Source organism: Pezoporus flaviventris, unplaced genomic scaffold (genome assembly GCF_033815535.1).
Source record: "Pezoporus flaviventris isolate CSIRO_AGI_PZ_B2104156 unplaced genomic scaffold, CSIRO_AGI_Pfla_v1 ptg000054l, whole genome shotgun sequence".
NCBI lineage: Eukaryota > Metazoa > Chordata > Aves > Psittaciformes > Psittacidae > Pezoporus > Pezoporus flaviventris.
This window is the reverse complement of record NW_026892602.1, coordinates 5,695,583-5,839,761: the sequence shown is the minus strand read 5'-3', so window position 1 is coordinate 5,839,761 and position 144,179 is coordinate 5,695,583. Positions and strand designations below refer to the sequence as shown.

General features: G+C 39.5%; 1 protein-coding gene across 1 annotated transcript; it reads left to right on the top strand.

Moving 5' to 3' along the window:
• The first annotated feature begins 27,642 nt into the window (after positions 1–27,642).
• NKD1 (NKD inhibitor of WNT signaling pathway 1) lies at positions 27,643–138,250 on the top strand. Its single transcript, XM_061469068.1, has 10 exons — positions 27,643–28,009; positions 28,150–28,182; positions 28,382–28,542; positions 96,646–96,703; positions 116,673–116,779; positions 119,338–119,433; positions 128,191–128,329; positions 129,362–129,446; positions 133,875–134,005; positions 134,752–138,250. The coding sequence occupies exons 1-10, from the start codon at positions 27,985–27,987 to the stop codon at positions 135,324–135,326; spliced, it is 1,410 nt and encodes a 469-aa protein (XP_061325052.1). The 5' UTR covers positions 27,643–27,984; the 3' UTR covers positions 135,327–138,250.
• The last annotated feature ends 5,929 nt before the right edge of the window (positions 138,251–144,179 follow it).

The window sequence follows — 144,179 nt, the reverse complement described above, 5'->3', positions numbered from 1 at the left end:
GCGGCTCAGATAGACATTCAGTTAATTACCAGTCATTGGTTTAATCTGCAACATCACGCATGTTAAAAAAGTACCACTGATGATGGAAAAGGCAAGGTGACTGAGCTAGAAATCCCATTCCTGAACAGCTTACTCCATTTGTTAGGCTTATCTTTTCTAATTGAAATATGTTGAAAACATTGCCTTTATAAGGGAAGCTGGTACAGTGTAAACACAATCTGCTGGACAGCTTCAGTTATGTTTGCCAGCCTTTAGAAAAGGCTGTATAGTAAGCCCTTCATCTCTTTGGCTTTTATCTGTGGTTGTGAAGATGTGAACTTCAGGCTGCCCCTCAAAGCCAGACAGAGAAGAGACTGTCTTTTGAAGAAATTCAGGACTGTTTTTCTTATTTTAACAGTGTTTGTTAACTATTGTTGTAATACTACAGTCATGTACTATATAGTCATCAGTAGCTTGTGAAAAAAAATGCCTTGTGATGCTTCCTCTAGGTGTTCATTTCATATTGACCTGCCTACTTTTTATACATTTTCCTTGCCTTTTACAGCAAGCATGCCACTAGACATTCTGAGATATGTAAAGAAAATTTGCACTATAGTTGAACTCTGACTTTGGTGTTTAGAGACTAACTTAAGCTTTGTTCTTCTCACTTCTTACAGAGCTTAAACTACAGTATGTGATGTTTTAAATATGGTCCCTGAGCCAAGTTGTTTCCTCCCTAGAACATGCGTTAGGCATCAGCTCTCGCCCGTCATTTGCTGGGATTGATAATGTGCCAAGTCTTGAAGTCTTGACTCAGTTCTTACTCCGACAAGACTCCCATGGAAATCAATGGAAGTTTTGCCTGATTAAATACTTATGGATAGCTCTCTAAACCACTTGGATAATTTATATCAGGCATATTTGGAAAAATCCAACATTTTAGCCCCTGTAAAATAGAATTATCAAAATCTTAACTGATGGAGGCCATTCTGAAGGCAAAATACCCAGCGACCTTCTTGCTGGCAGTGGAACACTGCCTATGTTTGAAAACCAAACAAAAACAAACCCCAAGTCTACAGGACAATGCATCATCTATAATACAGTTAAACTTACCTGGCAATATCCACATATGGACAACATGAGATGACAGTGTCTTCTTCCACTTTAAGGTGATTGATCACTGACTTGTGTTACTCAGGGTTGTTTTGAAGCTAAATAATTGGCTTGAGATATATATAAAAAATATTACTTCTTTTTGTGAAAGTTAGAATAACTGTGCAATAGATTCATGCAGAAAGACGTATTGTAGATAAGTAAACATTTCATTGCAATTTCAATTAATACCACACAAATATTTCAGGATTAATGTAATCACCAAAAATAAACAGAAATTGACATAATGATCACGTTTTAATGTATGAGTATCATCCAACTCTAATTTTATAAACATGCTTAGGTTTTCATGGAACTTGGCATGCCTTTTGTCATACAATACATGTTGCTTTTAAAATAATACGTGCTTTTCATCTGGAAAAAGAAGCAATTTGGGGGGTATAAGAAAAAGTAATGTGTACACATTCTCTATCATTCTGCTATGGAGTAAATCTAGTTATTTTGAGACAAATGCAACTTTCATTTCTCGGTGAAAGCAAAGGAAGTGAAACAGAGTTTTCAGACAGAGTAAGAAGTGACACCACATGAACCAAAATTAGATGTAATTTTTTTGTTATTCTGCTAAATCTGTGAGTCACTGTGGAGCCTGAGAATTCCATTCTGTATCACATATATCTGTATGTGGTATAAGCAGTCAGGCCCTGCAGTACCATGGGATGATAAGCATCTTTGTTGTGTCTTCATTTGGAGCTGGAGTACATCCTTGGAGGTATTTATGCTGTTCCCACTGTAGGGCACACTTTCCTGCAATGTAGATGCACCTCATTTGAAATAGCTCTGTCAGTGTGAACCAAGATCAGGTCGTGATTCTTTTCATTGCCTAGAGAGATGTTTCAAAGGAGTAGAGCTTGGCATACCATATTTCTTCCAAAGTTTTCATCCAGCTGCCCAGGAACTGCATGTGAGATTGTGGGATTATGTCTACACTGTCTTCACTGACATGAAGAGTGTTAAAGTCTACTGAACCCTATGACACATGCTTTCTTTCCCAATATCTATTATACCAGCTGTACTTTTGAGTTAGAGCATTCACATATTCAGGAAGAGTTGCTTGTGTTATCTCTTGGCAGACTATTTTGTAGCAGGTATAGTTTGCTTGTGTCCCTGTAGTCCATTCAGATTTACGGACAATAGCTTGGGCCTATGCTGAAATACTAGGCATGCTTCACAACTATAGGCACTGTTTTGTCCTCTGGTATCTGCCTTTTGTTTTCCTTTCTTTTACTGTCAAACAAAGCTTGTGATCTTAGAACTGATTTACTATTGCTGTATAACCCGCACAGACAATACTTTTTCTTGTACCTTCGAAAAGTGCAGAGTTTGGGCTGAGATAGGCTGTTACCATGGGCACGAGGTTTTCAGTATGAAAGTGGGGGCAGGTGAAACCTTGAAAATGCATCTAAAAAAGTCTGCAGAGCTGACTTCGTACCCATGCTCTGTGACAGTGCATACAAAGTGTAACAGCAAAAAAGCCTTTGGGAGAGGAATTCTTTAGGAGGGGAGCTGCAGAGCACAAGATGCAACAGCGCTAGGCAAGAGCCAAACTTTCTGCCTGCAAAACTTTGTTTCCTGTCTTTACAAAAGCAAGTTGAGAGAGAAATTGCCTCCAGTCACTTCACAGCTATGTTTGGAACCAGATTGCACTACAGCTTTTGAATGCTTCTTGCTTTAGTTCCTGTATGGTCCATTAGCAAGGGGAAGGACATATGCAATAGCAATGACAAAAACATCTAGGGAGTTGTCATCTGGTCAACTGTTCTCCAGACTCATGCACAAAGAGTAGTCCTGCGGTCTCTAAAAACACAAGCATGATTGCACGAACAAAGCTACCTTCTTTGAAGCAGGGTGATGTATTTTCAAGTTTTAATTCTAATTTTTTATCACTAATTTATTCATCTTTGTTCTTTGCAATCTAATACCTCTGGAAATCCCCCTGCTTCCACAGGGCCTATGGATGCTCGTCACAGGCTATCATCACTCCCTGCTAAACCAGAAAAAGTTAAAAAGCTTTATGCTACTTCCATTCTCTGAAGTTCTTGGAGTGAGTCTGTTTTATCTTCTCTGCCTTTCAGTTCATATGCTCTTTTGGCAGGAACTGTTGGCCTGATTCTGATCTCATCTGGTGTGTAAATCAGAACAAAGCCCCGTGATTTGAGTGAGATATTGAAGCAAACACCCTGGCACGGTGTATGGCATTATATACTGTCAAGAATTCCATTTGGATTCACAGCAAAACAGAATTCTTAACCAACTTCAGTTTATACAAAGTGCAGTGTACTACTACAAAGGGAGTCAAATAAACAGAATGACTCAATACTGAAACAAAAGTGGAGGTAGGGATCACAGTGTGAGTTTTAAAGGCATTTATTGGAAAGTCTATGGGAGGAGAGGAAAGTAAAAAGGAGGATAAAAGTCAGTTTAGCACAGGCATGAGCAGTCAATATAGACTCATTTTTCTGGATGGATGGATGGATGGATGGATGGATGGATGGATGGATGGAGGCATCAGACTGAATGGGGGGCATCCATGGGAGTTAAAGTCAGCATAAGTAAAAGCATAATTTTAAAAAGAGTGATTTTCAATTTTAAGGTTCAGTATTCTGGCCAGCAATGATTTTGGCAGGAATATATATAGCATTTTGAAGTGACAGTATTTAACTTTTAGTTTTGGACTGACATAGTGATGAGTCTCTTTGGAATTTGCCTTTGATCTTAAAAGTGGGCAAGGAATTGTCTTTTAGGGGAAAAAAATATATCTCCAAATTCCTTTCTTTGCATTTTTGCAGTCAGTGCTTATGTACATATTTAGATTTACCAGCCAACCTATAATACATTATGATAGCTATATTGCTGTTAATCCTGGGTGAACTGACCTATTTTGGAGTGTCTTCACATGAGAAATTGCACCACTGGAAGTCTAGTGGTGAAATTTCAGTGGGATAATTCTGATGGTAAACTATTATGCAGAGAAATTCTCAAAGAATGCTAACGTTTGCTATCTCAACAATTTCCCTGAACTGGAAAGTTTGAAACATCCTTGAGATTGTTGCCACTGAAGTTGCATAAATGAGCTAGCAAAACCGTGCTTCTTAGTCTCACTTGCTTCCAGTACAGTATTGCTAAAGCTGGGAGAGCTTGGTTTGTTTCCCTTCAAGTGAAGGAAGCACTTTTTCATCATTTATAATTCAACTACAGCACTTACCACCACAGAATGCTGTGGAAAAAAGTAGGTTCAAGAAAGTATTAAGCCTATGTCTAATTAAGCACCACTGTGGGGCTGCAGATTCTAACTCAAGGAATTCCTAAATTTCCACTCTTTTGAATCAGGAAGGATAATGGAGATAGGGCTGTGCATGCCTCATTCTTCCCTTAATAGCTTTAGTGCTTAGAAACATGGTACTGATTCTCAGTTTGACAAAGAGCTGCAGATCCTACACTTCTAATTCTCATGAGGCTCTTCCTGGAGATGCAGAGTGGAAATTTGGGAAGCAGTGGTCATAGGCTTCACCAAGGGAAATTCTGAGAAGACATATGGGTAAAAAAGTGTACAGGGTTTGGACTAGGTGGCCTCCAGTGTTCCTTCTAATCTAGATTATTAAATAATTCTGTGTTTATCAAATTCGAAGGAACTTGGCAATATGCCCAAATCACTGCTATTGCAGGAAACATCCCGTTTCTGTCTCTTCAGTTGCTTTCACAAGTTGGTCAAATTCCTTCTTCAAAATAATTGGTAGGGTCAGTGAAAAAAATATATCTTTCCATCTTCAGCTTCTGTGCACTGCTCTTTTCCTCTTCAGGGTTAGGTCCAGTCAAATCCAGTGACTTAAATGGCAGTTACATCTCATTGTTTTCACTTACAGCTGAGCACCAGAGATCATGAATCTAGAGCTAGGAGCTAGCATCCTTTGACCCACACAGCTGGGGATTCCCTGACTGAGGTGACCTCTCTCTTCCCTCTAGTAACTTAAGAGTCATAACAAACAGTTTATGGCAGTGTGTCAACAGAAATTTCTATTTGCCAAAATTGAACTTCAATAAGCCTACTAGAAGGAGATTAGGACATTTTCGTTAGCTCCTTGCTTTGTCTCTTCATAAATATTGAAACTAAATTCCTTTTCCATTCATTGTACCTTCTGTTCCCAGACTACTCCTGCCTGCAAATCCCCCGTCACAGCACTCACTCTTACCTCATTAGACAACTGGATGAACTCTGTTCTACTTTGCTGATAGAGAAGCCTTAAGCTACTCAAGAGCCTGCAAAAGTGCAAACATCCAAACATGTGCATGTCCATGGGGAAAAAGCATCAAGAAAACAGTTATTTTTTTCCATTATTAGTCTTAAACCTGCACTATGATTTGCAGAACCCAAAATGTTGTATGTGTCATATACATTTCATGTGTTTTCAGTATATCCCGTACTTTTAAAGAATAATTTATACTCATTAGTTCCCTTAGTATTATTCACCCCTGAAATATTTTGCTTTAGGAAAAATAAAAAACATTAAATGGTCAGTATTTCAGCATGAAATGTAGATGTATTACAGAGGTGTCCACTTGAATGAATGTTTAATTTAAATATAATTAAATGTTAGAAATGTTTTTCTTTTACCTGGCTCACCACCTTATTACAAATCACAGAATAGAGAAATCTAGTTCTGGTACTTTAGTTCATAAAGTTGTTATTTTGAAAGTCTTAGTTCTTGCAATCTGTACTGCAAGTCACAAGAACAATCCGATCAGTCATAAGTTTTTACATGTGCCTGATCCTCTTGCTGATTTCTGGTTGATTTAATACTCTTTCAGATGAGCAGCTGATCCCTTTGTCTAGTATCTCATTTCCCGAGAGAAAAGAAGTGACCCCCACAACGTCCACTCTCTGCAGCCCAGCTGTGACAGAGCTCCTTGCCTGTGGCATGCTGCACTTCTCTCTCACAGCAATTTGCCTTTACAGGAATTTCTTTCATAACCAAGAATAGCCACAAGAGAACAGAGTGTGGCTCTCCCCTGTGGGTATGGAGCCACTATTTTTGTTTTGATTTGTTGTTTGGGTGGGTTTTTTTTTTTTTCTTGTGTCAGTGTCCTACATATTTGGCCTTGTCAACTATGTTTACTCTAGAGGAGGAAAAAAGAAGCTGGTCAGGAAATGAAATGACACAGGGTTGAGCAGTTGCTCCTTGTATCATCCTTTAAATGGCGTATCAGTTCACATTCAGAAAGCTAAAACCTGATATACCTGTATTAGAGGCAGAAGGAGAGCTTTAGATTTGAAGCGTATGCTCTTCATATCTAATTATTTCTTAATGATATTCATCTTGAGATTTGAAGAGGAAGGTTTATAGATAGCTTTAGGCTTTGTGCTTGCTCTGCTCATTCACCATGTGATGCACCTTTCCTGTATCAGTGAAGTTCTGAGCTCTTCCAGAGCCCAGCGCGTGAACTCCAGTTTTCCCTGTTCTGACCTCATTTCAGAGTGTGCTGGCATTTCTGCCACCTTTGCCTCTTTGAAGTGTAAAAGTTGGTAAGACAGAGTAGGCTCTGGAGAGTGAGGGACATCAGAATGAAAAAATACTGCTCCAACAAGATCATCTTAATGTTGTGTCCTAGTGTTAATTCATGTAAGTAGCTGTCAGTGTATGCAGAGCAGGAGCTAAAGCTGTTTATGTGCTGCGTAACATCGCAGGGGAGCCTTTTGATTTACTGAGCAGCTTTGTCTAGATTTGTAGCTGCTTCTTTGCATGCTTAATATTATCTTTACAGTTCTAAGAACAGATAAGCTGTTCTGACCCTCAACAGGATCATCATCTTAACAGCTATTATACTGATTATTTTTTAATAGAAAATGCACTCACATTTCTGCATTAACATTGGGATTATTTTCAAGATACAAACACCCTCAGAAGAGCCTTCAGAGTGAGTAGAGCTATTTTCCTATTTTGTTATCTTTATATCACCAAATATAATCTAGCAATAAGTATATTTGCTCTGATCATCCTCTAAACATCAGTTATTATCCCCCCGTAATCATGGGCTCTCATTGGCTGGGTGCCCTACAGGCTTGTCTAGAGTATTAGTGTTTTGTGGGTATCAATGATTTGCATACTTGCAGGATTGCTTTGAAGCTCAGTGAGTGTCCAGCAATTATAACTGGACAATTTGTGGTTTTATGGAAACATCTATCTGGTAGATACTTCAGTTAAGCATGACTAACTAATTTCCAAGCACACATTTAGTCACCTACTTGAGAAATCAATCCTCTTATAAACTACAGATCTATTCTGTTATGAGAAGCAACTGCTATCTGATCACAAGCTAACAGTTTCTATTTCTTCAATATCCCTACTTTTACATGTGACTCTGCTGATAAATACCTGGATTTCAATCAGCATTACTGCCTTGATGCTGCTAATGTTCTTCATCCTGTGCAAGTTATATGTGAGCCTAGTAGAGTATCTTCCTTCACCTTTATGCATTTTAGGCTGTTAACTGGCTTAGGCAACTTCAACAATCTCTTCCACATAAATTCAGCATTTGTTTAGATTTTCTTCCTGAGTAAGACTGCAACACAGTCAATTGAGATTATCTTATAACACAGTCCTTCAGTGGAGGCTACTGCTCCTTACTGTATACCTGGCTTTCCTTTCCATCATGCTCTGTCACGAGTATGATGTCCATGTATTGTTAGCTGGCGCTATTTTGAGGAATATAGGACATGTAAGCAGGGAAAGATGGCATTGTGGCAGGAATGGATTTTGTGTGGATACTGTGAGCTGTGTTAAAAAAGTATGTCAGGGCCTAATTATGCTTATGCATGGTTTTTTTTTTCCCGTGATGAAAACAGGACCTACAGACTTGGATCTCTGAATCACTGTTGTCATTTCATATGGCTAAAACTTTTTGGAAGGCTTTGAAAATAAGAAGGAAGTGGAGGTGACTTGACTGAAAAGCAGGTACTGGAGGTGTTAGTCCATAGATCCCTTGATAAAGGCCCTATATTGTAGCAACTTTAATGTCTGAACAGTGTGAATGCATGTCTTAAAGACAAAAAAGTGTTCATGTGTCCTAGAAGTGTTTGTTCTAGATATGGGACAAGCAAATCAGGGGCACTTCCACTCTGCTCTGTTTTGGAAGTTCAGGATTGAAATCTGTTTTTCCTTCTCGTTTGTGAAAGGAGGCCATACCTTACTTTTGTTGCAGTTTAGTAATCGCATAATCTTTGTTTAGTAATCACATAATATGATGAGCAAACAGCTTCAAAAAAGAGTGAAATATGCATTGTTGGTTGTTTAAAAAAACTCTTGATGGGGTCTTTAGTATGACTAAAGGCTTCATCGTTAAAACTAACACACAATATAAACATTTGTCAGCTTGCCAGCTTCAGCAGACCTGTAACAGCAACAGCTTGAACCTGGGTATTTCAGTCTCTTAAAAGGCCCAGGAGTAACTCATCCCTCCATATCCTGCACCTTTATTTCAATTTGAAATTCTGGGATTTCCATCTGTGATGGAAAAAGCATTAACCATGATTATCTGAAGATGAACTGCATATTAAAGTGCTCCATTTACCAGATGATTTCACTGAGGTATACTGTTCTGATACAGCATCCCTCTTAGGTAAGTATTTTAGCACTCTATGGGGTGTTTGCTCTTGAAAGAACAAAGCTATTGTTCCAGTCAATGAAGTGGAAACATTTTCAGTTGTGTTTTTTGATGAGCCAATTCTTTCAGGTGTATTTATCCTAGATATTAACAGGAGTCAGCAGAGGCACAAGGGGCCGTCTGGTTTTTGTCCTATGTAGTTTTGTTTGGATGACTTTACCTGGTAATTGCTCTGTTTCGGATAGCATTTGCTGTTAATTTTTCAACCTAGTGATAATGGACAAAGCATTATTGCCATCCTTATATGTGGGCCTGTTTGTATTTTAAATCTATTAAGCTATGGCAGCAACGCGTGGCTTGTCCAGATCACAAATTTGCTGTCCTGAAAATTCAAGTAGAAATGCCCGACTGATCTAACATGTGTTGCCAGGTGGTACAGTACTATGAAACATAAACGTTACCTCTACTAAAGCACCACTCTGAGTTCTTTTCTGTGCTTACCCTCCATCACTAGACTCTGGGTTCAATCTGTAAAAACTTTGACTTGTAGGTAGGCTAGAAAAAGGCAGTCTTTGTGTGTGCATTTGTACGTATGTGTGGATGGAAAGGATGAATGAAAAATGAAAACTGCCAAATCACAATTTGCTGACTGCTGAAAGGGTTTTTCTTTCTTTTACAGCCTATGCTGAAGTTTTCACATACTGGCAAACTCACAAATAAGGCTTCAAAGCTCTGTGCTGTCTATGATCATTCTGGGGGACTTGGATCAGATGATTTTTTCATACTACCAGGTTTAATGATATCATTTAATGTTTCAGTTGTTCCCATTTACTCTTTTTTCTACCAACTGAACTGATTACTTTTGCTAATTGCAGGAAAATATCTCAAAATACCTCAGATTTCCTCTTTCCCTAAACACAGATCAGGCTCTGAGTTGTGCTGCATCAGCTCACAGCAATCAGTTGGTACCTTTTTCAGCTCCCGTTGCCTTCCTGTTCAGTGGGCTGCCAAAAGGGAAAGGTTCAAGTTATATGGGAAAATCTACAACTTCGTGGAATGACTGTTGCTTCTTTTTCCTCTTGATCTTGATCTGCAAGTCCAGATGCATCTGAGTGTGTATAAACTGGTTCATTGCCTGCTTATCCTGGAGGACCTTACAAGTACTTGAATATGCCAAAAATAGAAGTTTCCTTAAGTCCTTTGCCAGTTCAGGTGGGGTCTTTTCCTGACTCCTGACTCCTACCTTAGTTGTGCTGTGGCCAGCTGTGTCCTGTGCTGGCTGGTTCAAATGTGTCCGGGGCTGGTCCTGGGTTGGGATGATTCTGGTTTTTGGAGGGGAAGAGTTTTTGCAACATTATTGGTGCTACATCAGACTAGCTCGCTGCTAAAAACCTCTTGCCCTTTTTGACCATCTCGTGAGCCATTTGTTTGAGTTTGACATTGAAATGAAAAAATGCCAGAACTTTCGCTTTGGCTTAGCAGGAATTGCAACCTGAAATTTCTGTGCTTATACTTGAGATCTTATTAATCCCTTTTTGACCTAAGGGGCTTGCCAGTTTTAGCTTGTTTCTGTTAGTAGAAGAAGTTGACTATGGAGTGAAATATTTCTCTAGGACAAATCTGTTTAGTTACAAAGAATATGCACTGGGCCCTGTTTGCCTGAGCAGAGCTGCGATTAACAACAGGACTCAGAGATCCAGGCCTTTGTCCAGCCAGCCCTCTACTCTAAAACTCTTTTTTTTAAACTCTTCTCATATCATGTCACCTCTGTTTGCTTTGGATTTCTTTTTGCTGCCTTCATTTGTTCTTTCCCTGCTTCTTTCTCATACTCAAAGATGCAGCACATAAATACAATACAGACCCTTCTGTCATTGCATTTTTTCATCGAACCCCAATTCAGTTTCTGCCTGCAAGGATCAGTTCATTCCCAAGTTTTTCCAGGGCTTCTTCTCTTTCAGCTGTCACTTAACCAAAGGAAAACTAATGGAAATTATCTCACACTCAGTAGAATGACTCGTTTGGTGCCAACCAGAGTATTTTGAAACAAAAGTTCTCCATTGATGTTCACTAGAGCAAACAGCCAACAGATGAAGTCACATTTCTGTGAGCATATGCTGGAAGTTGGTGCCTGTCTACAGAAACATACCCATTTATGAATTAATTGTGATTTTGGTCTTATTGTGACTAAAGTTATAGATGTATGGAGGGGAAAGCAGAATGACTGCCTCACTTCACTTTAGTAGAATGGTGCATTGCTTTTGTTTATCTACCCAAGAAAGGTCTTACCTCAGAAAACTACACCTAAGAAATTGAGTTGGGAGTGACTTACTCTTGACTGTATGTTTCTTGGATGGCTTTTCATGTTTGGGGAAGAAGGTGAGGATGTTCTCAACAGAGGATGTTGTGTCAAAGATTATGCCATACCTTTTTCCATCATCTGAATTGCAAGTACAAAGTGAGGATGGGCACTGGGTTGTGAGCTGCAGTGGTAAAAAAGAAAGTTCTGTGACTGTTTAGCCTGCAAGTTCTGGTCATCTCCAGCAAAATTATAATCTAATCAAGACACTTGATCTGTACCCTTTCTGGTTTTTAAGCATAATTTAAAACAAATTTTGATGGTTTTATCCTAGAGAAAATAGCAGATTACACAGAAATAGTGCATCAAGCATAAGGCTGTACATGAAGAGGCATTTTAAAGGCTCTTCTGGGAAAGAAAGAATCTGTAGAGATACAATCAGGAAGGTTTTTTTTAGCACAAGAGAGCTCTACTATTTTAGTGGTTATGATAATATTTCATTTTACTTCTCAGTATGAGCGGTGCTTGCCTTTCCCTCAGTGTAGGGCACTCGCTTATTTCCATGGTCTAGATCTGGAGCTGGTAGCTACTAGGTAACCTCCTTGTAACTGACCAAACATAGACTGCCTCGTGTTCAAATACTAGATTTTTATTTCATCAGTTATAACTGGGTCTATTATAAATGCTCTTCCTGGAGAGCTGATAGGAAGGCTAGAGCCCTACTCATGGCAATTTGGAAGTGCTGAGGTTCTTAGTAATCACAAATTTAAAAAAAAGTATACTCCAAAGAGGAACATGTTTAGTAAGCAAAAGCGACAATGAAGGGCTTATCTGTGAAGACCATCAAGAAATATATTTTTGGTCCTCAAGTAAAATCAGTGGAAGCTGACAAAAAAAAGAATTCTAGGGCATAATTCCATCTTTTCCAGTTTTATGCTGGCATTATTTTCTATGGTCTTGATCTTTCTATAGTATTAAAAAAAAAAATAAAAATCCATTAAAATGTTTTGGTGTTTTACCCCCAAAAGAGGAATCTTTTCACAAAAACTGTTGAACAATAAAATTCCAGCCAGCATAATTTATTATTTTACATATATGTAGCTGTGACTTAGGATGATCATGCGTTCAGAATACATGATGTTTCTGATGCAGCCCTAGAGTTTTCAAGGATCTTAAATTATTCATAAAAAAAGGAAAAGTAAATCTTTTTTCTCCTAGGTATTTTGTTGCTGCTGAAAAATCAATTTGGGAAACAGCAAACGTATGACCTGGGAAAGAGGGAATCTTTCAAAAAATTTTAGGTTTTCAAGGTTCATCATGATGTACCAAAGAGGTGCTATCTGAAGTGTGCTATGGGCAAAGGAACAGGTTTTGATGGTCCCTATGATTATTTATTTTTTCCCTGAACTCTTAGTGCAATTTGTCACTCAACACTACTTCCCCTACACTCTTATGCTCTTGGTAAACATAATTTGGATAGCAGTATGCCTCTGGCAATCACTGTGTACTAAAAAAATCTGTCAAATTGGTTGGAGAAAGCCCTTATTTAAATTTAAATTTTGTGAGGCACCACTAAAACCTCAGTCTGCCCAGTAACACCAAGGCACACAACTTTAGCCCAGTGCTGCTTTGGAAGGCCTTTGAATGAGAATGTTCAAATTCCAAATCATAATGGGTCTCATTGTCTTTTACCTTGTCAGTAAAGTGATTGAAATCTACATGGGTCAATAAAAAACCACAAGGCAAATATGTTCAAGAACACAATCCCTTCATCTAGCATTCACGTGATATCCAGACATCAGAAGTACCTGTCTCTCTGCTCCTTGAGAGACAATTCAGACTTTATCACTACTTCAGACCTTTGTGAAAACAGCCATAAATACATGCATTTGGGTGACAACCATAAATATATGAAATGCATTGCATACTTTGAAGTCGGTGGAGTTCAGTCCCAGGGAAAGAAAAATAACATATAAAGATTTTATAGAAGTGTAAAAGCAAGGGAAGGAATTTGTTCTGAAAGTGAAATCCCCAACTCCACAAATGTCTGACCGTTTAAAACTAGGGGAATCGCTATAAGTGCTTCATACTTCCTAACATATCCATTCTCAGATGATCTCTGTAGCCCTTTGTACTCACTGTGGTGAATTGCCAGAAACAGGAATACTTTAGCTACTCCTTATTAAGAAAAGCATCTGAGGAAAACTTCTGAGAACTAGACTTTCAACTGTGTTTCTTCCACATTCTTATGTTGTTAGAAAAGAATGTTTATTGCCACCAAAGGATCTTCAGCACAAATATCTCCAGGCTTGAAAGCAAGAATGGAAAGTATTGTTTACTGATAATTTGTAAAGTTTTGTGTGAATTTTAGAGGACATTTTATGTATAGAAAATTTGCACATCTGCCAGCAGAATAAGGGCTCGTGTCTGAACTGCCAACAGCAATAGACTGCGCATGTATCAGGAAGGGTTTGTCAACTGCTCTCTTCTTTTAATTTGCACGGTTAGTGCTGTGAGGTTTATGCAAGGCAGCTCTCAGGGGAGGGGACTGAAAGTTCTTTGAAGTCCTTTGTGGTGGCTGTCTAATCTGGAGAAGAGGATTACTTTCTTTCTGCCAGAAGCACATGACAGTTTGGTAATTAATGAGCATCATAAAGTTCTCTTTTTCTATTAGATACCCATTAGTAAACCTGGGATGGTTGTCATTTTGGACAAAACCATGCATATCCTCATTTTATCCCAACATCAAAGGGGATCTCCTACTGTCTGATGCTGAATGCTCTGATTGTGTTTGCGTTCAGTAGAGTTGGTGCAGAATGCATCTGAAACAAGTCTTGGCATAAACTGTAGGTCCTGTGATTGGACCCACAGCCTGAGCCTTCCCAGAGCTAACAGCTTAAAGGAGTGGTGGGTTTCTATTATTTTAAACATACTGCTCTCTTCCTCTCCTGTCTGTCTGTTTATGCAATTTGTTTTCCTTTGAGAATACAGGAATTAACATACTTTCCACATCCATATCATGCTGAAAAAAAGGAAAGCACTGTGTTGGGCTATTTCCCTTTCCCCTTTTGATATAGTATTACAAAAAGTCTTTCTTTAGGATTTAAGAGCATTTCAGGTATTAAAGCTCTCTTGGGTTGTCTTTTTCACATTATTCTGAAAGTACAGAATGGTTTCCTGCTCTTTATATTTGGCTCTTTTATACTGAAACAGTTGAAAAGTCCTAGTCTGTGGACTTTTTCTTTTTGAGAAAATGTCACCCTTTCTTCCAAAGGGTCCAGTTTCTGAATGCAGTGTAGTTTCTTCAACTGCATTTAATCTCCTTTAGAAATAAGAAGAATGGCTAAGCAGCCTGTTTTATATATTCTGAATTTAAGATTTTTTTTGAAGGTCAGATGCTCATCCTATACTCTAAATCTATGCCTAATACAGACAGGAAAGAAGTCATGGATATGCCTTTTCTGTGAGTGAGGTCGGACCAGAAATCTCCACTGTAATGAAATGTGATGCCTTCAAAGAGACAGTACAGTTATAAAGCCAAAAGAGGAATACATGTATTTGAGATTCTTTTTGGTTTGTTTCCTCTTTTATTATTTTATCTTTTTAATATGGTTATGTCTGTATTATTTGTAGTATCTGATGGGGACAGAGTTCTTGTTCAGAGTTAGTCTGGATGCTGTACTTTGTGACTGATAACTCACTATTAGCAAACAAAGTATTATTAACTTTTGCACCTCATGAGGAAAGATTCCTGGCATTCTAACAAAGCAACTGTAAACATTTCCATAAAATAAAGGCAAACTGGCTCTAGCTCGCCAAAACATTTAGCACAGTCGGAGCCACCCTGAAGTCTGTGTGGAAAGGAAGCTGGCAAAACCAAGATGTTCTTCCTTTATAGTAAAACTGGAATAGAGACTGAAATGCTTCTGAAATGAAAATGTACCTTCCTTCCTCACTAAAATCACAGAATCATAGAATAGTTAGGGTTGGAAAGGACCTTAAGATCATCTAGTTCCAACCCCCCTGGCATGGGCAGGGACACCTCCCACTAAACCATGCCACCCAAGGCTCTGTCCAACCTGGCCTTGAACACCATCAGGGCATCACTGGGAAGATAAACTTGGGTAAATGAAGAGGCAGATGAAACAGAATTGGATTTTTTGTTTTCTTCAGATTATATCTTAAATCTTTAAAATATGATAAAATAAATATAATTATTATATTTGTTATATCTAGGGCCTGGACTTTCAATCATGATTTTCTGAGTCATCTTTGCCCTTTAGGAGATGAAAGGGATGAGTAATACCATTGAAGATATAAAACCACTTGTAAATATAATGCCTGTATTCTCTCATGTTCCAAATTGGAGCTGGTCAGAAAATTTATTGTGGAACAACTTTTCATTGCAAAATGGCAACCTATAGAAATGTTTCACTTTTGACCATTTTATGTGTATTAAAAATATTAGAGCAGGCTATTTGAATAGACTTGAAACAGAAGTTCTTTATATTTTTGGAATAAAACATTTTGACCTTGTAAAGTAGTTTTTTAGTTCATTGTTTCAAATTAGGAAGACAAACTGCTTTGTAATAGTAAAAGCCTAAAAATCACAATGATCAGTTTGAACACCAATAGAACATTAAAAAATTATGAAAATTTCAAGAGTTTTTTCCCTCTTTCAGAGTAAAATAAATATTTGTGGAATTTCTTACAAAGCAGAAAAACTGCTTTCTTCTTCACAGCTCTGATCCCAGCTATATAAGCTTGACAAAGGCTTGGACGACTGTAGCAGTTTTTAAACTTTTTTTTAAGTATTTGCTTAAAATAAATGCAGGGAATCACATCTGAATTCTTTTAATTGCTAAAGTGAAAATTAGGATGGCAGGGATATTTCATGGGCCTTACAAAATCAGTCTCCTGACTATGCACAAAAAAACATTCTATGTTTACTTTTGAGATTGGTACCTTAAAGTTATAACTGCCTCTAAGCACAAATTCCAGGTGTGTTCCACAGTGTAGCCTCTAGCAACCCACATCAACATCAGGATGGTGCTGGGAAAACCAAAGCCTACCGGGAGCTGAACCTGGCAAGGGATGTGAAGGGCAACAGGAAGGGCTTCTACAAGTGCATCAGCAAGGAAAATGGGGGTCCTCTGAATGAAGAGGTAGACCTGGTGACAAGAGGATACAGAGAAGGCTAAGGTACTCAGTGTCCTCTTTGGCTTGGTCTCTACTGGTAAGACTTCAGCAATTCCTGGTTCCTGAGTCCAGTGAGAAAGTCTGAAGTAATGATGACACCCTCAGTGGAAGAATGCCAGGGTTAAGCAACATTTAAATAAAATGGATATACACAAGTCCATGGGAGCTGATGGGATGCACTCACAAAGAAGCTGGCTGATATCACTGTGAGGCCACTGAATATTGAGCCACATTTATCTTTGAAAGGTCATGGCTACCAGGGGAAGTTCCTGAGGACTAAAATAGAGCAAATGTCACTCTCATCTGCAAGGAGGGCAAAAAGCAGGATCTGAGAAATTACAGGCCAGTCATCTTCACCTTGATCCCAGAGAAGATAATGGAACAGATAATCCTGGAAAACGTCTTCAACCATGCTACAGACAAAAGGTGACCAGGAGTGGTCAGCACTGATTTATGAACGGGGAAAATAATTCCTGACAAACCTGGTAGCCTTCTGTAATGACAGGTGGATGTTGCAGCAGGTATTGTTTATCTTGACCTCAGTAAAACTTTTGACACTAACATAATATCCTTACTGACAAACTGATGAAGAACAGTCTAGATGAGTAGACAGGGATGTGGACTGAAAACTGGCTGAACTGCTCACAGTCTTGTGATCAGCAGCACAAAATCTAGCTGGAGGCCGGTCATCACTGGGGTATGCAAGGAACCTATACAGGAGCCAAATACTGTTTATCATCTGCATTAATGACCAGGATGAGGCCATGTTATCTTTTAGGTTGTAAATCCTGTTTGAAATGATTTAAGACTGATATATTTAAATTTCTTAACTATTTGCCCAGATGCCATAATTCTGAGTATACATTTTAATTGTGTGAAAGATTACTATTAAAATATAAGGCTTTATTATAAAGAGAATATGGAATTTATAAACAAAAGTTACATTATCCATCTCATTGCTTTGTGCTACAGAAAAGAATTTGTGGAAACCCATAGGGTATTCAAGAATAATCAGCAGGGTAGAGCTGAAACACATTATTTTTCCATAGAGATTTATGCTGATTTTTGGAATTTTAAATCCAGTTTTATTAATGCCTTCCCACTCTCAGTAGGAAATACTCAGAACATATAAGGAAACTGTCTTATGAAACAAGATTTTATTTTAATAATGTGGATATTATTGTACAGCTACTCAGACATAAAGAAGATGAATTCTGCCTCATGGGTGTCTTGAAATCAGTAAGAAGACTCCGGGCCAGCTCAGTGGTTTAGTTGAACTCGGTGCAGGAATGGGGGCAATACTAATTGAACTTCTTCAGTTGGTCTCAAATGCTCATGTTATGGTAGATAGTTTAAGAATTGCTGTGCAGGATACTCATCTCTGAAAGTGACCAAAAGCAGATGCCTGGGGAAGAATATAATAATAGAGTTAACATGTCATGATACTTCCACTCAGTCATATCACAGTCTCTAGCAAGTTGTAATTCAGGGGATTCTTGAATTTTAGATGCCTTCTATGTATTTAGAAACTCAGTTGATCTCCTTTGTGTTGCTTTGCCCAATCTTTCCTTGAGCCTATCTATGTAAACTAGGGTACTCCTACTGTTCAGTTGGGTGGGAATATCAGAGGGCTAGAGATGACATAGCTGTTCTTTCATGTATTTTGTCTGCTGGAGGTTGATAGGAATGGTTAGTCAGGTTGCTGGACAGTGCTGTTTCTGTCTGCACAAGAGGGCTGTTTAGAGAAGACCCTAAGATCAGAGCAATTAGAAAGGATTTTATTGGTGCAGTAGTGTTTATGCTACTGAAATTTTCTATGGTGACATTCTTAAACCTTGTAGTAACACAAAAAAACACCTAAACCATTCCATAACAGCCACAAGTACATATACAGGAATTGGCTTAACACGTGTAACTTACACATTGTGTGTCTTTTGTGTTATGGCAAAGGTGCGATCTCTTAGGTTTTTACCTATGCTCACTTAAGCCTTGTTCAGCTTAGCAGCAGTTTATTCCCTCTGATCTCCTAGAGGTTTTGCAGTGTGCAGCATGAAGGATATTATTTTTTTGTGTTAAAAAAGAACAACCCACTTCTTTCTTGAAAACCAGAGAAAAAGAAACCTTAAGTCTTACACCATGTATAGGGAGTGGAATGCATCTCACCTAACTTTAACTGCCTACAGGATTTTCAGTTGATTTGGTTACCCAGTCTCCCCTTGTAGCCAAAGGAGGAGAATAGCTATTTCATCTGACCTACTATATTAAGATGAAACAAATCATGTCCTAATAGGTACTTTTAGAAAAAGTTTCATCTCAACTTTATATAGATTTATAAAATAGCTCATAAGGGCCTCCTATTTCTCTCCATTGACTGTAGAGAGAGATGAAGTCTACCTTGCACGTTTTCAGGAATTTGTATTTTTTAAAATCTAAATGTGGTTGAATACATAAGAGACTGGGTTATTATTGCATGAAGACAGTATTAGATTCAGTGATCTAGCCCACAATACTATAACTGCCTCAAAATACTGAAGGAGTCCTATAGGGAAAGAGACCCTTAAGACATGACAGGGAAGTCCCACCGGTGAGAGCAGTAAGTAATGCTGAGAGGAAGCACAGGGTGTGTGATTAATGTGCCAGAGATGTTTTGCTTGTCTGACCTTCTGCTGACAGAACAGAGGCAAAAGGAAAAGCCTGCTATGATGTACCCTGTCTTTACAGGATGCTGGCTGAAGTGCTGCCTTGGTTAGACATGGTTTGGCACTTGTTCAAAACCACCACAACAAAATTACTGAATGCCAGGAGAAGAATTGGGGGATTGTTAGGTTTATGCAAATCCCAGATTTCCTGTAGCTTCTGTCATGTATTTGAAAATACGCGACGCAAAAGGACACAGAGTGTGGAACAGAGCAGCAAAGTGGATCTCCATGGGTTATCTTCACTTCATTCAAACTAGTGCCGCCTATCTGAATGCAATAATTATGTCATTAACGCCATAAAACAATGTTGCAGAGATATGGTGAAAAGGCCACATATACAGCACACAAGATCAATGTGCAATGTGCTGGGTAGATGCAAGCTCTTGTAACACTGACAGTTAATGGTAAAAAAAAACCAACAAAACAGAGAAGTATAAATTAAGTGTCCAAAGAGTTTATTTGGTCATCTTTTATCTGTAGATCTGTCAGGACTCCAGGAGTTTCCTTGTAGGAGCAAACACAACTTTGATTCGAAGCTCATTTAAGATAGTGCCTCTCTGTGAGTCAGTCTTCTGGTTTCATTGGATGCATCTTGTAAGAAAAACCTAAGTGAGTTTTGAAAATAAAGCTGCTTTTCACAGCAATATTTAGAGAATACAGGTAAAGAACAAAGGCCATTTAAATCAAGCCATTTGTGCTGTGCGGGTTGCACCAATGTAGTTGAACTGTTCTAATGATTTCTGTTCTTGAAAGGAATTTGTTGCCCACAGGGCTCAGTCTATGTCCATCACATGGGGGGTGTCTGTGGTGCTAGGCAATGCTAAGGATTTTTCTCCTTCTGCTGCATGCCTCCACCTCCTTAGGTCCGTGCCTGAAACAAGTCTATTGCTAGTTCAACTTTTGTAGGCTGCACAAACTGAGCACTGTGCCAGGCCCATGCTTTGTGTGCCCCTTGGATGAAGTTACAGAGAACCTATAGTTAACGGTTTGGCTTTTTTCTGTTTAAGTTTTGTGTTATTCATCACCAAGACTGTCTCTTGGCTACAGGCAGCCAGGGTCTACTCTGTGTCCACTGGAGCAGAAACACACAGCCTAAAATGGAGAATGGATCCTCACCTCTATCAGTTGCTGCATCACAAGCTTTACATCAACACCGTTCCTTAGTGTGCACAGAGTATCTGTAGGGAAAATCAGCAGAAGTAAAGGATTCCACGTGAAAGCAACTTAAAAATAAACCTAAAGGTTTATTTTGCCATATCTTACTGTTCAGAAGGCGGCATTTTTTACAGCCAAGTTTATTTTAGAATGACAAATACTTGTGGCAAGTTACTGGTGCCAGACTTGTACAGTGACGTGGTGGGCCAGGTGTATTTTTTTAGAGTGAAATTTTCTTTCACAGTATGATATTGGTACAAGTGAGTTTTCCAAAACATTTTGAAATTGTTATAATTCACATAGAGCTTAAAAGATAGCTTTACTAACGTTTTTCACCCTTTTTGGATATCTCTTAAGTTAAACACTTCTTACACTTACTTGTAAGCACAGCACCAGAGCTTCAACAAACTTTATGCTTATTTAAAAAAAACCATGCAAAACTAACATACAAATGCTGTACTGAACCAACACACATTGAATTCAAGCCTTTCATGCTTCATGAGAGTTTTGCAAAGGCTATCATAGCGAACATCAGGCCTGGATGTCCATCAGACTCTAGTTTCAAATATGCTGGTTCCAAAGATGGAAACTAAATACAAAACAGGTGCAGATCCTGATTCTTACATTATCTTTCCAAGCTTTGTCAACATGTGACAATATAACTAAGTGTATAAGACTTCACCAGGCCATAGCTGTAAATAACAGGACAACTATTTCAAGCTGTCTTTCTATCTCCTTCCTCCACTCCTCACTGTGGGTTGCTACTTTGTCAGAAGTGACTTTACACCAGCAGCTTGCTCCAAGGGCAAGGTCTGACTGGTCTCATTCTGTTCACATGCCGATCATTTTTCCCAGACCCTTTTCTTAGAAATAAAAGCAAGTTACAAAATAAAAAATGAAAACAAAAATCCAGCTTCTTGTACCTTAAAAAACCTCCACAACGCTGAGCAAGCAGCAGCAGAGAGGAGCTCAGCTGCCTTACCTGGCAGCAGCTATTTGCTCTAATGCAAGACACATTTCTCTTGTCCACGAGCAATGAGTAGCCTCTAGAATGGATATGAAAAGTAATAAGGAATTGTGTGATTGAATGGTGACCCTCAGTGCCATGCTTTGGGCAGACCTGTGTTGCTCACGTTGTCAGCTGTCAGGAGTGGGACTCTCTTCAGTCATCAAAACATTTATCTGAGTTTACAGTCAGCTGTTTACATTACTGGCCAGTACTTTACTCTTCTGAATACAGTTTACTATTCTGCCACCCTTGTGATGAGTATTCTTTTCAGCAGCAGCAGTCCTCACAGCCTTGGAACATTGTTTTTGGACATAAACGTACACTAGTTATTAGAACACAAGATCAAAGGAGGTGTCCCACTGTCTTCCTTTCAATACTCCCATTGTGTTTGTATGCTGAAGCCTGCTAGAGACTTAGAACCAGAGAAGGGGGGGAAGGGGGAAGGAAACCTTTGTACAAAGGTACTTGTCACTGAGAGAAGCCCATAAAAGATGATGTGAAAAAAGACACCAGGTGGAGTATCAACCACCCTTATTGTTAAGAAATGCAAATAAAAATCCTCTCATATATTAAAACTTTCTTACTTGTCATTTCTTAGATGCTAAAGGAAAGGTTCTGATTATTGAAGTAATGCACTACTTTTTAGTTTGCTTCTTTCCTTTTTATGTCTAGCATACTGTACACAATATTGGCAAAAGTTATTTTTCCTCTTTCTCTGCATATTGTTCTAGTTGTTAGCAAATTTCTTCTCAGCAAAATATTCACTGGAAAAAACCCACAGAAAAATCCCACTTTAAAATGTCTCAAAGATTGCTTGCCTTTTTTTACGAAGGACATCCCCAGTGTTTCAGATTTGTAAATAAACTGCAGGGTCATTTTATTTGGATAGGAACTGTGTTTTCCTTGGGGAAACTTTGATAGGAAAAATCATAGAATCATAGAACAGTTAGGGTTGGAAAGGACCTTAAGATCATCTAGTTCCAACCCCCCTGGCATGGGCAGGGACACCTCACACTAAACCATATCACCCAAGGCTCTGTCCAACCTGGTCTTGAACACCGCCAGGGATGGAACATTCACAACCTCCCTGGGCAACCCATTCCAGTGCCTCACCACCCTTACAGTAAAGAATTTCCTTATATCCAATCTAAACCTCCGCTGTTTAGGTTTTAACCGGTTACCCCTTGTCCTATCACTACAGTTCCTAATGAAGAGTCCATCCCCAGCATCCCTATAGCCCCCCTTCAGATACTGGAAGGCTGCTATGAGGTCCTGGTAATTCTGTCTGATATTTTAATTCTTTCTGGTGGATCTGCAGTCAGATTCCAAGCAGAACTCAGGCCTTCACTGACGGCAGTTGCTGATGTGGACTTTCAGGGTAATAGATAGTGAGAACAAAGATTAACCTGTCCTGAGCCTACATTCTCATTAGTGTGGATTCTTCCATTATAAGACTTTTTAGATTAATTTCCCTGTGAAATGTGATACAACCTAAACAGGAGTATTTTAATGGAGGTGGCATGGAGGACATCTAGCTGTCTCCTGGCGGTCATGGTGGAAAGCAGGGAATCTGCTGAATCAGCACTTGTCACCCTAAACAACCAACTCTTAAACCCAACAGCTGTCTCTTTGTGATGAGATTTCTTGGTTTTGAAGAGAGGTGAAAGAGAAAATACTTTAATGATGGAAACTACGTCCACTAGAGTATGGAAATATAGAGTTTTAACAGTCCAGGACTACGAAGTTTGCCAAGGTTTCTCCAGCAGATCATCACAGGCTTAAGAAGCATAGGGGTAATCTTGAAGAAGGCCTGGAAAAAATTTCTCATGGTACCTGAGCATGTGCAATAGCTGGCATGCTTACACAGCAGGGCAAGTGATGTAGTGAATGTGCTCATTTGTGATAGACATCTTTCTGCTGCATAGGCACTGTTTGAACTTGCTGATCAGTCTTTCTTCCCCTCTAGGGTCAGGGCAGTTGCTGACATCCCCCCCCCAAAAAAAAAACAAAACAATAAAAGCAACAAAGAAAACCTGCAAAGTGAGTAGGTTTGGAGTTGAAAGGATGCCACAGTGCAAACTCATGCCAAAGCCTTGAGGCAATAGGCCAAGGCTGCAAAGTTGCTAAAGCTAGTGGGTGCTGACATGCCAGACTGCAAATATGCCTGAGGCAAAAGTGGTGAAAAATCTGCCAAGACCATAGGTACCAAAGACAAAGACCCAAGAGCTGAAAGTGTCTTATGACAGGCATCCCACCTGTGTGTGTTGGGAGTGAAAGACCAAAGCACTCATATGGTCACCAAACCAAAATTTAAATGTTATTAAAAGGATCGGTTATACCTGTAAGAGCAGGACTGTGACCCCGAATGCAGGGTAGTAATTGAAGCAATTGTTAAAGAGGTATCATTGCTGTGGGCAATTCCTTATTGAAGGAGTAAAATGGGATTGATTAGAAAGCAGCTGAAATGGAGGCTGAATGTGGTTTGTGACCCTCTGAGATTTTGAGAGGGATGTGGTTCTACATCGTCTTTCAGCAGGATCCTGGAAAACTTAAGAGCTTAGATATATTTCAGATTGTCTCTGACAATGGTGCTGAGAGCACTAGAGCATCTTTGAAAACATGCAATTATATGTGTTTCCTTTCACAATTGAGCAGCCTTTTCTTAAAATACTTTTGTAAAATGTAGACATAGATTGTTTGCTGCAGAGGAGAAGCAGCACAGTTTGCATTTCACTGCCCCTGTGTGCACTGTTTTTTGAGAATTACATGGGGTTTTTGTTTTTTTTTTCACTTTAAAAAAACACAGTTCAACCCCCACTTCTGCTGGCGGTGGTCTAGCATGACCTGTATGCCACTTCCAGGTGGACAAGAACAACACCCATATGAGACCTTGTGAGGCCAATCCCAGACTTTTCTAACCTTCAGCTGGATGGGAACATGGCAGAAGAGGGGAAGAAAACAAAAGAGATAAAGCTGAAAAATGAGAAAGCGGTTTCCTGCCACTTACCCGTTACCCACACAGGGAAATCAGTGTGATTCTTTCGTCCATCATGCCTATTCCTCCCTTTGCTCCTACACACAGGACACAGCAGCCTGGTAGAAGGGGTGTACCACTGATGCCTTGTCCTGGGCACCAAGCAAAGTCCCTCCCTGCCTTAGGGCACTAGTAGTTCTGCCACATGCCCGGTGTGCTGTGCAGGGCTGGGTTTCTCCATCTGTACAGACTTTTGAGTGTGCGTAATGGGGAGATGAATCCCATCAGCTATTTATGAGCTTGCCATAACAGGCTACATTTGTAGGTCTGTGTCTTATGTGATCTCTGACTACATCTACAGTCTAAAGGCAGGTCTACCATTAGTGTGTAGTGTAGTGTGGTGTTTCTACACTGGCATCTAAAGAACTGGTTTTAGCATGCGTGCTTTCACACATCTTTTTACTGTGTTTGGTTGTCTTTAGGTACATGTTGAATTGCACCTTTTCAATGCTCTCTTACTTCATCATACACTAGGCTAGTATGTATTTTTGCCTGCTGTTCTACAGCTAATATGCAAACACAGAATCAAACATGACTTGGTTTGGCTTATATGACTGCATAGGAGTACTCAACTCTGTCTGGACATCAGAACAACCTTCAGTACACACAGGGTTCTTCTCAATCTAATTGATAATCTAATGATATAACTCTTGCTATTGCCAGGTATTGTCATTAATTTTACTATGCTATTGAATATTGAAAATTAATTCCCAGAGTGGTCTTATTCACTTGTTCCTTGGCTAGGATACATTTATTTCCTATCATCAACTAGTTTATAGTATATCAAGGTTCAAAAGGCTTTTTCATCCTCTGAAAATGTACAGTGTAGTCAGCACTAATGAAAGGGCAATGAATAATACTGTACGTCATGGCTTTCACTGGGGTCACTGGGTTGAATTAGAGACCCTTTAACCATTAGTACAGTTTTATGAATGGTGTATTTTACCCTGATATTTTACTAGATGTCACTACTTAACACACTTCTGGCTCCGTGGAAGGAGAAAAAAAAGGCTGTGTGTCCCCCGAGGTCCCTGTAGTTTTGGGGATCATATCATTCTGCTGAGTCGCATCCTGAGGTCCCTGAGCAGTTGCCATCCTGAAATCCTCCTGAAATCCTCCTGAAATCAACTGAAAACCATGCTAAGAATCTCAAGATTTGGCCCTTTATTAGTAGCTAAAACTCTCTCCCAGAGAAAGAAATAGCTGCCATTGTGATTCCTACTCACCATAATGTAGCCAGCCTGTATTTGGGTAACTCCTAAGCCCAAGCATTGCAACTCTGAATCCCATCGTATGCAGTCAGTCACTGACATTTGGGCTTCTTTAGTCAGTTCACCTCTCCTGTGCAAATCTTGGTTTGCAGGGTACGTCACTGGCTGTAATTAAAAAGGGCTTGATTTAAACTCTAACAAATGTTGCATAAGGGCAAGCAGAGCTGCACAACAGGGACTGTGTTACAAATGCAAGTCCCTTCATCTCTGTAATGGGGACACAAGTGGACCTCTGTAATCTGTTGTGAAAGTGAGGGCTTCTTCTCCCAGTCACTGGTTGAGAGCTGCTGAACTCATGGCATTCCTAAGACCTCATTCTGTTCCCAAGAGCTGAATGGTGGGGGCACCACTTCACAAAATCAGTTAATAAATCCATACCATTTGGGGGCACTTCATCTATGGTGCTCTGTCTCATAAACAGTGAGGATAAGTGATATCCCAAATAAAGCATTTGCCAAAGAAGTTAAAAAATGGTAAGCTGAGGAGAAAATAAAATAGGTATTACAATTTCAAATTTGTTCATATGCATAAGAGAGTTTTTACAAGTTTTCACAGCCTAGGTGAGGCTCATGCCCCAAGGAGTCTGCTTCATCTCTTTTTTCCCTTCTTTCTCCCTAAAACAAGAGGCAGTCTTCAAAGGAACAAATATGCCACTTTAAATACGCAACATAAAAATGGGCCAAATACATTATTAAAATACACTTAAAAAGAGATTCACAAAAGACTCATGTGATTAGCTCTTTGACAAACAATTGATGCTGTTGAAATGGCTGCATTTCACAACGCAAGTGTTTTCTTTGCTAGACAGATAAATAGTTGAAATAATGTGAGAAACGACTTTGCAGTCATCCAAAGACCAATTTGGCTCTAAATGGTTCATTTAACGTCTTTCGACTGGCTGTGCTGCGCAGCCGCTCCGTACCCGCCCTTCACCACAGCCATGTGCTTTGGAATTCCTTCTAAAACTAAGCTCCAAGCCTCACCCTCCTCTCCCCGTCCCAATTCCCTGCAGAAGTGTTACTACATATGCTTTGAATCTTTCTTTCAGATGCGCTCCCAAGTCTAACTCCTTCCTCCCGCGCTTGAAACATATGGATTTGAAAGCACAGATGTGGCCTTGAAGTTTTTGGACCAGGCTCATCTGGGTCAATCCCTGTATAGTTTGACTAGTACTTTCTTCAGCAAAATTCTCAGAAGCCTTCGTTTTTTCTTGTTCTGACTCTACTATGCACTGCCTTTTATCTCTCCTAGTTGAACTACAAGGATCTCAGGGGAGATGTGATTTTCATAAACAGAAACATAATGGCCAGCCAGAGGAAGAAAGAAAATGTTTAATGACTGTGAGAATTGTCTTTATGAAACACCAAGTTTCCATTTAGTTTATTCTATATGGAAAAAATATATCACCCATAGACTGGAGGAGAAAGGGAGGTTATTTCAAGATATTATTATTATTATCATCATTGTTATTATTATTATTATCATTGATGATGACTGATCATCATCATCATCATTGTCGTCGTCGTTTAAATCCAAGCAAGAAAATTAACTTTATCCCATCCGAAACCAGGCCACTTATTATGACAGTGCTGATAGAGATTTTGTCCCGCTGCTGCCAGCACTGTGCGTCACAGAGAAAGGGTTCTGGATCTGGCCCCGAGAACTCCCTTTTGCCATTAACAGGGACTCGGTAGGATCCCTTCTGCGCACAGGGATGCCCGTAAAACACAGTTTGCGGACTAAGTCAACCGTACAACTGCTTTACCGGACATGCTGTTTTCCTTCGCGATCCAGATGACTCGAGCGGGTCAGGAGCACCCCGGCACCGTGTCCCAGTGCCGGGGGTGATGGGGACCAGCTCGCGAGCAGCGCGGGAGCCCGGCTCCCTCCCGCACCCCGCCGGGCGAGCGGCGCCTGCGAGCTAGAGCCTGCGCCGGGCGGGGGAACCGCTTTGCACCGCGCAGTGCCAGCTGCCCGCGGGGGTTCCAGGGAGTCCGCGGAGGGCGGCGCTGCCCCGGACAGGGTCAGGACGGCTAGCGGAGCGGGGCTGCGGGGACTCATTGTGTGCACCCCGCGGAGCTGCTGGGGGAGCAGAGCGGGCGGCCCCGCTGCCCGTGCCTGGCTGGAAGTGAAACGCGCTCCGGCTGCTCCTTTTTCTTTTCTCTTTCTCTCATTTTTTTTTTTTTTTTTTTTTTTTTAGCCTCCAAAAGGCTCCCTCGCCCCTTTCATCTGCCGCCGCGGCCCAATGGGAAGGCGGAGGCTGCCTGCAAGTGGTCTAATCTCAATGAGGTGTCAATCATGTTCCCCGGTGGGTGAAGTAAGGTCTTTTGTAACCGCCTCTGTCTTTGGGAAAGAGAGGAGAGAGAAGGAAGACTGGAGCGGAGCGGGGGACGCCGGACCTTGCTGCAGGAGAGGAGCCCAGCTCTGATCTCCTGCATGCCTGAGCAGGGAAAGCGGAGCACATGGATTTCTAAACACGCTGGGATTTTATAGATCTACAAAAATAACAAGAAGCCAACCTGACCCTACTGAAGACAGTCAAATGAATCGTAATTGCAGATCAATGCAGAGAGATGGGGAAACTTCACTCGAAACATGGTTAGTTCCTTTCACTTGCTACTTCCTTAGCCCCTTCCCCTCATTCGGATTTTACTCGGTTTGTTGCTGTGATTTTATACTGGTGTCTAATGATCTTCCTTTATTATTTCCCCCACACACTTTCCTCCGGATCTGCCTAGCTGCCGTTTGTAAACCCCGAGAAAGTCCAGAAGGTAGGGATGGCTGCTTGCTGCTAGTAACTTTGAACGCGTTCCCCTGCTCTGGGTGCCTGCCCCCGGCCCCCTGCCCTCTCCCCTCAACTTTCCGCCGCGATTTGGGCGATCCTGCCCGTCTCCGGGGGATGCCGGTGGCCGCGGGGGCCGGGCGGACTCTGCGGGCGGCTCAGCGGCGGCATTGTCTCCTCTTTCCTAGGTGATAGTTTTGCTGTGAACGCTTCTCTGGCTCGCAGAGGGCTGGAGGACTGGATGGTGAAGCAGAAATACTCCGGGGGCAGCAGCAGCAGCGGAGGCAGCAGCTCGGGACTCCAGCAAGGCTGCCAGCACCGGGCTGTGTGCAGGCTCGCCAGCTCCAGGGTATGTCAGCTTCCTTGCTGCTCCCACCCCCCGTCCCTCCTTTTTGAAACGGGGAAAACCAAAACCTCTTTCTACATCCCTCTCTACCTCCCAAGGGTCGGTTGTGCAAAGGCAGGGTTTGCTCTGCCCCAGTGCTGCTCCAGAGGGCTGCACCGTGGGTGGCTTCCTTCAGTCCTTTGATGAAGTTAGGAGGTGCGGAGCAAACTTGAAACTGGCACAAAAGCCAGAGGAGTAAGAGAACCTATCCGCACTTCGATTAAAACAAACCCCTTCACAAACAGGAACAGAGAATCTCTGGGCAAAGCCCAGCACCCTGCCAGTGTGTGCAACCTTGTGCACCCTGATTGGTGTACAAGTTCGGCTGTGACATTTTGGCAGAGGAATTCTGGAAAGGAGAAGTGCCCGAAGACTGTATTGTTATTTATTTGCTCTTTGCTAATAATGGGGGGCAGGCTTTCTCCGTAAGAGTCATTGCACATGTTGCTTATCCTGGCAGTTAGCACACTGGCCACCCTTCCTCTTGCTTCTGGTCTTTTCGTGTAAAGTTGAGCTGAAGGAAATGTTTAAGTTGCCTTTTTTTTTTTTTTCCTTCCCTTCTTCTTAATGTTGTCTCTTTAAACAAGAAGGCATGATGGGAGGTAAACAGACTTAACAGTTCATAGATATGGTCCTCATAGTGTTTCAGAGTATGATCCAGAGCTTATTGATGTTTACTGAAAGACTTCCATTGACTTCTGAGAGCTTTGCATCAAGCCCTGAAAGCTTCATCAGTGGAAAAGTAACCTGAGAGATGGGGAGATTGGAATCTGTGCTTCCCAGCAAGGAATGTGGCTCTGAAAGCACAAGCAGAGCCTGGCCACCAAACCTCCTGCAGGCTCTTTGCTTTGTTAGCCGCCAGTTTTATTGTCAGAAACCTGGACTTTCCATGTCTCAGGAAAAACTATCTCGCAATTGGAGAATACTTAATTGTATTGGGTGTTAAAGTGTGTAGAGGATGCGTATGGGAAAAGATAATGATGACTTATTAGATTCCACCAGTATAGGGGACGATAAGTTGTTTGGAAGAAGTAAGGGGGGGGGGGGGGGACGGACGGGACAGGACGGGACGACGACGACAAGGTATTGATGCAAGTGTTTGTTTGATGAGTGTAATCACTTCATGTGCAACTTGCAGGTGTGTTTGGTTGAAGTGGTTTTTATTGTGCTTTACTTGGAGACAATGTGTGCAAAGAATGAAGGTCTCATCAACAGTGGTACATAGATGTGTAATACAGACACAAAGAGTGAACCCATGTGCTTTTAATTCTTTTCATTATCCCCATTTTAGTAAGTCAAGCTTTTTAGATATGTTCTACCTTTCAAATACACATTTTCTACAAAGAAGCTCAACTCACCAAACTAAATATGGGTTTAAAATGCAAGAGTTAAAGGCAAAAAACTCTGACTTTAGCTTTGTGAAACGTGTTTTCTTCCACAAATACAGTTTGTTTTCTGACAAGAAGGAAAAAAAACCCAACTTTGTCAGAGATACTTTTGTATTCGCAAAACTTCAGTTTTCGTTTCTATGTGGTATGCTCAGCTGGAGAGACAGTATTTCTCTTCTTAAGGCGTCCTTTTACTCATGATAGCTCAGCAATTAGCAAGCCATTAGCTAAAAATTAGTCTGCAGTTTTAGTACATTATAATAATGTAAATAGGTTTAAGTATGTTTAAAAGCTGTGTTCCCATGAGGCTTTTTACTGTCATCCTGATAGAGCTGTTGCTGAATGTTTGAAAATACAAATTTATTGCCTAATATATTGGGTAGTATCTGCATGCATATATCGCTTGCTAATTGACTTAGCTTAATTGTCATCCTGTCACAGGCACACTGTGACAGCTACATTAAAGTTCCTCTAAAATATGCTCTTTTTGTAATATGGAAGGGTGCATTCCTAATCCTACATTGGAACCAGATGTGCCATATGTACAGTCTTTTTGACAAGGATTATGGAGTCTCAGCTCTTTGCTGCGAGATTGCATGACTGTTTCTTTTCTGAGATCTCTTTGATCTCTTGTATAATTATACCAAGATACAAAGGGAATTGTAGCCTAACCTCTTGGCTCTTTGTTCATCTCAAGATGTAGCAATAGCAGTCACTTCTGGTAATGGTTAGTCACTTGAGATTGTGTGGGACAGTTGTGTATTCCCCAGTAATGTAGTACTGGTGCACTTGAATTGACCAAGGGCTCTTACTACTTTAAAATTCTTCCAAAAATGTTCAGTAAGCTTCCAGGGCTCTGTAGAATGGTGCAGTTTTATTGTATCACAGCTGAAACTTTGGCTTCTCATTAAAACATACTTTTTAGCCCTGAAATAGGTCCTTATTGCTGAGCTTGTGACTTACGGCAGAATGAGTGAGATCAAACACTGATGAAAATATCTGCATTCAGAGAAACATCCAGTGAGTTTTAAAAAATAATGGTCTGAGAAATAATTTCCTCCTAGGAATCCTTAACCAGAGTTTTGTTGATGGTGGTTTTATTGAATCTTATCTGCTAAAATCCAGTGTACAGGTCCAAATACCTGTTTTTCGTAGAAGAGAGCATTCAGTTGCTTTCAAATCTGAAACTTAAAAGATTTGAATAATTTTGACTAGAATTTGAATGTGATAGTGAAATTTGACTTATGCTGCTCTGTATAAGCCAGAAATTCTGTTTTGGTTCTAGAGGGAGGCTGTTTTCCTCAAGAACAGAGACACTGAATCATTTTGCTGAAGTTCATCTCCAGAGGAGATGACAATGAAGTTCAGGGAGATTCATGTAGCATTTTACAAGAGCAGGGAGTGACTAATACAGGAAAGCAAAAATTTTTCATTTGTGCTCCTCTCTTGGAGGGGAGGTCTTTACATCAGGGTGTTTGACGCAAGGAGGATTCAAGAATACACTACCTTTTATCCTCCTGAACTGAAGTTTTAAGAGTTTCTTGGTCAAAACTCTTCCCTCAGTTGATGTTATTTTTCATGTCATGTCCCATCCATCCATGTCTCCTGCTTCCAATTCACTGGAAGAACAGTTAAGTGTCCAGCTGTTGCCAAACGCATCAGTCATCTGAGAATGTTCTCATAGTATGTTGGGTGAATGCATGAACCAGGGGAAAGGGAGTGTATCTGGAATCCATGCTTCTGGTGCGTACACAACTTTCTCTTCTAGGCTGAGCTCAGCTCATTAAACCATTGCCACCCGCCCAGCAGGGGCTGCTGTGCTCCAAGGGTTTTAATTACTGTGGAGGATGAGGGTTGGGCTGCAGCCTTCCACATCAGGCAGAACTAAAGAAAAAGGGATTTCTGCTTCATCCATGTAAAGTATGAGGTCCAGAGTCATCTTCTAGTTTCAAAGCTAATTGAAACCACTGGGGCTGTAAATCTGTTAGAGCAATTGAATACACTTCTTTTGCTGCTTTATGAATGAGTTAACTTGTGCCCAGAAAGGTTTTCTGATGCTGTGGATTATCCTATAATTCTTAAGTTTAATTTTATTCTGTGTGTTTACTTTTGCAAACTATTTTTGGAGTTGAACATTGTTTGCAAGTATTCATGTATTTATTTGTTTAACTGTGATGTAACTCTGTGCTGAAAATATTAAATATGACATTTGCTTAGTTCAATTTACTTTTATCTTCAAAGCCATAAAAATTTCACTGGTTTCTTGTGTGTCTCTTTGAGATCTGTGCTTGGAATTGGAAAAAATGTTATATTTTTAATTAGATTTCAAACCAACTCACGGTAAGCCAAGTTAAAAGTAATCATTTTAGGTAAAATAGAAGAGACTTTAGCTTACCACTTCTGCTGGGCTCCTCAGTGCTAGTGATTCTCATATTCAACCCTAATTGATATTAGTTAGAGTTGAATATCTGATCTGGGAATAATACAGCATGAAATACTGAGGCACACCACTGCTTCAGAAGTGGGGCTTGTTCTCCATTTGTTCTGTGCCTGTAACTGCCAGTGCCATTAATGGACATTCCTTGCATGGCTGAGAGGAGACTACACCAGTGTCAACTTCTCTGCTTCTGTAGCACGATCATTCTTAAATTTAAAAAGAAACAGAAAAAAGCACTTCCTATTCACCCACTGTTAAATACCGTATGTGTGTGTGCATATAAAAATACATAGTCTTATGGAAAACACAGCTGGGTAGGTCATTCATCCAAAATGAAAATAATAAACAGGAAATAGACTTTTTAGTGAGATGTATATACTGTGGCTTAAAGGTTGTTGTAGTGGAAGACTTCATTCTAGCACTACTTTGGGGTCATCTCTTGAGTAGATGACATTTGAAAGACTGCCTTCTTACTGATATTGTGACAAGAGCAATTAAAATTTCCTTGGGTGCTGTCTTGTTTGACTGCTTGAAGTAATCTCTTAAACTGAAATATTTTCAAGTACATTAATGTCAGTATTGTATGGATAATTATTTGCATTGACTTTCAGGATTAAAATAAACAAGAGACTCAGCAGAGCTAGATCTTGGTATGACTGAAATAGTATGCTGATACACAAAATATCGTGTATGTCATTTAGAGTGAAATGGCCCAACTTAATATTGAGAGAGAAACAGAATCTTATTTACTGTTGAAATTTGGTGCCAACAAATCAAGGTAATTTAATTAGTGGGGGAAATAGTGTATCTTGACAGCTCTGGTTTGGGAAAATTATAATATGACTATTAACAATCAAAAAGTATCTGAAAGTATTAGTGCCATGGTGATGAGATTAGTGAATTGGCCAATGCTGTAGCAGAAAGCTAGATTCCAAGGGAATTATCCTTGAATGATACCAGTTGGTGCAATTAAAAGCCACAATCCAGTTGCCATATGGAAAGTGTTAGGCATCCTTACATGGTTTCAGAACTATGTGCCAGAGGTTAAATTGACATATGAAGAAAAGCATAAATTAAAAATTTTGTGTTATGAAATTAGAAGTTGACTTTGCTTGAGCCATATGGAGGAGGTAGATGGAAGACAGGCTGTATTTCATCAGGGCTTGTTTCAGATTTAATGTGGTGCACTTTTAATTGGGCATGTTGATTGGAAAGCTGAATGGCCTATGAAGTTTCTGCAAACAAACTCATTAAAGTAACTTTTTGGGGGGGGGGTAGTTGTTCATCTCTACCAACCCTCTTACTCCCATCCCATTACTTAGGTTGGCATTTGAAAGAAGGATGCATCTTATCTATAGTAGCTGGGTGAAATTCTCCTTTAAGCAATACAAGCTATGTCTCTTGGACTTCTCGCAGTCCCTGTTGGCTTAGTGAAACCTTAATTCTTCTGAATGAGGAGGGCTTGGTTATGGAGTGTATTTTCGTCTGTAAAGTAGGATGCAAAGTAACAACAGTAAGTTCTTTAATGACTTGAATGTAAATAATGTAATCCAGGCTTTACACTAAAAGTTTGGTTGTAATAAAAATGGGAAATTTGTAGCACATGATTGTCGACATATGGGAATATTCTTTACAGCAGCATTCATTAACAGAAGGTTTTTCTGTAGATTTTCTGAGATCTGTAACAAGACCCAGGAGAAGCTCTGTAAGTGGCTATTTGTAGGCAACCTTCAGAAGATCTTAGTTGACTTTTATGGTTTCTTTTGAATGGGGTTATGTACAGAGGAAAGAGAAGTCTCTTGAGTATTCTCTTGAGTACTGAAACATTATAAGAGATAGTTTTTCCAAAGTTGAGGAAATAATTGTTTGTTGATGATATTTAAATCAAAATGGAGCATTGCTCCCCATGCTGCAGATGTTGCCCTTTATAGAAATCCTGATGGATGGATTTTGCTTCGTGAATGTCAGCATCAAAACCTGGTTGGAAAGTAAGTGATAGATGTTGAAACACACAAAGTATTTGAAATGATTTTTTTTTTTTGGTAACTAAACCACTTTTCTAGTTAATACGCCAGTTACTCTGAATGATTTTGAGTTTTCAGACTGTGATATTTATAGATATCTTCATGGAAAATGAGGTATAGTTTTAGTTCAAAAAATTACTGTGAAGAAATGGTCAAATAGACTTTCTCTGTGCATTTATTTAGTCATATCTGCCAACACTGGCAGCAAAACTAAGCTTGTATTTACTCCTACAGAGTAACTAGAGCTATGGGAGACTGAGTCGGACTGTATTCCCCTCAAGTTATTAACCAAGTTCCAAACGCAAAGTCTTCATTGTGTCTGATTTCTGAGCCAGCAAAGCATGTTTGTGTTGGAATTTCTCATGACATTTGTCTTGCAGTGGTGGAACACCAGTGGTGTTAGCTGTGGTGAAAGGGCTGTGTTGGCACAGACATTTTTACTTTTGCATAATCTAAGAGAGAGGGGAAATGACTTGTGTAGGTTCAGCTATTGCTATTCTCGTTGTTCTGCAAGGGGTACTGCTGTACAGTGCATTTGCTTTTTGTCAACTTCTGGATATATTGTCATCAGAGCAATATAGCATATATTTTGTCTTGGAATTTGCAGAATAGCAATGACATGTCAGAACATGCGCGACATCCTTTTTTGAGTTGGAAAGTCCTGTACAGTTAGTGTCTTCCAAATAGACTGCTGTCACATAACAGCATGTCCACTACTTAAGAAGGGCCAGACCATTCGTTTGCCATGGCAGTTGGCATTCCCACAGGCTTATATCTGCAAGTATGTGTTCAGCCAGATTCCTTAATAGGTGTGTGTCTCATGTGATCTGGTGTGTGCCCATCGTATGTGAGAAATACTTTGGTTTAATCATACAGAATCTGTTAGAGGAAGGGAGTGATGATGCATTCTCTTGTTGGGAGGTCCTGTAACAGCTGTGAAACTGAGTACCACTGGGTTTGTTTGTGTGGTGTGGCCTATTGTATGTTACAGGGCAATGAATGCTGCTATTGTTTTAGCCTATAAAGCTTTTGGTGGAGTAAATCCTTAAAATACACTTAAAAGACCCTACCACTCCAACCCCTCCAGGGATAATGGAAGACCCCCTGGTTCCTTGGTTCAAACCAAAATCCTTGCCAAATGCATGAGAAGTAGTTGTTCCTTAAATCTGAAGCTGTCGCTAGTAATATTTAATATTTGTTTTTTTCTGCTTTTTGTCAAAGCTCTGATAGTGTGCTAATTTGCTCCAATAACCCTTCTTGGTCTGAAGCTCATAAAGCTGAGTGTGAAAATGTCTCTGGCTTATACCTTAAAAAATGCCATTTACCAGTCTTGCTTTTGGTTTTGATGGGTTTGGTTATAAATGCAGGCTCAGTGGCACTGGTCCCTTATGATATTTGCAATAAGAATCTCTTGAGAAACCTCGCTTAAAATGTGGGAAGAGATCAGTTATGTTTTGAGCAAAATTTGCAGCAGAGATCTCTTGAAGTGCCTGGAATTTTCAGCCACGTATCCTTGGACTTCAAGCTAACAAATGCAGGCAAAATATATGTTACTTTAGCTCAGAGATGGGTTGGCATGTGGTCAGAACAGTCTGTGCACTGTCCATCTAGAGAAATACTTTGTGTTTTGTGATTAGGGTGGAATTTAATGCATTTGAGGGCATTACTGTGGTACCTTTAAAGGGATTAAGTATATTGAGTTTCCTATTAAAGTGTAACATTGTGATTCAAGATCTGTGAAAGAAAACCATGCATGGGTGTTTGATCTTGGGGTGCAGCCGTACATGCTGTGAGGCATAAAATAAGGGGATAGACTCAGTAGGGAAGTGACAGAACAAAGTACTGTCTTGCAGGAGAAATGGGATTTGGGAGCAGGCTTGGATCTTTTGATCCATATTCTGATGTGAAAGATGAGTGGTACAGAGGTGACAGATTTGTCTTGGGGGAGGAAGGAGAATGGTGGGTAGTGTGTCATATTGCCCTCAGAGGCAGTTTGCCATCTGATTCCCCAAAGGTTTGATAGTGGTAGGTAAGAACTAAGCCGTTTCTTGTCCTATCTTAAAAATCTTTTCCTGTTCCAGGACAGTTAGTTTCAAGAGAGTTAGGCAAAAACGGTAGCATGTAAAGCTAAGCCTTATGCATTAAATGCATATAAAGAACAGATGCCTGTTTGGGCGAAACGGGAGTTTTGTCTGTACATAGTGCACTAGTCCTGAGCTCACAGAATAACAAGCAGTCTCTGTATTGCATAAGATGCTGTGGTTAAGCCTGTATCAGTGTTTCTCCAATAAACTACTGTTTGAAACAATAAATAATTATTTTGCTTGTGAACTTTCCAAAACTCTGTGTTCACGTAGCATACGTTCACACGTACGCTTACGTGTGTATACACTACAGACACTCATTCCCCTATAAAGAGAGAACATCATAGTCTAGCAAACAGAGTATCTGTCATTCCAGCTGAGCAAAGGTCTAAGGCAATAACCCAAAATATTCTGGAAGAAATTCTAAAAAGCATTGAAGAAATCAATCGTCTGATCCTAGAGGAAGGTCTTTGATGTAACCCTGGTAAGTTTATACTGGGAGCCTGCCTATTTCTTTATGGTCAGCCCTAGACTTTCTCTATGAAAAGTGGATCAAATAATTTCATATGCTTCTGCTTCAAAAAAAGATGGTTGATAGTTTCTAAAGCGTACACACTGTTTAAATGTAGATTGTGGCTTTTAGCCGAAGCCCAGGTGGGGAGGAAGGGCTTTTCAAAACAAGTACTTACAGGAAAATAAATAACACTTTGATATTTTTCCCATGGAAAAACTGTGCCTCATTTAGCTATCCCGAATATTTAATTTTATGTTGAAGATAAACTTCATAGGTTATCTCAGTTAAAGCCATTTTTATTTATGCAAAGCTTATGTGCAAGGTCTTGTTCCTGATGTGTATGTAAAAGGAGTTCTTCAGAATACCATAAGTTACTTTTAAAGGTATATTTATAGCTAACAATGTCCAGTTATGTGTGTCTGATTTTATCATTTTGAAAAATTCTGCAATATTTCCCTGTTGTGTTTTGATGTAAAAGTCCTTTTGTAATAGAGGGGAAACTTCTCACTGCTTTCAGTGGTTTTGTACTGGGTTCTCTGCCACATCAGTGGAAGATGAGGGAAGGTTCAAGTGGTAGTATAAGAGTCTTTTTATCTAGCAGCTACATTGCTGGTGGAATGGCAGTGTGTTTTTCTCTACAGATGCAGTTTATTTGACCATTTTATGACAGGTTTATGAATTTCTTCCCAGTTGTACTGCCACTTAAATTTCCATTTGTAATTAACATTGTAATTTTGCGGATAGGTTTATGAAGCATATTTTGAGAGAGGCTATTCCCACAGCGCTACTTAATACCCGTTAAAATATCACATTTTTATTGTATGAAGGTGTTTTTTATCTAATTAGGTTGGTTTGTTAAAGTATTGCGCCACAATCTCTTTTTTTTTTTTTTTAAAGCTGTTTTTAATCGTTTATTTATGACTGGTAGGAAGCATTACAAAATCTTTAACTCTAGCCTAATGCACAGCATAAAGGAGTAAATGATCTCTTCCTGCCTAAGCTATTGTACAGGGCTTTTCTTTGAAAGGCATCCATTCATGGATTAAAACGTCATGACGTGTAACAGAACAGAAAAAATACCAACCAGCAATCAGCATTTAGAAAGGAAGTATTGTAGCCATTGATGCTACATGGACTTCATTGGAATTTGGTCATCAGCCTTACCATGGCACACTTTTCCACATATGCTGTTTGATTTTTTTCTTTATTTTTAACATAATTGAGAAAAAAAAAAAGAATGAAATCAAGTTTTGTGAGAACTGTGATAAAAGTCAAAGGTAAGGCACATTGAAGTAGCTCTGTGTCCTTGGAGGTCCTTGGGAGGGACCAGCTAGACTAAGCACTGCCTGTGCTTAGTCAATGAACATACATTTGCTGCTTAAACACAGAAGCAACCAATGCTAAAACAATTCATCTTTAACCTGATGGCCACTTCTGGTTTTCCCCATTTTAGAAAGACAGAAACCAAAGGCTCTGCAGTGAGAAGCCCCCTAGATTTGCCAGTAAATGAATAACAGACAGTGGGCAATGTCCTGTGGGAGTAGCAACAGGATTGTGATGTCCTTTATTAGCTCAGCAGCAGTAATCTGACCCTCCTTGGTGTGTTTCTGATGGCGACACTGACAGTCCTGGTCTCCTCAAAAAATAAGGAGAATTTCACCACTACTGGGGAAAATAGGAAAGCTTGTTAAATACAGTGGGACAGAATGGTTAGACAAGAAAAGTGCTAATGTCATGCATTTAGGGCTATATTTTTAGCAAGGAAAGAGTCCTGGCCTACTGTCAGCAGGAGCCCTATCCAAAGACTAGGTGAGGCTTCGTCCTTCAACACTTTTAGTAGGCATGGGATCTGGTCAAAAACTACTGTTAAATGCCAAAATCCAGTAGTATCAGGCATAGATAACCAGTTCTGCCTTCAGTTAGAAATAGGCACAGAGACTCTTTTCTGAGAGGCATGCCAGTCTGAGACACATGCCAGACCAAGGGTAGGATTTGGCTTTAAATTGTGTTGGTACAACTTACTGATGCCAGGGGGCTTGGTGATAAATAGCTAACAGCAGAATTGGGTGGAGGGAAGTACATCAGCTGAAAAAGCAGTCTTCTGGCATTCAGTCTCATCTGCCTGTAATTGGGGGGGGTGGTGGTGGTGGTGGTGGTGGTGGTGGCTGGCTGGTGGAAGTGTGTGTTGCCCAGATTTAGCTATCCACAGACAAGAGCCTTTCTTGTGGTTGTGGTGACAGTGAGTATTTTGTGTTGTACCCAGCTGCACACCAAAGTATATTGTAAGTTTTGTGCCATGCTGGTTTGCAGTGGCTGTTCTTGCAGGGTGATGCCTTCCTCCAGTGGCCACACTGCTCTGTTCAGGTAGCACGCCTTTTCTTCTATTGACCAAGTTCTGCTGATGGTAGACTTCACCCACACTTCACATGCCTATTTGAACTGCCTGCCTGTGCTATAGAGAGGGTGAAATGGTACATGTTTTGCCACACAGGTTTTCGACTGTGTGCTATTGATAGGACAGATTTTGGAGTGGTCTCTGTGGAGTATAAAGGGTTATGTTGTTGAAGTTATACAGGCGCCAATCCACTGGCACACCGCAGGTGATCTCGGAGTGAATGTTGTTTAAAGCGCCTGTCCCACGGTTTCACAAATGTGCTCTGACCAGAGGATGTTTTTCTAACTTCAAAGGGCTTCTCAGGCTGGCTTGGTGCCTGACAGACTGAGTCCACAATTCCTCTCTGCTCGTGATGTGTTCTAACCATGTGTGATTTTTTTGGTATGTGATGTTTTCTTAAAGCGGCATTGACCTGTGTTCAAGTGAAACTTGCTCTTAAGCTTGTAAACACAAACTTGTCGTGTGGGCAGTTTTCATCTTAACCTGATGTGTGTATTTTTGTAAGAGCAAGAATAGACATCAAAAGGAGGAGTAATCTATAGTGAAAAAAAAAAGGCAAAAAAGAAAAAAAAAGGCAATAAACTTCCAGCAGCTTTTGATGCTGCATGGTCTTTGCCACCATCCAGAGGCTTTTCTTTGAAGATCCAAGTGTGGGTCCTTTGCTGGCCATAATGAGAAGAGCATGTTCCCACCTTGCACTGCTAGTGTTGTAGTAGGCTACTTTCACATTTGCCTCTGCACAATGGGTATGCAAAAGGGGAAGGGAAGGCAAAAAGGAGTAGAAAGTGAAAGGGACCTTGAACACGTATCACTGGCCTGATTGTTAGCTTTTTCCTTCTCTGCCTCTTAAGCAATGTTATATTAAAATAAGCTTTTAGGAACATGTTTGTATGTTTTTAAATATTAAAAGTTTCTTTTTCTCCTGTAGTACTTCGTAGTACAGTTTTCTGAAGGTTAATACAAAATGCACTTCTTTTTAATGCTGAGAATTAGAGATGACCGTATATGTTTATATGAGTATATGTGGGTCAAAGTCGTTTACTGTTGAAGTCCACTAATACTTCACCAACTCTGCTGAGAGAAGGATCAGGCCCTGAAACATCTCCTGAGATACACTGTACTACATTAGCTGTGGTTGTGAGTCTGGAAATGTCTGGTGTTTCAGCAATTTGCACTGGTGGGCACTGTTTTTTTGCAATGTAAGTGCATTCATTAAGACTAGAAGAAGTAGGCTAGTTTGAGGCTTTAATGTCATCATTTTTAGTTTACTGTTATTACTATTATGGACAGTTTTGCATATATTTAAAAAAGCCAAACCAACAGCAAAATAAAACTTTTCTTCTAAGAAAATGGTACCTTAGAAGCCAGACTGTAACACTGTCTGGTTGCCAAGTGATTGAAGACCATCTGCTATGGGAATAAAACATCATACTGTGAATGGCATGTCATGAAAAATGTATCTCAGCTGTGCAATGCAGTTTTGCTCCTCATGAGTAACATTAGTGCAATCTAGCACCTCATAATTATTCCAGCTTTCAGATGCAGTTTGATCCTAAGGTCCTCATCCAGACAAGATTCTGGAGAAGTCAGTGATGTCTGGGACCTAAGCCCTAATGGCAAACAACCTGTGCTACCCTGCCATCCCCTGGTTATCGACAGGAACCATCCCACCACGTTTATTTTGGCTAGTTTTAGAGCAGGTGGCCAGGGTGAATTCCTAGTTTCAAAGTCACAGCTGCTGCTTTGAAATTGTGTAAGAAGGGCTTTGGTTTCTTAACACAAAATAACTGAGCTGCTGTTTGGTATTAGAGCATCATTATTCTGGGAAATGCGCTCTTCAATTTAAAAATATCTTCTGTATGGAAGTTGAAAGTTTATACTTCATGGTTCTAAGGGCAAAGAGCTGAAAAGGTTCCTTGTTTGACTGATGATTGTAAATACTTAAGGATTCCTCAGTGACTTGAGTGAATGGAATCTGAAGGTAGTATTAAAAATTAATACCAATATTAGAAACAGAGTTACTGCAGAATGTCTTGTTTGTTGGTATTAAATAATTTCTCAGGGTAACTATAATTTAAGATTTGTCTCTTTTAACTGGATGTCTGTGACAGTTACACCAAAAATGTTGTGTCTTTATCACTGAATCAATTAAAAGGGCCAAGTGCTCTACTTAATCAGAGCAATGAAGCTGTAATTAAGTAGAAGGAAATGTTCCATTACAAATCCCCTTTTGCTCTCCTTGTAAAATTTTATTTTTAAATGAGCCTTCTTGTGTAAGTTTTTCAGTAGCATCAGCAACATTGTCAGCAGAATAGTGAATTTGTGTCGCTGGAAGTATAAAGAGAATTCATGAAGGAGTTTGTGTTAAGCATAGTTTTCTTTTTTATAAAAAAAGAATTCTATTCACTGTGGTTTTTGCTTCTTTTGTATTCCTTGCCACCTTATGATATTATAATTTTTTTTGCCTAGTTTCAAAATTTCATATATATATATTTATAAAAAATATATGTCATGTAAGCCTTTTTCTACTCTAAGAGAAAGTACATTTTATGCAAGGTACACAGCATGGGGTTTTCTGGGCCTTCAATCTCATATGATCCTGTCTTACAGAAAATACATCAAACAGGAAAGAGCGGAACACAATCCTCTCAGACTGGGTGAAAATGCTCTTAAGAAAAAAGATGAGGGTGGGCTGGCTGGAGAAAAGGCTAGACCTTCCCTCTGAAAGGAGGCCTGAAAAAAGTGAGTAGGCAGAGGATAGACAGTTTCTTTAGCTTATATAGACATGCTTGATAAAGGGTGGAAAGGGAAAAATTAGGGTTCATTTGGTATTGAGGACATAGTCAAATAAATAAATGTCGCATTCACATGCATAGGATGTAACAAAATTGCTGACTTGGTTGTTCAGCGGAAGGGGTGAGTTTGGGCACATCCGAAGTACAGGAAGTACAAAGAAGAAATTGGGCTGTGCCTATAAATCCTTTTTGATTCAATCATAAACTAATTTTTGTTTGTATTTCTGTCTTGTGAGAGTAATGACTAGTAGCTCTCTTATCTGTTGGAAGCTGCATGTTCTAGTGCAGCACTTTGTAGATGTATCTATTAATAAGTGGTGCTGGACCATATTTTATGTAGAGGTATGTATGGCATAAAGATCGCTACTGAGTTAAAGCTCTCAGTGGTGTGGACACAGGCTTACTGTGCAATCCTTGTGTCTCTTTGTGTCTCTTTTGGTGGCCTTCTATGATGGGGCTACAGAACTGATGAACAGAGGCAGAGCAGTTGGTGTCATCTACCTGGACTTGTGCAAAGCATTCGACACTGTCCCACATGACATCCTTGTCTCTAAATTTTAGAGACATCAATTTAATAGGTGGACCACTTGGTGGATAAAGAACTGGCTGGATGGCCACAAGCAAGGAGTTGTGGTCAATGGCTCAATGTCCGGCTGGAGACCAGTAACGAGCGGTGTCCCTCAGGGATCGGTGTTGGGACTGGTCTTGTTCAACATCTCTGTCGCTGACATGGACAGTGGGATTGAGTGCGCCCTCAGCGAGTTTGCCAATGACACCAAGCTGTGTGGTTCAGTTGATACGCTGGAGGGAAGGAATGCCATCCAGAGGGACCTTGACATGCTTGTGAGGTGGGCTGATGCCACCTCATGAAGCTTAACCATGACAAGTGCAAGGTCCTGCACTTGGGTCGGAGCAATCCCAGGCACAGCTCCAGGTTGGGCAGAGAAGAGATTCAGAGCAGCCCTGCGGAGAAGGACTTGGGGGTGTTGGTTGATGAGAAAATGAACATGAGCCGGCTTCAGTGTGTGCTCAGAGCCCAGAAAGCCAACCGTATCCTGGGCTGCGTCAAAAGGAGCATGACCAGCAGGTCGAAGGAGGTGATCCTGCCCCTCTCCTCTGCTCCTGTGTGACCTCACCTGGAGTATTGTGTGCAGTTCTGGTGTCCTCAACATGCAAAGGACATGGAACTGTTGGAACAAGTCCAGAGGAGGGCCGTGTGGATGATCAGGGGACTGGAGCACCTCGCATAGGAAGACAGGCTGAGAAAGTTGGAGCTGTTCAGCCTGGAGAAGAGAAGGCTGTGTGGAGACCTCATAGCAGCCTTCCAGTATCTGAAGGGGGCCTATAGGGATGCTGGGGAGGGACTCTTCATTAGGGACTGCAGTGATAGGACAAGGGGTAGTGGGTTAAAAGCTAAACAGGGGAAGCTTAGATTGGATTTGAGGAAGAAATTCTTTCCTGTTAGGGTGGTGAGGCACTGGAATGGGTTGCCCAGGGAGGTTGTGAATGCTCCATCCATGGCAGTGTTCAAGACCAGGCTGGACAGAGCCTTGGGTGAGATGGTTTAGTGTGAGGTGTCCCTGCCCATGGCAGGGGGGTTGGAACTAGGTGATCTTAAGGTCCTTTCTAACCCTAACTATTCTATGATTCTATGATTCTCTAATGTGTGCCCTTTTGACTGTGCTGACTAGTGTAGGTCCCTGGGTGGTTAGGATTTTCATGGGTAGGATGTCAGTCCTGTTGTACTTAAGGAGATAGGATAAGAGGTTAAATACAGCTTTCTTAAGCACTCTGAATCACAAGGTAGGTAGGCTTTGAAGTTATCTGATACTACAGGATTGGTCTGTGGGCTTGGATGTGAAGGTGGGAGATGTTTGTAATGTGGGTGGTCAGAGATGGATAGCCATTGCTGTGGTACTACCTGGTCTCTGTAACTCTAAATTTACAGCTTAAGAAAGAGGTGTGGGGGCCATGTATTTTAGTCCAGACCCTAGCTTTATTGTGTGTCCTTTCTCAAGTTGCTCAAACATGAATCTTCACAGAGGCCCAACATAGCTTCAGTACTTAACCACTCGTTTAGTCTCATTTTAGTCTCATTCAAAGTCTTCTCTTTGAAACTGCCAGTTTTATCCACTTTGTTTTGCACTTCCCCATCAGGGAAGTGTGAATTGGTTTTATCCTTCTACCTACCTCTTCTGTTGAGGTACACAAAAAAATATTTAAAGTTCACAAAGAACTTCAATGCCAGCTTAACACATAGGCCACTTACACTTAATTCATTGCTATGCTTTTATGAATAATCCAGGTATTTATTACCTCCTTTCCTGAGCAAAGTAAGAAAACAATAACAGATTTTATGTAATTCTTCTTTGCAGGAAAAAAACAAACAAATGAAAGAAAAAAACCAAACCCAACCCACAAACCCCACTCTTAAATTGTTTCTTTTTTTTTTTGTTCTACAGTAATCTTCCTAAAATCCTTTTTGGTAAGAGACTTTTTTGAACTGTCCCACTCTCATCACAATCTGGGGGCCCAAGAAGTCTAATTCTAAAATGTTGGTATCAATCAAAGCAGTTTTAACACATGGAGAAAAGGTATGTTAAGGAGAAGGAGACTTCGGACAAGGTTAGAAGGTGGTAGGACATATCTTTAATGTAGTCTTTAATTTATGAACTGAATCTCTACACCTGGTGGAGACCTGTTCAAGGACAAAGCATTCAAGTAATGTAGACTTCCTGCTTATTGCTGTGCCTTGCTTTTGGTAATGCATATCAATTCAGTGCAAGATTAATAGGAATTAGTGAGAGAGCATGTGGCTAGCATATGTATAAATCATAGCAGGTAGATAATATAGGCTGCCAGACTTTTACCGGAGTTACTAGATGAAATGGACTCCACAGTCACAACTAAAGAGTGAAGGAAAGTGTCTGTTAAAAATTTGGCTGAAGGTGAGCTCTGATGCACCAGCTAGACTTGAGGCTTTCCAGGGAGATGTTGTTTTTTTTCCTGGTGTTTGCTTGAACAATGAAATTACCCTTTTTTGAAAGTTATTCTTCAGAGCAGCAGAGTTTGTACATGAGTGAAATTCATGTCAAAATGTTTACAATAAACTGGAGTTGTGAGTCAAAGCAGTAGGCTTTGTTTGCTCTGGCTTTGTAATGGAGAGCCTTATAATGACTATGCCTCGTATTCTGGTAGGCCTTTGTACTATCTGGACCACAAAGTGGGGTAGGTTTACAGGTTAATTAACACTTCTTAGCTCCTTGTGGTGCTGTCAGTGATGTACCTACCCACCGTCATGTTTAGAATGGCGACTGGTTAGTGATGGATACTCCCAAGCTTTTTAGTTGTTGCCACTGGATTCTCTGCTGGGAATGGCATTTGTTCTTTTAAACAATATAGAGCACAGTTAAATGTATGGTGCTGAAGAAGCTTGGCAGCAGCAGGCACAGCCCTACAGCTGTGCATTTGCAGCCAGGCACATCGCAGCATGTGGCTTCCCCTCTCCCTACTCCTTATAAATATGAAGAAAATTCAGACAAATTCTGCCCTCCTGAAGAGGATTTATTGGCATCTCAAACCCATCATTATGTATTTATGGATGATTTCTCTGAATACTGAATTGTAAGGATGGTTTTAAACTGGTGGCTCTGTGGTTTTGGAGGGTTTGGTCAGTCTGGCTGAAATCTTTGTACTTCAGTCTATGTGTTGGATATGGGCATTTGGTGGTTCTTTTTTTTTTTTTTTTTCCTCTCCCTTTGGAGTCTTAAAGTTTTCTCTGCCACCTATTGCCCGCAGGTAACACTTTCTCAGCAGTTGCCCTATGCTGCTTTCTTTCCTTTCCTGTTCCTCAGGTCTCAACACTGTATGTGTTAGATACTTCTATTTTAACACATATTATCTTTACCTTAGCTTGATTTAAATGCTACATTGTTCAGAAACTAAATCTTGATGGAAGAGCAAAGACATGTCGTGCTATAACTAGCAAGGTTTGCATCAAGAATCCTTTTCCCATCTTGCATTAGCCAGCACACTGTGCTGCTACATTTGGGACAAGTATGCCCCGTACATGCTGCCTAACCACATCAGGCCCACTGGACAGATTGCTAACAAAACCCATGTGTAACTTGTATTTTTGGAGCTTCCAGGACTTCTCACATCTCTCACTTCCTTACTTCCTTTTTTGCAAGTGGAAGGACAGTGGAGCATACCACATCTGAGGAGCAGAATTGTTTTGAGTAAAGGGCAGTGCAGAGGCAGTGCTTGCTGCTTTCCTTGAGGCAACAGGGAAATTGGAAAGGAAAATTGTGATACAGTGAATCATAGTCATCTCTGACAGCTCCAGGGGCAGTGCAGCTGTCAGCTTCTGCCTTGCTTGCAGTGAATTATAGGGTCGTAATACAGCCCACTATGCTGAAGCAGAAAAGCAGTAAATTCATTCTCAGGAGCTGCTTTACATTGTCTAGAAATGAAGAATTCTTCTGTAAGAATGTTATGCTTTTTATCTAACCTCCCAGTTCCCATGTTTCAGCAGCATATTTATCTTCACCATTTTCATGCTGCGAATGAAGGCCAAGAAACATGTATAAAGGACTTCCTTGGCAGCCAATGACATGTGTGGCATAGCATCCTATAAAGTTAACAGGGGTTAAGGTGAATGACCATGTGAGCGAGAGAGGCATCCCATCAGGAAGTATGTCTGTTTCTGTGTAGCAACTAAAGCAATACTATGTACAGACTTTGAATCAAAGGCTTGGACAGCTAAGCAAAGCTAATCCCCAAAGATTAACTATTTAACTCATTTCCTGTGTATGGAACAAATATTGTAGGAGTTTTGAAAGCATTTTCCAGCCATTGTTAGGAGTTGGAGTGTGAGCCATAAAGTTCTGATCTGGGTTTAGACTTTCTCCATGTTTATGGTTTTGGTTTGAGCCTGTCTCTAGTTAGCAGGGGCACAAATGTTAACATTTACCCATGTGGCTTGAGAGCTGTGCCATGTAGTAGTGCAAGTCTTGCTTTTTCTTTGTTTTTGAAAATATTTCTTTTTGCTGGAGTCAGATCCTATCTTTTACTGGGCAGACTCTATATTCTGGCAAATAAGGGCAACGAGGCCTAGTACAGCTGCAAATGTAAGGTGTTAATTGTCTATGAAAGATAATGTTTCTTTTATAAATTTGCTCAAAGTGAGAACTAAAACGTCCTATTATGTTATCTTTTTAGGAAAGCTTTAATTTTTCAGTTTCTTTGCTTCAGCTTTGATTCCTTGTTATATTTCATTAGTCAAGCAACTGAAATTAATAGATGGGAAAAGGTTTAAACTGAATGATGAATATCCTTGATTTTGGAGAAATTTAAGTGAGTAGGATAAACATTAAAAATTAGGTCCTGTAGGACGTGGAACTTTTTTTACTTTCAGCCTAAATGGAATTGCAAGAACAAGTGTCATGTTGGATAAGAGACCTGCCTGCTCAGATCTGCTAGGCTAGGTCTGGCTGTGCAGTATGGTTATAGAGTGGGAGGTTAGGCCTCTAAGTCTGAATTCTTGTCAGAAGGCATAATTCAAGAATGGCAGTGAGAAATGATTACCCAAATGTGAGCAGTACAAAGCAGCTCAGCATTGAACATGCTTTCTCCTGGGCTGTCACCCATTGTATTTGTAGCCTGCTGTGTGGCACTTAATGTAATTTCAGACTGGCTTCATTCTGAGCAAAGGCTGATAATGTGTGAACATGTGTAATGGTCCTGAGCTGATGTCAGGCAAGCCCATCAGATGCTGCATGGTGTCTGTTTTCAGAAGGGATTTTAGTGCTGACTTTTGTAGAGTTAGGCTCTGGCAGTCATAATTGTGTAGCAGAGAATATTACAGAAACGGGTGTACAGGCATTCTCAAATGCTTGGTGCTTTGCCATAAATATAATCAATTTCCATATTTCCTATACAAGTAAACCAATAGGCAGAGTCTTGAAACCATTTTTTCAGGCAAAGCTCCAGTTGATACCAAAGAAGTCAGGACTGAAGATAATCACTTGTTTAGAAGAATTTGAATGTGACCTTTAGAGAAATCCTCTTTGCTTTTGCTGACTTGAGGAAATTTCAATGAGTTCAGGCTACAACCCCAGCTGAGTTGTCACTTGCTGTTCCTTTTTGAGCATTGCAGAGGACATTGTTTCCTCAGAAACTAGCATAAAACTACAGGTATTCTACTCTTCCCTGTTTCTCATTCCTTGTTGAACTTGCAAGTATTCCTCTGTTAGCCTTCTTATATCTGTAGGTAGGAGCATGTGTGGTGAGCACTGAGGTACTTCAGCACAGATGCAAAGGCCAGTCCAGCCCTTGTAGTGTTTTGGATGTGTGTAAAGATCTTAGCATGCAAGCAGTGTGCAATATATGGTTCCCTGCCACCATTACAATATCTTTTTGTTCCCTAAAAGATACTGAGCAAGTCTGAATAAATTCATGGAAGAGCTAAAGATGGTTGGACTAAGATGACTGAAAAAGCAAGTTATTTGCTTCTTGTGTAGGTAGGAAAACTGATAAGACTTCTTGTACTAGACATGGAGTGAAAGAATAAAAGGTACTTTTATTTATCGGTCATTTATGATTTGCTTATACAACTTTATATTGTGATACAGAGTGTTTGCAAAGCGGCTATTCTAGAATGCCTATTGCAATCAGCTTCCATGTATAAACATCCAGTAAATACTGCTGAAGCAAAGACAGAATGAGAATTTAGTCTGTGGTGTCTGAAGCTTGGAAAAGGTTATTTAGAACTGTGAAGCAGTACCATTAGGAATAGCAGTGAGGGAAGTTGGGAAAGATTGGGTGTAAAGACATAGTAATGGAGGCCTCTTTGAATGCAGAATGATTCTTGGAAAATGGTATAGGTTTTATTTTCTCTCAGAATTTAGAGGGTACAGCTTATTTCTCTAAGTATGTAATGGAAAAGGGTCTTCGAAGTTGGATCCATTGAACTCAGTCCATTTTAGTTTCTTCTACTGAAAACAACATGGTTGTGTGCATCTACGTCAGCAAGATTGAGATTTATGGGATTTTTCTCTCTTTCAGTGAATATCTTGTACATGATACTAGACAACATAGAAATGCTGTTACTTCAGGCATGGCTTTAGCAGATTATGCTGACAGTAGTTAGATGTAACTCAGAGCTCTGTCCTTAATAAAGATTAATGATCCTTAAAATAATAAATATATTGGATATGCCAACTATGGAAGTTGTTTTCAATTCATAACTAGAATCATTTGCATAACACCAGATATATTCCCCTGTTATTCCATATGATAGAGCAGGAGTAAATTACTAGAGCAGTAAGGTTCCGGTATCTCAAAGGTGCTATTGGAGAGAAAAGATCCATTCACAAGGAATATATGTGTTGGGAAAGGCAGGAAGAGGGTGATGACAAGCCATTTTGCAATATCACATTTGCTTATGGCTTATGGGGAGTGCTGCAAAGAGCTTGAAGCTTTTAACACATCTGAGTATTGTTGACTTTTGTTCTCATTGCCATCATTCAGTAGGCAGGAATCAGCTCAGCAGGCAAAGGGACCAAAACCTTGCCTTCTGTGGGTGGGCATAGTTTTGAGGGAGGACTTCTTTTGGGGGAATAACTTACTTTCAAATTTGTTACAGTATAGACCTAGCAGTAAATTAATCATGGCTTTAAGAGGGAGTGCATGTATAGACATTACTTCACAGAGTTGTCATAAAGTCTGCTCTTGCCATATTTTAATTTCCAAGGCTTTTGAATCTCAGACAAGGTGCTATAGATATAGTTATTAAATTCTGCAGAAATATTTTTATTGGGCAAGACATTGCTTGATGATGTAGCTGTGAAAGCCAAATTCAGAGACTAGCAAAAGGTTCTTTATCCATGCTTTTAGGAGGAAAAATATTATTTTGTAACACTCACTTTTTATTGAAATACTTGTTTTAAATTTGCCTTCTTTTTCCCTGAATGTAGGCATGTGTGTATGTATATATATATGGTGTGTATGTGTGTTTGCGTGTGTTATATTGTGCCACAGTCATGACAACGTGGGGTATATTCTTTTTGTTATTTGGTCATCAGTAACATTATGTAATTGATAATATTGACATCAGTAACACATAGGTGGAAACACAGCTTTGGAAATAAGTGACTAATTCTTGCAGCTCAGCAGACCCTTGCTACTGCAGAGTGACCTGAGGACATAGTGCCCTTTTCCAGCTTTTTTGAATACTCTTGAGAGAAGACACTGGATAAGGCATAAAGAAAAAAAAGCCTTTTAAAGAGTTTACACAGTGTACCTCTTTCAGTGCAAAAGTTAACTTATGTGGGGGCTGAGTTAGACTAAATATTGCTGGAAAAACAGTGTCTAGTTCCCTGCTTTTCAAGAGTTTTCCTTCATGTGCACTGAAAGGGCAAGCCATGTTCTCTGCACCTTTCTGTACCAAAACACATGTTGCTAATTATTTGGTTTCTCCTGGGGGCTGTTCTTTTGGATGGTAGTTTGTCTTTCCTTTTAAGCGTATAAGGACAGCCAACATCAGAGGAAACTTAAAATAGGCTGTCTGCACTGAGGATGTGTTGGCAACCAGGCAAAGAATGGAATGGCGAAATGCAGGAAGAGTTAAACCCCACCTCATCCTACCTAATCTGTGTAGCGAACTGTGCCTGTCCAGGATGGAGAAATCCTAGGAGCAAGTACCATGAAGGCTGATCTGTGAGTTTTGGTTGCAGTCTTGGAGCAGATGGTCTCTGGGTAATCGAGGCTATGGACACACCAGTAAATGGCTGCTCCATGGAGTCCTGTCTGCATTCCCATATGCCCCATGGTAAATACAAGGTAATTTGAAGCAGCTTATTCCTTTATTTACCCCAATGGAAGTGTTGACATGAGCTATTACTGTGGAATGTCTGCCATGTAGCCATACTCTCAGATGTCCTAATGTTGAGAAACTATCCTGAAGCAGTTTGCTGAGGTTCATCTAGTAAAATTTCCTAGGTCTTAGTCATTTGCTCCATGATAGCTGAGCTGTATCAGATGGCAAATTCTTACAGGTCTTTTCTTACAGCTTGGAACAAAATTTAACAGTTATGTATCAAGTTTAATTTGATGTACTAATAATATATAGTGTAAACACACTAAATATATATTCTGTTGCTGGAATTAATCAGGAAAAAGTCATGTATGTAGAATTCTCCTCTTCATCTTCTAAAAAACACACACTCACTACTAGGTCATGTTTAACAGCACTGGTAAATTAAGTCCTTTGTCACAAAACAGGTGTAAGCCACTGTCTTGCCCTGCCAGCACACCTCGGTCATGGCTTGGAGAGCCAGAGCTTGGCCTGTCTGGTGAAACTGCCAGTTGTGTTGCAGACACCTACTTAACAGAAACTGGAAGCGAATTTACTGTTTCATTCAACACTGGCCACCTACTGGATAATGACTTTCAGCCACCATAAGACTGGGCTGGATTTGAAACAGCAACATGTTAGCAAAAGACACTGTTTTCTGTTCTGATTTCTGAGTCAGCTTGTCATCCAGAAGCATTGAAATAATATGAGTGGAAGGTAAGAACATGAAATTTCCCATCCGCTTCAAATGAGTTTGTCCTTGTCTCATTCTCACATACACTGTTTAAGCCTCCAATTCACTGTTCAGTCTTTAGTTCTCAGGTGCCATTTGGCATCGATTTCCATGCAAAATTCTTGGAAACCAGAGAGGATTAACAAGGGGGTGAAATTCTTGTTCTACAAGACTTCCTGCATCAGGCAAATGAGGTTTTGCCTTCAGAGCCAACTTGTTTCCTCGCTCTTGACACGCACAAGTCAGGACACTTGTGCCAAGAGTTTTACTTGCACTTATGTTAGCGGAAATGTCCCTGATAAGATGTAGTCTTGTTGAAGTCTTGTGGCTTTGACTGTGAAGACTTTTAAATTTTTTGCATGAAGGCTGCTGATCCATTTGTATTTGTTGTTGTTGTGATATAAAAATGTGAGTGAGAGTTTATCTTTTCCTTTGAGATGTATGGCTCTAGCTCTGGAATTGCTTCCAAGTTTATAAAATGAGTCTGTGGTTTAGACCTCTCTGATAAACATTTTTTTGTTGTTGTTTCAAAGTTGGACCAGATTTTTGTTGTCATAATGGTTGGTGCACTTGGCAACTTGCATTTTAAATAATGAGGAGATAAAATTGGACTGTGCTCGAAATCCAACATGTCTGGTATTTTCTTGCTTTACTTAGTGATGTTTTTAATCCCTCTTTTAACTTTTTAGACTAATGTAAGGCAGTTAAGAACTGAGGGTTGATAATTTTTTTGTCATTTTTGAAACCTAAATTCAAGCCAGCTTCTCTTGCAGTATTTCAGCCTCACCCTCCCATGACACTTCAAGATAAATCCATGTCTTTGTCAAAAGAAGTAGGCCTTTTGTGGTGGTAGCATTGTAGCGTTAAATAGTCATTCTAATTTGCAGAGTTGAGAAAATTATGTTGAAGTTCCTGATAAACTCTGGGATTTTGAAGCTTTAAAAATGTGCCGCTTACTTAATTTAATTCTTCAGTAGCCAGTGAGGGAGATTACTGCTCAGATGCATGGGAAGTGAGATGTTTTGGGAAGCTGTGAAAGGTCTTTAACACCCTTCATGGTACATGTGAGAAATTGAAAGCAGGAATTGAGGATTTCTCTTTTTTTTTTCTCCTTCCCCTATTTTTTTTCCTGGATAAAGTGCCATGGGAGTGGTGTGGGAGGAAGCACAGGAGAACAGAAGGCTAAATTGGGAAACATTCTTCCCACTTAAGGAGTCCTTGCTGCATGAAATGTATACATTGAAAATATAATTGATATCATTTGAATTCAATCACATTGAGGAAAAGGAACCATATTTGCAATACTGTTCTACACCTCTTAGAAGCTATTGGTTCCAGTTCTGGTCAAGAAGCAGATGCATTTTAACAACTGGAGAAGTAATTTTCTGGATCATTGAAATCAAGTTCTGAAAAACTGACCATAATTTAGCTGCACACTGCACTCAGAAGAGGATTAACAAGACAAGATTTGTGACTATGTTTTTCAGGCAGTATCTTCTATATCCAGGCTTGGGAAAGGAGATATATTTTGGAATTAAGTAACATAGATGGCAAACATATAAGCCTAACTTGTACACAGATTTCTATTTATTTGTTTGTTTTAAAATGATTGTCGTGGTTGTACTGAGTTAACTTCTTTAATTCAGAATAAATCATCTAAGGAAGGAGAACTAGAAGTCTCTGGTTCATAGCTACAAATGCCACTTCCAAGGAAACACTTTTTTGTTCACAGTCTACCAAATATGCCACAGAAGGTAGTTGTGGCACTTGCTCTTGCTTCACATTCTCATAGGCATCTTCAAACAGAAAGTACAGAAATTCAGGGACTTTGAATTCACCTTATTTCCTTTGTACTGATGGTCCCTCAAGTGCAGAATTGAACATGGCAGCATGGAAGAACATGACCTTGCTCTCATCTGAGCTGAGTGTGTTCTGAGGATAAATTGACTACTCAGTCTGCTTTCTTTCAAAGGGTCTAAATTCACTTTATTCTCTTTACAGTTGATATTCTGTAGAGACTGGGCCTCCCAGTTTTTAACTCTGGACAGCTTGTGGGAGGAGATCCAGGTGCATAGGCAACTGGGAAAGCAGTTTTGTCCTCTGCTGGTGGCCTTTATTAATTGAGTCTGGATTAACTAGCTGATCCATTTGTGGTGCAGTTAAACACTGAAAATAAAAAGAAAGTAACTGGAAGTGTTGTGAGCCAACAGTTGGGGTTCTTGCCCGAATATGAATAAGAAAGCATACACTAGCTGATATTCTCAGGGCAAGCATGCCCCCTTTTCATGCTTACTGTGCACACACATGTAAAATTTTAAATGGTGAAAATAAAAGTTTAAAAATACCACTGAAGTTTAAATGGTACAAGTATATACATAAAATCAAGCTGTTTCCCTGTGGAATGTTACTTATGGAGAGGAACACCCAAGCTTTGAACTTCCTCCTTCAAAATTTATGGAAGCCTCAGAAACTTTCTTTTTTTCTTTTTTTTATTTTTCTCTGTTGTTTGTTTGGTTTTTTTATGTGTCAGGATCTCTTTCAGGATTTAACTTTTTTTAAAGACATGTATAACCACAGTACGTTTCACAACTTGATTTAATGCGGCTTCCATGTGTCTTGAATACAATTGTAACTTCTGAAACCAATATTTCTTTAGAGAGCAGTAAAGTTGTTTCTTCATGACACCAGTAAGTGGTTTTCTTGCCAAGAAGTATATTGTAAGATTTATTAGACTCTCCATTGCCCTCCACCAAGTAACCCAGATTTTAGCTTCAAGTAAAGCAAACATGCTCAAAAAAGTACTCTTTAACTTCAGGCAAGGCGGATACAAAATAAAATCCTCCAGGGGTACATTACAACTAAAAGATTCACAAGCCCTCCAGGGGGTTTAACTTTTAAAGTAGACATTTCACAAGTATTTGTTGCATAAACTATTATATGCTCCAGGCTTGGGTTCTTGGAGAATTTTTATTTTTTTAAATGTAAGACATGCAGCAATAAATGTATTTTTGTGAAAAATAATATCTCATCTTTGATTAGAAGTCTGTGCTTTACAGCATGTGTTTTCTTGGTTTAATACTTAATATCAAATTTCTTGGACTGTCATTTTAGTCCATCCAGTACCTTGAGGTGCTGCTGTATGGACATGGGGATCATACATTCCAATTAACTCCCTTCACTCAGTTTTCTGAATCGATTACTTTTGGTATACTGCAACTCCATCTTTGGCAGTTGGAAGAACAGGTTTTGGAGACTGCAAAGGCAAATGACAGCCATTTACATGTTGGTCTTGCATAACTGAATAGAACAGATGGGTGCAAAAGCCCTGGAAAATAGCATATCAGAAAGTGGAGACAGTTAGCCTTTCAGTTTTGGGAGATCTGGCTTCACTTTCCAAGTGTTTCAGAGACTTTCTTGTGAACTTGGACAGTTCATGTATTTCATATGTCATTCATCCTTCCTTTGTTTCTTTCAGTGTTTAACTCCTGGGGCAGACCCCCTCTATTCCAGTTCTGTAATGTGCAAACTGCTGTCTACCATTTCATTGGGACCTCCACGTGCTACTGAAATGCAAATGACAAATAAGAATACAATCAATGGAAAAGAAGTAACGTAAGACAAAAAAGGGCCCTTTTAAGATTGTAACAGGAAGCAAAAGAAGTTTAATCCAACCTTGAGCCTTCCAGAAGTGAATGAGGAGCTGTAATTCAAAGAGATTTTGCAATAGAAGCCCTTGAGTATTATGGGGTACCAAGTGACAAGAAAATGTAGGGAAAGGAGCCTTGATTGTCTTTTTAGACAACTTGTTAGTTGAAATGTTACATTTAAGTAAGAATGATGATCAGTTTGAAGTAGAAAGAGTAATAGAAACTTGCAAGAAGGGAAGTGATGTGTCTGTCAGAACAGCAATATTCAAATTGTCACACTTGAAGGATAAAGACGATATGCTAAAAGCTTCAGAAAACAGGAAGGGAATATAAACCCCATCAAATTTCTTTCTTTCCAGATCTGAGTCCCTTACACAAGAAAAAAGAGAGCCCTGATACCTGTAAGAACATGAAAGAGGGATTGAAGCCAAAATACTGTGTGCACCAGAGCTAAGAGTGATGTAATATAAAGTTTTAGCTATCTGATAAACTGACAGAGTTCTTGGTGGACAGAGGTGATCATCCTTGGTAACACAGACTCTGGAAGTGGTCACTCGCTATGCCTTCATTTCCCAAAAGAAACTAGTTCTGCCTGGTTTTTTTGCAGGAGTGTCCTCTCCAGTAGGAGCTCATCAAGTTCTGACAGCAGATCAGCTGTAAGTCTGTTTCTGTCAACCACCGCTTTCAAAAACGTAATTCAGGAACAGGCCTTGCTTTAAATGCACAATTTGAAAGAGAAAGATGAAGATCTGACTGCACTATAAGCATAAATGTTTCTACCCTGGCTGCATGAAGTTCAGTGGTATACTCTCTGACTGCTGAAGGACTTTGCTTATGCTTTGCCTCACACAGAAATTTGAGAACTATTCATGAGAGAGCAGATTCAGTCAGTTATTGATTCATTTCATGAGCTGCATGCTTTGTAAGTTATATATTGCATAAAAGCACACGGCTGGTACAATCATGGGGACATCACTAGTTATTCTGGCTGGCATGATACCCTGCTGCACCTGTGCACAAATGTGACTGGGTTTGGTACCTGGAGAAATTATTCCTGGTGTGGCATGTGATGGTTGGGGAGGAAAGTGGTGTCAGTGGAAGGTTATCATTAATTAAAATATGGTTTAATTTAATTTTATTTTAAGCAGAAGCATACTAGTGATAAATCAATTGTTTCACAACCCAATTGCTATACTCTATTTTGACTTTCCTGCACTGGAGGAGTTAATTATATTAACAGGCCTATACTCAATTATTTAGCGCCATGAATGTTTCTTTCATTTGGATCTGGTAAATTGTATCTATTTCTGTTGTGGTTATAGCTGATGCTGGTTCTCCCTTTTATGGGCCTAATAAAGTCCTTCAATTCATATCTGCAGTTCCCATTGACTTCAATCACCTATATGTTCTATTTTCAGTCTTCTCCACCCCCCCCTCTCCCCCCCCAGACACTCATCATTTCAACATGATGTAGTATCCAAATGTTGCTACCTCCTGGTTTCCTATGGCCTGAATTAAGTGAAAATGAGCCAAATTCTTTTCATGTTTACACAAATGTAGCGCTTCGCTTTGGGAGTGAATGTGTGAGAAGAGATATTTGTTTCAACATGCCTGAGGCTTTTATGTCTCGTCCCTGTTCATGCAACTTCTGCAATTTTTGCAAAGTCTAACTACATTAATGACAAAGCAGATTTGATTGTTAGGAAGAAGTGCTGTTAGTCACATAATATGCAGGAATGAGACAGTTGGTAATAACTGTTTCAACAGTTTTAACTGTTTCAATAATAATTATTTCAACTCTGTCGCATTGAAATTTCTAAAGTGAAATGTAAATTACATAAAGTAAGTTACTAAAGGGCTTTTGAGGGCATCTTGTAGAGCAATCCATTCATTGTTCACCTGGGATGGAAAGAAATACTTCAATTTCAGAAGATTTATGCATAGCTAACTGAGGGGACTGTTCTGCTTGTTTAGATATGTATTTCTGGTGTTTTAATGACACTCTAACAGGCGTTAGTCTTTTACCAGATGCTTACTAGAAATGAAAGGCAGTAATACTTTGCATTTAGCTTTGAGAGTGTTGCTCATGACATAAGTCTACAGAAGAAACAGTTCTACAAACAAACTGGAGATTCAGAGTACAAGATCAGATTTTCTCCATCTGTGGGAAGTTGGAAACTTAATATAGAAGGAGAAAAATATCTTAGTTATCTTTCTTGTGACCCTCTTGGTTTATGTGAATTATTTTCTTAAGCAGAGCAGAGACAGGATATATTTGCAGCTCTAAAGGTGCTAGGAGACTGCCCCATCTTTGGCTGCTGATAGCTCACCAGCTCCTCTGTAGAGTGCCCCCTTGGTTGGGGCAGTCATCCTAGAGAGTTGAAGAAAAATTTAAACCAGCTTTAGATTGCATTATCTCTTCTTTGGGACTAAAGAAGATTTGGAAGGGAGCCAGCATGATGAACCTCGTGGGTTTTCTTTGATCTCTTCCTGACAGTGTGATATGAAATGTTTCTTTATGACTGCAAAGGAGCAGTCAGTCCTGTGGATGCAGTTGAAATGCATTTTTGTGTTACAGACCCAGCTAGTCTTCTTTCTACATTTCCTTGCAGAAGAAGGGGGAAGATTAACCTTATTTTCCTGCCCATACATTATCTCGAACAGGATGGACTGAAATCTGAATGGTGTACTGTTGAATTCTTATGTTCGATTTCTGTGCAGAGCCTGCATGTCTCATTTTAATTTTTCTTCATTTTTTGATTTTTCTTTTCCCTTGGTTCTTCCTTTTTTTTTTTTTTTTTTTTAGTAATTTCAAATACAGAATGTAACTTGAAACTTGAAGCAAAAAATTTGCTTTGAGAGATCAAGAGTCTTTTAAGCGGCTTACGAGATCAGCAGTTGCAAAGTTATCATGAGGCCTGAACTCTTTCTATGGAAGCAGCGCAGTGCAGGAGCAAACATCACAACTCTGTATCCTCAAGGGAAGACTTAGTGCTTTCCAGATACAAGCAGAACTAAATACTGTACTTTGATGTACTCAACTTTTTTTCTTTTTTTTTTCTATTAGTTTCAACCTGTTGGGAGTAAGCTTTTCCGTGCTCCTGGTTAAGAATTCCCTTGATGTTTTGTGGGTCTCATGTACATTATATAAACCTGGAAAGAACACTTCTTGTAAATGGTAGCCATCCTGATAGCTATAAGCTATGGATTTGTGTCAGTGTGGGTTTCATGCAGTTCCCTGTGTAAAACAGTAGTCATCATGTGGCAGGAATACTGCAATATGTAATATTTGATGTTTGCCTGCTATTCTTTGTGCTTGATGAAAGCCGAATGGATGCCTGGTGTCCATTTCACTAGGGTGGGCTGAGCTGTTGTTCAGTCTGTTGAGTTAGACTCAATGGGACTGTGACTTAATACAGTACTAGGAGACTAGTTTTCAGACTGTACGTGGTGAGTAGTTACCACAGCATACAGTACTCTGTTGCTAGTCATTGTATTATCTGGGTGCAAAGCTGGGTGTTGACTGGTGGGATACAGTGGACTTCACTCCTGTGAAAGTCTATTTTTAGAATTCAAGGTGCTAAGTTGTATGAGCAATCATGAAGTAAGAGCACAGTGAAGAAAAAGTGGTTCAGCTTTATCAACGAGTTGGATACGCAAGGTCAGCTGAAGCCAGGGGATGGCTCTATCTAGTTTGCCATAGATTTAAAAATCTTTTATCTGTATCTGTTGCATTAGAAAAAATGAGGCAAAGGCCTGGAGTATCCTCTGGGTTGTCAGGGTTATCCCTTGTGGTTACAGCCAGCCATGCCATATAAGCACGTTAATAAATTGATCAAGACCAACTAAAATGAACCCAACAATACTCCAGGGTTCTTGACTGATTGTTTGTTTTGGGGGCAGGGGAAGATAAGATTGCCCCATTTTACCTGTTAACAAGATGTTCTAACCTTTGGGTAGCAATCTGCATCTAATTTCAGCCTAAATTAGTTATCCTGAAATACGGAAACACACCTTTTTAAAAGCAGCAAAAACAAGGCCTTGGAGAAGGAAAACTGATAGCTGGTTCATGGAAGCATCAGGTTTCAACCACTGAAATGCCCTGTCATGATAAATCCAAATCCTGGCAATATCTGTGTTTGTCCTTCAAATGTAAATAAATTAAGCGCTGTGGATTTCACTGGCTGGAAGGCTAAAATTTCCTTTTGTTCATCTTTTTTAAGACCATGGGATAGTATCTTTAATAAACAGAAATTGTCCTGATGTCCCTGTCTTGATGTGCCTGCTCTCTTTCCCATTCTCCACAGTGTAAATAATGCACTAAACTGATTCCATCAGTTCACTAAATGCTAAGCGTCAGGTAGAGCCATGTTGAAAACTTCCATGATATAATGCTGGTATGCTGTGGAAATTCAAGTGCAAAATAATAACTAAAATATCTTTACTGTAGCAGCTGAAATAAATACATTTGTGCCAATATAACAAAGAGGTACTTTAAACCATAGAATCAAACTATTATATGAACCTCTCTCAGAGCTCTTGCAGAGCAGAAAAATTTACACCAAAAAATCTGTATCTGTTTCTGTGACCTTCTGCAATACCTGGAGTACTCCTTCATGTCCTTGAATCTGGACTTAACCAAATTTCCTACTGAAACCAGTAATGTTGCTTAAATATCAGTAAAGACAGTAGAGCTGTCTTTGCTGATATTATTTGTATATATATATATATATATATAAAAATATATTTTATATATATTTGTATATATTATAAAATCAAAAGCCGATTTGGAATTCTACTGTGAATTTTGTTTCTGAGACAATCTGATTTATCAAAATAAGCAGACTGTGTGATAAAGCTTGATTTCAAAAAGGCATATTTTATTCAAAGTTGCTGAAACATCTGATTTTTAAATGTTTGAAATGAATTTCTAACGTCTGAGCAATTTTTTGTTCAGATATTTCATTTATAGCAAGTAAACAGGAAGAGAAGATTGAAATTGAAACAGAATATCTAAATAAATCTCTAGATTCTTTAATTGGCCCAGGAATATTTTCAAGAAAAAATAAGTAATCTCACTCATAACTGTTTTTGGTCTTTCATTAAGATGTAATTTTTGTGCAGTTTTGAAAATCACTGTCCAGCTCTCCGAGTTTTTGGCTTTTGTTACTGTGTAGAAGTCCGCACTTGAAGTCTGCTTTGATCTTTCCTTCTGGATAGAGCTATACACTGTGCACATTTTATAGTTTGTTTGTTACCCAGAATAATTGGGACCTGCAGTAATTCATATGCAACAGCACTGCAGTGAAATAAGGCTGAACTTCCTACATGCAGCACAAATGTTGCCTCAAATACAAGGACTCGTGTGACAGCTCTTCAAGAAGGTTTAGCTATACTTGGCTTTAAAGGGTGTCTTAGCTAATTAGTGTATTAGAGCTCATGGGCCATGGCTTGTGAGTTCAGAGCTTCTGCTAATTAAGTTTTGAATGTAATTTTAGTTAAACTATTAAAGCTTTGTCCCAGGGCTGTTCTCATTAAGCAGAACTCCAGCTCTCCTGGATTTTCTTTGTTCAGAGCTCTCTTGCAAGTGCATGGAGGCACATCTGGTATTGGCTATGGCATTCACATGGGTCTAAAATGGCTGCAAAAGAAACAATGCAATGAAATTTATCTGGGAAAACAGTGAGATCACAGCATAACATTTCCCTGGAGAAAAGCCTGAACTTTTTTTATGATCTGGTTTAGTACTTAGTATGGTACCCTTAACCATCAAACTTCAGGGCATATGAAATCCCAAAGGGTGGGAATGGAAATACTTTTCCCTTCAGTGAATGCTGGAGTACACCAAGCTAATGATTTCATCTCCTTTGCCAGAAATCATTTATGGGTCTAAGCCCCATGGGTAACATGTACAAAAAAAGTACTGTAGGTACTTGCTGCAGATGGGTATGGACAGGATCACATACTGGAAGTCAGCTGTGACTTGAGTTACATTGAAACCTTGCAAATCACTGTTACATTTCTGATGTCATAATACTACTTTGTTTACCAGCTTTGGGCTTTTAATTAAATTTTACAGGATACTTGCCCACAATATGGATTAGGCCCATTATGTTACTTGAGGAAAATAAATATTATCAAACATGAAGCTTTAAAATTGGCAGTTGCTCAAATTTGTTTTTTCTTAAGATTTAATAGGCATGTCCAAATGAACATGGCAATTTCTTCAGAATAGAAATGAATACTCTGTATTGTTGTATCCCAGTTCCATGTAATAGACTGTGACATCTCCAACTGTGATACCAGGTGAAAACCCCCTTTCAAAACGGCCCAAACCCAGCCATGCCCATTGCCCTGTAATGCCTCATTTTCTAGCAGGCGGGTGCTGGGGAGGCTGTGGGTTGCTGTACTTGTAAAGTGGCTGAACTTCCACACTAGTGTTGCTGTATAGTACACAGATACGGAAAGTGGAAAGATAAAACTGAAATAGAAAAAAAGAGCTGATGCTCTGTGGAGGTGAACAGAAATTGTTCTGATTAAAGGCAAAATTTTACCCTTTGCAGCCCTATGGCAAGCCCTGTGTAGCAAAATACCTGTTGTTCATCTTTGTCTTCAGTTCCTGTGTAACTCGCTCTACTTACCTTCCCTACCTCTTATGAATTACTTGTTTTCTTGTGGTTGTGTTAGTATGTCCTCTTCCTGATAGCCTTGCCTCCACTTCCCTCTGTACCTGTCTTTCCCCAGATCTATTCTTTTTTTCCTCTCCGCTTCTCATTTTTCCTATCATCTTTTCATTTTGCTCATGGAGCATGAAGCCACTGGAGTGACAGCACAGTTTGGACTGCTGTGCTAGGGCTGCAGCTGCTGGTCACTGTGATGGCTCACCACTTGGAGGGAGCTGGGGGCAGGCTACCACTGGGAAGTGCAAAGGGAAGCCAGGAATATGTATTTGGTTTCCCACACACGAACGCTGTGCAGCAAACGGCACTCAGCACCTCTGCATGGAGATCCTGCCATGTAGAGATGCTAACACACCATTCCCTTTCCCTGGCTATAGCTTTACTAGGGTGTTTAGCTGAGTTTCTGTGCGTATGGTCAAAGTGATTTTTTGCTGGAGTGTTGAGTTTGGCTTGGAGTTTATGGGTTGCTTCAATCTGAAACTCTGAATGAACTTCAGAAGCTGCTCCCTTAGGAAACCATAGCTGTGGTCTTGGTTTATCTAAACAGTGGGAACTTGGAGTAGTTTGTTCTCGGAGAACCTTCGGTCATGTTTAAGGACACTGTCCTTACTCCTGACTCACAGACCTGTCCTCTTAACTTCTCTTCCATGTCAGTTATAGTACTCCTGGTCCTTCCTGGGGCAAGAACTCAGCCCAAACACCAGCCTCATTTCAGATTCCAGCTCTTCATGTTTCTCTGGCAGCACTTGTCGAGACTGTGGCATGTTTTACTCAAATTCTGGTTTTCTTTTTCACCAAGGAGAAACCACACCATTCCCTCAGCTGGCCTGGCAGGCTACCACAGTGAGTTAGCAGCTTGAGGCTCCCATTGCTGCTCAACTTTTTAACCCTTTTGTTGTGTATCAGGGAAGAGTTGCTGCTTTTGAGACTGTAGGAAGACAACTCTCATCCTGCTTAGCTGGTGGGCTGGTTTTGCATGTCTTTTCTTCTTCTAAATTGACAGCATTGAGAAATGATTTTGCCTATGAGGTTTATCTATTTCACCTTGTATTAACTTTTTACATGCCCCAAGTTAAACATCAAAAAGAAGATAATGGGTTGTGGGTTTAGTTTGTAGTAAGTCTCTTCTTTACTTAGATCTTTGCTATTAATAATCCTTGATCCTTTTTTTGGGTGGAGCAATTTTTAATGACCAACAGAACTTGGTGAATATGAGACCAAACACAAGGACAGTGCTTGTCCTCCTGCAGAGCAGATCTTTGCATAATGGATGTATTAGCGTATTTATTAGATGTTACCTTGGGATAAAGCTATAGCTCTTGAAGGCAGTAAATAATTCAGCTCTCATTTCCTGTCAAAGGCTAGTACCATGTGATTAATGGAAAAAGCAAATGCATCAGCAAATCTATGTAAAGTCTAATTAGTCATATTAACTTTGTCTAATAGCTGTTCCTAAGAAGTGTCATGGTCATGTTGAGGCGGAAGCTCCTGTTAATTTGGTGGTGAGATTATGACTTATAGTATTTATTGTGTCTAAATAATATTTAGCATGGTAGCCTGAAACTGTGAGTAGCATGGTTGATTAGAATATTACTATGTGTGGCAAAGAAAATATTCTTTGAACAGCTACAGTTGTGGTCAGAATGAGCCAGTGTGCACTTGAATGCCGTCATGACTTTCCTAATGTAAACCACCATTTTTCCATGGTCAAAGAATGAGCTGGAGCTGGAAATGTTTCCCCAGGCTTTTCATCTTCTTATTCTTTCCCACCGCTGCAGTAAGCCACTATACACCAGTATGGCAGCAGGTCTGTCCCTCAGCTCAGTTACTGTGAGGCTGCTCATTCTCCACTATGCTTAGTGCAGAGCTGTTTCTTATAGCAGCTTGCTGTTACTGGAGTATCATTGGAAAATGTGTCACAGGAAAGAAAACACCTTGCTGAAGTTGTCTAGGGAGCCTAGTATTAAAAGGAGGAGTTCTTCTAAAGCCATGGGCTAATGCTTTAGTTATATTAAGTCTCTGAACTGATATTTCCCTTTCTTGTATCTCCCCATTTTTTCCAGTTCTTTTTTCCAACTCGGTGTCTAACCTCAGTCTGTCTTGGATGTGCCTCTTTAACTTCCTCCTTCTTTCTCCATATTCATCTGTGTCCACATCCCTGCTCCCTGAAGAGCAGCAGAATCTCTTCTGTATCCTAGAGCAAAGTCATACCGTATGTGACTTCTTCTCCAGCACCACTAAAGCTAGACCTGAATCTTCCTTTTCCCTCTCTTCCTCATAGGCATAAAATATCCAATAGAGAGATGTGGGAAAGAGTAAAAGTTTAACTTTTCTTTGAATAATGCTAAAACTGCCTGGCATTGTGTCTGTGTCCATTCAGGAGGGGAGACAAAGTGAGTATTATATGGAACATTTTAATCATACTTCTGCAATTATATACAGCCTCAGGGTCCTCATACAGGAGATGGGGTGGAGGGACCTCCAGAATATTTTTGTCTTCTATTGAATCCTTATGTGACTGGGAATAAGTAGTTTCACTTCTTTTGGATCTTCTTTTCCACTACTGTGTTTACTTATGTCTCTCACTTAGAACGATTGTATAGGGCAGGATATATTTTCCATCTGTATTTAGGGTCTGTATATACTTTGGATTTTTAGGCCCTTCCAAAATGCAGTGCTTATTTTCAAAGTTTGCTTAGTTGTGTAATCAACTGTGTTTCTATGACCAAAATTTTCTCTGTTGTCTTAGCCATGAAAGACACTCTTGAATCTCATGTATGTTCTGTTCATTTCAGAGGAAATAGGCTCCCTTTTGTATATATCAGATGTGTTTAATGGAATTAACTGTCCTCCTTACCAGAATTATTTTGATGATTTAATCCCTATGGAATTTGATAGGAAATGTAATCTTGTTCTTGTATGTAGCCCTTAAGTGTTATGATCTTCACAGCTGTGAACTGGGTTTCCCTTATGCATGCCTTCCTTCCCCTTTGTTAATACAGATTTGGTGAAGTGTGGTTTATAGTTAGATTTCACGCTCATTACAGTGTGACATGAACTGGTAGCCTGCTGAAATGGGCATTCAGAAGCTTAAGAGATGGGAGGCTTGCTAGTGTGTTCGAAAAATAAACACTGTGAGGAAGTTTCTTCATTAGATGGAGCTGGGATCTGGGAATTTGAGAATTATCTATGTACATATCTGAGCACTTAGAACTAAACCAGGGAAGGTGTGAGATTTCAGCTTTAAGTCATACCTGTCAAGGGTTAATGGGAGTTGAAGCTGGGCTACTTCCTTTGCAGCAGTATCCTTTTACATACATGCTTTTAGAAACCTTCTAACCAAATACACTCTGTCCCTCTCTTCAAACCCAGTTCTCACTTTCCTAAGGTTTAACTAGGGCTGTCTGTCCAAATCTGCTCACGTACCATTTGATACCACATGGGAAGATCACAACTACCAGTGGAAAAGGCCACAGATTTATCCTAAGAGCAATGTCTTCCAATAGTTTGTATCCTATGTGACACCCGAGCTGAGAGCTCATGATTATTACCCACTTGGAAACATTCCTTTGTAACTTCAGTTCTCCTGGAATTTGCTATTTGCATACAAATGAGCCCAATATTTTATAAATACATTTAAAAAAAAATCTTTTCTTAATGTGTTTTCCCGAATTTGCCTTTATCATATTTGTTGCTCTGCTTGTTAATTTTTAATGAGGACATCTAATTGCTTGCATGATTGACACAATGAAAGGAAAACTCAAAACAGAAATGCAAAAGCACACTCAAGCTGATTTAAAAAAAGTAATACATTATAAAAAAGAATAGAATTTCATTTTTTATTAATTTTTATTTAGGAAGATATTTTATTGAATGGAGTGTAGATTTGCCTGTTAGAGCCTTCTTTTAGAGGCAACTGTTATTTTTAAAATCATATCCATGAATGAGTATCATGAGCATTGAGAAGAGCTGTTGGCCAGAAGAAAATTGGGTTGTAAAAGTAAGAGTTCTACAGGTTACCAGATGTGTGAGTTCATCCTCATTTCAAAGTTCGAGGTTTTCTAATCCCTTCTCTGTGATGAGTACAAATGACTGTCAGAGCAGTTTGAGTAATGTAGGTAAAACCCAGGCTGGTTGTTTGGTTTTAGCCTTTACAGTGGATGGTGAATGGTGGGTTACCTTGCTGTTGTACTGCAAGCCCAGGGTGTGCCAGAAAACATTTAGTGCCTGAGTATCCCTCTAACCAAATAGGCTGAGAGATGTTTTCCTTTTTAGCTTTAATTAAAGCAGATTTTTCTTCCTAAATTATGTAACAATTTTTCAGGCATCTTGGTAGTTCAAAAAAAATTGCTTAATTTTTGTAAAGCAGAGAGAGATAATTTGACTCCAGCTTTTAACCGCAGCAGGTGCTGCTAACTATACTCTGCTTCCCCATGAAGTAATTTACTTTCAAGATGAGAAGTGGAAATACATTGCTTAAATAGCTGACTTGATTGCTCAGAAATGAGGCTGACCAAAATGTGCTGATGACTTTTATTTTAGGACTAGGCTATTAAACAAAACTAAGCATACAATAAGATCAGCAAAACCTGTCTGGGAGGATCAGACCTCATGACAATGGAGATGTTACATTTTTTTTTTTTTTTAAGCAAATAAGCATGCTGAGTCAAGCAATGATGACTGTAATGCTGTAATTGCCTGCAAAACTGCCATTAGAGCTCAGGAATAAAAATAAGTGGGGAAAACAGTGGATTGCCAAAAAAAGAAGGTACTGGAGGTGTGAATGTTGTCTATAACAATGAATAATAAAGACAAATGTGCTGCATATGACACAATACAGAAAATTAGTCTGGATTCATTAGTGACTTGAGATATCAAGAATTCTGTAAATTATAACTAAACTGGAAAAGTTTCAAATGCTCAGCTGAGGAAAGTTGGGGTCAAAACCTGCAGCACCTACTCAGATAACTTGCCTTAGCTGTCTTTATTCTAATACTTTCAAGTTCCAAAAATAACAAGTTCATTACTAATTTGGTAGTGGTTTTGTGATCTAAATTAAATAAATTTTGTGACTCGGTTAAATAAAATGGGCATAGGAAAACTTGCAGATATTTATACTACTCATGCAAAATCTGCATTTAATTTATAATTACCCTTTGTCTTGCTAGCACCCCTCATCACAAATGCTGGGGCACTCTACCAGTACTATGTATCTCTTGTCATGCCTTGAGTTTAGTTCATCTTGGCAAACTTTAAATGTCTACAAGGTAAATGCTGACAACTGAGCTAGTCATGCTGTCTCCTTTCATCAGTGGAAAGAAAGAGAAACTTAAGTGAGGTCAGTTTTAACACTTGTGTCTGTTTCTGGTAAGCCACGTGAGCTGTAATGTCTATTCTGCTGTCTGTGTTACATCAAGCAGAATAAGACCTCGTCTCTGGCTGGATCCTCTGGGTGGTACTGTTATATATAGACCATGGGTGAGAATTTTCTTATAGCATTAGAACACTGTTATTTTTGAATATATAGCAGGAGGTAAGTAAGGTAGGATTAGCTGCAGTGTCTAGCTGCTTTGAAATTTTACAGTTAGTTGTGCTATTTTAACCAGAGGAGATATATCGAGTTTCCATGGATAGACTCATGCCCACTGTGTGTGCTGGAAGTTACTGTTGTGTCCAAAACTGTCACCCTCTCTCAGGGAAACCAAAAACCCCAACCATGTTCAGTGGTTGAGAAGGAAGAAATTTATCGAAAGAAACACTGCAATAAAAATCTGGGAGTGGATATGTATGTATGTGTATATATATTTATAAAAGAAGAAGAGCAGATGACAGAAAAAGAAGAAAGGAAACCTGCCGTCTGTCCTTATTAATTGCTGCTTTAAGGAGGGCCATTAAGCTGGAGAACAAATTGGAATTTCGGCAGCGACACACAAGCATTAATCTGGTGTATCTGAAAGAGGGCTGATCCAGGAATCTTTGACTGTTAAGCTTGTCCTCTGTTGCGCTCTGTGAAGTGTGAGTGTTTAAGGGATGCTGTGTTTGTGTGTGCATGTGTCAGAGAGAGAGAAAACAGAGGCCCAATGACTTACCTCTGCAGAACCAGAACATGGCACACACTGTCAACAGTGGGTGCATCTCCTCTGCAGATGGAGGGGTTTCTCCATTAATCATCTTGTTTTCTGTGTTTTCAGTGTTTACCTGTGTGCCACAGAACTGGTTAAGCACTCATGGTCCTCCTCAGCCTGCTGCTACAACAACAGCCCATATCTCTTTGTATCTGCTTTTTACATTGAACAGAGAGAAAATCCTTGCTTTTTCCCAGCAGCACAGGTCAAAGTAACAGCTTTATTATGTTAGAGGTGAGATGTGTGCCAGTAGGAAGAAAGTGTGTGTGTGTAAATAACTTGAACATCTTTAAGCTGTGCATTTTTCTTTCCAGAATAGTGCAAACTTTTGAATGTCTTTTTCACCATGTGTGTAACTAGTTTAAGGCACAAGTAATAACCCTGTCACTCTGCTTTGGAAGGATTATTGGCCAATGGTTACAGATTAGGTGACATTATAGCAAGTCCTGGATTTTTGACCAGTCCTTTTGAGCTCTTTAACTCGTGTGCACCATGCTTTATCTGTATTGAAAATACCTTTAAACATTTTCAATCCCTATTGCATCGTGTACCATCCTATCGCCTGCCATTACTGCTCACTACCACAGCTAGTTGCCATACTTACTTTACAAGGTTCTGTTAATGTCTGTAAAGCAGTTTGTACTGACTTTGTAATGGATTTGAATATTTCCTTAATACTTTCCCTGTGGCATGCTATTTAGGAACAAGATTTTGTCTGTTGAGTAACTTTTCACTTGAGAGTGAGCAATACTAGGGTTTGAGACTTGAGCAAAAGATGATATTGGCCTCTCACAGGAAGGAAGAATCCTTGTCTGTGTTTTAGTAGCATAGATAAAGGGAGGGGAAAAGAATTCCTTCCCTGGTTACTTGTGCTTGAAGTAGGAGGAGCTTCTATTGCTCAGATCTTGAGCTGCTTTATTGTAGCCTGGTCTTCCTCTTTGATGCCTTTTTTCCCTTTAGATTCCTGTAGTTAATTAACTGACTTGATTAAAAGCAGAATGTCCAAACTCATGGGTCACCACACTTGAGCAGTTTAGATGTCCTGTTTAAAAATAGGCATCAGCACCTGATATGCCTTTTGAAGACAGCGGGAGCCAGTCTTGCATGAGCTGGCTAAATATAGTGGCAGCCCCACCACTGCCGGAGAGATTAATAAAGGGAAGAAATTCCATTTGGGCAGGTAGGGTGCAGCAGATCCAGAAGATCCCCCAGCTGTGCTGTCTGGTGGCATGGGATCTTAGGAAGCAAATTGCTTTGCTTTTTATTTTTTCAGGGTAGCGGTACAGAGAATCTTGCATTGTCAGATGTTGTCAAGTTGCGAACAGGAAGGATTTTTTATACCTCTTACTCACTTATTACTTGGACAGAGCAGAAATACTTGAAAACAGCTATTTTTTTTTTATTTTTTTTACTTCACAGCTGCTTGCGGAGATCAGCCCTTATGCAACTTTCACTTAGTGAAATAATGAGAAAATTAAATTATCCTAATTGCACAGCAATTTCATGTTTCAGCTGTTCTTTATCTTCGTTTTATATTTACTGCCATTCCATGCAAACCTGGGTTTTGTCTCATTTGTATTATGGTATATTATTGACATCAGCTAAAAATGATGATGAAGTGAAAGGATCTGGACTGGTGAATTACATAAGTTAAAGTTTAATCCTGCAAATGTATTTCTTGTGTTCCTCAGTTTAGACATACGTCTGTGAGATTTGGCAGGTTGGAAGGCTTTGATGTATGTTGACTTTTTTATATAAACACAAGCAACCAGCTGTCAAGAAATGGAGAAGCTAATTCAGTGAAAAGGCCAAGATCTGAAAAGAGAAACAGAAACAGTGGGTAAGAGGAGAAAAGGGAGAGACTAGCCAAATTACAGATGCAGCAACAAATTCTGAAGGCTGACACTTAGCTTTTGGAGTGCTTGTACTGTACACACTTACACTAAGGAATCCATCCTCCAAAATAAAGCCTGAAAAGTCTTGTGTCAGAAAAAAAAAAAGGTTTTAATTGAAGGATGAGGGAAGAAGAGTATTATTGTGGATTTTTTTATCTGTATGATCAATATAAACTTCCTTTGCCTGACTGCAAAGCTAACATAACCTTCCAATTCTGGACAAGAGTACAAATGTACTCTGTCCACATGTCCTAGTACCTGCCTTAGTTTGCAGGCAACAACCAGACATCCTTGTTGCTGCTGCAGTACTCTTATGTTTCAGAAGTGTGAGCACTAAGAGTCCAGGACAGTTTGGAACAGCATAAAATAATTTTCTGCTGCTCAGGAGAAACCTGTAAATCCTTTATACGTTACTAAAGGTGTAAAGTAAACTTAGTGTTGAGCAGATTTTGACACACAATGAAGTACAGTAGTCCACTGTCATAATTCAGATTCATCAAAGATCAAACACAGCAAACAAATCCAACACAGGAAGACCTGAAAGACTGCCAGAGACAGTGCATCTCTGGGATGCACTGTGGCACTTCCAGCTACTGAGAAAGAGAATGCTGATTATTTACCACGATACTATCTCTGTACAGATAGAAAAATACGTTGCTATAGTGTCCTTTGACCCCATAATTACATTCAACTGTATATTGAACAGCATGCGGTTACCATATTCTCCTTGTAATTATAAAGCAGATTCCTTGGGAAAGAATTATATCTGAAAAAGGAACTTTTTAACCTTGATAAGTAGGGACGATATTTAAAGTATATAATATGAAAAAATCTTTCACGTTTGTATTTGTAGATTATTTCATCTCTTCTCCAAAAATCTGGTATTTAAAAACACTCCTACTTACTGCATGTGGACGTTCTGATCTGGGGCACCCTCTTCAGTTAATAATTTGGCCTCTTTGAACGTAAGACCTTTTTTTTTTTCTCCCCACAGACTACTTGAAGCTGAAACAGGTGCCTGCCTGACCAGGAGGGCATGCTGATGTGCACCAGACTATCTAAATACTATCAAAAGGAAAGAACAGTGATAGGAAAGGATGGGGGAAAACATTCTTTTAAAAAAACTTCCATGGCCTCTGTATACATGAACAAAATATGCTGAGAATTGCTGAAACACACCTGACACAAAGCTGGCACTCCTTTGGTGAGCTGTGTCCTGTGCTTTCTCCTAGTATATGTGTGATATAGGCAGCAGATCCAACATTTCAGGTGGGGCTGAAAGACAGAACTACTTTGCTTTTATTTCTGAGCAGATTCATGAGCTTCAATATCAGTTGCTGATGGGAAGTGTTTATCAATGTCACCCTCTCCTCCCACACTGAAATGTTGCTGTTGAAATAATGCCACTGTAAGAATTAAAAAAGAAGAGAGATGGAGCTAATTTTGTTCTGTCAATATTGTCGCTGAAGATGGGTGGTTTCAGCAGTTACAGGAGAGGCTTAGGATCTAGATGAGTACGGCAGCTGAATGGAGAAGAGGCTGAGGGAAGTATGTGTTCCATGGGAACCTATCAAATAATTCTTGCACATTTCTTAAGAAGGAAAACAAAAGCATATTCCCCAGGTTCTGTTGCCATTGTGTCCATTCTTTATTTATTCCTTTAGTATGGAAAAGATAGAGAAGCTCTTTCCAACAACCTGTCTGCATTAGGCAAAAAATAAATATATTTTTAGTACTTGCCCTGCCCTGGCAGCAGCTTGTCTCTAGAGAGCCTCATGTAGAGCTGCTCCCCTCTGAGCTAATCTGGTGGTTAAGGCAGGGTGGTGCTGATTCCTGGGGGAATGCTTTCTGCATGGGATGACAAGGAGCTGTTTGCACACAGGACAGCTGGGAGCCTGGTCAACACTCCCAAACTCATTTAAGTGGTAGTTCAGTCCTTAGTGCAAGAGGGTTCCAGCTCATCGCCAGGGTATGTAGGCATGGCTGCAATGCAAATAATTATTGTTGCTGGGCTGTCACATTTCAAGAGTAAATAGACATGGAAGCTAAAATGCCATGTTAAGTGAAGTTTAAAACAGAGGCAGTAAAGAAGAGCTCTACAGCCAGTACTGCATAGGGCAGCATGTAAAGGCTGCCAATCTTATCTATTTTCATGGGGTCTTCTTTTGTGTACTACATTTGCATAGAAGTTAATACACTCTCTCTAAATATCTACTTGTGTTCTAAGCTTCTGGACTCTTCTGTTAAAAGTTTTACTGTAGGGAAGCTTAAAGAGAGAAAAACTCCCTTTCTATTCAGAGTGTATGCTGGTGCTATTTTCTGGATTTTCAATCTCCTCATTTTCCCTTTGTAGTTACATCCTTTCCCCCGTTGTGGAAGGGGTTTAAATATTTTAAGACAAGAACATGTGATTGGAAGTGTGCAAATTTCAGATTGGTCTGATTGGTTGTTATTCTCCCAAGACATTAATGAGATTTCTAATGATGGCATCATTTTTATGCAGATAATATTTAAAACATAAAAAAAATACCCAACCTTTTGAGTTTCTTCACAACCATCTTGTCCTTCTGCATCCATTTCCTTTAAAAGGAGCCACCCAAATCAGAAGTCTCATAAAATTGCAGAAAGTAGTTTTTTCAAATGACATCTGGTCTTAAGAAGATATTTTCTATTGTCTGTGCTCCTAAAAACAGTATTTCCCTTTCTGAACTTTTGAGCTGCTTTTGTTTCTGCTGAAATACTTGGCCAAATTGGATGTAAGAGAAAGGTAAGAAGAATAAGAGGCTAGAAGTTCAAGAGAAAAGGAAAGTATTTAGTGGCATCACTAGTTTTAAGAGTGTTATAAAAAATAAGGTTGTATCAGTCTTTGTGTAGTCTGTGCTTCTGTGTAGTGTCTAACTGTGTGTGTATCATGAGTTTATGGTAAGCAATCTGTTAATTACTTTGTTTAACAGGAGTTGTTTCTTTGGAGCCTTTTCCAACTTTTCTTTCAGTCTCAAAGAAAATAGATAGAAGCTTTTAGAAATTTGCAGCATTCCCCTGTGCTGACTGTAGAACAGATAGGCAAATCCTGATAAACCAAGACAAATCACATGCGCTTGCCTGTCTGTAAGAGTCAGTAATATACTGGAAAAATATTTCTTTGCCAGCACCTTTCCCACATTGATTCATCTTGTTCCAGCAGCTTAATCATTGCCATTTGAATGTGCCATTGCAGATATTAATTCAGTTTGACGCATCCATTTTCCATACACTTGGGAAGGATATTTCTTTCGACTGGTTCCCTACTTGAAGACACAAAGCAAAACAAAAAACAAAGGGGTGTTCTGTGATTGGTACTAGCACTAGTTTCACTGTTTGTTCGTAAGTTCTTGTTCTTTTTGAAATAAGCTTTAGTGGCAAGAGAGGCCTTCAGACGATCTGAAGGGGATATGAAGAATGTGCTTTGTTTATACTGAGCAAAAATAACTGAGTTTTTCTCTTGCTGCCTGGGAGCCATGTCTCCTGTTTCTGGGACCTGTTTACTATGTACTGTACAGAGCCTGCAGCCTTTCTGCAGCAGATCGGGACTCCCTTAGCCTTTCTGCTGTTTCCTTTTTTATGGTTGGGCTTTTAAGCAGCGCTGGTATGTCCCAGACACCTGCCAGATTTGCATATCATCCTTGCTTGGCTTGAGCATCCACTGCAAAGTTGGCACATGAACTGTGGAGAAGCAGGGCTAGTGTTTTGATTTTACGCCAGAGCCTGATACTGAAATAGGCAGTGGGAAGGAATCCAGTAATTGTTGGCCTCTGATCAATGAAAACTGTCGTTAGGCCAGTAAATCGTCGGTATGTGGGCTTAGTTCTATATATCATCTTTGGGCTGGTGTCACCCTGACTCCAGGACGAGAACATTATCAACATGTCATCAAGTCTGCCGGGAGCATTTTATTACTTTTTCTCCCTTTGATTTATACTCATTCTCAAATTTCATATGGGTCAGGTTTGACAACACACTGGAGGGATGTTGAGGGGATTGTTTCTTTGGTGCAGAAATAGATCTGCCAGCCCTGTCTAGCAGGGTGCCTTCTCCCTCCCATGTGCACCCCACATTGCTGCCGGTTGAGCTCTGGACTGGCAAAGCCTCCCTCTCTCCTTGCTAATTGCCGTGGCAGGAAGCAGAGCCTTCCATTATCTCCACTCAAATTGTTTGCTGGGATTGTGGTGAGACAACACCTGATTAGCTTTGCCCAGGTCCACACACAAGAGTGGCATGACTTTAGCTTAAATAAACTGCTACTTTAATTTGGATTGAATGGTGAAGACTATTGTGGGCATTAAGGATTCTGGCTATCCTTTTTGTTTGACTTAAGATGATTCCGAATCAATTAAGCCAAATAAAAATAATCCACATGAAATAAGTGTCTACCCAGCTTTTTGCGCTTTAACTCGACCAATTTAAATCCAGCAGAGGCTTTTTTGCAGAGAAGCCCAGGCCGCATGCGGCACAGTGGGAGTAACATTGGAGCAGCCCCTTCAAGCAGTGTAAAGGTACCAGCTCAGGCAAAACTCTACCCTGTTGCCATTGGGAAATTTAAATCTGTACCGGCTGCAAAAGCTGCAGCTTCTGTGCCTTTGCTTGTGTTTTTCCAAACAGGTAAATGGATGGTCATTGCTACGTGTGGATGTAGCAATGTGTGGGATAAGGTAAATTCTTCTTTAAGGTAAATTTATTGTGAAATAAAGACTTTTTCTCCAGTGCCACCTGCAAGAGGGAGATACATTGCTAAAGCAATTGCAGAATAATCATGACAAACACCTAACCTGCTTTAAAGGAAATCAGGAATATTCTCACTGTAAAATAATAGCCTTCTCTTTGAGCTGGAGGTAGGGAACTAGCTAGTATTTCTTCAGTAATTTTTTCCTTTATTTCTCACTGTATCCTGTATTTTGAAGGTGAAATAGGTTATTTCTCAGTTACTGCTCATGAGAATGATTAAAAAGTGTTTAAAAATGTGTTGTATGCAATTACAGCCTAGTAATAAAGGTTTGGATTGAACTCCTTTTGAATGCAAGTAACAACTGAAATCTGGAAAAAAATCATAGCTGTAAAGAATTTGGCCAGAAAATACTGATGTTGCCTGTTGGATTACAAAAGCAAGACAGCACATGCAGAGTTAAGGCTGAATGCACGAGTGACTGTGGTATACCAAGGGATTATACGCTGCTGCCTTTTACATACAGGTGCAGCAAGTCCAGATATGGTTAAGAGTCCAGGCCCTGATTTTTCCCACATTTAGCTGAACTTGAAATGTTCTGTCTAAAATAACTTCTTGTGGATTCCTTTCTTACATGTAAGAGAGCTCTTTTTAAAGGCAAAGTGAGATAAAAAGTTGCTGGTTAAGGGGAATGGCTAGCTTTTTACAGGCTGAGTGGCTTTTTTTGAGATGTTTTATTCTAATGGGTAAATCCTCATTAAGGGACACTGTTAAAATCTGATCATGGCCCCATTTCAGCAAAGCACTTAACATGTGCTGAAGTATGCGGGAAGTCAGTGAGATTACTTGGATGCTTGAAGTTCAGCAAGTGCAGTACTGAATTGGGATGTGCATGAGCACGCGATTAGTTGCTACACAAGTACAGACCTTATTACTCAAAGTTAAATATTTTGAATTCTTTTTTAATCTTCTTAATGGGAAAGTGAGTAGGCTGTCTTGAAACTCCTTTCTTGCCAAATTCCATGTCTTAAATCAAAGCTTGCATTGGGGTTACATGACCACAAAAAGCATTATAAACTAATAAACCTCTGAATTTGTTTATGGTTGTGTAAACTTAAAAACAGACAAAACAGCTTAAGATTTTCTTTGTTCTTGTTTTTCCTTTTCTTTTTCTTCTCGTATTTACTTTCAGGCTTGGGCCTTTGAACTGTGTTTTTTTCCTTGGCCACATTATGCTCTTCCCTAGGTCGAGCAGGCAAGGAGGGTATGTGACAGCTGCTTGTACTGAACTACACAGCCAGCCTTGTTACCTCTGTGCACACAAACTCTCTTCAAAGGAGCTATTGTTTTCTGTCAGTAGAGTTTAATATGTCCAGAGTGACATACCTCCCTGACCCAGTTTGTTATCAGAAGGCTTAAATGCAGCCCTGATCAAGAGGACTGCATGCCTGCTTCCAAGTGTCAGTGTGGTGACTTACTGGATGTATAATTAGGTAACTTGTGCTCTCCATGACTCTGCTCCTGCTTCAGTGAGAAGAGCAGAATGCACATTGTAAGTGGAGAGCTGAGACTCTATGTCCAAGAGTATAACAAAAATAAAGACAATGATCATAGAATCACAGAATCATAGAATAGTTAGGGTTGGAATAATAGATTAGGGAAAAGGAAAATAGAAAGAAAGAGCAGAGGTCTCTAAACAAGCCTTTGTGTGTTATCTCCAGCAAGCTTACATGAGAATCACATCATGAATTTGTGTATGTGCGTGAGCATTGGCTTGAGCACGTAGGCTTTAAACCCTGATACAAATTGTATTTGTTAGTATTGTCTTTTGTCCTAAATTCTATCCAGAAAGTGAGATATTGAGGCCATGATGGTTTCCTATTCCATTTATTTGTTTATTTTACAATCTTTTAAGTTTGTTACTTTTAAATGTAAAAGACATCAAAGCAGAGGAGGAGCTCTGCCCATCAAAACAGGTCTATGGAAATATCCCTAGCTAAAATAAACAGAGCTCTATTGATTGAGCACATTCAGGATCCAGTCAGGATTCAAAGGAATACCCAACCCATAACATGCTCAGCAGCTGCGAAGTTTGCTTCGCAGGTGTTATGTAAGAGATGCGCAACATTAAGCTGTTAGCAGGGATTCTCCACCGCACTACAACTGGTAGATGTTGGGTATGAATAGTTATTTGCCATAAAGTGGAGAAACTTGAAATAAAATAGTCTGTTAAGAGGACAGTATAAGCCAATTCAGAATATCTCAGACTTCAGCGCAAAATCCGTATACTGCCAGCCTATATGAAACACCTCAGTCCACCCTAGGTCAAGAGAATTTTTGAACTGGTGTGCTAAAACTATTCCAGTCACTGTGTGTTATGATCTAACCCAGGCTTCCCTGCAGTATTTGAGTCTACAATATTCATAAATTCAAACGGACTGGAAAGTTGTGTAAAGTTCTGTTCCTGTACACTGCAAACCCCTCTGTGCCTCATTTGCAGAGCTGGGAAGTCTGCAGCAGGTGCCTTTTTAGGGACAATGTTTTCTAATTCAAGATGCTGGCGCTTCTGCCTTGGCTCTGGAGACCCTGGAAAAACTAGGCAATGAGGTTTACAATTAAGATCTGAGCATTGCATTTTCCCATAAACTTGATGTATTAAGGCCTTTACATCCATCACAGTTATGTGTTTTCCAAGCCCACCTCTATGCACTTTTCCCACTCCTTGGTTTTTTTTTTATTGTTTTCTAGCATCCTTTTTATGGATTATTGCCTTTGAGCAATGTCATTAGAGACAGTTACTCCTTTCTGCATCATATAGTGCATCTGAAGAGGATGTCTGTACTCTAAACACTAATGCAAGTGTAGCTCATGTAGAAACTTGGAGGATTGCTTTAAAATGGTTGCTCAGGTAGTACTGACAGTCATGGCAGCCCAGGGGCACTTGGTGGTGGGTGAAGTACTGCCCTGTCAGCTAGTCAGGCTGCTTCAACAGGGTGACACTGTTGGCAGGAATTTGTTATGGCAAACACAGAATTAGTCTGCCTCTTTTTTCAATAGTACAGAGTTGTAGAAGAGCTTCATCAATAAACACCATCCACACAATTATCTTCTTCATACTCAGTTATCTTTTGAGTTCTTGAGAAGGTTTTTCTGTTAGTTTTTTTTGGTTTGTTTTGTTTGTTTTTTTCAAGGCAGCTCCATCTATTATGTTAGGTGTTGATACCTAGCTTCATTTTGCATATAAATGATTGGAGGAAAGTTCATTTACATGTTAAAGAAACTTTTCTCACCGGGACAGTGTTCTCAGTGCTTTCTCAAGTATCAGCCAGGAGCCCATCTCATTTCTGTCAGATATATGGTAGAATTTGTCCATAATTTCTCAGAAATCCCACTGGATGCCTGTCTGTATTGCACCCCATTTTGTCACACTCCCACCTACTCATTCTCATTGGGATGAGGCTGTGGCTTTTGGAGCCATGTTGTAAGAAAAACACAACCCTGAAAGGGCTGTGAGCTGATGGTTGAATCCCGTCAGAGCGTGTGTGCGTGTGCATGTGCTCATTCAGAAGAGAAGTCCCTGTAATTCCTAACCTGGGAATGTCTTTAAGAGTTAAACCCAGGTCATTGACATTCACAGCAATGGCCATGGCTTTAGTCTTTTCATCAGGTGTTCAAAATTTGTGGGCACTGGTCCTGAATATATAGGGGATAAAGATATCTGGGCATGTTCTTTCTCTACACCTATTCAATTTTTTTTTCCTGCTGTAGTCCTTGGTTCTTTGCCTTGTTTTTGCTGCAGTCTTTCAGATTACTCTCTTTTCACTAGATATTCTATTACATACCTTAGCCTAGTTTCTATCATCACTTTTATATATTGCTTATATTGCCATTAAGGATTCTTATTCCACTTTGAAGTTTATTTTTAATGAGGGATAATTAACATCAGTAATATGATATTTCCTGTGCTGTTATTCTCTTACAAATACCCTTTTTTTCATTGGTTTTAAGTATTTATTTTAGGTGGTTCATCCTGCAAACTGTAAAATTTACTCCTTTAAGGAGTCAGGTTGTTTTTAAAGAATTGCTGTTTTGAGTAAGCTTTAGTGTCTGTGCAAAGGTTTCCGTGACTGAACACGTTTAATTTCTTATGTGCATCTGTTTTCCAGTCTTCTTGTGTCATTAAGCCTTGTCTCTAACTTCTCTTAACCTGATCTTTTGTTTCAAAAAATTATAATTATGCGTGTGTGTGTGTGTATATATATATATATATATATATATATGTAACTTCCCCTAGGTTGCTTACTTTATCTTCTGTCACTGTTGTCACCATCCTAGTTCTGCATGAAACTGCTTTGCTTCTTAAAAGAAGTCAGTTGGTAGCTTCCAGGAATAAGTAAGATAATTATTAAAGCATATAAAGGCAGATTGATAGCAGTTTGTTCGGGATGAAAGGCAGCTGTGGTCTAAAGTGAGACCTGCAAAGAATGTGGCCTAGGATGTTAATCTGCAGAGGCTTAAGCTATGCAATGGAAATAAAGTCCACTTCTATTAAAATCAATGGCAAAACTTCTGTTGACCTAAATGGAAGAAGATGCAAATCCACAATGTGTATTTTCTATAATTGCATACATCAGAGTAGAGAGAGTCATACATTCAAACTTCTGTTTTAAGATTTTGAGGAAAGCGTGTATTTTCTAGTGCAGTGAATATGTAAGTTAAAGTTAGTATAAGAGTATTGGTGGCTCAGCTGGGAGAGTATGGAGATGAGCAGTAAGGTTCCAAGCACTGCTCCTCCTTTTTCAATGTCCCCAGATGTCATCATGCTCTGCTTGGTCATTCCTCTTTTCTCTCTCTCCCTCTCATAGCATTCGTTTTTATAAGAGGAAGGTAGGCTTTTATACAAAGCAGGTAAATAGAGCAAAGTCTGTAACACTTTAAAGCCCTTCATGGTGAAGAACACTAGCTTTGATAGATAGTTCAGGTATTGTTGTCCTCAATAGGTCTTTTAGGACCTGAAAGTGAATATATGCAAGAAATTCATTAGAGACAGTGTCGGTGAGAAGCTGTGTTGGAGCTGTGTCTATCTTGCTTCAGTTGCATCTGTCAGCTACACAATAATTTTTTGCATTTTGTATAACTACGTGCCCACAAACAGGATTGTGCAGTACAAGACTTGACTGAAATCAGTGATGAGATAAGAAATCTTTCAGGCAATCTTTAGTCCATGTGCAGAGTATTGAGCAATCCTTGTTCTGCTTTTTCCATAGAACACTGAAGGTTATACATTTGCATTATTGAATCTTAAATTCTGTGTCCCTCTAAATCAAACTGCATTCAGTTAAAAATGCCATTGTATCTCTTAATTGGAGAACTATAACCTTTCAATAACCTTTGCTGGGATTTATAAATGAATTTCTATCTTAAGGCAATACTTTATTTAGCTATTGTACATGGTTGCAGCCCTAGGCTGCGGCAGTGTTAGTGCTAGTGGCTGGGACAGCTGGCCTAAATCTTAATGGCATCAATAGGAAAGACTGATCAAAGTTTAAGGTCATTTGAGAAATTCCTGAATTTCTCACTCTCTGCCATTTTTATTTTTTTTTCTATATTATTCTTTATGGTCAAAGAGGAACCATAGCATTCCAGAAAATGGGGAAACTCTTTAGTGACTAGGATGAGTAGACAACGCTTTAGATAATGAGGTTCATTAAATATAGTGCAAATAGTGTTGTAAATGCCTTCGTCAGTCAAGAGGCCCTTTAGAAGACTTTGGAGACAGGATATTTCCTTTCATCACTGGGGCTTTGTCGAGGTGCACTCTTGATTAGGAACATGAATGTCAGGCTGTCAGTGTGCTGAGTTGGGAAAGCGTGTCTGAACAGACTCCCAGAAAGAAAATCACCGAGCTACACTTAACAGGTAAAATAAGGTGGGAACTGAGAGAGAAAACCACTCTTAATAGAAGGCAGCTGACTGGGGAAGAATAGTGGCAAAAGTCCTCATTATTGTTATTTGTTTCATGATAGATCTCATCTTTTCTCACTACGTAGTAAGTGTCTTCTGAGGAAAGACAGTACACAGTAAACTGAAAGTTCACTTTTTGCACCTTCACTGGGACTGTGCACCAGTCACTTGTACAGACACTGGGGATGCTCTAAGAAAGTCTTTTTGCAAGGTGCTTTACTGCATTACACATTTATCAGGTAGAGTGACTGTCCAATCAGTCAGTACTATGGTTACTGTCTGGCTACTCAGTAGACTGAGACATGAGGATGAGTCCTGAACAATACAAGGTAGTAGGACTTAGAATTCATTTAAGGTCAAGTTAGGTAATTAAAAAGCTCTGTTATATGGCTTTGTGTTTTTAACTTGTGTAAAAAAGGAATGACACGCTAGCTGTAATTATTTCTTAAAAGAAAAAACAGGTGGCACAGTTTTTCTAACACAGGGGTGTCCAAATGCAGACCTCAGTGCTGAGGCAATATGATGTGCCTGGTGTCATTGCAATTGCTGCCGGTCATATTGCAGTATATCTTAAGATTGTAAAGCTTACTTACCCATGGCTGGCAGGGCAGGGACTTCCAGCCTAATACTCACCTGTGCTGTCACGTTCATGGAAGTATTGGCTTATGCCTAAAAGCATTTCTGTAAAGCAGTCAGAACTAAAATTTGTCCTTGCAGCTGACTTAGAAATATAAGCTATAACAGACTAGGCCACAGTCAGGTGTTGCTTATACTGAGATACTTTAATGGGATCTTTTAGTACAGATTTCTTAATCTCTGTTGCTTCTGACATCTTTGGTTGTGTTGGCCTCTCTGTGTCCTTCTGGCCTGGTCAGTTATTAGATCTCCAAATAAGAAAACCTCAGGTGCAGACAGTAATTTGAACCATTAGGCCATGTGCATGGCAAGATAATGGCTACAGCACACTTGAAGTGGAGGTGACTCCAGTGTTTGCAAGATACTGAGAACATGATGGCTGAAAAATCCTTCTTATTAAATCACTCTCCACCATCTGTGACAAGCATGGCAGTTGAAGGGCTTTGCAGTGGCTTCCTACATCTTCTCAGTGCCTGTCCTTGCTTACACAGAGCCAGGCAGAAGCAGGGCAGACAGTGTAAGGTGGCTGGGTGCTTCTGTGCTCACTGTGGTAGGTATGCTGTGCTGTGCTGTGCTGTGCTGTGACCCTGGAACTGACAGTTGTGGCAGTACCGACAGGGTGGGTTTCTCCAAAGGATGACAGTTTAAACAACAGCCTGGTTTTGCAGCAACCTAATGGCATTGGCTTCGTGCATGTTTAATGGAACAGTTCTTCAAATGGCTTTTATCTCTTATTTCAGTGATTTTTAAATGAAAGTTTTCCTTTCAAGAAAGGGTGTCTTCTGTGTGCACCTATTTGCAGAAATGGTTTTCATTCTCATCTTCTTCCCCTGTCCTTTTTTGTTGTGTGGTTTGTTTCTTTGGGGTTCTTTCTTTTGTTTGTGCTGAGACCTTTTTTTATTCCTTTGCAATTTGATTGATCCTCCTTCCTTCAATTCCACATTGGATGGCTGCATATGGAACCCCACCTGGCTTTAGCTGAGACAAAATCGACTGCACACAATTTCCTTCTGACAGCTTGTACAAGAGCAAACATTTCCGAAGAGCTGAAAGTCTAGAAATTCAATCAGCGGAAAACCTACTGTGTGGAACAGCTTTGCTAGTGCTACAGCTCCCTGCTGGGTAGAAAAGCAATCCAGTTACAATAAATCCTTAACAGTGGAGTCATTTGGGTAAAAGGAAAAACAAAAGCTGGTTTATACAAACTGATTGAAGTCAGACGTTTTGACTTCCCATTCAAAAAAGAGTCAAGTCCCAGGCTTGCTTGGTAATTTAAAGGGGAGATTGGTTCCTTTCATCTTTCTCTAGGGCAGGGTTCTTAATATTTTGCTTGTGGAAGAAATATAAAGAGTTTTCAACTTACGTTAAAATATCTACTTTGATATCAATATCGATTCTGTAGCTCACTGTAAAATGAGTTGGTCGTGAATACCCTGGCAAGAGGTGAAGGCACAATTCTCTTTCCAGCCACTCTCATTTTGCTCTACTGCAATTACAGAAATGTGAAACTAGGGTAAACTGGGATCAAAATCAAGGCTTGCATGTCTTGCCAAGACAGCTTGGGCAACAGTTTGTGCTATGGTGCTAGTGTGTCATGAGCTTATGAAGCTGTTGTTGCAATCTGGGCTGCCTGACAGACTCTTTGGGCTTAAATTATGAGTTGTGCGTAGTGAGAGAGATCTATATTGTTTGTGGTCAGTTTCTTTCATTCTCTAAATACAAGCAATTAAAAATTAGCAGCATGAATAAACATTTGACGTTAAAATAATAGTGTTAACTGATATGCCAGTGCTGCAATATTTCTCTTAGCTTATATTTAAAAATTTAAATGAAAGTTGCTTGGGGTAATAAAGTCTCCTTGTCATTTTCCTTCATTTTAATTGTTTGCACCACTCCTCTTTGGGAGCCTTTCCTACTGGAGAATATGTAATCAACCAACAGGTCTGAATCAAAAAATTAAGGACACAAATCTTTGTGCGGTCAAGTGAGCCAAGTAAGCTGACTGGGAATGCTGTGGTTTCCTTCCTCTTCTAATGCCTGTCAGGTGTTTACATAAGACTAGGTAAAACTCTTCTGGGCAAATGCGAATTTCAAGATGCTGCTGTCTCTTTAATAGCTGCATGGGTTCAGTCAAGCTTGCTGCTCTGCATATGATCTGCATTCAGCTATCATCCCTTCTCCCTCCCCTCGCAAATGTGTCTGGTCCTCATGAAAAACATTAAAGATTGTGTAAACATTGTAAAGGATTTTCACTGGCCTTTCTGTTTAAGTAAAAGATGTTGTAAATTTCTGTTTAAATAAGATGTAGCAAATGAGTACAAAACCTTGCCACAGAGTTGTTGGTTTAAAAAAGAAAGTAAGGTAGGATCATAACATCTCCCATTTTGTGTGAAGTCTGATGCCATGGACAGATTTGGTCAGAAGCATGCACTGTATCTGAAATCATAACAATGTGCCTGGAGATGGATCCCCAGCATTCAGGGTGGATCTTGGAGTATCCATACACTTGTAAAACCTGTACCGAAAGACCCAGTTTGGTTGCCCAAGACCAGTGCACTCATCCTTCTCTGGGCTTGGTTACTGCAAGAAGCAAACAAGAGAGCTGCTCCAGACAGCAGTGCCTGAGGGGGTCTTCTCTACTGCAAGCACCTGCAGGTGGCAAGAAATAAATCTTTGCATACCTTTGGAGCCCATTTTCCTGGGCCACGGGAGAGTTTGTGTGTCTTCATGTCACTGGGAGGCACAGGCTGTGGTCTGTGCTAGCGTACTGCAGAACTGTAATAGGTAACAGTAATACTTTCTAATGGAAATGGTGCAACAAAGGGAAAAAAGGCATTGAAAGAGAACTACAAATATTAGTTCTCATAGTGCTTCAAAAGCTCAGGCTTGGCTTTGTCACTGCAAGATAAATTCCTTTGTTTCAGGCTAAGGAACTGCATATATATTCTGTGAGACCAGATGATGGTTTTGTATGTATATCTTGAGAGGAAACTTAACGTTTGGCAAAATTAATCCTTTTTCCTTCAAATTTCTGTTTTCCTTGCAAAGTAACAAACAAACATACCCATGTTGACACACAATAACAATCAGAAAACCAAGCATTTTTGCTAAAATGCTAAAAATCAGCTATAAAAGCCCTTCCAAGTTCTTTGGATGTCTCTGAACATCATTCTGCCCAGTTGAGGAAAAAAAACCCATACCAATGGCCCAACATTTGTAGTTTTGCCTGTCTGGGTGCTGCCTTCTGGTACCTCAGAACCTGCTGTTGGACAGGGGCTGGTGCATTGGCTGCAGCAGAGGCACCTCAGACATGTGGCACAAGTGGTTCTGGTATTGCTTCTGGAAGGCTTTGAAGCCTTCCCACATGCTGAACAGCCCTCTAAGTCTGGATGCATTGGGTGTTATGGGGGAATTTAGGACTTGGATCTTACAGGTGCACTGTTTGGAGAGTTTAGTAAGCTTTTGAATACATGGAATAGAATCTTAAATCTTCTGATTCCACGTGTTTAGCCCCAGTGGCTCAGTAATGTTTTCTGCTTCTGTATTTTCCCCTGTCTTCTCCTGACATTTTCTATCTCAACCCCACTCTGCCACTGTGGAAAGTCCACAGACTAGATTTGAGTTACCTGAGCGTCCCTGCTGCCTGCTCTCCTGCTAAACTTCACAGCCACCCTGGTGGATGACCTCAGTAATGTGGTATTTTACTTACAAAGCTGCAAGGCTTGAGGACGCCTTCCTTGTTACTCCCTGAAGGAAATGATCCATCCCAAACAGTGAGTCAGGAGAGATAATAAGGAATCATTTTGTGAGGAACCACATTTTCTTCTGAACAAATCTGATAGCAGATTTTAGTTCTGGTTTTCCTAAGCTGTTCACCAGTGTATTTGGGGGATAATTATTTCAGAAAGAAGGTTGTGCATGGGAGTAGCAGCAGCTGAAGTGAGGAGACTGTGGAGCTGCTACAAGGAAAATTTTTATTCAGGTGAGAGTGAATGCAAAGTGTGGTACTTGGATATGTGCAGCAGTGAAAACCTAACAATTCTGCATATTGTGCTACAGTACTATGCATTGTATTTGAAACATACAGAAAAAGAGACCACGCTTTGTTTCTGCTGCAGAAGTAGGGCTGACTGTTTCTCTTTTTCTCCTGGAGAAACCAAGCAGCAGGACACACCTGTTTGTATAAAACCTTTAAAACTCTTCACATGTGCATTGTCAGATGGGAGATGCCTACAAATGTGTGGTGGGATAGATTCCCCCTGATACTTTCTTACTCATTACTTTTGTGTGAAGTCTGCAGTTCACTAATAAGAACTTAATACAGACTTCTATGCAGTAAGTGCAGTGGTGGATTTTTAGGTGTTTGTGTGTGAGGGGGAGAAGGAATTTAACATCATTGTTATATTTTTGCTTGTTTTGATTTGATATCCATCCCCACGGAGGGCAGAGCACCACCGAGAGAGGTGCTGCCAGGTGTGGCTTCCTACTGCTTTCTAATTCTGTGATCACAGAATACCCGATTCTGCAGTCCTTGCACAGACAAGCCTCCCACTGATTTCAATGTGGAATTTGCCTGCATCAGGGATAAAAGAGCGGGCCCCAAGTTGTGTACAATGATGCAATCTGATCCTCCTGCTGTGGAAATTGATGTAATCGCATTCTCGCCCTCCCCCCTTTTCTCAGCCCTTCTACCTACCAATCCTTGGTGACTCCTGGGGGGCTTCTCATCAAGCAGATTGGAGGATGCAGCTGTGAACTGCAGCAGCAAGGGAGGGGAGGAGACCTGCTAGAGAAATTTATGGAGGGTTGCATCCTAGAGGTAACCCTAGAAAACAGCCAAGAACATGGGCCTGCCTGCCCTGAAAAATTCAGTCACCTGCTAAATTAGCAAATGTTTGTCCTCTATAATTTTGACATACATGACATGCCCTTTGCCTGTGCGGTAATGAAGTGCTCTGTGCATTGAGTAATCTCACTGTTGCCTGCTTTTGCTCTGGACAGGGAAAAGGGGTAGCTTTTTTAGAGCTCTCTATATTGCTGCTGTTGAGAGGCTCCGCTTTTCAGTGGTACCTTTGTGCCCTGGTACAGTGCAGGTTGCTTGGGAAAATCAGACCTTGAGAATACTGCACTTTGTTGCTGGGTGAGCCAGGAGACCTCTCTGATGCTCCCCTCAGCTTTGCTATTTATATGGGCTTGGCTCTATTTTTTTCCTTTGGGAATTCTAGGCTCAGCTGAATTTGTTCTGTGTTTTGCGGAAGAAAGAGCTTGTTGAAGAATTCCCTGATGACTTTGAAGTGAACTATTTATTTTCTCTTAAGGCTGATTCAGTGTAGCCATTTGCGCCCTCTCCTCTGTTTTTTCACCCCAGTGTTTCCTGAGCTACAAGCATTCTTGGAATATATTAGTTGTAATGAGTTATGTGGGCATCAAAAGTTTTCTTTGAAACTATATGGCATCAACATCTGTTAGCTCTTAGAGAGCAGAGGCGCAGACAAAGGGGCTGATGGGGGGAGGGAGGAAAAAGATATTAAATTCTGGAGTATGAAGTCTCCGAGACTCAGGGGGAGGGGAAGGGGAAATCTGTTCAGCTCCATGGCTTTGATGTAGTCCTCTGGCCTTCTGAGTCCTTCTATCCCAAAGTGCATGGCAGACGGGCCCCCTGCCTGCCCTGCCTGCAATGCAAATCCTGACACAGCCCTTGTTGCTACAGTGACATTTTCAAGGAAAATGCCGTGTTCTCCGTTTTCAGCTATTGAGATGGGGAATCGAAATTACTAATAATAGAGGTAACCCTTAAGGAATTAAATAAACCAAATGCTTAGAAGTGAACTTTTTATTTGCTTGTAATCCTCCTGACCCTGTGGATCAACATGCGACTGTTCATCTAAATCAGGTTTTTAAATGGTATGTGTCTGCGTTATTTTATTGCCTGCAGTTAAAAAACATGTGTCTGTTTCTATGCGCATGGCATCAATCAGCATTCAGGCATGGTCACTGATGGTGTGCTAAATGCTTACAAATTCCTGTGAAGTACAATGTAAGACAGGAATCTGTGGGGATGGGGTCTGCTTTTCCTTTTATCGCTTTCTGCAGAGCCTCACAGTGTCCTATGTGTCAGGGAGAAAAGGAGAAGTGTAAAAGACACCTCTATGTCTGTCTCTTCCTCTTGTTGGCTCCGTTTTCAGCCATAATGCTGGTGGTGTTGTGCTTCATTGTGACTTCCTGGCCTGTTAAAACCCTGACCAGTTATAAAATGGTTATTTGACATACCTGGGCTTTGGGGACAAAGAAGTGGTTTAAAAAGGAATGTGAACCATCTGTTTTGCCAGCACCTCTTGTTGACAGATTTATGGATCAACATTAGCATATGTGTCCAGGGTCACACACCTGTGCATCATAACAAGGTAATATTATTTAGCAGGGTATGTTTCTGTCCTGAGGATTCAAACCTCTTTGCAAAGGTGGGCACCAAGAATTCTGTTTTACAGTTGAAAAATGAAGGCACAGAGAGATTTAAGTGACTTACCCAACAACACACAGTGAGTCTGTGGTGGAGCAATTATTGAATCCAGGTTTCCTCCAGCTGCATAAATATACGTCATCCATTAGCAGGAAAAGACTTAAAGCTATAAACATAATAGAGGAACACTGATTATCATTCTAAAGGAGCTTTAAGTACTTGTGCCATATGAAAACCTGAGCCATGTAGGAAGATGCAGGCTATTGTAAGAAGAAAGGTTCAGAATGCAGTATGTTAAAGTGGCAGTGGTCACTGAAGTCGATGGAAAGGGTACCCTTGATTTCAGTGATCACATCTTAAACAAGCAGGTCATTCTGTAGTTAAGCTCTGTAGCCATTTTCTGCTTGCTTGTTTCCCAGCACGTGCCTGGGTAAACTCACCTCAGTGCACTTTATTAAAGAGTTTCTGGTAACCAAATTGATCATAAAAGGAAGCTGAACAGAAAATCAGATTTATTACATTACTATGCCTGTCTGTCTGCTGTGGTGCAGAACCTCAAAATAAGAAATTTGGAGGAGTTATTGAGCTTCTCCAGGGTGAAAGGTAGATGAAGATTTGTCCTCTTTCATTCATATCCTTAGACTTGTTCATCAGTGTAATCTGTGTTAAAGATCAGATCTTGGGGGACATAGGATAATTGATTTTCCAATCAGCAAAGAGATTAGAGGATATCTAGAAGAGCAAAGTAAGGTAAATAGCTGAATCTGTAGAGTGAGTTTGTTGATTCTTCTGAAGTAGCTTCAAAGTGAATTTAAATATAACAAAAAGCAGTCACTTCTTGTTTCAGTCCTGTATAATCTCGAAGACTGATGACGTCTTTCAGTTGGAGGTGGTTGGACCCTTCAGCTGTAAAGTAACTGCTGAATCCTAACGTCTATTCATACAGCTGCTTTCAGTTATATCATCTCTTACCTGGCAAAAGTCCTTGAAAAACTGTCTCACCCTAACACCTTAAAAAGTAGAAGCCATAATATGGCTCAAGAATTCCAATAAGAGTGTTAATGGAAGATGTCACGTTGCAACACCTAGCATAAGAGTTTCTACAGATCAGTGAAATCTAAGGTGAAAACAGTAGAAACAGAAATGCAGTAATGTTCTGTCTTGAAAATGGAATGATCTGAATAAAACTATCCCCTAAATGGATCTTCTGACTATCTACAGACCTTAATGTACGTCCTCAGTATTTTAAACTGTTATTGATTTTGTTTCCTCTACAGACCCCCCCCCCGCCTTTTTTTTTTTTTATATACAGGATATGAGCATGCTTATCTTCCACAGCACATAGGAATCTTATGATTCAAGTTAAAAGAGCAGGTTGGTGGCTTTTGTTGAGTGTGCATTGCAGTGACTGACCATTAACCACTGCTCCTTTACCCACTGCAGCAGAGCTGAAAAAGCTGCATGCGAAGAGCATGTTTCAGTATTGCCACTACCTGGTTTTCATAGGCGGGAGAAAAGAAATATATCAGAAGAATAAAGAAAAGATTTGTGGTTTATCCAGCTGGAAAGCCTGGTCCATGTGTTGGACTGGGACAAGAGATGCTGCATGTTGCAAGCAACTTGGAGCAGAAAGTACCACATTTCCTTTCTTACTTATTCAGGTGTTTATCGTGAAGGCTTTGAGTAAGTGTCCATCTACTTTGCACATTCACTTCCTCAACACAGACTCATGTTTGGGTTCCTATGGATGATATATTGTTAAAAGTGTATCATACAACTGCTTCTTGTACCCATTTGAGGGTAACAGGGATATAAAGATACTTAGGATATTTTTGCGTCATAAGCCTCTAACTGGAACCTTTGTGACTGGAGATTAAGGGGGGGAGGGGGATGTTTATGTTATCCTGAATTTATCTTCACAGTATTTTACCAGCAGCTGGAATTTCTCTCCAGTCACTTTCCATGAGATGAGGCTGCAGGGGCTGCAATTCTGTCAAACTGGTGGATATAGATGCATTGATTTCAAACACAACTACCATATTATTATGGCTGCGAGTTACTGCTCCTAGAGCAGAGGCAGCCAAATTGAATGTATTTCACAATCATAGTTTTTGAACTGGTGTATTAGTCGAACTTTGTGCTAAGGTACCAAAGGATGATTTTCTGTATCTGTTGTGCTATACCTATTGTGTTCTGCTGTCTGTGTTACAAAGACCATAACTTTGGACATAGAGGCCATCAGGACAGATTAAAGGCAATAAAATCCTAAACCGAAGCAGCTAAACCCATCCAAGATCATCTGTCAGAGACCTTAAAGGAGAAACCTGTTTTCTTAACAACTCTACCTGCTGTGATTATATTATGAAGAAATGTTATCTGAGAGAAGCTTCCATGCATGGTGGAAGAAAAAAACCCTGTCTGTAATGGATGACAGAGCACCAGGTTCTTATTTCAGACAAAGAAAACATCATAGAAGTTGAGCTTGCAGCTTCTGCTCAACAAACTACATTATTGCAATTGCAATGTATATTTGAATGTTGGTCTAAATGTTAAAAGCTACCTTGACTTCTCCAAGTGTGGGGTGCTTTACATATTCTTTACAGAAAGCTGAATCCTGGTGAGTTGTCTGTATTATTAAATTATCCAGAATGCCAAACTCAATATCAAAAAGTAAAACCTCATGGTTGCAGAAGGAAAGGTGAAATATGCTGTAAGAGAAACAATATTAGGCTTAAATGAAGCCATAAATGTGTATTGCTTTATAGTGTTTTTCTATATGCTATATGCTTTGATTCTTAATTGTATTTATAATGTAACTTTCATAATAGTGAGGTTTGTAATATATACTTTATCTGTGTAAGGCCCTAGGTATATAGATTACTTATGAATAGGGAAGGAAGGGAAGCTCTTGTTCTAAATAGGGCACTGCAATACAAAAGTGTATAGTTTATTTGAAAAGGCTTACGAGAGGGAGCATCAAGCATTTTTGAAAGAGAATATTAATAGGAAGGTTTCACTTCCAAATGCAGAGAGCCAAATGAATGCCCAAAATTCATTCTTATCTTTTGCCTGTAAGTAGTGATCACACAAAATTGTGTGCACAAACATCCACTTTTATGTATATTTGACTGCCAGGGATTGTATGCATGAAAGATGCTAACCTAGCAAAATGTCATCTCCAAGAATGTCTTGACTACAAACAGTTTGTTTATTTGCTTGCTTTATTTTGGAGTTTTAAGTCTGTCTGAAAAGTGGTATTTGTAAAGAATGATGATCAAATAACTGAATATCTGCTTTCACCTGCATTATCCTAAAATAAATGATACCAATTTTTGAGGTGTGAATAGGTTTCCTACCAGGGGAGTGTAGGGTTGGGTTAATCATAGTCACACACAGCTATGTTTTTAGTCCATGGGAAATTTCAGGTCCCCAAATGGGAACTAGGTTGCTTCCACCCTTTTTTTTTTTTTTTTTTGCCCAGATATTCTTTTACTTCTTCAAGTCTGGACAAGATTCTAAAAGAAAAATAAATAAAATAATATTAATAACTGCTTTGGGGTTTGGATAGGTCTCCTGAGCCATCTTCAAAAGAATAGGTTTTTCAGATCTGCTAAGGACTCACTATATAAAAATCAGACTTGCTCGGGGAACTTGTTTCTTGCATGTGAGACTGAAACTTTCTCAATAGCCACTTCGGAGCTGACAGAGCTCTCTGTCATTTGGGTGAAAAGCCAAAGGGCATCTTTATTCTCTTGAACCTCTATTTCTTGGGATTATTTTTTGTCTACATCAAGAATGAAAGTTTGTGCATAGGTGACACGGCATTCTTGTCGGCATCTACTTTAAAACCATTCTAAAATCTACTCTACAGATTAGAGTTACCACATATTTTGTCCCTTGCTGTTGTGAAATGTGTTCAACTTTGCTCTTTCCAAAAGTACTGGAACTTTATTGCATCAATATGAGAATAAAGAGAGAAAAAAATACATGTTTCACTCAGCTGGTTCAAGATAGGGAGGAAAGTTTTCTTGGTTGATAATTTGCTTTTGCACTTGTTTTACTTGGGGAAAGTGGTGGATAATGATACCTTGATAAGAACTTCACTTAATCAGGAAAAATGCATATTTTCTGCCAAAAATGTGGAAAATTGAGTATCTTAGGTTAAATCAAAGGATTTTAATGAGACGTTTGAAGAAGGAGAGGTAAAGCAACTTGTTTCTACTTGAGAAGAGCAATACTTTTTTAGAGAAATGTTAATTAACATAATATTGACTGGGATGTAATACAGAGAGTAGGGGGGTCCAAACTTTAAAAATGTGCTTGTTATCATAATTATCTACTTAAATTAAAGGTTATCCTTTGATACATCTAGTTACATCTGTGAATGTAGCTGACTCTACTTACACCAAAAACAAAACTGTATTTAATGTCATGTTAGTCCAAATGTAGGTTGATAAAATATGCACTCTGCATTCTGTAGTTTTGGTTCTTACGTGCTGGGTGTCATGGAGAGTGGCCTGAAAAGGCAGAGCCAGGACAAGTAGAGTCATACTTAGACCAAGATCAAAAGAATCAGTGGGCATATGGGCTAGACACAGGCCGAGGAGTTGTGAACCCAAATGCAAATACAACTGTGTAGAGCCTGGAAGGTGAAGGTAAGGAGTTTAACCCCAATGTAGGAGGAGAAAAGGAGCCAGCAAAGGCATCAGAAGAATAAAGTGGTGTTGACAGAACAATGGAATGGTAGCATTTTCAGACAGCTGGTGAAAAGGAAGTCAGTAGCTGGAAGCAGCAGTGCCTGGACTCTCCAGAAACTTGTATCAGTAAGAAACTGTCCAGGGTGGTTAGGGCTGATATTGGGGTTAAACAAAATAAATTTCCCAGCAACTTAGAATCCATTGAAGTCTGATTGCACGGCAAAGGTGGGAAGTGAGTGATAATTGCCTGACTTGTAAGCAGCTGAATAGAAGCCCTGGGGTGTGGGAGCTCTTAAAGATTGTTTTTCTTCCTCATCTATGTATATACTCAGCAACATTTCTAAGGGAGTTGCAGTAATTAACTCTTCTCTCCACCTCCAGACTCTTAAATCTGAGTACAGCAGCACCTATCAGAATGAGATATGTGGGCCGCAAGGCCTGTCCTACCCAGGCCAGGCAGCCAGCTGTTCAGAGTTTTGAAGCAGATGTTTGAGCCTGAATCATAGTCATTCTGTGTGATTTGTGATGGTAGCTGACAGAGGCCAAGTTATTTATCTGGGAAACTCCCAGAGAGGTAGAGACACTTATTCTAGATGGGTTCCTGTTTAGCAACCTACAGAAATATCATGCTGGAATAATCCTTCTGTGTAAATATTTCTTTTCTTTACTCTTTCAAGTGCTCGCTGACCTCACTTATATAGTATTTAACAGGGTACATCTGGTTTTGGTTGTTTCATGACTCAGTGTTGCAGTTCGAAAACTCAGTGTTGTGATTTAAAACATGGTGTCAGGACAGTGATATACAACTACCTATGACCTAAATGTTGTTGCTTTTACCCTCTGGCTCCACTGCTGCCGCAGACCTGGCTCCTGCAGCTCCGCAGGGTGTGGGGAGGCCCATGCTGCCCAGCCTGGCCAAACAGCAGAGCCAATGCAGGTTTATCATCCCCTCGAGCCTGTGTGGCCTTTGTGCTCCAGCACACTTCTCCCGACTGTTAAATATCTCTACCTGGCAATAGCACTTGCTACCCACTGGAATTTCTTGAGCTACAAGTTCTGTTTTATGCATTTCCTCTTTCACTCTAGTCCATTTTCTGAATTTGGGTTGCTGGAGGTAGATGCATTATTATATTCATGTTAAGGGAATTTGTACAAGTCATAGGGAAAGTACTCCATTATACAGTACTGGCTACAGTCAGAATTGTTTTCACTGATACTTGTTCAGCTTTTGTACTTTCCTTTTGAGTGTGAGTTTACATACACTGTCCAGAATCCTTTTCTCAAGCAGGTGCATTTTGATATTATCCAGTTTGTGGTATCTGTCTCAGTGCTGCTAAAAATATTCAAGTAACTGTCTTGCGGGTTTTTTGACAGAAGAGATAATCGCAGTAAGATGAATGATAGTTTCTTTTTTTCCTTCGTTTTTTCCCTGTAAAATCTTAAGAGCTGCCCACACCTCTTGCAGATACATATCTGTCTATGAAAGATAATACATGTCACAGTCTTGCATACCCAGAGGAGCACATCTGAATCAGAGCTGATAAATTCCGCTTAAATGTGTTACTAAAATGTTGAAATGATAGTGTCATCAGTTTCAGGATGGATTGTCAGTTTGTGCTATCTAACAGTTATGGTTCAACATAATAAAAACTCTTTACTAGAATTTGCTAAGCGATAATAATTTGGTTTAAAGCAGAAATACTTACTGGGAATTTTCTTGCATTGGGTTACTACTTCCACTTAAATAACTAGGAGATGGAGAAGGAGTAAAACTAGACTATAAAATATATTTATTTAAGACCCATATAATGATTAAGAGTAAGAAAATGAGGAAGCTAGCTTAATGAATATTACTGCTTTCTGCTGTTTTACACTTCCGCCTTCCACTCTTTTCCATTGAGTTACTTTGTGGCGCATTTAACATCAACAAATGTATGCTCATTTTTAAGTGATGTCTTGTGAAAAAAATCATAAAAACTAATGTCTTGTGGGTTTTGTGGAGGATGAGACTAATGGCATCGTTTTAACAGCCGATATTTGATACTCAGATGCACTGTTTGCTTTGCAAAAATTTCAAGAGATGAAGGCTACCGGCTAGCTAGAGTTCCTCAGAGGTACCTCATAAGTAAGGTCATACCTACACATTGCATATTTACTGATCAGTCTAACAGAAAATATTTTTTTGTTTCCCAAGACAGTGGGAGGGAGCAAGAATTCTGAGTTTAGTAAAAACCAGACAAACCAACCACCCGGTTATTAAATATTTAGCATTGTGGGAGCAAGCAGTCACTTCTCTGTATCTCATTATGAGAGCAGTCAGAGCTGCACTTTCAGAGCTTCATGGAAAATGATGACATGAGGGAATTCGATAAATAACAGTATACTAACTTTTATAAGGCCTGGAAATATCATCTACTTGCAGAAATGTAAGTTATGCCAACATGTAATGGCTCCTTTTCATTCACTGCCCATTTCTTCGATATTTTTTAACATAATGATTGATATTCTTCATCACATGCTCAAAAAAGAGACCTTTTTGTTGGAACAAAAACTGAAGGAAACAAGATGTTTTTTGTTATTTGCTTCTTGGAAAGCTAAATCCAGAATGGCAGCTTTTATAGCAGCATTGTGCTGTGCAAAATCCTAGCATTCTGGGCCGGGTTGCCATCATTTCTCAGGGCCATTTGATCCTGGAGTTTTAACTTTATTTCAGGGTATCTGCTTATGAAAAGAATGATATTTGCAGGATCTCTGGGCTAGCTATCCAATAGCATTTGTGAAATCTGATTTTTAAAATGCTGTTGCAGAAACTGATACTGAAGAATTCCTAAGATATGCTTTTGTGGCTTAGTTACTTTCTGATAACTAATCTCAAAGAATAACATTTGGGCATATGGAAGGCAGAAAAGAATCTCTGTCAGCTTTTTTGAGAAAAAGAGGTGAACAGTTTTTATCAGATTAAATTGCTTAGCAATAAAGATAATGAATACAACCAAACATTAATTTTCACAGGTTATTCCCTTTATTTTTACCTTGTGCAAAAAGCTCTGAACTGTCAAATTCCAGTTCACAGGTTGATGCCGAGAATGCTGGCTCTGTATTCCTGGTACGTTTTGCAGGTGAAAAAGTGGCAATGAGCACAGCACACCAGCTTTTTAGGACCCTATCCTTCTTTATCACCATAACTGTTTATCAGTGCCAGAAAGTGTAGAACTCAGGGAACCAGACTATAATGTAAGCTCAGTGATGATACGGTGATGCCAGAGCCTGTGGAATGAATGGGAGAAGGCAAAACATGAGAATAGCTGTCACTGCTTATGGTTTAGGCAGAGGTGGGGTCTGGAGCTGGGAGGGTCTGCTAATAAGAGTGTAAGAATGCTCTTCAGGGTCTTTGTAAGTGGGATTAGCTCCAAATCCCACTGATGCCCTACTTGAGCACCATTAGAGAAATGTTTTAGGGGTCTGAGATAAGATCGATGGTCTGCATATCTATGGCATCAGCTTCTGTATTGTTCTAGATGTCCTGTGGCTAACAAAATTTCTTTAATTTCAGGATTGAGGGATGAAGCAGCTCTTCAGAGTCTGATATCTGCTTTTCTTGTGTGACCTCTGGCATATAAAGGTTTTCTGTTTGTTGGTGGAACCAAGCGATAACATTCCTCTGTGGGCAGTGAAGGGCTTATTTCTCCTGTATTGTTTCTATGTGGAGTTTTTTTATCTTGCTTGATTGACAGAATGTTGAAATGCTAAATATTAATCTACTTTGTAAAGGAATTTGAATATGAGCACTTCTTTTTCTTTCCCCTGTACAATCTATTCATCTCCATTGAATTTTTGTCCTCAAGTATGTCCAGAACATTGTAAAATAGAACAAAATTCATTGACTATCACTAATAAAAGTGATTGACTCACTTTCTGGAAAACAACTTCTCTGTTCTTGTTAGTGGTTTAAATTAGTCCTGATTGAATTAAATAAAATTTCTTAACACCTCAAACTTTGTATATAGTACATTTGTGATTTTTTTTTTTTTTTTTTACAGGATTTATCTGGGGAAGGCTACAGAGACACTATTGGTGATGAACACTTTCATCTAGAAGGTATGTAAAGAACAAAATTTATTAGTTAATATTAAGGGATATGGGAGTACATCAGTGAATAATCACTGTGCAAATGCATATATGAGTGTGTGGTTCTTAGTATACTGATGTGTCTTTTGCCTGGCAAAACTTTTAAGGTGGGAATAGGGCATTGTTTCTGAATCTCCTACCACTGTCTTCCTAGTATCAAAAAACTCAACCACTTGGATCATAGGGACCAAGTGTTTTAGAATAGAATCATAGAATAGTTAGGGTTGGAAAGGACCTTAAGATCATCAAGTTCTAACCCCCCTGCCATGGGCAGGGACACCTCACACTAAATCGTATCACCCAAGGAAAAGTCCAACCAGGTCTTGAACACTGCCAGGGATGGAGCATTCACAACCACCCTGGGCAACCCATTCCAGTGCCTCACCACGCTAACAGGAAAGCATTTCTTCCTTATATCCAATCTAAACTTCCGCTGTTTAAGTTTTAAGCTGTTACCCCTTGTCATTTTGTTATAAAAATTTAGCCTTGGCCATGATCTGATTTACTTATTTTATTACAATTGATTAATAACAAGAGGCAATAAGCAAGCAGCGCTGGGTGCGCGGGGAGTCTCTGCTCCGCCAACAACGCACACTGGGGTTTTTGGGGTACAGTCTCTTATACTTCTTGGTCCAGGGTTTCAGTTCCTGGTTTTGAGTTTCAGCCAATCCTGTTGTCTTCTTTGCCCGAAACTCGTTGTGGCTCCTTTTCATTTGTTTCTGTCCCTTTGCTGGGGTCTTCTCTCCAGGTAAAGAAACATACTGAAACTTCTCGGTAATACATTAACAGAAAGATGTCTATCACAAGCTTAACCACAATCTTAGACCCATATATTTAACAGGATGTGTCTCCTTGGTTACCTAACCTCCTTAAAGCATTCAAGCAGCTAAACAAAGCTAAAAGCGTTCCTTATTGTTTTAACAGTTTAAATGATTAAAGAGGGGACTAGCTTATTCCCTTGTTTCTTCTTCTTTCCCATCATTACACTGACAGCAACATTTATTATAATCAAGGTCGTTTTTATACATTCCACACATGGTACACTGGTCACGGGTGCATTGGTAACAATGATTTCTAAGTTCTTGACATGAATCATTCTTGTATTCTTTACACTGTCACTACAGTCCCTAATGAAGCGTCCCTCCCTAGCATCCCTATAGCCACCCTTCAGATACTGGAAGGCTGCTATGAGGTCTCCATGCAGCCTTCTCTTCTCCAGGCTGAACAGCCCCAACTTTCTCAGCCTGTCTTCATACGGGAGGTGCTCCAGATCCCTGATCATTCTCATGGCCCTCTTCTGGACTTGTTCCAACAGTTCCATGTCCTTTCTATGTTGAGGACACCAGAACTGCACACAATACTCCAGGTGAGGTCTCACAGGAGCAGAGTAGAGGGGCAGGATCACCTCCTTCGACCTGCTGGTCATGCTCCTTTTGATGCAGCCCAGGATACAGTTGGCTTTCTGGGCTGTGAGCGCACAATGAAGCCGGCTCATATTCATTTTCTCATTGACCAACACCCCCAAGTCCTTCTCCGCAGGGCTGCTCTGAATCTCTTCTCTGCCCAACCTGTAGCTGTGCCTGGGATTGCTCCGACCCAGGTGTAGGACCTTGCACTTGTCATGGTTAAACTTCATGAGGTTGGCATCAGCCCCACCTCACAAGCATGTCAAGGTCCCTGTGGATGGCATTCCTTCCCTCCAGCGTATCAACCGAACCACACAGCTTGGTGTCATCGGCAAACTTGCTGAGGGCACACTCAATCCCACTGTCCATGTCAGCAACAAAGATGTTGAACAAGACAGGTCCCGACACCGATCCCTGAGGGACACCGCTTGTTACTGGTCTCCAGCCGGACATTGAGCCATTGACCACAATTCTTTGCTTGTGGCCATCCAGCCAGTCCTTTATCCACCAAGTGGTCCATCCATCAAATTGATGTCTCTCCAATTTAGAGACAAGGATGTCATGTGGGACAGTATTGAACGCTTTACACAAGTCCAGATAGGTGACTTCAAAAAGAATTCAAGGTCTCACAATATTTTCTACTTTTTTTGGCACTAGTAGCAGTAGTAAATATCATTGTCCCCAGCAGAGGCAGTAAACTCAGTCACTGAAAATGTTAGCACTGGGTTTTGTGATACACTGCACACTCTTCAGGGTTACACAAACCAGACTCAGCATTTTCTGCACTTATTTCTAATAAGGACCAGAGGCTCTTATTCTATACATGTCTCTTGAATATGAGTGGAATCATTATTGCCTCAGAGAACTTCTTCTGAGGCTCATTTGGTCTCTTCCCCTATGATTAGGTCTCTCCTTGAAGTGGAGATGGAACCATTGTGGTGGTGGGAAGGGCCTTTGGGGACCTTGAGTATGGACAGAGAACATGTCGGAGGTACCTTCAACACCAGTTGGGCAAGTGGGGGTTGATGAATGGAAGAGATTAATTTGAGGGCATTACTGTTCATTCTTTTAAAAAAAACAGAAAATGAGACTTCAGAAACCCTGTAGTGTTACAAGTGGTTGCTTGGGGCAGTGTGCTAGATTTGTATTATAGACTAGTGGAAATAATATGCCTAATTTATTTGGAGCAATGAACTGTGTCAAGCTTAACTGGGAAATATATGTCCTTTTATAATCCAGTCATTTGTTTCCAGTGGCAGAGACTTCCGTCTAAAGAGAACTTGAAAGATTCTCTATGTTAAGGCTGTCTGTCTTCCAGTTGCTTACCTGTGAAATGTGTTAATATACTGTGTTTCTTGGATCCCATGTTTCTATCACATCTGTAGTTTACAAAGAATATTCCCTAGTATGTGCCTGTAGCATATGAGCTCGAATTCAGCTCTTGCTTGTAGGCTGTTGTTAAACACAAAAGCAGGATATACTTGCCGTGATGGAGTCAGTGTTTGTTAGAAGTGCTTCTGTATTTAACTTCAAAACAGTTTTCCTTTCTGCTCTTAGTAAGACATAACTCTAATAAAGGATGGGGTTTTAATTTTCAGAGCTATAGGAGACACTACTTAACATAGGATATTAAACATCAGTAAGGTGAATAATTTCATTTTCCTGTGTCTCTAATTATTTCTTCCTTTGTGTGTAGAATTGCCTTGCATAGCAAGCATAGTATCCAATGTATGTTATTTCCAAACTAGTCAGCATCAGGACTGTTTATTAGAGTGTAAAGCCGTTTAGGCTACTGTAATTTCAGTCTTCCAGAAGTTTTGCATTATTACTTCTGATGCATCTCATTTCTTATGAAGTAGGTGAGTAGTGCAGACAAGATTTAGGACAGGTGGTCCTTCCTTTGTGTGCTGCCACAGGGGAAGAGCTGTTTGGCATCTTTCCAGCTAGGAGGCAGGTAACTGTTCCACCCAGTGCTCAGGCAAACATATGCAGATTGCCAAGGCTTGGTCCTTATCTCTTCTGCTTTCAGATCTTCAGGCTGTGCTTCATGCTGCGGACAGTGTTAGCCACTTCCCACTTGAATGGGGCATTTGAAATCTTCTAGTTAACAGATTATACCAGAAGCATTGTGTTAAAGCAGGATGCTTTCACCCTTTACGCATAACTTTGTACATTTTACAGGCATAACATATTTGGATGATTGTGATAGTGCTAGCATAAACTTGTGATATTAGCATAAAGTGAGGCTGAAACATGATTTGAGACCTTTGTTAGGGCACAGCTTGAATTTTATGCGGCTTAGGTGCACGATGATCACTCATAGCTCTTTTCCGCATAGAAATGTTTTGTGTGAAAATGTACTTAATATTCTAAGAAGTATATTAATTTTCCATCAAAAAGTTGTTCTGCCCTCATTTTGCTACTCACAACCTTTACATATACACTGGTACAATACATGTATGTTGCATTATTATACATTCATGTGTCATAAGGTAACATCAACATCACTGAAAAGTAGTTTCAGAGATAGGGAGCTGTATCACACTGAAACATGGTTGATTGGACTAAGCATACAAAGAACATGAATAACAAACACTCAAACCCAGCTCTTACCAAGTACCAGGCAAGTGTCTAATCAGTGAACTGTATTCTGTCTTCATAAATACACAGTAGGGATGGAAAAATGAAAAAGAAACATTTCTCAGATTTACAAAAAAGCACAGCAGGTGCCACAGTTCTTTTAGGTTCAGGGAAAGTTACAGCCTCACCTCTAAGATTTTACTGGAGAATAAATCTGAATTCTTTAGAAGACTCTCACTGAAAAGACAGAGTGGCAGTAAGAGAAATAATTGAATTCCTTATTTTGTTTTACATAGTCAAGTTCATTACCTTTTTTTTTTTCTTCTCTCTCTCTTTTCCCCCTCTTAGCCGTCTGAGCAGTACAGATAAAAAGAGCTCTCTTTGCTGGATTTAACTTCTGTGTTGTTATGTAAAGCTTGATCAAATCCTTTCGTCTTAACAGACTTAACTGGCCAACAGCAAACGGCTCGGGATTCTGGGATTAAGACTGTATTTGGTAAGAGGACTGGTGCATTAGTGCTTTTTTTCTGAACTATAGAAAGAACAAAGTAAACATCAAAAGCATTAAGCCATGAGAGTGGATTGTTGACTCAATGTTGCTGCATGACAAGAGGTTAGAACACAATAGCGGCAACTCTGTTTACTGAGTGCTGTGCAGAAACAGTTTGGCCAGTACTGTCTATTATATCCAGCACCTGCCTTTGATTTTGCTGCTGGGCAAGTCACTAAATTGAAATTTTTTCATTTTCCCTTATGTGGTCAGTGATTTCCTTAGATAAGAGACAACAATGGAAACCTCATTTTCTTCTTATGTGTTACTTACCCTGATTCCCTTCTTTCTCGTTCATTAATAACTGAACGACCGGGCATGCTGGATATAAGTTTTGTAGTGCCTTCATTTGCAGCTTTCATTCCAAGTTTAGAAGTGTTTTCCCACTGCACCGTAGAGATTGCCATTTGCCAAATTTAGAGTTCTTGTGCAATCTGCTGTGGCTGTGTACAAACTTCTTGCGCTTGAACTTTCTTGTCCAGCAGCTTCTGCACAGGAATCATATGCTTCATCACCCTTCATGTCTAGGATAAAAGGGCTTGTGATTTTTCTTCCTTGTACCTAGATAGAATAGTAGGTTGCTGGAACTGAATGACTGGAGGTGGCTCTGGAAGAAATTGTAGAATCTAGAAATGACATTGGGAGATACTTTTCATTCCACTTGGGGAAGCTAAAATGGCAGGCAGGAATTGAATGTAGCTTCAAACAGCAAGTCACTCTTCAATCACTTGCTATCAGTGTGTTCAATAATGACATCCAGGTTCTCTCTCTGCTCTTTAAGGCGTAAGAAGCTTTTCAATTAGTCGTTCAAGAGTTCTGCTCTTGTTTTGCAGAACTTTCTTCACCCCCGTTCCCTTAGTAAATGATCCAGGGAAAAGGTAATTTTCACAGCTAGGAAATTTTCACAGCTACAGCCTGTAGACCAGGAGAGCTGTCTTGTCTTGACCACTCCATGTCTTTATGAAGTGAACTGAAGTTCCTCCATCTTATCACTTGAACAGTTAGCTTTTCAGAGCAGGCTGTTTTCTCCCTGCTTGTGACATCTGAACCAGAAGAAGGAAAATCTCTCTCTGACACAGGCTGATTGTGGGAATTTCCTACTTGTCTCAATACAAGCTCTTTAAAGCTCAGTGGGATTTAGCTATCAGTCTACTTTTGGAGTTCAAGATGAAGTCTTTAAGCTCAGGAGACACCTAACCTATCGCCCCAATTAGTTATGTGATAGTGTGATTTCTCATGTTACTCTTCTCCTGAAAAGTATGGCTTAAGTGTTTCTAGTAACCAGAAATCTTGCATCTCTGTGTGATCCATTTAGTCCTGTACCTGTCAGAGGAGCTGCTTCTTATGCTGATAGCAATCTGTTCCCTGTTTCATTTGTCAGGAGAGGGTGATGTCTTGATTATTATTCTCTCAACAGAAGACTGGAGAGGATCCAAACCTTCCCACTGAAAGGTCTGAACATGATATCTAAACATGATATCTGAACATGATATCCAAAGTCCTGCTGAAAGTAGTGTCAGAACGTGACCTGTACCAACAACCCCTTTTTTTTACGTTTCCCAAACCAGATATCTAGATGTAAGATGTTCCCTTGCCTGGTATCAGAGAGGACAAAATTATTCATGTCATCTTCTTGCCTGTAAATATTGGAGAGCCCTCCAGCAGAGTTCAAAGCACATGTTGTTGCTGAAAACGAAATCTATCATATCTGTAAGAGAACTACTTGTAGCATTTTCACGCATTTACAGGACATTACGGAATTTCTAAACCTGCAAGGCATGCTGTATTCAGCAAAGGAGAAAGATAATTAATTCTATTCTTAACATTATTATCTGATTTTCATATCCTGATTATATCCTGTTTTTCAGAATGTTGCCAAGGTATGGTACTTGGGCCCAAATTGTTTATAAACTTGTCAACAAACGAAAACTTGAACAATCATCATTTTAACTAGTGTTAACTAACCTATTTGCCTGCAAGACCATATTTACCATAGTTAGATAATCTTGCAGCTGTAATATAGTAATGTGTTGTGCTGGGCTATAAATGGGTGGTAAAAAGCAGTATTTCAAACTGCATGCTCCTTTCTAGTTAATGTCTTATGAGGGTTATTTCATTTCTTTTCTAAGGCTTAAATAATTTTCTGTATATTATGTACATGAAATTCCAGTGTATATATAGAAAAGATACAGATTGCATCTTGCACAGAGGCAAAGTTACTTTATCTCAGCACCATTGTTATTACCCGCCTAGCACTCTTGACACAGGCTTGGTGCTTTTTAGAAAATGAGGGTCCTGTCTCTGTCATATTAAACCAAATAGCTAATAATCACTGACACTGCAAACAGGGTGCTGAAAATTCTACCTTAAAAGTGCTCTTGTGGTCAGCTTTGTGGGATGTTATATGGGAACTCTGCATTTTAATGACTTGTTGCTAGTCCTGCACACTTACCATAGGTTTTCTATGCAAGAGTATCTGCTATGTGATCACCTCAGAATGGTGTTCACTTGCTCAATGGCTGTATTTTTTTGGCTGCCAAGAGGTTTCTGCTGTACCCTTTCCTACTACTCAGTATGACATGAAACAACTGAAAAAAAAAACACTGGCACAGCCACCATTATCTGCCAAACAGCTAGTCCCTGCTGAGGCTGGATGCTGATAAGCTGGTTACTGTGAACTGGAAGGAGTACCAAAGAACACGCCGGGGTGGGGGGGATGGAGCAGTGGAGAGTGCCAAGAGAAAACTGCTTAGTTTGGCAGTTAGAATAAAAGTCACCAAAGAACATGAGACTGGTAGGATTAGTAGAAGTTTTCCTGTGGTCACGCACAGATCCAGGAAATTGTAAGAAGCAGGTAGGCTGTTTGCCATGAGCGGAAGGAAAATCTGATGGCATAAGGCACTTAAAAAAAAATAAAATGAAAAAAGGAAAAATTGTACAAGTGTTTCTTAACATTAGCTGTTCCAGTTGATGGGGGTTGGTGTTTGGATCAGAAGTTTTTGCTTCTAGAGCTGCTGTTTCAAGTGCAGCCAGGTCAGCAGTGATGAAAGACTGTTACCATCCAGTGACTGCCCATGGCCTCTGTGTAATGAGTTAGTGGTCTCCAGGTGTTTCTAAATGGACCTTTACAGTGTCTAACAGCTCCCGCACATGTTGGCAAACAGAGCACAGAAAGGCAGTGAAAAGTAGGCTGTTATGTCACCTCAGAGGGTGAGCTTTCCTCCTCAAGCAGAGCTGCTGCTCGTTACATACATGTTAGGCTATCGTTCTCTGTAGCTGACAACCCACCAGCTCCTATGAGTGCTGCCTCACAGTTTTTGATACATGGTGTGCTTTGTCTATGGTTTGAGAGTTTTGTTCTAGGTTGTTAATTCTCTGTATTAGACTGGGAAGATCATCCTTTCTGTAAGTAATAGCTTCACATTGATCTCTGTAGTCAGATCATCCTATGTTGCTAGAATTCTGTTATGTCTGAATACAAGCAATTTGCATGTTTTGTTCAGGGACACTACACTACAGCGGAGAGCGGAGCCTGGAATTTCCTGCATCCATGTCTGTCCCTTACTTATACAATGGAGAGCCAGTTTCAGAGTACTGTGCAGAAGAAAACCTTCCAAACTTACAAGTGGTCTCTATTCTTTATGGTGGCCAAAGAAAGACAAATGTTAATGTTAATTTATTTATGTGATGTATAAAAAAAATATTTCAGTATAAAAGAAAAGTAATAAAAAGGGAAGCAAAACTAGCACCTCAAAAACATCGAGCTGATCCTTAGTGAACACCTTAAACATGGAAAGCTTAAAATAATATTATATGCTTGGTATTTATAACAACATTGTTTTTCCATGCTCTTTCTACCTAAGACTGACAACTTCTCCTTCTTTCACAGAGAAGCTAATGCTCTTTCTGATGATCATTAAAAAAGAACCAATTAATAATAAGAATATTCATTTCCTCTCAGCTAATTTACTAGGAGGCAAAAATTCACAAGTGGGTATAGCTGTTGAAAAACCTGTGTCTATAGAGCTCTCAAGGTGTTTCTCTTGTAGCATGTGAGATCCAGACCATCAGGGTACATGTTTGAACCAGGAGAATCAAAGGACAAAAGAGCTTAGGAAGACATCATCAAAGGCAGGAGGGCTCTTGCATGCCTTCCACATCCTAAAATTGAGTGAAGCATCATGGCAGAACTTAGGCAGGAGACTGTGGACAGCCAACTGGTTGCTCATGTCAGTGAATGAAGCTCGAAGGAAGCTACCACATAGCAGGACTGAGATGGGGTGAGAAATGGGTGCCAGTGATACAAGGCTTATGCTCTGTGTGTGTGGTTTTAAAGGGCTAAGCCTCCGTAGTTTGGACTCACCCAATCAGTCTTGGTCATTGGTGTTTCCCTTGGGCCGTCAAGGTTGTGATTCAGAGAAGGAAGGAACTGTATCCTTTGTAGGCATATCTGAGCTGTTCATCTAACTTAGGCTGAGTAACACACTGAGTGCACAGGAATGCAGGATGGTGCCCAGCTCTGCACTAGCTGTCCACCACGTGGGTAGCCCGTCACACCCCTAACACCACCCAAGGTGGTTGGGTTACAGCTTGCCACATCCGTGTGTGTGTCCTGCTCTCCTGCTTCTGCAGTAGTGACTAATGTGGAAGGCAGGGTCTAACATCAGATAACACCCTGAAAAACTGATGGACTCAGGCATATCCGTGAGAGACGGCTGATCTGTGTATATGGTAGAGATAAAGCTGCGTTACTGTATGCAGCAGTATAAAAATGTTCTTGAACTTTGCCCCAGGATATCTACCACCAAGAACAAAGACTGAAATATGGGTACAAGTCAAAAGTTTGAATACAATCTCTCTGGAAACATGATGAATACCAGTGGTTTCATTTATTATACTTGTAGAACAAAGGTCCTTTTCTACTTTGAATTTCCCAGCAACGATTATTACCAGTTATTTTTCTTGTAGCTTTGACCACAGTTCATGGAGGCTTTATTAAATATGTTTTTGAAAAGTGAGTCAAAATGCCATTCTTCTAACTCCCCTTCCCTTCCCTTCCCCTCCCCTCCCCTCCCCCCCCTTCCCTCCCCCTTTCCCTCCCCTTCCCTCCCTTTCCTCCTTCTCTCTTTTTGCTCTTTTTTTTCTATTATTTTTTAAATTTCTTTTTATAATCCATCTGAAACTAGAGCATATTTCCATGCAATGATTTGGGCCCAGATAATACTGTCATGCTGATGTTCATGGAATCATTCCAGTTTTGTGCTGTTGTAACTGAAAGAAGTATTATCCCTTAGTATTTCAGAAGATGATATACTACTTGTTTCAAATCCCTTGTCTTTAAATGAAACATTACATTCATTTTTAGAAACCTTGAATACTGCATTTAATAGGCAAAATATTCTTCTGCAATTCCCAGCTATTCCTAAAGTCACCAGTTCTCTTGTGTTTGACCTGACCTTGGCAAAGTCAGGCAATCAAGCTCCAGAGTGCTCCCTTTACTGGTTTTTCAGTAGCTCTCTGAAATAGGCTTTTGTTGACATCCCATGTGCATGCTACTGGAAGGCCCTTCTCTCTTGCCCGTAGGGATTTCGTATCCCAGAGTATCTCATGTGAGGGTGCAATTTATGACAGGATTAAACTGTTCTTGTGTTTCTGGGATCGAATTTAAGGGTCATGGTTTTATACACACAGATAGATGTAAAGATGCCTGAACCTTCAGGCTGGATAGTTTAGACACAACAACCTGTCATTCTCCTGAACCTTACAAACATACAAGTGCAAATCTGCAGACTTAAAGTGGCAATTCCAGTGAAAAGCATATTGCTTTTGCCAGTTGCTGTTCCAAATTCAAAGCGTGTATCAGTCAGGGTGCTTTTGTATGCTTCAACTCCACTTCTGCTGCAGTAGCTACAGAAACCCAAAGTTTTACCTCACCAGGCAGAACAAGTGCCCTTTGTTACCTAGACAGATTACAGCTTTTTCTAAAGTCTGCTCTTCATAAAAGCCCAGCTTGAACAGTGGAAATTCTGACTTGCCTCAGATACTGAGGAGACTTTTACAGTTTCAAGTAGCTCCAGGGTTATATTTTAAAAGTTGAATTTCATCACATGTTTCAAGTTTGGTGAAAAAAAAAAAAAGGCATGATATTTTTAGCAGAAGAAAGTCCACACACACCTTTTTTCTTAACAGATGTTTCATCTCAATCATATCCAAACCTCAAAGCACAAGTAGCAGGCAACCTTATTCTGTGGAGAAAAAGATAAAATGTCATGTGTTTGGAAGAGAGGTTTTTGGTTTGTTGTTTTTTTTTTGGTTTTTTTTTGCAACCACAACTAGTTTGTGAGTAAAAGCAAATAAAAAATGCAATGCTACGGGGTTGTGGAAATGAACCTGAAGCAACATTTCTGCTCTTGAAAGAGCATGGAGTCCAGCTGCTCTTGTTAGGTGGAAAGTCCCAACCCCCAGCCCACCAAAAAAAAAAAAAAAGCCAGTAATCAGGTTTTTCTTGCTTTATAAATCTGATCCAGCAATCCAGGTTCTTTCACCAGTGAAATATGTCATACAAGGTGCCCAGCTTTGTACCAAAAAGGATTTAAACAGAAAGAGAGGAAAAGAATAGTAGTTGTAAAAAATATTACCCAGAAGTACAAGAGGCGCTACCCAAGGAATTTTCACAGGGCTCTGGAGGAGCAGAGAGCTTTGCTGTGCTTGGCAGGGGGGTTGTGAGCAGGGCTTAGCCAGCAGGGGAGTGGCTGATGGCAGCCAAGGAAGTCCCGAACTCTTCGCATATTTATCTAGGAGGGAGCTGCAGTCCCTCTACAGACTTGGAGATATGAGGCTGAAGTGTGGTGCTGCACACCCTTGTCCTGTTATTTTAATGAGCCTTTGCAGAGTGTGGGGCCATCCACCATCCATGTGCGGAAGGTTATTCTCGGCAAAAGGGCTTCAGATGAAGACTGCTCCCTGTGCCTGCTGCAGGACTCTCTGGGAGCTAGTCTAAGCACCCACCTTCTCTTCTGCCCCGTGGCTCTGCAGGGTGGATGCCCAGGCCTTGTTACTCCATGATTTCAGGACACTACTTTGGAACAAAAATCCACAGTGACACTGTCTAGGAGGATATTGCGGAGTTTTCCTGCAAAGAGGGAGCTCAGAGAGAGAAGCTGAATCTTGAGCTGCAAATCACACTGGGCTTTCTAGACAATAGGAAGGGCTGGCTCCTCCTGTAAAATGTGCTCCAAACCATGCTCCAAAATGCCTCCTCTTCTGTCTTTTGAGCAGTATGTAGCACAGGATGGCTCCATCTCTGGTCGTTGTCTTTAGGCTGTACTAATTGATAACAGTTAGCAGTCACCTGCGTTTGTTCTGTGGGAATAATTTCTTGTGTTGTAATCCTGGATGCTCTCTAGTGTTTAAATAAGTGGTTGGGTCAAGCCTTGATGAATTTTATTCCTCTGCGTGTTTTGCAGTATGTAGTGTATCACCTCAGTACTGTTCTCACCCCTTCCTCCCATATGAAAAGGGAAATTGTGTGTGCTGGACTGTCAATCACTATATTGCTTTTCAGTTGTGTTGTGAATCAATCTCCATTCTCCTCTGTTTCTTAGAGTAAGATGTAGGGCTCTGAGGATGAAAAAACTGAACTTGCTACTGAATATTAACTATGAGAGATTTGTCAGATGTACAACTGATTGATCACAGCCAAAATGATGTTACAGTACAGGTCCACAACAGTGCTCTCCCTAAAAGGCTGGCTTTGTGAGGGTCAGAGTGACATTCCTCCTCATGGGAAGCAGTTCTGATGAAATAAGTATTACAGTTCAGGTGCCTTTAGAGGCCCCGTTATCATAGCAAAGGCGGTGGAAACATTTTCTCACTGAACATCTAAGTTAGATGGGAGCGAGTTGATATCAAAGCCTACATTATTAATAACATTACCTACTCAGCCTTCATTTGAATAAAGGGTTATGTAGTGGATGGTTTTTTTTTCCTTCTTTTTCTTCTCTTTTGAATCTCAGGGGGGAAAAATCCAAAGAGGTATAGAAAATTTAAGACGGAAAATCCATTGTGAACATGCATATCTGCAACTTAACACTGAGAAGGGTTTTGTAAAAAGCAAAATTGTTACCAGTAACTAACCAAAATCAGTGTATGGCCATCTTCAAAGAAGAGAGGTCTTTCTTCTTTTACATTAAGTCTCAAGTGATCAGTTGGTGTCCCCATCTGTCACTGTTCAGCAACAGAATTCAACACTTTGCAGATCCATTCACAGCTCCAGGGACACATAATGCTGTTAGAAAGTGGTAAGTGGTCCATATGACAGTGACAGTTTTCACTTAAGAAGTACTTGCCCATGTTAAATGATATAGATAGTTACAGCAGATTGCATTCTGTTAATGTGGCTTTGATATGCTGAGATCAAACACCAATCTTGCTGCTACAGGTATCATCCTGAAGTATTCTGACCAAAGCTTATGGAGATCCTTTCCCCTATCCCTATCCCTCCCCCCCCCCCCCCCCCCCGTTTGTTTTTTTCTGAGACAGCAGAGGAGAGAGAAATTATCTTCTTTGATCTCTGATGAGGAAGGAAAGAAAAAGACTCTTCTGTTCAGGCTTTTGGCTAACACAACAAACACTGTTTAAAATTTAACTTTGCTTAATTAATTAGTAAGTCTCTTTAGTGCTGTCTGATCTTCATCCAAAAGGTATTTTGAAGCTTGAGAACTGAGCATCAAAGTGTATTGGGTGAAGATGGTCAAGTAAGGCATTTAATCTGGCAGTTGCTGTTGATGAAATGCAGCCAGTTGGGGAACTAATTGGAAAAGCGAACCATAATCTGGCAAAATCCAACAAGCTCCGTCCTTTCAGCAAACTCACTCCAGAAGGAGTGTGAGGAATCTAGGTTTAGTGTTTAAGCATGCATGAGTTACACATTAGGTAGCAAAGAGAGACCATATTTTCCTCTGTATCTGCATCTTTAGTGCAAACCTTTTTTTGATAAGGAGATAGATAGTAAAAAAAAATTTTCCACCCACCTCAGCAGCCAGAAAAATATAGACACCAGACCTAGACAGAAACCTGTGATTCTGTATCAAGGCTTGAAAATAATTTTGCTTAAATATGTAAAATTATGGAGCTTGGCAAAAGGTATCAAAGTTTTAAGGGAGGCAGTGTTGCATAGACCTGTGAGTTTGGCTATTTTTTATTCAGGAGAGAAAATGGTGTTCCAGTGTTTGAGTAGATTTCAGTCTACCAATTCCCAATAGTGTCCTAATGGAAACTTTTCAGAATCACTATCTAATGCCTGAATGATTAGAACACATTTTGTTTATTTTTGTTGGGGTTTTTTTGTAAGCTATCCCTCAGTCTGAGTTACCACCCCCGTGTTCTGCAGTTAACTGTCCCCCTCCAGCCAAGTCCTGGCAATGGGTCTTGTCACATCATGAATCTTTTTTTCACCCTGTGGTGTGCAGTTGAACCTTTAATTTGTTGTGATCATCAACAGGAAACTGTGAAATAGAAGATCATGACTTCTCTCCATATTTTCAGGTTGACATGCCCATCCCAGGCTAGTACAAAGCATTGCTAGTACAGTTATTGCTAAATTGGTTTTGACTTGTCCCACTGAACTTAAAATGGACAATTAATTTCCCTACAGTAAGTTTTAGGGAAGGCAGCTTGATCTTTGTTGTTTTGAAGGGTGTGTCTAATTCATCAGCTTCAGCTTTCAGCCAGAGAAAGTTGAATGCATGATTCTGGCACTGACCCAGGACAAGCTGTTTTTCTGTGCTTTTTTTCTGGTGCCTGTGGAACAAGAATGTCGCTCCCTTCCTGGCTGTATTCTGCCTATTCGTTTGCCACATTCATTTGAGCAAAGAGGACCTTTGGTCAAACAAAGTTATCCCCAACAAGGATGTATTTCAATCAACTCTGTACAATAAAACCAAAATGTATTCTTAATGGGGTGATATTTCTTAATCCAGGCCTCCAGAAGAACTTAAAAGTGAAATCTGAATGTGAATGTCATTGTTAATTAACAGACAACTTCTCAATTTAGACTTTCAAACATAGTTATTGCTGTGGTTGTTGTCATCATGCAGTCAGTGAGGAATATCAGCTACGTTTGTCAAACCCGATTTGCAATGAAAAAAATACTAACAGAACCAGATAATTTAGATGTTAAAGACTTCTATCCCTTTGGTCCTCATAGTTTCTGATTTTAAGTTCTGCTGCATCTGCTAAATCTGGGAATTGGAAGTGAAACCCTTAGCTCATTCAAGTCAATAGGAATTTAGTACTGAGCTTGATTGGGCCACCTCTTTGATGCTCAATTCCACCAGTCAAATATTGCTACTGAAGTTCAGTTTAAGCGTTACAGAAGTGCTTATGACTTCATCTCCTTGTCTTGATATGGCTATGTGTTTTTTAATTTTCCTTTTATCTTACTCTCACACAAGTCTTAGGTTCTAGTGTGTGGTTTGTTGGCTTTGCCCCTGTACAGATAATCGTGTCCCTTTGTTTCTGGTAGTAGTTTTAAAGAATTGCTGTGGAATCCAGTCTATCTGATTTGAGGGGAGGGCTAGTAATACTTCACTTCATAAGATTTAGTTTCATGTATGCCAGATGCTGACTTCCATAGGTGGCATTTTTGTCAATTCTCCTGTTTTACTCTGCTTTTGCTCAAAAATTACAGTAATGACCTTGATGTCAAGATAATAGTCACTGGTAATGTCCAGTCATAATTTATTACAATGGAATTGGTAGCTTCCCCCATAGTTCCGCCTTCTGAATTAAGGCCCTGTGATCCATCACATACCTTTCAGAATGGCTGTCATTCCAAGGAGGCTCTGAAGCAGTTCATCTTTAGCCTGAGTTCTCCTAACTGCTGTGCAAATTTGGACTTGGGAGCTGCAACTTAGACCTAAACATTCATCAGAATTGCATCCTCTTTTGTTTCTGATCACAAGAACACCTTAATCCATCTGATGAAAACGTTAAATACAGCTGAAAACCAGAGTGAAACTGTCCTTACTTTGAGAAGGCAGAGCGTTTGCTATGGAGCTTGGAGCTTTGCTTCAATCAGGCTTTGAGAAATCTGAAATGACAAGCCATCTGAGTGAGGGTGAAAGTTTAAGTAGTCACTTTTCCACCTGAGTGAAGCTCTGGTTTGATTCTTTTTTCTCAAATGCAGGATGGAGGTGAGTGACAAATGGTTTGGCTGGCTGAAGTTTAGTATTCTGCCCTCATTCAATAACACATAACGCAGCAGTCAGTTTTATTTTATTTTGGGGATTTTTCGGCAATTCCTAAGCAACAGTTGGAATTATTCCCCACTTTTCTTAGGATTGAATACACCCCTGAAGAAAAGACCTAATTCTTAGTACCTTTAAACTGGTGTTCATTCTCCCCTTCTCTTCCTCCCCCACCTCGATTATGAGCAATTGGGTGGTAGTAATTAACAATCTTAGAGAGAAACATCTGCTAGTACACTTAAGCCAGTAAGTTTGTTTTTCATGAAAGAATGGTATTTCACAATTTTTCCAAGTTAATATTTTTCCTTTATTGTCTTTCCAATTTCAAATATTGTCCAGACGCATTTTTATAGTGTCTTAAGGTTATAGAAGTGAATACAAGACCATTAATAATGAACAAGAAAAGAGAACATCATAAAGAAAACATATGCAGTATTTCAATTCATGAAACATTCTGTTAGGGAATATTATTTTTGAAAGCATATGGCTATTCCCATGAGAAGCAATATATATATATATATATTTTTTTTTTTCCCCTCTAGTTGTGGATTTCCACAACAGGCATATTTTTCTCTGTATATTCGTCTGTGTAGTGCATTCTCTTTGTCAGGACTTGTTATTTGAGTGGGGAGGTAAGTAAGTATTTTTGCACAGATGATATGCGGACCTATTTCTGATGGCCTGGACTTTGGAAACACAAGTCTATTAATTCTCCACACTCCTTTGAGATAGTTGTCTTGTCTGGTCTAGTTTAGTATCATTGGCAGAGCTGAAAGGAAGTTCACATTGTGAATGTATCTGAACCTTGGCATGCAGCTCACTGATGGAGCTCTGTTTACAGGCTGCTAGTTTTAACTGTCTCAAGCAGACATTCTCATTTTATTTATAAGTAGGTTCACCATGTGTTTGTATCCTTCATGAAATCAAGTGCATGTCAATAGTCAAAACTAAGTATAGAAACAAGGTACCAAACACCCTTCCCCTCCCAGACAAAATAGTCATACTCCAGTATGGATTTTTAAATGTTCATTGAGTTTGGATAAGGCACATGAGGATATATGCACAGACACATTATTTGATCACTTATAAATATTATTTAAATACCTCCATATTCCCCTTTAAACTTTCTTCATTTATATTTCATTTTTCATTGCTGAATGAAACTTGACATCAGGATGAGATCACCAGATTTTCCCATTTCATGTGAGCTCCAAAATGAGTAACTGATTTCAAAGGATAATTCCCCAGAGCAACAAGGCCAGTAAGTTCTTCAGATCAAAGGTCAGCAAAGCTCAAAGAGGATAATATCTGGCATACAGTATTTAAACTCTCTGAAGGAGTGTACTGCAAGAAGTAACTCCTCCTTCCCCAATAGTTGAACTCTTGTTTTTTGAGAAGACTAATTTGTCAGAGCACATTTTTCCTCCGTTACATAAATTATACATTAAAGTGAAAGCTTCCTATCTGAACACACAAACTGTACATCCAGAAAGGTTATTAAACATGCCAGTGGAAGGGCTGTGCCTGAAACCAGAAGGTAACTCTGTGCTGTTCCTCTCTGAAGCACCCTATGGACTGGGGAACTCTGGTGCTCTTTGCACATGCCAGCAGCTTTCAGGACAATGCAGGAGCATTGTGGTTTAAGAGAGGGAATGCTTTGTGAGATGCTTCACTTTGACAGCAGAGCCCAGCAAATAGCAGGGGACAGTCACCTTCTGTAAGATCTGCTCCTCATTGCTCTCAGCCGTGAGAGCATGCCATGCCAATGTGTTGGGGGTGCTGTCCCTTAGAGACAAAAGACCACTGTAGAAGTCTTTTGGCCAATGTGTACCTTTATACACTTAAAAGTATGTGTGAAAAGAGGATGGATTTTATTTTCAATTGGTTGTCCATTGTTTCAACAAACCTAGGCGTCATACCAGCCCGCCTTTCATTTATTTCATGTACCCTAGACCGAGATTGTGAGGGATTGCAAAAGCCCCTCATACAAATGTTTCTGTCCTCTTAGAACTGTTCATGTGAGAAGCTGGTCACTGGTACAAATGAGCCACTGAAAATCTAGGGGCATATTTAATAGTTATGAAGAATTGCTGTCTATGTAACCATCCTTGTTGTGAAGGCGCATGTTGCCTTTCAATTTCTTGCTGCTTTTAGAAGGAAAACACAAGGCTGCACTATGTACAGGAACAATGTCATCTCTTGTTTTATGGGAGTCTTTTGTGGCCTTAGCTTTGAACTTACAGGAATATGGAATTGTATTTATGGACAAAGTCAGTACAGAGCAAATGGCCCTTCTACAGATATATTTCAAATTTCTGTAAGTAATATGTATTTTAATACATGCCTTTGTTGATAAACACTGTACAGAACCTCCTTAAGAAACAGCCCCTGCTTGTCCAGTAACACCAGGTTAAAAAGACAAGGGAAGAAACAGCAATGAAGCAAGCTTTCTCCTCCTTCAGCTGACCCTCTTGCTTAGCTTATGTTTGGTGTGGAGAGTCCTAACATGGCTTGGAGCAGAAATCCAAGTGTGTCAGTATGTGCATCATAAATGTCATGTCTACTTGCATTTGTACAATGCAAATTGCATGTCTGTGTTGGGAAGCTAGCATTAGTATAATGTCAAGTCTGCAAATAAGTATCAAAGTCAGGAAATTCCAAAGGTTAGGATTTCTATCTCCTTCCTCCTTTCTTTACTGTACATTCAGAATCTTTCATAGTATACCACAGTTTCGAAAACAAACAAACAAAGTAATAAAATAATGTTAAATTTAAACAAAGACATAAGACTAGAAAATGTGATATATATTGCAGTGTGGCAACATGAATATTGTGGCAGAAATCTTACCTTTTGGAATTTCTGAGAGTATAAAGCTATGGTAAGGGTAGATTTTAATTTTTTTTAAGGTAATTTTTTGGTTTTAAATGTGAAAGAAAATGCTGAAAAATGGCCAAAATCATACCTTAATTTCTAGCATGTTAGTGACTTGCTTTTCTGGAAGAATGCCTGGGAGATGCCTTAGCACTGCTGAATGCCAGGAGGGCCAGTTTGAAATGGCTCATCCGGAACTGGAGGGGATCATGTCTTCTTTTTTGAAAGGAATCCGACTTTACTGAACTGGCACTTCCATGAGATCTTACAAAGGTATCCCAAGAAATGGTTCCTACATAACATTAGAGTAAAGACTTCGGGTAAATACAGATGCTGCAGTACAAGTGAAAAAGTGCTGACTCTAATACCCCCATTCTCACAATATTTTCTGGTTTTTGGGAAGTAGGCATGATTACTGCTATGCTGAATAGGTATGGGCATGACATTGTTGGCAGAGGTATGTGGATGTATAAAAAATAAAGTTTGAGGCTATGGTTTAAAGATCTGTGTATATTTTCATACCACTGATTCATATAGAATTAATTTTCTTCAGGTATACAGCTTCACCATGTGTAAGGCTGACTGCCTCTGCAGGAGCCAAAGGCATGGCTATTAAGTTACTCAGCATTTGTCTTTTAATCCACAAGAAGTATATCTTACTGTTACATATCTGATGCATGTTGTGTGTTGTGATATATGTCTGATGTTAACAGATTCTCTTTATGAGTGCTATTGAATTATGCAAGTACATGATGTTTTGACTTGAAACTGAAGTGAAATATACTTTTTCAGACATACAAGAAACTATGCAGCTTAATCTTTTTAGCAGGTAGCGTTACCTTCTTGGAAGGTAGTAAGGTTTGTGTGTATTTGGAGAGGGAAATTGGAATAGAACGAGGACTTCATTTCAGCTTCATTACTTCATTCACTGCTGGTGAATGCAGTGTGGTTTTGCAATATGTCACAAGCTTTCAGTATTTTGCAAATTATTCAACTTATTAACAGTAACAGTTCTGCTGATTTGTATTCTTATAATACTGTGTTTGAACTTCCTGTGACTCTAGTGATGTTTTTAAGAGACACTGTGTACTGAAAGCTGTTGGTAGATTGTCTGCTGAAATTATCCCAGATGTGTAGTGAACAAAAAAGCAAATCAAGTATAATGATCCTCTCATACAAGTTTGCCGAAATCAATTTCACCCTATTTATAAAGACAGATTTGCAAATAGAAGACTGCTTTGACATTTCCTCATAAGTTTTTTGTTAAATACATTTTTCGCAGTGGCTTTGCCTCCAGAGAAGACAGATGGAGTTTGCAGTGGAGATGAAAAGAAAGTAGAAAAAGAAAATGACACACGCACAGGTTCCAAGAAGCAACTGAAATTTGAAGTAAGTCCTCTGTATTTAAAGTTTCACTGTATTGACAAGCATTGTGGTAGAAAAATAACCTGTGGAACAAATAGTGTCCTATGATGCATGTGTATAGCTCCCAATGATTGTAGTGGGTACAGGAGGGAGCAGAATTGGCACAAGTCAGTGTCTTACTCCTGATGCGCCTTATGAGGTGATTAGTGAGATTTATTTCCAGGTTTGGATCCTCTGTAGGATCTGAAATGTGTAGTAACAAGAGGCATTTTCTTTAAAGCTTTATCTTTGAACCTTTTGTTAGTAATTCATTATGCCAGCTACCATGTTACCAAATCTTTATATTGACTTTCATGGACTGTCGCACTTTGTTAAATCTGATTAGTGTAAAAAGACGTTTGTGAAAGCTGCCCTAACCATTGGTCTTCAGTGCCTGGGCCTTCAAAGTGAAATAAACATGACGTTCTACACTGGAAATCCATCTGATCACATGGGAGGAGGAAAAGGATCCTGCAGGGCAATGAATCTGATGGTCTATTTCCTTGTGGACTTACAAATATCATAAAACTGCCAGACATTTTGTGTAGTTGGCAGGTTTTGTTTATACAGGGAGTGATTTAATAAATATGAGCATTGAAACATGCTGTCATTCAGCTAGAGAGTTGTCTGTCTTTGTGAGGAGGAAGATACTCTGGTACCAGCAAGAAACAGTGTGAATTTTCATCTCGCTGCACTCCAGCAGATGTGGCAAACTTCTGCTTTTCAGTGCTGTCAGCTTGTCACAGTAATGAGCTTTGCATTGCTCGATTGTTATTTAAAAGACCATGCAGCCACCTCGCAGCAGCTCAACTGTTCATTTGCTTCTCTAGGGCAGATTTAGGCATCTGGTACAATTTATTTTTTACTGTTTTAAGGCTGATTAAAGGAAGGTAGCTTTCCCATAGGCAGTTCAGGTGTTGCTAGGTGCTTGTGTGCCTTCTTGGGGAGGTGACTTTTCCTGCCTTTTTTTGTGTGGCAGTAACTCATTTCTAGCATATTTTATGTACTGCCTTGGGTAGCAGATATTTGCAGACAGGAAAGGCATGATAAATTGCAATTAACAGTGCCTTGATATTTGGATGTTGGAGGGCACCTGCCAACATGGTTGGTGCCAGAGTAGCTGGAACTCCACTGTGCCGGCAAAGTCTGTGTTTGTTCCCAAGTAGTTCTTGGCATGCCATAAAGGTTAGCACTTGGTACTAGGCACTGTGACTAATGCAGGGAAAGTTGCCATGGCTCTTCACTAAGCAGAGCACATCCTCACGTAAAGCTGTTATGTTAGGCAATGTGGGACAGGGAAAGTATTAATTTTTGGCAAGAAACCAAGTATTGATATTTTTTCCCTTATTCTACAATGAAAGTTTTCCACCTGTGTAAACTAGGAGCCAAGAGATTGTTACACGTTTCAAAGGTATGAAAGAATTAGAAACGCAAGTGTTGAATCAAGAGGTCTAAATCTGAGGTGGATGTGATTTGGCTTTTAAAGGTGCCGGGAATGTTTATGTAATATGAAGCTGTGTTTCCACAGTAGAGTGTGGGGCACTTGGCAGCTTTCAGCCAGCCTTGTTACAACTGAGAGAAGACTGCCTTTCAACTCAGCAGGGGACAGGAGGTACCCGTAACTGCTGTAGGGAATTGGTTTCAAGTCAGAAGATCAACCAGGTATTTTGAGCTCTGTCATGCTGAAGCTATTTGGAGCTGTTTATTTTACTTGCATACAGTGACTTTCATTTTAATTGCACTGTAACTTTTCTGTTTTGCCTTTTTGTGGCTCTGGATAATTCTGATTGCACAGGTCTTGAGAGAAAGCAAATGATTTGCACCCAGGTGACTGGAGTCAGTCAAAGTGCATCCTTTGTTCTTGACTGAAATCTTGCGCTTGCTTTGAGGGTTTTTCTTCCCTTTAACAAATTGATTCTTTCAGGCTTTCCAGAGATCACACCCTCACTAAGAGAAGCACAGTTAAAATAAGGGCCAGGCACTACTCCCAGGTCATTCTTAGATAACAGTTCCTAGGCAGGCTCCATTTCAGGGACTTAGTGGCATGATGCTGTACTGCACTAACAGACAGCCTTTGGTTGTATCAAATGCCTGCATCAAGGACAGGTCTCACTGGTGGGGATTTGTGGCATAGGCCCAGTCTGTATTGATGGCTTTTCCTGGCACTGTGGTGTACTTCCTCATTCTGTGGGACTGTTTCTGTTACCTTTCTCTTTGTGAGTTAAGCAGTGGTCTTTCTCACTTTTAAGTGGCAAATGTTATATTTCAAGAGCTTCAGGGAGTAGTTTTCTTACACCTTTTTTGTGTTTTCTACAATAAAGTAAAAAAAGCATCTTGCAGATTCCCCAAAGTCTATCCCAAAGGAGTTAGAATTATTATGTGACTGTGATGAAACTCCTTCACTGTGGTGGACAAGAGGCCTCCCCAGGACATATCCTGAAAGCTTCCTCCCATGAGAGAGGGAGGAAGAAAGCAAGCAGCCTCCTTCTATGGAGACAGGCCTATTGCTTTAGGTAATCAGCTGCTCTTTGCATGTTTCTTAGGAATTGCAATGTGATGTGTCTGTAGAGGAAGATAACAGGCAAGAATGGACCTTCACACTGTATGACTTTGACAACAACGGAAGAGTCACACGTGAGGTAAGCAAAGTACTGCTGCCCCTTTGTGTGCAGTGTCTGCTAAAAGAGACATGTTTTATAACAGGAACATTTTTTTCATCTGTGAAATAGAGGTGTCCTGCCAACTTAAACAGCAGTTTCCATGGATCCTTCCCTCCTAGAAACAATCCCACCAGTAATTTACTGTTTTCAGATGTACTGTATGTCTTCTTAAGCCAGTTGTTTAATACCTGGGATTTGCCTGTAAGTAAAGTAGTACTGGCATTTGCGGAGGAAAATACCTGAAACAACTAAACATAGTCAAAATAACCCCCTGCAAATGTATATTGTTCTGGCTTCTATCCTGCTTTTCAGTTGAGCTAACCAAATAGCAAGGTTGCTTTCTGACATTCTTTCCAGTAGGACTAACTATACTGTTCTGTTATTTTCATGAATATTAGGCTGATCCCTGTCTTCTTCCTCCAAGTATAAATAACGTGGATGATATTTACTAGAGGACAGTAGCGAACGGCTGTCAAAGCATACCCACATATATTTTTTATTGCTAGGATGTCTTCAAGTCATATTACCTGTGCAAATAAGAAGCCAAATAAGAGTATGTATAGATAGAACACGGTCCTTTTCCAGAACTATTTCTATCCAAATTGAATGATACTTCCTCTAGAAGAATGTCTTTTACTGAGATATACCGCAATGTGCTGTCATTGGTTTTTGGTTTGCTTTTTTTTTTTCTGGTGAGGTGTGTTTGCTCCCATGCCTTTGGATAATCAACTGAAAATTGACAGGTTTTGTCTCTCCTGGCTGTTATGCTGGTGTCTGTGAAAATCGCCAAGAGCTGGTTGAAAGGAACAGGGTAAATACTGAAAGAGCAGTGGCCTTAGACTACAAATGGGGGCAGAATTTTTCCCTAAAAGACTGAAGCAAATTTCTTCTGACATTTATGAACAAATTCCAAATGTGGTGGATGTTCAGGGTTTTTAATATGTATATAAACATCATTACTAGGCCTTTTTATTATCTCTGCTCTGATAGTGCTTTGAATAATCAAGTCTGTGTCCCTCATGCAAGAGAATAAGCAGATGAAAAGTTACAGGCCAAGTCCAGAGTTACAAGTGGGAAGATGTGATATATAGAGAGAGGTTAAGGAGAAGGGGTGAGTGGAATGAGGAAGTAGTACTGTATTTGTTAATGTATGGGGAACAGAGACCAGAAAAACGAAATAACTTGCCTGAAGTCTCACAAGAACCTAATGGGAGATTGAACCCAGATCTTTTGAGACCCAAGGCTTAATCTTCATTATAAGATTATCACGACTCTTGAAGAATAGGGCAAAAATGCATAAAACCCAAACTCACGCACATGGGTGTCCTTTACATTCAGGCATGGAATTCCCATTAATGTCAGTGGGAGTTCCATGTGCTGAACATAACGAGAATGTGCTTTCAAGTATGTATACAATAATTATTTGTGATTATGTGGTACACCAAAGAGCTTAATTTGACTGTACCTAGAGAATGTATTACAGCCAAATTCTACCTCTCCCTGCTCCAAGAGCAGGCTGCAGCTTAACTGAAACCAAATCTGCTCAGGGATTGAAAATCATACTACTCTGAGTCTGGAGGTTGCTACATTCAGGCTTGAGCCTGTGCCAAAAAAAATCTTTTAACCAGGGGACCAAAGAGACTGATAATTTTCAGCTCTTTACATGTGACCAAAGATAGAAACAGATAGTATGCACCATTGCAGAGTTTTTCAGTTATGTTACACATTTCTTTTGCAAGCTGTTCCAGTGCCATTGTATCATCCATCTTGTTGGTTGTCTTCTGTTTAATCCAGATGAAATTTAAGAGTTGTTTGTGCAAGAATGACTAATGATAGCAGCTTGTAGATAATCTTGGCCACAAAAGAGGAATTTTAGTCTCTTCATGTGACATAGAATTTGTTGTTCTATTAGCCTCAGAGAGACTGGCACTCAACAAAGTGGGCCTGATACTGTATTTTATTAAGCAGCTCTGCTCCTGGTCCAGGAAAGGACTTAACGATGGTGAACATTAAACATGGGAATAATTTGAATTAAAATGAATGGGACACATTCTTTGAATTAGAAATATGCAAAGCACATTGCTGGATCAGGGGCAGAACAGACAGTCTGAGGAAGAGGGCTAGCTCTACCAGTGCCATTTAATGAGCTGATGAAAATGCTCTCAGCTGGTCAGCTTTTTTAAACAAGGGTCTAGTGTTCTGATGAGAAAAGCTTAGTGTTCACCTTTTCTCCTTTAAAAATGTCACTTTAATGTCTCCTGGATTTATAGCTGGATTTAACAGGGAGATGAGATTTCTTAAGTTAGATTTCTAACTGTAGACATTGAGGATCTGTACCAAAAGGAGTCAGCCTTATCATTCTATTTTTCACCTTGGTAAAGACAGACACTGGAAAAGGATGTGACTTGCCACCCACGTCACAGAATCACAGAGTCACAGAATGCTTAGGGTTGAAAAGGACCTTAAGGTCATCTAGTTCCAGCCCTCCTCCCAAGGGCAGGGACACCTTCCACTAGACCAGTGTGCTTCAAGCCCTGTCCAACACTGCCAGGGATGGAGCATTCACAACTTCCTTGGGAAGCCTGTTGCAGTGCCTCACCACCCTCACAATAAATAACTTCTTCCTTATTTCTAACTTAAATATACCCTGTTTAAGTTTAAACTGATTACCCCTTGTCCTATCACTACAGTCCCTGATGAAGAATCTCTCTCTGAAATCCTTGTAGGAGCCCTTCCATTTCATTTGATTCAGTTATTGTGTTTAAAATACTGGACTTCATGTCCAGAGACTTTCCAAAGGAACAGAGAGTGTTAAATGAAGTTTGTAAGAGACATGTGGGTGGGGTGCAATTTTACAAGTGCACCAAATGTTTTTTTCATTAAAATGTTTGAAAATTGTAAATGAGATACTGATTTAGTTACTGGACAAAAATTCTCTTGGGCTTTACACAATGAGAGATCACCGCAAGAGCATTCAAATTCCATCGTAGTGGAATTTCTTCTGGATCTTAACAATATCTTCAGAACTTAATACTGCTTTGATTTCCTTCTAGAGTCTGCATGATTTATTCATAGTCCTTAAAATTAGAAATCCAGATCTAGTAATACTTCTTGAAGAGATACACTCATTATGAAAGCAGAATTATTGGGATGGCAAATCATAAAATTGGCATTACTGTATATTGTTAAACTACTGCTTTTTCTGTCATAGAGGCCCACAATTTTCAGTTGGTTTAGTTTAGTGGGAAATAACTTTTCCTGCTCTAATGTGTATATTACAAAACTTGGCTAATGATGTTTCCCTTCATTCCATAAGCCATAAGAGGACAATTCATTATGTATTGCAGGCCTTTTTAGAACTGACAGCTGCACTGTAATTATCTTCACACAGATATTTGTAATCGGACTTGAAACTTGGATAATTGAACTAATGTGTTTTGATCCATGAGTTTTTATATTGACCTCTCTGAATGTAATTATACTTCATAAACAGTAACCTTTTTTTTTTTTTAATCAATCAATTCTTTCTTAGAAAATTAAGTTTCTTTGGTGAGTGGGTTGCTTGTGGGGAGTGAAAAAAGGGAAATTCTTCTAAAGTAGCTGTTGAGTAGATAGTAAGCGAAGCTCCTTTCAGGCTCCAAATAAGAATGATTCAAAAACATATGTGATCAAACAAAGCTGATGTTGCAATAAAAACATCCCACTGTACGTAGAAATCAGACTACAAACAGAGTACAAATGAGACATTTGTACTTTTGTTGTTTTTTTTTTCTGAGGGAAAGGTAATGAACTGATATTGATGCTTTTCTTCATGCATTTTTAATGCTAAAAATGTTCTTTCTATCTTACATTAAATACTCAATTTTTCCTGTTTTCTTTCTCTTCCCTCCCCCCCCCCCCCCCCCCCCCCCCAGTTAATTTTTGCTCCTGTCCTCTGTAATGAGTGAAAAGGTTTGAGGTTATTTCTTCATTCAGATCTCAGCGCCAACTCTTTGCCTTGGGGAAGGATGCTGGCTCTTTTGGGGCTACCATTTATCAGCTTGACCCTTATCTTGAAATTTGTTTATTGCACTGTGGTTGTCAACATTGTATTAACTCATGGTGAGGAAAGAACAATGGAACCAATGGCTAGAGTAGCTTTTGTCTTTAGCAGAGGGGCCATCATTTCAACCATTAAGTTTTTGTGGGTTTGTGTCAGGGAGAAATATTAAGAGAAAACAGAACTTTTTCTTTCAGTTTTGAAGGGAGCTAAAGACACAAAGACATCTCTCCCAGAGAAGTTATGAAGAATAAAACTGAATGCTTCCTTTCAATGTTATTAAATGTGTTAGGGTTATTTTGTTTTGGCTTTGGTGTTTTGGTTTTGTTTGGGTTTTTTGTTATTGGTGATGGTGTTTTTGTGTTGGTTTGGGTTTTTTTCTTCCTTTTTCCTGGGGGGCTGTAGAAGGTGTGTTTGTGTGTGCAAATATCTCATTCTGTCAAATTAATTCTGCTGTAAAAGCCTCTTAGTTTACAGAATCTCTAGTTAGCTAACTAGTCATATTGATGACAAGCTACAATAATACTGGAAAAATAACCACTAATGTTCCTTAAAAGTAAAATGTTAATACCTGGAATAGGGACTTCCTCAGTCACTGTAAGGAATGAAGTTCTGTAACGAATGAAGAATACTTCCATGTAATTTGCTCTTGTTCTTTTTTTCAGACCCATAAGCTTCTCTGAGTGGTTTAAATTCCTGCTAATCTCCTACTGGAGATCTGTAAAGTATTCTGTGGATACATTTCTGAGGCAGCATACATGTGTAGCCTCAACTGTTTGATTTTTAGTATTTTTAATGCAAGTATTTCTGGCAATAAAAAATTGCTCTTTTCAATATACTTTATTGTAATATACTTTTTGTTTGTTGTATTAGCTGCTCGATAAAACAGGATGTTGAAAACATGCAGGTTAACGCTGTTAAGTCCTTCAGGCCTGGAAAAGACAACATAGTGTTTGATAAAGAGGAATAAATCTGGGTATGACATGTGCTGGCCATTTGAAGATTACCCAGCAAACATTTATTTTCCTCTTTGAGGAAAAATATGATTGTTTCAGTTTTCTTACTTGATTAAACTAGCTATTCCAGCAGAAAATCTGCACACTAGAAGCTCTTCAGAAGTTAGATTCATGCAGACTACTTCCCCTCTGAATATAATGTTTATTGTAAAGGATAATTTCTTTTATTCTTATTTCTCTTTATCCATTTAATATACTAGTTTAGGAATCCACAACAATTTCTAACTCAAAGTGGTATAAAAGTACATTTCAGAGGAAAGAAAACAAAAACAAACAAAAAACCCCAAGCAAATGATATTTTTGAGAAATGGGAGACACTGAAAATTCTGATTTTGTTCATTTTTTGCTTAAAAAGGGAGGAAGTTTGAGAAATGTGGGATGAAACTTTTTGTGTGGGAAGTTTCAAGCAGTCTTAAAGCAGTTGCAAAATCACGTGACTAATAAAAGTCATAATCCACGGTACAGAAAGATTAGATTCCTTGGTAGGTGGTCTCTGAAACATGCTGGTTGGTGTACCAGGAGAGAGAAAGATTTAAATAGCTTTTATTCTTGATGTTTAATGCTAAATTGAGGAGAGTGAAATGCCCAAGCTGGTGTGTAGAAGGTAAAGCTGTCTCAATTTTAGGCAGTTCTTTAAGGAGTTTAAATATAGATAATATTCAGTGGGACAGCTTTCAAGGAGAACATAGATTTCCTCAGTCTCCTGGCAGGCTAATAGCAGATGAAAATTCTTTTGTGGGTAAATATAGACATAGCTATAAAATACAGATTTTGTAATATGTATTTTAATGGTCTAGAGCTACTGATTTGACAAGAAGCCATTAGCATATTAGCTGCCAAAAAAAGGGCTGTGAGAAGATAGTTTTAGTCACATCTCAAAACTCACTGATAGAGGCCATTCCTAACAGTGGCTCAGGAATTTGTATGTTGCAGTTGTGAAGCAATAACTGGAAAGCAACAGGAAGTTCAAGCTGCCTTGTAGTAGGTACCTCCACAGCCAGAACTTTGGTAGATGACAGATTAGCAAATGACCCAAGCAGACTTGTTGGACCAAATCAGAACTGTCAGTTTACTAGAATTCCCAACCCCAAATTAGGACCACAACTAAATGAATCCTATAATAAAAATGTTGTTGACAGTATTTAAAAGATCAGCATAAACATTAGGCGGTTACTTATGGATATCCCTAACCTCGATCTTGGTATATATCCAGTTTGACGACCACGTTCATTTACTGCCAGAATGCAGAGCAGTTCTGGTCGTCATGCAGGAAGCTGGGTATTAAATGCAGAACAAAATGCAAAGGCAGTAGAGTATAAGGCCTCAAGGTGTCCTGATTAATCTGTGCAGCATCTTAAACTGCTTGGAGCCTGGACATTGATTTGGGTTAATTTGGGCCTGTTTGGCTGACGGATTTAAACTGTTCTGGTGTGATATGTATGTGCGCATATTTCTGACTTCCCAAGTATGTGTCACACAAATGCTGGCCTTCTCTGACAGCATTTGGAAGTATGTTTTAAACCACTGAGTCAAGCAGCTTGTTGAGAAAGACCCTCAGAGAATACAAGCGGCAGATTGTATGCCAGTTAGCAAGTTAGCCCTCATCATTGGAAAAAAATATGTAAAAGGATAGTGGGAGCAAAGACTCTGTCTTTGCCTGTTAAAGTTAAAATAGATTAGATGGTCAGCTTGTACAAACATCTGGCCTAGCTGAAAAAAGGAAAGAGGACAGATGGCTGAGAAAGAGTTGATAATAACCTCTTGATAGTAGTCTTGTGTGGAAAGATGCCATGTTGGCTCACCTACACTTGTTAAGGAATGTATGGGAAAGGCTCAACTCACCAAAGTGCTGAGTGTATGAAGCCCTGTTTTGAATAAATATGGTTCTGAAGTATTCTGATGAAAGGCGTGGGCTGGCTAATCGAGGTGTAGGATTATAGCACCATGCTTCTAGAACATAATTTATGAATGCATATAAAACAACAGATACTGTTTTTTGTATGTCTGTGTTCTTGCTTTGTTGTTTTTTTCTCATAGATGAATAAAAATCCAGCCCTTCAAGCTGGCCTTTAGATATGGCTGTGTCTGTTTAGAGGTCTGGCTAGGTTTCAGCTTAGGGTGGAAGTGTGAGAAGTGAGATGTGTTAAAGAGCTGTGAGGTGTCCACCAAATTGTCACTGAGCAGTCTTTCCCTCATTCAAGCTTTAGACCATGGTTCTTGTCCAGAGGATGGAAAACAGCTACTAACATGGTAGTAAAAGTCCATATATAAACACTCTAGCAACAATTCCACTGAGTGCAGAAAGGTTAGAGGGGTTACATGGTAACGTGAAGCCTGAACCGTCTGGGATTTAGTTACTTATTCTGCCTGTTGAGCTGGAAAATCATCTACTCTAAAATAATTTTTCCTGACCATAAGGTCAGTATTCCCCTAAATTCTGTGTGAGTAGAAATCAGTATTTCTGTGTCACCTTTAAAACTGATTAGATAGTGAGGACTGTGTGGTATACTGACTACTAAAATGCTGGGACCCACTAAAGCATACTAAACTTTGAGCTGCCATCGTTACAGGTATGACCTCTACGCAAAGGAAAAATTGTAGAGGTTTTGAATTTTTATAAACCTCTTAATCCTCAGTTATACTTAGCAAAAGATGATTTAGGTATTTCCTTTGTGCTCACAGGCATCTGGAAGGATGTTAGGTACAAATAGTGCAAGAAATAGGAAGAAATTCTCATATATACATTGAATAGGATCTTCATAGCCTACAGTGATCAGTATGCTCTGGGTTTAGGTTAATGCCTAAGACCAGTTTGGATGAAATCCCTTTGAGAAAAAGTAGTGAGCCAAGAGCTCTCCTTTTCATCCCAGCAATTTAAGATGGTACCCTTTTTGAGCCTGACTGGATTACATCAGTCCGAGAGACCTCTAAGCTACTAAACAGTGTTTCTCCTGTTTGAAACAATCAGTTTATTCAAACTGGCTAGTGTCCTTTCTGATGTAGCCAGACATGCAAGCATTTGTTCACGTCCCTTTGCCTTCAAAGAGACGTGTGAAGAACATTCTGTAATAGGCCTGACTGAATAATCTCTCTTCAAAAAGGAAAGTTTAGGATTGATTTGAATTTTGCAAAATAATCTAGACCCCAAAATGCATATGTTAGAGTGACATTCAGACATTATTTGCTTCCACACCTGAGGTTTACAGTTCTGCCACGTCTTTTACTGGTTTTCCTCTATATAATCAACCATTCAACTATCCCAAGAATAAACACATGAGACTGTAACATCCGAGATTTTCTTCATTGCTGTATTTATTTTGGTTATGTGAACTCAGTTTTTAGTGCAGTATGAATGGTTAACATAGAATCATAGAATCCCTGAGTTCTGCTGAAATCAAAGAGAAGAAAAGGCAGAACACAAGTTTGCTGATTCACAGTTTGGAAAGGCTGAATATCTTGCATTGTTGTTATTATTTTGATATAGTTTGCCCCATTTAAAAAATCTTATGCCACGTGATGTAGATTGTAATGTTCTTTGCAAATTCAGCTCTTTTAAATTCAGTGACTTCTGAGACTATTTCAACATTTAATACTCCCAAGTCCAAAATAGTTGTATCAAAGTTGTAGGTTTCATACCATTTTCACAACAGTGTGTCTTTATGTGTTTCAATCCAATTATAGGATATTACCAGCTTGCTTCATACCATCTATGAAGTAGTTGATGCATCAGTAAATCATTCTCCTAGTTCCAGCAAAACTCTGCGAGTGAAACTTACTGTGGCACCAGATGGCAGCCAGAAGAAAAAGAGTATCTTTGCTGGTAAGCACATGAAATCAGCCGTTGGAAAAAAATACAAAAGGTTTCAAGAATCCCTCAAAAATACAACTTCGTATTTTGTTACTACAATTAAATATATACGTAAGGGCAAATAATTATGTGGGTATTTGAAACCCTATGAATCTGCTTTATGGGTGCAAAATTGCCTACCCTCCTCCTTTCAGTGTCCCTTAAGCAAATTAGAGTTCCCTTACCTGATTGATTGTTCCTCATTGGAAGCAGCAGTAGCCCATATGGTATGTAATTACCTTTGTGTACCACAAGGCAGATTTAAGGCCTTTTCAACTTGTACCACTTCAACTCTGCTGTTACTACAATGCCCAGCTTCTGTGAAAACAGATGTAGTGGTATAAAATGTTTTTTGCAAGTGCAGAACTGCCACTGCTGCTGGATAAGGACAAGCAATTCAGCATAAATAGCCTTTATGAAACTATGCATAAAAATTGAACTTTTCTATAGTGGCAGAGTCTGCCAGTGAAAATGATGCATACTCTGATGGCTAATTCACATTATACTCACTATAATAAGAGTTGTATAATTTCTTCAGTAGGTTAAGTACTAAAAATACTTATTTACAGTAATTTAAAGTATTTAAAGTAGTACTACAGTAGAAAATGTGGGCACTTTACCCCAAAGGAAAGCCTTGTTACCTCAGGTTTAATATATCCATCTACTCAGTCAAGTGCAGACATAAGAAAATTTGTGCTTCTGGGGAGCTCTGTAATGCATTAGTACAGCATGAAGCTCCAAGCTGCTGAGCCTTCCTGAGAGACAAGTATATCAGTGTGAATGCAGCTCCATTTAACCTGCCACATGGCTTGCAGCCTATAGTCCTACAGTCAAGGTTATGCCTGCCTAAAATCTGTTGTGTGGACAAAAGCACTTTTGAGAAGGGTACATGAAATAATACATTACATCTTGATTTACCAACAAGAAAATTGCATTTACAATGTGGCATGTTATGCTTATCAGCCAGGACAGTAATGTGAGAATAATGTCCTTTTCTCTTGGCAGATTTGCAGAGTGCCAGGCATAGAGCTGAAAGCAAAGTTAATGAAGAAGTAAGAAGCTCTGAGAAGAAGCAGCGGGCTTCTCTCAGGTAAGGGGAAAGAACTCTATGTCCTAACAGGCACTGGGTACCTCTGAGAAAACCTCTACCATTGATTTCTTGTTTGCTTCCTTGCTTTAGTTTTTAAAATTATGTTAAAACAAAGGAATTACAGGATTTTCATTATGGAACCATTAGCAGATTCCAGGGGTGAATACTTTGTACATTAAAATGAAACCCAAAAAGCAAATCTGTAGGATCAGTGACTCAAATTTTCTTCTGTTGGCTCTTTGGAGGACATGCAGTGCCTTTTAGACACTATCTGCAAATATTGTGCCTACTAGTGGAGTTCATAGCACAGCCTTTGGCTAAAAGTGTCCCAGACCCCTTTAATCTCCACAGAGGCCGACTCCTGCTTTTCTCCATCCTCCACAGTGACTTAGCAAAGGGGCCATCTCTGCTGACTCCCCCTTGCTAGAAACCATGCTTCCCTGCTGCCACATCAGCTTTAGGTCAACTTCTCCTTTGCAGAATTAGTTATTTGGGAGTACCCATGAGGAATTAGCTGACTTGCTTAGAACTAATATATTTAATGTAATCTTACAGGAAAATTTGGACTTTTTTTCTTTGTAAGTTTCAGAATACATTTCACCACTTGAAAAAATATGTCTAGTGTCTTTCAATGGACTCCAGCCTGTGTGACTCAGGGTGCAGCCATTTCCAATAAAGCACAAGCACAGTGGGCTTCTTTTATGAAGAGATGCAGGTAGACTTGCAGCCATCTACGGATTAGATAAAAAAAAATTAGTTTTAGTTCTTCCCTAATAGAATGCACAATATTATTTTGGATGCCAGTCCAGAACAGGCGTTCTTCCTCTGAACATGTGTAATCATGTGTATTTATCCTGTTATCAAGGGTTCTACCTGATAGATATTACCTGCACTGAATTTCAGTGTATGTGATAATCATTTGCAATATATTTTTCAGGTACTATAATTTTTTATAGCGAAGAAAAATGTTAATCTCTCAGTCACATGTAGGTGTACTGTTCCTTTTCTGAATTTGGTATTCTAATGGATAGAAAACCAAATCAAAACCAGATAATTTTCGTAGATTTGAACATGGAGCAGTTGCTCCAAACACGTCATCTTGGTGTATAGGTTTGACCTGTTTTAGGATTTTAAGTTTAACACTAAGGCAGAGGGAAGTGTTCACTGAAGTGCTACAGCAATGACATTGAATCATTTGTTACATTTGTTTCTTCAGTTGCAAATATAAGAAAAAAAAAAATCCACTCTTGGCTTTCCTTGGATTTAGGGATATTTGTTCAAATACATAATACATTTATCAGGAGAAGGAGCATTCGGTCTTATTAAAGATGACAACAAAACAGTGCCTCCCTTTTTTGGATAGAGTAAAAATGCCAGTGAGTTGTCCCAGTGAGCATATCCCAGTACAATCAAATTTCAGATTAAAAGAAGACTAAAATGACTTAATCTTCTGTTAGGAACAAAATCTTCTGTGAACTAAAGAATACTCCATGGTTTTCCTTGCTGGCCTCAATGTAGTATTCAGATTCCCTCTGCCCATTAGCAAAGGTTTGCCCTGTGTGAATTTAATGCCCTGTTTTTTGCTTGATAATTTGTTGCAAAAATCCCCTTTCAGTCGTAAAAATCCCCTTGAAGTCCTGGTTTTGCAAATGTAGCGGTTTTATGAATAGCAGCCATTTCCTTAAATCCACAGCCACAGAGGCATCAAATGTTGGGGTAGAATCTTGGCTCTGCTGTATGTCCTTCTCATCCCTTTGGATAGAGGCTTCCTAGCCAGAACAAATCTGTATCTTGAGCTGAGCAGATCAGCATCAGGCAACTGTCAGTATCTAACAGGTTTTGTTGCATCTCACAAAATGTGGACAGGACAAAGAATATCTCATGATATTAATGCAGAGTCTTCTCCTTTGAAAGCAGCAATGAGTTCTTTGTGGGAAGTGCACACATTTCACAAATTCAGCCACTTAGGAATTCTAGGCAAGATCTGATTAATATTCAAGATAAAATGGATAGAAGTGTTTTTATCCTAAAGGTGGGAGATAGATGGGTTAAATTTTTCATCTGCTGGAAGCTACGGGCAATTTTCCCCCTTAGGGCTAATGCAAGTATCAAGATAAGTAGCTACATTCATAGCTAGTTTGCCTGGCATGTGTGGTACAAAATGGGTGGTGGAAGAGCACTGTCAGGCAGCTTTGTGGGTTGGGAATCTGTGCCATTCTAGTTCATGTTTCACATCAGCTTCTAAAACATCTTTTTACCCACAGATACACATTCTCGCTCTTTCTTTCTTTCCTGCTGATTTCTTACTGACTGGCTTAAATTCTATGTTATCAATGAGCATAGCTTTCAGGAAATGTCCTTGCATTTTTCTACCCTGGGCTTGTCACTGTGCTATTCCCCTTGCTTGTATATCATTGTGTGCTTATTGCCATCAGCATGACACCCCATGGCAGAAATTTTAGAAAGGGCTTTTGTATACTCCACAAACACTTAAGCAGATGCCTTTTTTTAATTAAAAACAAAGCCAAACCAAAAACCAGCATCAACACTGTGTATGTTTGCACACCATGCTTGATGCATGGCTGGTGCATGCCTGTGTCTTCCCGTCTTCCCATGTGTACGCAGGAGATCATCACGGGGCTGGATGCCAGATGCTTCAGTTCTCTAACTTAAAGTTCTCTGTGGCAGTAGAGCACAGCTCTCATGAGTATATAATTGCTTCACCGTTTATTTTTGCCTGAATACTGTTGAATGGCATCTTGCATGTAAGAAAGCTATTGAAATTCGAGAGTGCGGCAGTACTGGCATAGATTTTCTTTACTGTCTTGATGAGAGATAGAATTTATTACAGTAACAAAAAACCAGGTTCCCTGCTAACTTCGTTTTCAACAGACAGTGCTGTATACAGTGTTGTTTTATTGAGTTGACTCAAACACAGTGATGTTTTTCCTGGGTTGACTGTGAGTTTTGTGCAGCATGTGTGTGCAAGTCCCAATGGTTTCCACGGGCAGTTCATGCCTGGCAATTCAAATTACCCAGGGTCTAGCCCCAGAGATCTTTTATGTAGACCTGTGAAAATGTAACAACTTGTAAAGGTGTGTCTGGGGCAGGAAAGGTACTGAGTTGGCTATGTATCCAAAAGAATAAGGGATATCTGGACATTCCCTCGTTTTTGACAGTACCACATGTCACTTCTGGAGTTCAAGCTGACTCAGTCTTTAATGCTTACCTGCTACCCAGGCAGACTCTCCTCCATTCAGGAGACTCTACCTCTATCAAAGTAGAGCAAAAATCATCTTCCAGGTAGGTCAAGTCTTGCAACTTTTATCAGAGATACTGCAGACCTCTGTCTGACAGTGACACAGGGGACTCAGTTCTGTAATGTCCCTGGACAGTAATACACTAGACCAGGAAAGCAGTTTGTGCCAAAGCTCAGTGGGATCAGCAGCCTTTGGAAACCTGGAAATGTGTTAATAGACTTAAAGCATAGTATTAGGCACCATACAGTATAGAGCCCCGATTTAGCAACTGGTGTAGGATACAAGGCCAAATTCTGTCTAAGGCTGACAGTGCAATCTCACAGCGAAATAGCAAAGCCTATCTTGTGGACTTGGAGACTGAACTATCTGAATGACAGGGAGCAACTTATTCAAGAGTTGACTGCTTATCCTGTTTGTTATATTAAAAATATTGTTCATATCTGCAGACATCCATTTAAATTGCTGAATTAAATTGTTTGGCATTATGGGCTACACTACTGTAAACCTCTGTCTGATTTTTTTCTGCCTCATAAATGAATGGTATTTCAGATATTCATTCTCAGGAAATAGTTGTGCTATAAATAAAATTGCAAAGTTGAGCAGGAAAAGGAGTCAAGATTCTGAATCCAGCTTATTATCTGACCCTACTAATTGTATTTTGGAAAGTGGCAGTTATCTCTGGGTGTCTGACCAACACCTTCGCTTCTCAGGCTTTCTCTAGTTACTAAACCTGTCCTGTTGCCTTTCTGCAGCAGATACATGTGACTAGCCTGACATGAGGCTTGCCCCAGTGCTTCCTCACAGTGTTGGGAACAGTCATGAATCAAAGAGTAGGTTTTCTTTGGCATGTCCAGATTGAGTTGAATGGTTTGGCCCTAAGTCACAATGTAATAAACCCTAGGAAGAGTTTTATTTGTTTTTGCATGTGTAATGCAATTTGAAGGCCTCCCTTGCTTTGCAACATCGGGGTCGATTTATATGAGGGGAAAGAACAGTCAGTTCAGGCCTATCAAATTAGCAAATCCGGTCATCCAGGATTTCAAGTGTTTGTTGTTTCTTTGTGAGCAACTCATGTCACTTCAAAGGGGCCATCAGTTGTTGGTTTGCAGATGGTGATAACAACTTTAAAGAAGTTCTGCTGAACTGTAATTTTGCTTCCTGCTGACAGATATCACCAGAGTGAGAACAATCCAGAGCAAAGTGGGTGCTATCGTCATTGTGTTGATGAGAACATTGAAAGGAGAAACCACTATTTGGATCTAGCAGGAATAGAAAACTACACATCAAAGTTTGGGCCAGGTAATTTGGTAATTTACCTTTTCATCTTTCCTGTCTTCAGTTGCATGTTCCACATCAGGGGCAGTGAATTGTGAACCTGTGTGATTTGTCTGTAATGAATTACTGTAAGGAATTGGACTGTGCGAATACTGCAAGATAATTACTAGTGAAGGTGGTATCACAATGGAGTGGCTAATGTGCTGCAAGCCTGCTTTGAAGTGCTTGTTTGTGTAGCTGAACTTGGAGGTGAGCCTAGGAGAACAATCTCTACATCTAATTAAGTTTAGTCTATGGGTGAGGCGAGGACTGATTTTTGGATGTTAGAGTTTGTTCCCAAGATGATACCAGCATATCTTTTGTACTTGCTACTGACCAAAAAATAGGAGAATGTGGGTTCGTACCTGGAATTTTGGCTTTTGTCCCCACATTAAAGAGATTTAAATTTTCTCCCTTTCCCTATCCTTTGCCAAGATTTTGCTATTCCACTCACAGTTATTTTGGTGAATTTCAGATAGATGATGACCAAGGCAGGATAATATAAAGACGTTTATACATACAGAAAGATGTTCACTCCTATATAGATATGTACTTGTCTGTGTATTATTTACTAGCCAGAATTATTAAGTGTAATTAAACTAGACAGCTATAATTGCATTCACTTCCTTAGGAAAAAAATCACTCTGCCAATAATGTTATCCCTGCCAACTGCATGCTAGTAATTAAAACTTTGAAATACAAGATGACTAACTCAGCTTGTTATTTCCTAGGATCTCCTCCAGCAGCTCAAAAACATGACCCACCATGCAGAGCTGTGAATCAGACTAGATCCCGTTCTCATGAACCTGAAACTTTCCATGCACACCATAGGAAATCTCAAGTGGTGGATCCAAGCCACATCAATCTGGCTGAAAGTTCGTATGCCAAGATTGCAGAAATCCAACAGAGGCTGCGGAACCAGGACTCCAGCAAGCACTTTGTGAGGTCTCCCAAGGCCCAGGGCAAAAACATTGCCCCTCTGCATCCTGGAAGGGCAGTTAGAAATAAACCTTTTCAAGGGGCACCCATGCCAATGGCTTCCCCTAGTGCAAGGGTGGGCCAGAATCTTCCTTACCTTCCCTTGCAATCTCAACAGGTTCACAAGAAGCATAAGCAGAGGGCAAAGGAGAATCACCAAATGTGCAAAACCTTCCATTCTCCAGGAACAGTTGTGGAAAAGGAACATGTGAGAGACCTACCCACAGTTATTTTATATGAAGGCCAAGTTGGACAGATGATACAAAGACATGAACACCACCATCACCACGAGCACCACCACCACTACCATCACTTCTACCAGACATAGAAGAGATCCCACCAACATCCTCCAAGAATCGTCCCATATGAAGGAAATGTGTTCTTGTGATACCAGAACTAAGGCATTACTATGATTAATATTATTGTTACTCCATTAATATTCAACTAGCATATATTTTAGAGGTTATACTGGACTCCTGAAACTTACCCTATTTATATGTTGTGGAATGGCATAGCTTACTTAAACACCTTGTCGGTTTACTTTTTTTTTTTAAGTGGCTGTAAAACAGCAAACAGCCATAGGTTTTTGAGCTGTGATTTAATGCAGGTCATCAACGCACTTCTTTAAAAGTACTACTTCCACTGTAGTAGGAAAGATACTTCAAACACTCTTGCAGACATCTAGCTTACCACTCTGCTGTATGTCGGCTGATCGCACACAAGCCTTCTATCAGGGGAGCAATGTTCGAAGGGTTGGACTCCAGAGATACTCGGAATAATGGAAAATACAAACAGCTGCTACCTCTAGTATTATTCAGATTTTATTTTCTTTTTATTGATTGTAATGTGCTACAAAAGGGGAATTTTAATATACTGCGTTCGTGTAGCCTGTTTGTGTTCACATCCTTTCAAATTATCTTAATAATTACAAGGAAATATTAGCTATACTTGTCAACAGAGCTACATTTGTACAACTTACACTTTATTTTCTTGGAGATTCTTCACTGACACAAATATAGTCTGTTATATACTGGGTAATATTTAAATATACTTCCTTTTTTTTCCTTTTTTTTTTTTTTTTTTCCTCTTGCTTACTCTCCATCCTGTTTGGAGTAACCATTTGAAAAGAGGAGGATGTGAAATGGGTTTTTCAAAAGCATCACCAAACTTTAATGCTTGGGCCATAAGTACAGTTCTTGGGGGTTTGAGAAGGAGAGAGGTTGCTTAGAGTTTTGTTTTGTTTAAATCCACAGTTCTTTGTTTTGAGAAAGAATTGAGGAAAATATACTTTCTCACTTTAAATGTTGGCAAATATATATAAAGTATAAATATATATATATATAAATATGCACACTCTCAGGTACATTTTGTTGTGTTTTAGAAATCTGTGGTTTGAATATTAGCATTTTATTTTTTTTTTTCCCACAACAGTGACTTTTTAGAAGCACATGCCATGGCATTTTCTTAGGTGGCTCCAGTTTAAATTTCCCCAGCACCTACAAATTTTTGAGACAATTCAATATGTAAAAAACCATCATTCACAGTCATTCTGGCCTCTTTGATTTTTCCATATCGTAGGGCTTCCATTCCATGAAGGAGAATGAGACCATATTCACAAGACCTTACTAGCTGCTGAGAAATTTGAAGGTCAAAAGTAAACCGGAAAAGTGAAAAAAAGGGTCAGTAGTTCTAGTTCTAGGTCAAGTTCTAGTTTCTATGGGGCCCACATCTATAATACATTCAGTTGTGTTTTGTACAGATCACCATTTTGCAGGTAGAAAGTGACTGAAAAACACCCATGTTACTTTTGGAACCTTAGAGAACTCCTGACATCAAAATATAATTATTCTATAAAAGTATTTGCTTTTGGTTTTAATTATTTAAAGTGTTGTGGTATTTTGTCTATAGTATATATTGTAAAATGTAATTATCCAGCATTGTTATAAGCCCTTTATGATTAGGGTATTTTTTTTCTGACTAGAGCTTTGATCAGTCCAAAATGGGGTACTACCCCATTACTGCTGACTAGTTTTAGAGGGATGTTGTCCTTTCTAAGAACATGGAGACATCAACCTTGAAAGAAAAATTTAAAGCCTTGCCTTCTTGTGGAATTGGAATAGAATCACTGTTTCGTGGTAATTAGGTCCATCTCTTGTCTCTCTGGATCAGCAGTTGTTTAGACTTATTGTCCTCTTTAAAAAATCTGGTTTATTTTATTCTATTTTTTTTTTAGCTGTCAGCAGTGTGTTCTGTTAAATCTAACAAACTGTTTTTAAAATGTGTTTGATCTGTGTGACAGCTATACTGTTCTGTTTATTTTTAAAATTCCTAAAGTCCAAAAATATTTACATACAGAATTTTCTGTATTAAAAATATGAAAAGGCCACAAATTTGGTTAGTTACCACTGAGTTGTTCTATTCTAAGCCTTTTTGCTGCTTGTGTATCATTCTTTTTCAATGTATATATGATTATGGACTGAAAAAAAAAAAAAGACATTTTATGTCTAGTAGAAGGAATAAGCTTATTTATATTATAGTGTTAACAAAGTCTGATGTATTCAAGTAACTTACGTATACCGCATGCAAAACACAAAAGTGTACATTCCGGCTAAGAAGGGATGCCATGCTATTTGTTTTGAAGACGTAATTAAAGCTGTTCTCTTTTCAGGGGAGCACCTGCCAGAAAAACTGGGAGGTGGGAATTATTCCTTAGTCAATTTTTTTTAACACAGGTTGTTGCCGAAAGCCAGAAAATGTTCTGGAAAACAAGAGTGCTTTCAGAATTGTGGGTTTTTCTAAGAAGGGGCAACAGAGGGGGATAAATCTTTCACCCAAAGATATTTTGCTGGAAAAGATAACAGCACGAATAACAAAATCCTATCTGATTGAAAAGCTTTCAGTACTAGCTTTGCCAAGTCAACTCTGAAGTGTAACACAACTGACCATTGGTTATAACCTTGCATTGATTTGTTTTGGTTTCTTGTATTTGGGGATACAACAGACAAATTTACCTTGCTCAGATTCTGTGAAATACAAATACATTTTAATAACGTGGCATTCCCATACTAGAACTTTACACCAGCCATCTATGGGTATACAGTATCTATGTACTGTCTTGCAGTTGTGTTACGTGTGTTAGGTGTGAATAACATGTAGCACAGCTTCTTTTCACAGAATCTTAAATTTCTCTATCTTTTAAAAAAGTTTGCTTTTCAGTATTTTGTATAGTAAATATAGATGGTTTTGACTAAATGCTTTATTTATTTAACAGCAAAAACTGTGCCAAGAGAACCCCCTGGTAATTAAAGTTTTGCTGGTTCAGAAAGTAGATTTCCTTCTTGTTGTGGATTTCAGGGGCTTATTGCAGTTGCTGTCAGGGCTTGCATATCCCACTGATGAAAGAGCTTGCATTAACATGTTTGGGAACAGGATCAGGCCATAAGGTATGGACTGAGTATGCTTTGGTTTTATATTTAAACTATCAAGTTTCAAAGTTAAATTTCTTGTCCCCTACTGTTAGACCTGTGTTGAATAACTGATTTTTCAGCTTGTTTTTAAATCTGAAAACCATTTAAAACAGATATGTACATATTTCTTTAAGTTGCTCAAAACTGTGGCTGAATCTGAATTTAAAATAGATTAATTTCTGGTTAAACAAAAAAATGCATTTCTGAGGAAAAAAAAAGAAATTATTATTATTTAAGAGTAAAATGGAGTGGGATAAAGTAATTCCAAATGGAAACTTTAGTTTTTTCACTTACTACTTCTGTTTTTACAAAAAAAAAAACAATTCAGCAAAACAAAGTGAATCCCAAAGTTTGCACTATTTATTTGCTGAAAAAAAATTCAGTGGAAAAATTTTGCTCACCTTTACCAGCTCCAGTTTTTGGGAAGCCAGTTTTTTTTTGAAAATGAAGGTTGCTAGGCTTTTCTCACAACTTCATGACCAGCTTACACAAAGTAAACTAAGCTAAGCATAATGAAGTAAAATCTTTGTCCTAGTGAAATCTTTGGGAAGACTGCCAGATTCCCACTGGCTTCAGGGTACCTATAATTTCATTCTAGGAATGTGGGTTTGAAGTCTACATAATATGCAGAGAGTGATTTCAGTATTTATTTCTTATGCATTTTACTGCTGATGGATTTTGTAGTAGCTAATATTAAATGGAAATTTTACTGTGAGAGATCAAGCTGGTAAATTAATGAAGATTAGCAGCAAATATTGTGCTTTATACTGATGTCACTGGAGGACCTCAAGGCACTTCCAGATGTTTTTGAAACATCCACATGTTCTTTAGTCACTGTTAGATATGAAGACCCAGTTCTGCCCTCCGATGATGAAGTACCAGTTCTCCTGCATATTGGCAGACCAGCCTCTTAAGGCCACACCAAATTAAAAAGCCAAATACATGACTGCTATAACTGCCTTCCTACTGTAGTCATCATAAGCACAGAACAGCAAAGTATAGCTGGAGTACTTTAAAGTTGTATATGTGTGTGTATATATATATGTGTGTGTGTATATATATATATATATACATGTGTGTGTTGTCTAGCAGAAGTTAGTGAATGGCACAAGGTGGATTCTGACAGAGGTGATCTTTTGTAAAGGGATAAGTACTGTGTATGCTCAACAGTCTACAAGGTGCCACATAAATATACAGATACAACAAATGCTTACTGTTCTCCATATCTCATTGTGTACCTCAATTATTGAATGACAGATTTCGTGTTCCAATAAGCAGGAAAGTTAGGCCCTTTGTGGCCAAGACTGTACTTCAGAAAAATTCATCATGCTAAAAAATTTGCAAAACATTCACCATGATTTTTTTCTGGAATACAGGCAAGAATGTTCATGTTTGGAAATGTGTCAGCTAAACAAGTCTCACCTTCAATTGCCTTGATGCAATTCATCAAGATCTGAAAATATGTTTTCAAACATGACTTATTCATGGTTTTGCTGGGAACCAAGTCAAATTCAGCATCCTGTTAGTTGTCAGGCTCCCTTTTTTTTCAAATGTACCAAGCAGAAACATGTTTGAAAATCCAAACACTTAATGTGTTTTCTAAACATCTTCTGGAAGATTTCTTTTTTAATGCACTTAGCAGCAAAACCAGCCTCAGTTTTTCACTTTTTTTGTTTTTTCATATTTGACATGTTCAGTTGATTTAACATGGAAGGGGCTGGTTTTGTAGTTTTGGGGTTTTTTTTGCTTGTGTACATTTAAAACGTGCTAAAAATGAGCTAAAAAGAACAGAGACAGAAAAGCAAATAACTTTATATTGAAATTGTTTAGTAGACATTGAAATGCATCTTATTTCAAATTTGGATTATAGTTATTAAATAATGAGGTTTTCAATTATGATTTAATTTACTTTTATATTTCTATATAATTTAGATAATTTGATCCTACTGAAATAAAATGATAGAAATCATACGGATGAGTTTTAAAATATGCTTTAAAATAGCAGGACTTAAGGACTATGAGATGGATTACTGTGAAAGAGCTTGAAGAAAGACAAGGGAAGAATGGAAAGATTTGAGATATGTATAGATAGCATAGAACTGTCTGATAGAGGTGCAGAGGGAGACAGACAAGAGGCAGGAAAACACTGTATGGAGAAACTATATTCATGTTACTTTTTTTAATCTCTTATGGTACATTTATTGCTTATAAAACAGCAAGAGTAGTTCATAGGATGCTTTTCACTGGGAAAGCTTGAAGACTTCCTAGAAGAGGTCAATCTCCAGTGTGCAGTGGGAGACGCAAGAAAGAGAAGTTGTAGATAATCACCACTAGGGCTGTAACAGGGTAATAGATGATGCCCCGGTTCCCAAGTCCCTGTCCAAGCTGAAGGAAATTTTTTCAGAAGCAGAGGAATGTGTTTCTACAGATGTTTTCAATATTCCTGTAGAATGTGTTTTGAATAGTAGCCTCAGTTCTTTTTCTGTTTGATTGCAAACATACATAAGTTGGTCAAACGTTGCCCAAAGCTTCTATATCTTTTAAGGGGATTAATAAATTTGGCAATGGGCAAACGTTAACAAAAACAGGCTTAATGCTAATGATGTGCACTGTGCTTTCTGTTTTTCATGACATGCCTATGGAGTGGGGTCTGTGTCTTCCTCTGAGTGCCTAGTCTGTATAGCCAATGCAGCCTGTAACTGCTACCAGGTAAGAGATGTACTCTTCTGGTGAGCCTGTACTTTGTGGATGAAGATAGGGGTTCAGATCCTTCTGGTGCTGAGTGCTTATTCTTACACTTAATCCTTCCCATTCTGTTCCATTCAAGAAGTATAGCACTCTGAGGCTTTGTGAATTTTCTAATAAAACACCAAACAAACTCGGCCAAATTTGTCTTCAACTTCACAAATGGAAGCCAGAAATGCCCCATGCATGTCTTGGAATTTGGACCTTCAAATGCAGTTTGCTGTATGAGTCATCATTTTTTCTTGTACTAATTTCAGATATTTGATAAGCTCTTTTTATTGTTTACAAGTTTAAAAAGACAAATAAAACTTTGTAGATTAAAATATTGTTTTGGAGGTTGTATTTTGTCTGTTCTCACTGGAGTTCTGTGAACTGTCTTTCTGTGGGCTTTAGCTTAAACCTACAAAGTGTCTTTGGAGTGGGTGTTTATAGTTCTTCACTTGCTTGTTCACAGGATAAGACTGTTGATAGATGAATAAAGTGCCACTTGAGGTTGTTAACAACCAGGACTGGTAATGCTAGTGCAACTAAGATAAACAGTGAAATGCTATGGCAGTTGAGCATTAAGGTCTCACTTGTCCAGTGCTGATTTTTAAAGTTGTAAATACAGTGCTTTATAGATACCCATGGCCATGGGGACTGGAGGTATTTATTCCGCCCTTCTCTGAGTGCTGTATGGACTCCTGTGCAATGCTTGCCCAGGGCATCCTTGCATACTCAACATGCCATTAGGAAGCAAGAGTATGAAAATTGCAATGTTTCAGTCTGAAGCAATTAACCTTCTCACTCTGCAAGGAATAGAGGGGAGGAAAAGCTCAATTAAAGAGACTCGGAGTTTCCAGTAAGTGCAAAAGTATGAAGAGAAGCAAAAAGCAGCACTGTGGCCTCTCATTCCTTCTGTCTCTTTACAGTCTTCTCGGGGACTTTTTTTTTTTTTACATTTGATGTCTATAATCACAACTTCTTACTGTTTGCGTGTGCCATCTCTTAAGGCCATAACCCTCAGCGGCTCTGCATACGTGACTTATATGGGTTTCAATGGAAACTTTGTGCAGCGTTACTGGATCAGCAGATGTAAACAGAGCTACTTCAATTTACACTCTTTTTAGTGTAGTTTGGGCTTGGAATCATGGCCCTGGGACACTTATAGCTTACATTGATCAGGGACAGGTTTTTATAAAAATTTTCCTGGTCAAATAAATGGATGCTAAAATCAATTAATTTAAAGATTACAATCTTGACAGTTTAGGAGTCCAAAATAAAGAGTCATTTTAGCTACTGACTATGAATTAAAAGCATAAGTCATAGTGTTTTCAGGAGCAGGGCAAGACTTTCATACCTTAGTCTGCTAAAAACTTCATCACTGCAACCCCTTTCCTTATAACTGAATCATAAATTCCGCATTCACAGGATACTATGTGACTGCTGATCTTTCTAACAATAGTAAATGAAGTTTACTTTACTTGGAGCCTTTGTTCATATAGATACCACTTTTATTGCCCAGAAATGTAAAGGAAATCCACTGAACAGCAGACCTCACCATAAGCATCCTGCATGCCCTGTTACCCACCTCCCCAAGGATGTGCAGGATGGAGTCACTCCAAAGAAGCGGCCTGAAATTTCCAGGCCCATTAACTCTTTCCAGCTATGGTCACTATGTGTGTAACCCTGACAGAGAAATTTTAGGAGTATGAATGAATTCAAGGCAAGTAACTCTTGCTTTTCCTCAAGAGGGGCATCAGTGCCTCGTACTGCCTGATCACTGCCCTCAATGCCAGTCTGTGTGTGCCCTGGGACATGGGCAAGCAGATACTTGTACTCAGTAAGGCCATAACTTCCAAATGTTCTTCCACCCCTTAAGTCGGGGATAGGAAACGTTTTGAAAGATGTCACTGTGAAAAGAACTTGAACAAGACAATATTTCTTTTTTTTTTTGCTGTTGACTCTCTGCTGTGCCCTTTCATGGGTTTAAAATCCACTTATCTGAAAGTCTGCAGTTACATTTTTGTCCTTTTTCATCATTTAAATGCATCTTCTTGATCTGAAGAAATAAAAGCAATTTTAAAAATTAGAGATTTTGTTTTCATATGCGCTGCCAAGTCTGATACTGCAAAGTAACTGCTGAATTGGCACAAGCAGTTTGAGAGAGCCAGCAGATTTAGGAAGGGAGAAGATAAACCTTATTATGTTTCTTTGCCAAAGGAGAAAAGAAATGATATTGACTTAAATGTGGGAAATTTAAAAGGGGCCATATGTTCTCACTTTGTGCTTTGTTTCTAATAGATAGACAGAAATCTTTGAAGTGTGGATTGGCACAGTAGGGTGCATGCTTCTGTAGAGAAAAGATGCTAAATGGGGAGGATGTGAGGGGGCACATGAAACTCTATTAGCCATGCAACAGCAAAGAGAGAAAGGCAAATCCAATGATAATGTACATCTGTTTCAGGGAATTTATAAGCTTTGAACATTTTTTATGTGCAGATAAGTGGATCCTTTTCTTACCATAACTTAGAACTTCAAAGCAGATTGTGTGGATAATGCAAATTGCTGAAATATGAGATTTTCCTACAAAGAGGTTTCCAAAAAAGAAAAAAAAAAAAAAAAAGAAGAATTAAGGCTAATTGATGCCACAGTCTTTTATGTACAGTGTAAAAACTCTACAAAAATTGATTTTTAGGAACTAAGAAATTGATGAAAAAATATTGAAGTATGCTGTTTGCATTCAGGGACTGTAATTTGAAACTGAGGTTCTGTGAATTAAACATTTGTCTCTGATATCACTACAGCAATACTGTAACATAAATTAAGATATGTAGCCAAACTGTAATTGTATCAAAGTCTGCCATGTTGTAAGAATGTAAAGCTCCTGAGTGTGGCATGATATGCAGCACCTGACGTTAACATCACTGTCGAGGCAGCAAGGAAGGAATTTCTAGGATGTGAGGAAAAAAATGATTACAAGAGACAAA

Coding starts and splice junctions, on each gene's coding strand:
- NKD1 (XM_061469068.1), top strand. CDS start 27,985: ATGGGGAAACTTCACTCGAAACATG. Junction 96,704..116,672: donor TGAACACTTTCATCTAGAAG/GTATGTAAAGAA, acceptor CATTTTTCGCAG/TGGCTTTGCCTCCAGAGAAG. Junction 129,447..133,874: donor AAGCAGCGGGCTTCTCTCAG/GTAAGGGGAAAG, acceptor TCCTGCTGACAG/ATATCACCAGAGTGAGAACA.